General features: G+C 42.3%; 4 protein-coding genes across 12 annotated transcripts; 2 read left to right on the top strand and 2 right to left on the bottom strand.

Moving 5' to 3' along the window:
• Positions 1-6,718: 6,718 nt before the first annotated feature.
• BROX (BRO1 domain and CAAX motif containing) lies at positions 6,719-32,743 on the bottom strand. Of its 6 annotated transcripts, XR_005256497.1 has the most exons (15): positions 32,224-32,354; positions 30,621-30,754; positions 29,894-30,000; positions 27,040-27,136; positions 25,632-25,727; positions 24,919-24,991; positions 24,485-24,590; positions 23,829-23,918; positions 23,021-23,106; positions 21,186-21,267; positions 20,017-20,167; positions 19,591-19,659; positions 18,438-18,597; positions 17,047-17,970; positions 6,719-11,827 (listed from the first exon to the last, which is right to left on the bottom strand). XR_005256497.1 is itself a non-coding variant. In XM_038133495.1 (14 exons), the coding sequence occupies exons 2-14, from the start codon at positions 30,719-30,721 to the stop codon at positions 17,884-17,886; spliced, it is 1,305 nt and encodes a 434-aa protein (XP_037989423.1). In that variant the 5' UTR covers positions 30,722-30,754; positions 32,644-32,743; the 3' UTR covers positions 6,719-17,883. The 6 variants fall into 6 exon arrangements, 5 of the variants coding, with proteins under 5 accessions (XP_037989423.1, XP_037989424.1, XP_037989422.1 ...); XM_038133495.1 differs by lacking the exon at positions 32,224-32,354 and adding an exon at positions 32,644-32,743 and having other exon boundaries at positions 6,719-17,970; XM_038133496.1 differs by lacking the exon at positions 32,224-32,354 and adding an exon at positions 32,644-32,726 and having other exon boundaries at positions 6,719-17,970; positions 30,621-30,824.
• Positions 32,744-32,751: 8 nt separating this feature from the next.
• AIDA (axin interactor, dorsalization associated) lies at positions 32,752-71,085 on the top strand. Of its 3 annotated transcripts, XM_038133500.1 has the most exons (10): positions 32,752-33,077; positions 35,246-35,315; positions 41,854-41,907; positions 45,308-45,362; positions 51,850-51,913; positions 52,345-52,451; positions 56,765-56,887; positions 59,087-59,209; positions 67,723-67,840; positions 68,720-71,085. In XM_038133500.1, exons 1-10 carry the CDS (start codon positions 32,968-32,970, stop codon positions 68,814-68,816), a joined length of 921 nt encoding a protein of 306 aa, XP_037989428.1. In that variant the 5' UTR covers positions 32,752-32,967; the 3' UTR covers positions 68,817-71,085. The 3 variants fall into 3 exon arrangements, with proteins under 3 accessions (XP_037989428.1, XP_037989429.1, XP_037989430.1); XM_038133501.1 differs by lacking the exon at positions 56,765-56,887; XM_038133502.1 differs by lacking the exon at positions 67,723-67,840.
• Positions 71,086-71,304: 219 nt separating this feature from the next.
• On the bottom strand, positions 71,305-101,004 carry MIA3 (MIA SH3 domain ER export factor 3). Its single transcript, XM_038133503.1, is given in 29 exon segments — positions 71,305-72,784; positions 73,143-73,308; positions 74,154-74,230; positions 74,356-74,424; positions 74,630-74,761; positions 74,879-74,976; positions 75,231-75,298; positions 75,390-75,425; positions 75,543-75,603; positions 75,704-75,805; positions 77,419-77,557; positions 77,667-77,757; positions 77,838-77,893; positions 78,539-78,656; positions 78,760-78,882; positions 79,674-79,778; positions 79,985-80,056; positions 80,845-80,955; positions 81,051-81,128; positions 81,279-81,367; positions 83,373-83,394; positions 84,628-84,759; positions 85,737-85,919; positions 85,922-85,989; positions 87,613-87,897; positions 89,647-92,587; positions 94,214-94,300; positions 99,291-99,424; positions 100,109-101,004. Coding segments are annotated over 29 exon segments (6,054 nt in total). The 5' UTR covers positions 100,275-101,004; the 3' UTR covers positions 71,305-72,539.
• Positions 101,005-104,468: 3,464 nt separating this feature from the next.
• Positions 104,469-117,458, top strand: TAF1A (TATA-box binding protein associated factor, RNA polymerase I subunit A). 2 transcript variants are annotated; one of them, XM_038133492.1, is made up of 10 exons: positions 104,483-104,891; positions 106,374-106,543; positions 107,374-107,487; positions 108,448-108,646; positions 109,355-109,485; positions 111,601-111,759; positions 113,458-113,524; positions 114,622-114,742; positions 115,830-115,990; positions 117,131-117,458. In XM_038133492.1, the coding sequence occupies exons 1-10, from the start codon at positions 104,756-104,758 to the stop codon at positions 117,271-117,273; spliced, it is 1,401 nt and encodes a 466-aa protein (XP_037989420.1). In that variant the 5' UTR covers positions 104,483-104,755; the 3' UTR covers positions 117,274-117,458. The 2 variants fall into 2 exon arrangements, with proteins under 2 accessions (XP_037989421.1, XP_037989420.1); XM_038133493.1 differs by lacking the exon at positions 111,601-111,759 and having other exon boundaries at positions 104,469-104,891.
• The last annotated feature ends 8,171 nt before the right edge of the window (positions 117,459-125,629 follow it).

Below are 125,629 nucleotides of genomic sequence, written 5' to 3'. Positions count from 1 at the left end.
GGGATTCATTTGGAGTGGTTTTTATTGAGGGCTCATTGTAATCTCCAGTTCTGACCCAGGCCTCCTCCTGAACACAGCAATTGCTGTGTCTCCTCCACCAGTCCAAGGTTTTGCCTTTGGTCAGATGGGGCAGAACCAAAGGCTAAAATGTTGTGAAAGTTGATGTTTTTAACACTGTCAAGTTTGGGACTAGAACTGCACTCAAGGAGCGCTGTGGTGACAGGGAGGGAGCATATGAATTCTGGAGGAGATTTTTCTGTGAAGCAACATGACCGAGAGAGAGAGAAAGTTACATTTCTCCCATCAGATTTTTCTGTGAAGCAACATGATCAAGAGAGAGAGGGAAAGTTACATTTCTCCCATCTGCAAAGGACTTTGCTGTCAGCCCTGGTCCCTTAATGCCACTTCGCCTCTAATTGTACCAATTTCTTCCATAGACTCAAGAAACAACTGAGTCATGCAATTAAGCTTCTGTAATTCCTTAATTCCTGTGACTTTTTCCTTTCTTCCTTCCCCCCCCCCCCCACCACAGAATAGATTACAGGATATTCATGCAGTGATCCTCCATTGAAGTGTGCAAACATCAAGAAAATTTCCGCACCCCAGCTCCTATCTTTCAGTGCCATCTAGTGCCCACTCATGGAAGAGATTGTGTAATTAATCGAATTTCTCCTCATCAGATAATTAATGCATCTTGGAAATTGATACATGGCACCGGTAGAAGGTACATTAATATCATATTTCTCTATATAAATCTAGCAATATATAAATTCACATTTTTCTTTTATGGCACTAAATTCTGACACAGATCTCTTTTACATTAATTAAATTAAAATCAATAGCACTGACAAATCAAACACATGTCTATATATATCAGTTGTTTACTTTTGGCTATGCTGTTCTCTGTAATTAATTAGATTGCTTTGGAAAATAATGGTCTCATTTAAAAAAAGTACTGAAATAATTTATCACCTTCTTCATTTTCAGATCTACTGAAAAGGAGTAGCCCCCCAGATCTGAGCCAAATGACAATTTCATTTACAAAGTAAATTTGCAAGGCTTGGAGTAACAGGTCTTTCTATCCATCTACAAAAAGGAACAAGGTGATTTCTGAGGAAGAGACAAAAGATGAAAGGTTATCCAGAGGTCATCTGACTTCAGGTTTATAGCTTTTATCCCCTCATGCCTTTCTTTACAGTGAGGGCTAGTTATTATTCTCATCAGCAGTGAAATAGTTCTTAACCTTGAAATACCCTTGTCTGTCTTTTACTGTAGCACATAAACTTGAGAAGTGCACATGACTGAGTTATGTCACCTCCCCATAATACTGCAGAGAAAGCACTTAATGGCCAGTACAGATAATTCCCCCTTGAAGATCTCAGATTCTCAGATTCTAAATTAAGATGCTAATTGTGGGTAGCAAATACGACAAAAGGAATGTGAATATGAATATGGAATTCTATACAATAGAAATGTATAGAATTGTGCACATTCAGATCCTTGATTATATGTAACAAATCTTTCCTACCTGGCCATGAAAGAACTGGAAAGTCACTATTCTCTGAATTGGTCCAGATAAAGAGAAAACAAAACAAGGTCCTCAGCTGCTTTCATTCTAGTAAAAATCTAATTTAATTAGAGCAATTTCAGTTCACAATTCTGACTGCTGTGTTTATCACACTTTCTTCAAAGGATAGAAATTAGCATTGACTGACATTAGCATCAAAGCTTATTTATTCACCCACCCACATCCTAGCAGCTCTTCTGAGTTTGTCTGTTTGTTTAGTGTGGGGTTTCACCCCCGGATTGGGATGACCCCGAAAGATGGAAAAGTCCCTCCTCCAACCCGTGCCTTCGAAGAAAGACTCAGTAGTCTTCTGTTGTCTGTTCTCAAGGTTGTTTATTGTTGGTTATCTACAAGATTCTTCTCCCTGAACTGCTGTGGCCCGTTCAGCAGCTCAGACAAAGGCACTCTCTCCTCCCAGGAGGCTGGTGCTATCTTTTATATCATATATTACGTACTATATGTTTATGCTTTTTCTCCAATACCTACTATCTATATTGAATGGTGACTTTCTACTCTAAACCAATCTGTGAGTGCCAACATCACCAAAGACATGGAGGCTAGGAAGGAGAAAGAAGGAGGACAGGGCACACCCAAGTCCCTCCATCTTAGAACTCCTGACCCCCATGTACAAAACTTGAACCCCTGCGTACAAGGCTTAAAACCCCCCTGTACAGCACTCAAAAATCCTTCCTTTCACTTCGTGACTATCTCTACTATGCTATCTAAACTTGTGTGTGTGTGGCTTGTAATTCTTCATACAGAGTTAGTAACTTGCTCCATGGGCTAAGATCCAAACCCCACGTGTGTCTTTGGCTGCATGCCAGGGTCTCAGAGCCCCCTGCCAGCAGCTCTGGCCATCCAGGACACCCAGAGGAGAGTCCTGGGTTCCGACAGTTTAGCACTTTAATAACACCACAGTAAGTAAGATTTCATTTCAGAGAGTGTGTGTTTTTTGTCAAAGCATTTAGTGCAGGCTTGTTGGAATGCTACGGTAGAGCCCCTCGTTGCAGGTTTGAGCAACCAGATTATTACTCACCAAATACCCAGTTTGATGAGCACTGGGTATTCTCCAGAAAAAAACATTTTAAATGGTTAGCAAGGACATAGCCTAGGATCCAGAGTTTCTTTTTCTTTCTTTTTTTGTCAACAACTAGAAAATATCTGTCTTTCAGCAGTAGCCAGAGACAACCTGACAGTCCTTAAGCTGCAGAAGACTGCCCAAGTCTGTCAAAAGCTTGGATGAGGTGGATATGACCCAGACAGAAATTGCTGACCACAGGCCTCCTCTGTTATGCTTTGCTTACTTATGAAATCAGGAGAAAAACAAACACAGCTCTGCAAGCAAAGGGCCAGTGTGTGGTTGTGTTATTTTATGAAAATCCCTTTGCTAGAATTTTCTTCTCCTGAGAAGCTGAGAAGGCCTCAGCTTCAAGTGTAAACAATTTGTTATCTGCTACTGTAGAATGCAGTAGGTGCTTTCTCGATTGGTCAATGTGGGATGTTTCTACTTGGTGACCAGTCAAGAAAGCAGCAGCTCTTGGACTCTCTAGGAGTCACAGAACTTTGTTATTCATTCCTTTCTATTCCTGTTTCACCTTCTAATGATTCTTTTCTCTCTGTTCTTTGTAGTATAGTTATAGTGTGGTCTTTTTTAATGTAATATATATCAGAATATAATAAACCAGCCTTCTGAAATGGAGTCAAGATCTCTCCTTCCCTTCAGCAAGTCCTAACTGCCTAGAAGACCCACGATAATAAATGGGGACCCCAGACGTAGCAATACCAGTGTGGGCATTTTCTGCCTTGCAGTGAAACATCAAAACTAATGAGGGAAATAGCTGTTCCTTCCCAAGGTTTATCATGTACAGTGAGGACAGTAGCCTCCCCTAGCAGCCTTAGCTGAAACAAAAAAATCAGAGCTCTGGCTGAAAGATGTCATTCAGAACATGAACAAGGAACAGCATAGTTGTAAAAGTTCTGTCTCCAGTGGACATATGATTCTAAAGAGAAGTGAAATGAAAAGAAAAAAAAAAAAAAAAACACCAAAAACCACCATTTTTTTTAAAAGCTCCACAGAGAATAACTAGAATAACTAATGGGAATAAATTCCACTGCTTTTACCACAGAATTACTTTCTCAAATCCTGGGACTTAATTATCATAATTAACAGAATTATCATAAGTGCAACAGAATTATCATAAGACAGTGGTTCTGTGTAATGGAAATCATTTCAGTTTTGGTATTTCATCCAGCAGTGCAGCCAGGCCTGTGGAGTGTGCTATCGTACTGGGGCACATATTGAGTCTGACCACTGGTTTATACGGCAGGAGCCGAAAAGTGACAAATTCAACTCTCCAATTCTGAAATTAGGAAAAAGCAGAAACATCAAGGAAATGAGACACTCAGCAGCTGGTTGGTGAAAGAGAGAGATGAAAAATGAACAGCTTTCAATCAGTCACAGCACATGTTATGCAGAAAAAGACTGAGCTCTCAGTTTTGCTTTGGAGGTTGTGTCACTTCCAGTCTTTCCTGTGAGACTCAAGCATGACTTATGGTGATGATTTGCATGTGGATGAATGAAACATCTGCTTTCAGTGATTGTATTTCTGTCTTGGTTTTCCCTATGTTATAAACATAATTGCCAATTAAATCAATAATTTGCGAGAGCCAAATTATTATAAAGAAACAAAGTATAAAATTTATTTCGCGTTCAAATGACAAAATTTAGGTCAGCCACAAATCCAATCGGACAGAGTCTAGCCTGGGACTTAGGCTCTGGGTGACACACGAACGCAACTCTGAGCCGCTGTTGCGTCAGAGAGGTAGTGGCACACTGTAGCTGTGTCCGAGTCCAGTTTTTATACTCTTATTCTTGCCGCAGATGATGATGTCCTTTGCCGTTTTCATAATCAAATAAGTCCCAAAGCATCTCAGGTCCAAGGATAATACTATCAGATGGAAGAAGGTCCGCTCTCGATGTCTTGGGAGTAATTCATAGGCTTCTTGTCTTCTGCTAGATGGAAGCTTAAGAGCCGCGTTTACAATACATAAACCCACATCAGGGAAGATATACAAGTTAAACAGTCTCTTACCGGTAGTCCTTTACATGTTAACAGATTTCCCAGAAACAGACTATAGGCTTGAATAGATTATCATAAAATATGTTATCCCCTCTAGCTATCTGTGGCCAGGTGTGCCGCTGATGGCTTACTCCTGACTTAGTTAAGATTTCCTAGATCCTGTGTTCTCCTCTCCTTCACATGTAAATGCAGCAAGATTATGTGTGGTATGTGCAGGACAAAGGGTTTCCCAACTCCTGAGAGCTGCAATGTAAACTCTTTTCTTTAGCTTTGAGAACTAGCCTGGGCAAGTTTCCTTTAATAGTGTTCATATATAGTTGTAAAACCCCTCAATATTCTCATAACCAACCTTAGCTTAAAAATAGAAGTATATTTCAGTATGTTCATATTTATAACGGTATTACATTCAGGATATTATTTGTATATTATCACTTTATTCGCCTATGAATTTTGACATATCTATAACACCTAGTTGAGAGAGAAAACAGCTTTTGCGAGGATATATTGCCCTTCTAAATATCCCCATGCTATAAACCGTTACACTGAGACTGACTGTTTTGTTTTGTTTTGTTTTTAAAGGAGGGAAAAGGAAAAAGGTAGGGCAGGCAACAGTGTTAACACTGATTTGCATTTTCAACTGACAGCCCAGCGGCTGGAAAATTTTGTTTATTCTGTTTAGCTAGCCAGAAACCACACAGGCCCGTGAAAACTCAAATTTTGGGCATGCTTTTTTTCAACTACCAGGAAAATGTCAGGCAAAAGCATAATTTAAATATCCCTTCAAAACATGTCCAGAAAACTTGTCTTGCATAGTACTTTACATAATCCAGTGGTTCCCCTCACGTTCTTCAGGCATACCAGCAAACAAAAATGTGTAACCAAGAGTAGCTTGGGACAATATTAAGTATCTCATAGGAGATTACTGCAGCAGCATATCAACTAGGATAAAAGTATTTTTCTTTTATTAGTTTATCTATAAAGCAAATCTACCTTCTTTATGAATATTGACCAACACATTACTCTGCAACTAAAATATGGAACCTGGAGTGCGAGAATTAAGAAAATCACTATTTTTAATGTTCAACTACTTGCTTTGCTGAATATAGGTAAATTTTACATGTTTCCAGTCAGTCAAAGTTCTTTCTGTTTCTACTTGGTTATTTTGAGGAATGAGAAAAAAAAAAACAAACCTACATTTGCCCAGACCGAAGATACTGCAGGCTGGTTTAGGGACATCAGGATATTGAATTCCTTTGTAGTAGTCCAAGGAGGAAGTTTTCCATGTTCAGAAGTCATCAGCTAATGACAGCTCCAAGACCCATGCATCAGAAAATAAGTTTCAGTGTCACTGTGATATTTTATGAAAATCCTGTTACTAGGATTTTCTCCTGAGAAGCTGAGAGGCCTCAGGAAAGAAATGTAAACAATAACTATCTGATGGCTGTGGAATGTGGTCTGGAGATGGTTTACCAACAGGTACATATTTGATTGGTCCATGTGGATTGTTTCTACTTAATGACCAATCATTGGTCCAGCAGTGTTGAGGCTGTGAGCAGTCACAAGCTTTTATTATCATTCCTTTCTCTTCCTTTCTAAGCCTTCTGATGCATCTTTCTCTCTATTCTTTTTAGTATAGTTTTAGTGTAGCATTTTAATATAATATATATCATAATATAAAAAATCAGCTTTCTGAAACATGGAGTCAAGATTCTCATCTCTCACCTCGTCTTGGGGACCCTCGAACACAACCACACTTCAGTTAATGGGAAACAGATTACAAGCTCCAGAGATCCCTTTAGCTTAAATAAAGCAGTAGATGCCACTGAGGTGATGTTCTTCCTCACAAAACTCCCTTTCTCTTCCATGATTGTTGTTTTTTCTCTACTTCACATTAAATCTTGCTGGCTGGGCAAAGGGAGGGGATGTGTTGTGCCACAAGGGGGTAAGAATTCACTCCTAACCTATTAAATTACTTTAATCAGAGATATATTGGAACAACAAGAATCGGTGTTTAGTTGTTGAGACACTTTTTGGGTCACATTCTGAAACTTCATTCATATTTGCACAAACATGTTGTGAGAAAAACATTCTTTATTGATTCTTTATTGATTCTTTATTGATCTTCAACAGTGTACCCCAAGGTGTCTTTTGTCACTCAAAAAAGTCCATGTCATTTCCCTCAGAGCTTTCTCCCCTATCTCCATGTTGCTGAAGATAAACCAGTAAAACATTTATTAAATAAAGGGCAACTAATGTAGGTGTCTTCTGTTAGGAACACTTAAAAAATGATAACTGTCCCAGTGCTTCCACTTACCTTGCACTAAGACTCCACCACATAAGGCTGATTTATAGCTGTAGCTTACATGGTGAATAGTGACACGACATTTGCAGTATAATAAACCACAAAACACTGTTAAAATAAATCTTGAAAAGCAACAGTGTGGAAACATCATCAGCAAATCTGCTATTACATTTTAGAAATGAACAAGTTTTGCTTTAGCAGCAAAGAGCTGCAAGAAGCTGCATTAGAGCAGGGAGGGTGAGCTGCAATCACCTCTGGCTCATGTTTCAAGAGTCCAAACTCGTGTGCTAGCCTTTTCCTCTCAAGTTACTCCGTCCACTAAGCAAGCCTGCTGTTAAATAGGTTTATGTATCAAGGGTTCAAATTTAAATCTTGTTAAACAGAAATAAGAATAGAATTATATGGACAAGAATCAAGCTAAAGGAAAAGATCTCAGAATATGCTGCCAGAGCTGAGGTCCTGTTCTAAAATTCAGTTGTATCACACCTAAAACTTGGAAAACTACACTACAAGTTTTAGATATCACTTTTACAAAGCAGACATTCACTTTAAAGCGCGAACTGGCACAAGCTGACACTTCAGGCTTTCAGGGAAGTTGTGTTGCCCCTAAATTGCAAGAGCCCATGTGTGATTCTTCTCTAAAGTTAAACTGGCTAACTTGAACTTCAAATACAGATTCAGACAGTTTCAAGTTTCAATAACTTTTGGGACCACTTCATTGATAGGTAATGAAAATGGAAATTAAAATTACAAAGTCCATTATCTGTTATCTTCACATTAAAAAAAGGTCCCATCTTTTCTGTAGAATTTTATTGCTAGAAAAACTCCACCACACATTTCATGCATCCTTAGTCACAAAATTTCACCCAGCTGATCATCTATGAGGTGTTTCCTCAAGAGGTCCTGGGACTTACCTTGGATCATCTGAATGTCCTGTACAGCACCATTGTTGCAACCATCAGTAACCAGTCTAGCAGCATAACAAAGCAGGGCAGATTGTTTGCTTACTGGCAGGAATAAGTAAAGGATATTTGGAGTTATCTTACATTATCCCCAAAGCAAACACCACTAATAGAACCAGAAGTGTTGCAACAGAACCACGCACTTTAGGGACTCTCAGAGAACTGGTGACAGGAAAAAGGTTTAGAGATGAAAAAGGTTTTGGGAAGAGTTTTGTGTCATCTACATTCCCAAAGGTAATGGGGTATGGTTAGACAAGTTAATCCTGTACAGTGTCATGAAGTCAGTGACCCATCAAAAAACTTTCTCGGATCAGGCTGAGTTTGGGATATTGCCTATTGCAAAAATGCACATAAAGGCTCAACTATTTTCTGTTTCATGTGGAAGAGGTTGCCTGGCATAAGATCATAAAAGCTGCTGGGTTGGTTGTTTTTCCCCTGGAGAGAATGGCTTTGTAGTATGTCCAAGGACCCTCAAATGCTCTTCTCTGCACAGCAAGTGTGGTTGTCCTCATTAGCTTTCTCTCCACACCATGTCCAGTTTTTTGCCATGGCTGTTGCTGAGGGATGGAGCCCCTGCCTCTTCCTGGGCACCATCCTGCTGGGAAATCTTGTGGTTTTGTGTGCCTCTCCCCCAACACACACTTGGGCAGGTGCCTGTGACAGCAGAGTATCCAGGAGCCCCAGGAAGGCCTTATTTGCAATGCAAGGTTAGAACACAGCAAGTTTAACTTCACATTCCAGTGTTGTTCATTGAAAGTAGAAATGAGGGAAATAGACCAACAATTATTTACGGCAATCTTGTACCTCACAGGGTGATAGATTTTCATTGTTATATTGAGATTACTTTTCTACAGACACATTGATTTCCATGGAATAATTTTTTATTTGTATTCCTGTAATCAGGCCAGGAAGAATCAAACATTCCATTTAAACAATTTTTTTTTCAGTCAGTGGTAAATTTTTCATGCTCTTCTAAGTCTGAGTTCTGGACTAACTGTAAATGAGTAAAATAAAGTTGTGAGGGAAGAGAAAACAAAAATATCTACTTTATTTATAATAATCAACTCATTTGCATTAAAATCAGTTGTGGCTGAGACTTCTTTGCAACATGCAGGGGGAGCTTTTTCAGGCCAGGTCCCTCAGCAGTTCTGTGCATACCCAGCACTGGGTTCAAAAGTTTTCATTGGCATTCAAGAGTCTGTTAAAATTATCTCATTTTATTAGTATTTATTTATTAACAATTTGCAAAATCAATTGTTCCTGCACTCTAACTATGCATTATTTACCTTATCCAAAAGAAAAGCTGGACACATGAAATCCTAGGGAAGGTTTCTTCCTATAGTCCCAGTGCAGGTTTCAATCTAATGCACTATTTTTCCTTGAAACCTGCCTGCACATACATCTCAACTCTGTGTGGCAGTGAGGAGCAGTTTGAAGGTTATTGCTGTGGCTATGGAATATCAACACCTCCATGGCCACAAATGCAATTTCTATTTGTTTTTTAAAGCACCTAAACCCCCTATCTTTTACTTAATTATTATTTATTATTTCTGTTGTGGTTATCTCCAGATGATACTAAAAACAGGCAAAGTGCATCCATTGGGTAGAAAGAGCCAAGTCTGTGTAAATTGTAAATCAGAACTCCCCACAACTGAACGAGCATAGGGGCACACAATTATTTGTAGCTGGTAGCCAATGTAGGCTACCAGCCTACAGTAGGTGGATGCCATTGGCTACCTCCACAGGCCGTGCTGCCCATGTGCACTTGGTCAGGATGTTCTCTGAGCTGATGGAGGGGAAGAGGTGAAACCCAATAACAGTCCTTGATGGCTCATTTCAGACATGTCACTCAGTAACTCTGTCATATTTACCTGAAAATCTCTCTAGAAAGTGTTTTCTTACCAAGATTTTTTCTTTCAGCAGGAGACAGAAGTGATTGTGGAAGCTGCAGGGAGATTTTGTATCTGCCTTGCCAGTAGAGAGGCTTTTCCATTAATAGTTACAGCATGGAGGTTTTTAAAGCTGTGTTGCCAAAAGCAAATGATTTGAATTTTAATGTGTGGCTTTGATTTCAACATTTTCCCCTTTCTCTGTTCATTAATTTCCTCTTACATTCCTAAGGACCTACCATGTATTACATTAAGACTTTTCACAGGAATTCATGTAATCTGATTTTAAGCTTTATGTGGATTCTTTTTCTGGTCAATTCATTAATATTTAAAAGTTTCTGCAGTTTGAAATATAGGAGCAAGAAAGTCCTTAGTCAGGCTGACTAAACCTAGTGATACATGGCTCAAATTTTACAAACCTGGCAAAAATGACTTGATCTTTCTTGGTCCACCCTTGGTTAGAATCATCATATTCTGATTTTTATGCAAGTGCTTTCTGCCACACTGGTCCAACTGTAAAGCTTGCACAAACTTCATACCATACCTAACACACCACACACTGATTGCTGTCTATCTGTATGATAACCATGGTTTTCTGCTGTTTTCATCCACAAAGGCTGCATCTGAGCATGCAAAAGCTCCTTTGTGGGTACAGTAAAATGTAATCTTTGGAAAAAGCTGATACTATGCAATGTAGTCTGAATTGTATTGATAGAGTTTGTATCAGTTGAACAAAAGAAAATAGCTAATTTTACAAATCATGAAAGGTTTTAAATCCTGGTAATAATCCCTTCAGACACCACCAGTAAGTATTAAAAGAAGGAGAAAAAAATAGCAAAGTGCCAGCTTTGTTGCTTGAGTAGTGATTGCATTCCAGTTAATCCATCCTTAAAGTAAGTTAATCAATCATATTAAATTTTTTAAACAGAAAAGCAAAAACTTTAACTTCCTAAGGAATTAAATGGTTGCAATTCAAACTGTCCCAAACCAGAGATACAGACTCCAACTTTGAACTATGGAAACAAGAAGGCTTTAATTTTGAGCATAAAAATAAGTTAATCTGTGAAGTTGCATCAAACACAGTTCTGTACCATTCAGCTTGCAATATGATCTACCACCTTGCAAAGAAAACCTGTAGCCTCTTTTAACTGATCTCCTCAGACTGGCCAGATTCAGCTAATCTATAATTCACTTTAAATAATCCTACCATGGGTGGCAGGTTTTGATAGACTTGTTAGTTGTGAGGGGATAGAATGTAAGAAAATAAAGATAGTGCAGAAGGTAATCTCACTCCTGAGGAGTTGCAGCTGTACTAATCACCAAAGATTAGGAAGAGGCCTGTCCTTAACAGGCCACAGCTGTGTCCAATGAGGATGAGTGCTACCAAAGAGTGGGTTAGCTGGTTAAGATGGGAGTTGGAGTTTGTTGGCTATGCTATGAAGAGGAAGGAGTCAGTGCTGTGAGGAACGGCCTATGAGAAATCACCAAGAAGGTATGGAACTTTTGCAATAAGGTGACAACAGTTAGTGTATACAACAGCCAACAGTACACTGAGGTTGGTAAGAACTAAGTCTTGGAGATACATCACCTGTATTCTGTTTGCCAGTTTGTCAAACCAAACAAGACAAAAATGGCAAAGTTCCATGTTTTATCCCACAAATTCACAACTGCATGACTGAGCTCTGTGGACAAAAGGTTCACATCAACCTCAGTTGTGTCATTAAATGTGGCTATGGGAAGACTCACTTGGCGGTCTTTGTGAGTACCACAATCCCTGTATTTGTGACTGTCTCCATTTTTAATACTGATGTTTTCCTGTGTGGAGATTTCTTGTCATGCTCATGACTTTTTTATAAACATCCCCAGCTAAAGCTCCTGTTTCCTGCTGCAGTCCTGATGTGCATATGCTGTTTGTGTCCCATCATTCAGATGTTGTTTGCACAGGGCACTGCTTTTATGGTTTTACAGAGGACTGTCATGATTTATCCCTGCTTGGCAGCTCAGCACCACACAGCCACTTCCTAGCCCTGGAGGAGAGAATCAGAAAGGTAAAAACACTGGTGGGTTGAGATAAAAGCAGTTTAACTACATTAAAACAAAACAAAAACCAACCAAACAAAAAAACCAAACCAAAAAAACACAAAGAAAAAAAACCCATTGAAACCCAAGAAAAACACTGATGCCCAGCCAATTTCTGAGCCAAGGGAGCCCCTGCCAACCTCCATCCCCATGGTCTGATTGCTGAGCATGGCATAATAGGCTGTGGAAATTCCCTCTGGTCACTGGGGGTTAGTTGCCCTGCTGTGTCCCCTCACAGCCTCCTGTGCACCCCCAGCCTGCTGGGGCATGCTGGCAGGGCAGTGTGCAGAGGAGACAAGCCCTTAGTTCAAATTTGCAGCTGCCCAAGGCCTCATTGTCTACCTCATGGCCTCTTCCCAACAGCCATGAGCAGGCAGCTGATGGACACAGCTTTGGCCAGCAGTGGCTCTGTCTTGGGGCTGGCTGGAATAGGCTCTGGCCAACATGAGGGCAGCTGCTGCTGACAGAAGCTGCCCCTGCAGCCTTCCCACTTCAAATCCTTGCCACAGAAAACCAGCCCATGACCCTGGAGAAACCCCACAGAGATGTACACAGCATCTTCTTCCTAAAGGGCAGATGCCCTGGAGAGGCTGCCAGGCCCTGGGATAGAGCAGATGCTGGGACACAGGGCAAGAGATCGTCTCTGCTTGTCAGTGCTCCTGCTCCATGGCCTTGGCAATGTCCTTGATGGAGGGGTAGCTGCTCTCCTAGTCACAAGCATGCATGGGCTCCTAGATGCCCCCCTGTCAGTAAGTACAGAGATGTTCCACATGAAATGATGTAGAAGGTGTAACTTGTGACACCTCCTCCCATTTTAAAGCTGCAGTGCTGTTCCAGAGTGCACACTGTCTGAGGCTGGGCAGCTGTGTGGAAAAACTGCAGGAAAACATGAGTACTTCTGCCCCTTGGTGGCCATCGCTCCAGCAGGGTCCTGTGGGAATTTTTTATCCATTTGGGAGGGCTCTGTTGGTGCTGTTATGCAGGTTTTGACAGTGTTTGGGGAGAAGGTATTGACTAAGTGGTGCTGGCAGAAACTGGGGAAGCACAGCCAGCAGACTAGAGGGTCCAGGTGTCACAGAGGACAAGGTCCCTGACCTTGAGATTTGAGAGTAACTCAACAAAGCAAGGGCAGCCTTACATTCCAGGGGCCATCAACATGGACATTGCAAATGAGTCCTTATTTGGGAAAGCCAGACAGAAGGATTGGAGGTATGAAACAAAATTATTAAAGACCACCACATGGCTGTGAGAGACAGATGGGACTCCTGGAGACAGCAGCATATGCATGTCTGGTTCAGACAGGGAAGACTGAGCCTGCTGTGCTAGTGGGGCTCTATGCAGAATATCAGAGAAGTTATTCCCAAATAAGCCTCTTGATATAGTATAATAGAACATCCCACAATGTCACAGACCTTGGCAAGTACTGGGATGTTGCACAGCCCTAAGAAATTCTGCTTAATTACTTTTTTTTTCCCTAAACAAGAATTTGGAAACCCCATCTCCTCTCTTCCTGCCTCAGGACTTGACATGCTTCCTTGTAGCTACTACTTCCATAGGCACCCAATTCATGGATCTTCCTTATTTAAGTCTTCCTTTAAGCAAGGATTAAGTATTCTCTATAATAACAAAGTTGCATTAAATTGCAGAAAGTAACAATCAAAACAGAGCCTCTTTCTTGCTACTGTATGTAAAATTTTAAATAATGAAATAAATGTGATATTTGAAGATTGTTTATTTTAAATGGCATTCTGGACTTCGTGGCTATATACAAATTTTCCAACTATGAAGCTTAAGATTGCATGGTGACTGTCTTCACAAAGTAAGACTGCTTGGTCAGTGATCTCAGAGCTAATTCCATTGAAGTGGGATTACTCAGAATACAGGATGGCTTCTAGAAGCTTGTAATCCATGAAGGCACCAACACCAAAGGAGGGAGGCCTTCCTACATAAACAGCTAATCAGGGGTACCCTGAGTTGCCATGGGACCTTTGCTGAATTTGAGAGCATCACCAGCAGGGAAAGGTCTGAGACAAGCAAAGGGTCACTGTGGAAAGGCCTTTACACACTGCACTCACAACTTGGAGACAGGGATACACTGCAAGGGCTTTTTCATGCTAGTCTTACTCACTGCTCTTTATTCCTCCCTCAGCTGGGCCAGTGACAGGAAAAAACACAGCAAAGGAAAAAAAAACCAGCTTATGCTACTATGGTAATTTAAGAGTGATCTTTAGAGACAGAATCTTTTTAGGGATAATTAATAGGCATGAACAGGATTTATGTTAATGCTGAAACATCAGTTTAGATACCAGACACAGGGGTGGGATGACATGTTCCACCCTGCAGCCAACAGACAGAAAGTCTTCACCTCCTGGAATTCCCATGGAAGACAGATAAGCTACTGCCTCCGCTCATGTTCCCCAATACTAAAGGCAGAGATATGCTTCACGAGTTTGAAGCACACACAGACAATTAAAAATACATTTTAGTAATGTTTCCCATTAAAACCTTATCCATAGCGCAGTACTGAAATCAAAATGACAGGAAGGACTATTTACAAGCATATTGTATTGTACCAATTTTGTAATACAAGAAAATTCTAAAGTGCAAAGTTGTCTCTATTCTACAGACACAGGAATCCATTTTCCTGATTGTTGTACAAACAACTACCATTGTTACAGACACATGGCTCCATGCTGAACATCCAAGTGACCAAACACCATCCCTAGGCTGACAGGCAAAACTCCTCTACCAAATCCAGTGAGAGGCAGCCATTAGCATCCAAGGGCCAGGTTTAGTCCCTCAGCTGTATGTGTGTCACATGCTGGATGGAGAGTAACTACTGAAAACTCAGGAACACAAAACATGGAGGAAGTGTATTTAAATAGAAATCCTACTAACAGCTTAATGGTTTGGTTTACAGTAGGTTAAAGACAATCACTGCTTTTCTTAAAGCACAAAACAGGGGGTCCAGCACTCTGTATTTTATTCAGCTGCAGTTCTATCCTGCTTCAGATGGGGCACAAATTTTTTAAGATTATTTACACCAACAAGATTTGCAGGTTTAGCCATGAGAGCCTCTGAAACCAGAGAGAGGACACAAAAACAGGCTCTTGCAGCATTAGAGCATTAAAAAGTCACCATTCAAAATACCTCAACTCTTAAAAATTACTACAGGGAACTATAAGAGAAGGAACATGGCTGCTGGGTTTCCAGATTCACTGAAACTCCCAGATCATTCACTCATATTCTTAAGCATATTGGACAGTTAATCTATATCCTATTTACAGTAATTCCTGCTACTTCCCAGCAAAACCAGAAGAGAAAGCTGCTCATTGCCTCACAGCTCTCTCTACTTTGCAAACTAAACAGTCTCTAGCTTCTTATTTTTTGGCAAAACCATCCAATGCTTGCCACAGGATTTCAGCTACAAGTAAACAAAGTTTGTCTTGAAAAGCAACACATTTTAAGTCAATTAATTAGTTCCATTATTCTATTTTTCAACTACTACATCATATTTACTGAAACAGCTATGGCACAAGAGGTTACACAGCTAGGCTTAAATAATGTCATCATCTGACACAATTCACTTGGTTATGCCCCAAACTATTTACAGTGAACTTGATTCAGACAAACAGCTCGGTTTGAGAAAGCGTCCAAAGAATTCCAAGTCCATAAAATAATCTTTGCTACCATGATGTTTGGGAACTACTTAGTCATGATTTGTTAATTTGATTTTAAGATATTCCTCTACAGGAACCCTGTAGAGGATGGGTAAAAGCTGCATTGGAAATGAGTCCCAAGACCTGTAAGTGCATTAGCAAATGAGGGTAAGTCTGTGCCACAGTTTGTAGCAGATAGAAGGGAACATGAGGGGAGGAGGGAAAAGAGGATCTAGTCTGCACAGAAAGAAAATTAATTCAGTCAAGATGTGTACGTATTGACAAAGAATTTTGAAAAACAATGAGTAGCTAAAAAATTGTGATTATGAAACTGAGTTAACTGTATCTTGATCCTTAAAGAGGGCAGGCTGAACAAATGTTGATGACTACAGCTGGAATACAGTTTTAGAACTAAAATCTATATAAAACTAACTCCACACTCTACTCTGGCAAAACCTAAGCTGGTAATTTAACAATGCAAGAAGTCTAATGAGTCAGCTGATCAAGTTAGGAACAGATTTGACTAACTCTTCATGAAACATACACTAGGTCCCCTGCAGCATCAGAGGAAATGGAGCCATTTCAGATATGTATTCTTCTTGATACTCATTATCCTCTAGGCCCCTGCAGAACAGAAACTTCTTCCATAGAAATTCAGCTCACACTTAGTTTTATGTACAGAACTGACAGAAAGAAAAATCCATCAAGGAAAGTAAGGGGGTCTGCATTAGATCAACCCGTTAATAGCCAGTATTAAAAGTCTCTTTGCCTTTTGCATCAACAAATTTTGTAATTTGGTCCAGTATCTCATGAGGAGTCTTGAGTTCCCTATTAACCACCTTGGCAGCTTTTGTTCCACAGGCCTTCAAGGAGTTACACACTTGCTCTCTAAGCTAAGTGTCTCCAAGCCCCATTTAAGGATTTTAGAAGCACTGAATCACACAGCATGGTGTAAGGTGAACAAAGAGTACGAAGTGAGGAATGTGTTCACAGTTTACGTCACGGTAAGTGCATTTGCCATCATGTTTGCTGGAAGGGTGAACATTGTCAGGCTGCTAAGTTTCTTTCTCAGGCCAAGAGAAGTGTAGCAACTGGTACCCAGGGATTGCAAGGCTCTAACTTCAACACATGCATCATATGCCTTTGCATTTGCAACAAATCAGAAAGACGTTTTTGTTGTCAAGGGTGTTTTGCAGTGCTCAGCACTGAAGAATGCTGTCACATTTTCCACAGCAGGCAGAAATAGAAGCAGCAAGTTCTACAAAATCCTTTCTTTCTCAGCTTTGACTGGGCTTGGCTTCTCACAAGTTTTCTTCAGAAAGAGCTGATTTTAGTGCAATACTGCAAAACCTGAGAAGAGGCACTGTTTACACAGGGCATAAAGGAAATCTAGAGCTCGGCTTCCCAGCTGTGCCATCAGCTCTTCAGCTCATCTTTCCTCCCTGTTCTCCTGCAGCTTCTTATAGACACCACCCAGATGGAAACACAGCAACTTCCAAATCCATTACCTTAGCATGAAAGCTTCAGGAATTCCAGTGCCAGGAGATTAGGCTGTCTGCAGCCCTGAAACTTAACAAAGCTTTGAAGATTCAGAAACTCTGAATGAATGACACAGGGATGCTTGCTTTTAAGCACTTCCATATTGCTTGCTGCATCGCTTTCAGATTCACTTTGATACTAAAGGATTTGAATTAAAGGACAGACAAAGCTAAGGTACCTTACTACAAATTCTGATATAAAAACCCTAATCTATAGAGGAAAGAACAGAGAAGAGACTAATAGTTTCAGAATATAAATTGTGCTCCTGTTATGCAGAACTTGAGGTTTCCCAAGTTCTGTGCCAGTCCTGTGAAATACCATAGGACTGTTACAAACCAAACCCAGATTTTCTTCCCTCACTACAATTAGGTGAATTCAAACACAACAAGGTGCTAAGCCTGAATGACAAAACTTGAATAATTGTAACAGTTCATGCAAACTTCTGTTTGCAGAACTGAACATGATATAGCATATAAGGTAATGGAAAAACCCTCAAGCATTACAATCATGATACTTCCTTGGCTATTTGTGGGTAAAACTAAACCCACAAAAAGAAACTCCCTAGAGGCACAATAGGAACATTTAAGCCCACTCATTCTATGGTATCCCACTGAAAGCAAAAATAAGTCAGGTATAAATAACCTCCTAGAAATCCACCACAATCTTAAGCAAGATAGACACATATTAACAAAGGTAAATTAAATTAGCTTTGTAAATGAAAAGAGGAGAATCAAAAAAGGAGATCAGAACAAAAGCCCCAGAGTCCTATGAAGAGTTTCAAAGTGAATTCAAAGCACTTATGGCATTTAAGAAATCTGGCATCCACTGTCTTTTTGAGGCTTTATATTTGGTTCCTTCAGAGGTTTTACTTCTTCATCTGGTTTTGGTTTAGCCTGGAAATAAGATGAAAAAAAAATTCCAACTAAATACCACAAGTACAAACCACTGCATCTGCACAGTATTTATGCACAGCTAACTTTACATGTTATAACCTAATAGTCCCCTCTCTTTTAAAGGCTAAAAATGTTGAGTAAACCCCAATCAAGAGGGAAAAGACAACTGTTCTCTGTTTCAGCATCTTTAAATGAATCCTTTTCTAAAAAATAATCATTGTCCAGCATGCTGTAATGTTACAGGACTTGGTAAAAATGAGCTGATTTTCCAGATGCTGGCAGTGTGGCAGAGGTTAACTGACTTTCAAACCACGACACCCTGGCACAACAGAAGGATGGAGTTTAGGTGGTAGCCTTGTGTCTGCTTCCTACACTGAGCTGGGGAATTTTATGGAAGAACCAAACTAACTCTGTATGATACACAGAATAAAGCCAGAGGGAAAGAACATCACATGGGATTATCTTACAGTGTCCTCCTTTGGCCTCTTGGTGAGATCAAATGCTGCAACTGCTTCAGGAATCCACTGTGCGTTCAAAGCAGGAAACTCAAAAGGAACAGGCTCTACTAAGCCATAGTTTGCTTTCAATTCCAGCTGGGGAGCCTCTGCTGGGACTTTCTGGAAATAGCTGGAACAGAATACAGAAATGTATTTAAAATACAGTGCACCATCTCTGCAAGTCTTGTTTGCAATTCTAAACAAAACAATCTGGGTTTTCACAGTGGCAAGCACTGCTGCTCTCTTTCATTTCATTAAGGCACTGCCTAACATGCATTTTGCCAGCAAGGTTCACAAGAACAAAAGTAACTCCTTCCTAGTATTGTTGTTTGTTTCCTAATTGTGTGGCGGGTTTTCTCCTACTTAATAACCATTATTCCCAGTGCTTCAATGAGAAGAGCATCTTTTGTCCAAAAAAACCCTTCAAAATACAAATGAAGATTTAAAGTACTTTCCAAAGATGAAGAGGACAGTTCTTTTCCTAAACAGTCCTAATGTGCCATAGTGGATGATCACAACACAGCAGCCCTCCAAAGACTGGCTACAGGGCAAAGCCTGACTCAGGGTGTCCCTCTGCCCTTGGCAGGGCAGCAGGAGCTCACACACTGACACACTCTGCCTCACTTCCTGTGCTGCACAGAGCTCTCCCAAAACAGTCACTGTTTTCTCTTTCCAAGTTTTGTTCTAGAGGGACAGGGACGTGCTGAAATCTCCAGCATGCTTTTGTTGTAAGCTCTGACAATGGGTATTTGAACCAAAGCAGAGCAGGGCATTTCTCTTTCTATTTGCAGTTTGCTTAGATGTACTTGACCATCCTTTCCATTTAGTCAGTTCCCCTATTGTGCGGGTCTTGAAATAACAAAAATGGAAATAACAAACCTATTATGGAACACTAAATCATAACAGGAGAGAAGGGGAGAAATAAATGAGCAAAAGAACTCTAAAGACAAACTAATCTTGATTATTTTCAACTGAAATAAAAACTTGGTATTTCCAAACCCTTTTTGGAATGACATTAATGAACAGAAAGCCCTATTCACAATATCAACTATACTTGGACTGATAAAGCTCCTAGCACCCTAAGCATGATCTTCACTGAAGGCAGCACCATGTTTTGACTTCCCTGCTTGCAAAGGAGAATTGCTCACTGGTCTTCTCCACTTCCCCCTCTGTCCTCTTTTGCCTACTAGATCTAGGAGACAGGAAGAGAGCATTAGAGAAACACAGCAACTTCTGCACATTTTGTCCTGTGCAGAAGGAACAGTAACCAGGTGGCTGAGGAATGAGGAAAGAAAACTGCTCAACCTCTCCAGATGTCAGTCCAGCCCAGCCTGCTGAACTGGCACAGGACACAGAGTGGGACAGCACAGACCCACTGCAAATCTGCCAAGGGACAATTATAGAATTGCAAATTTATCTTTAAGTTACATGCCATGCCCTAAAGGAATCTAACAACTGGAGAGTAAAATTTACCATCCCATCCTGAAATAAAGGCAAATGAGGTAATAACACCTCATGTAGCATGCTGTACCAACCATGAATTACTTACATAAATCCATTCTCTCTCTGGCATTTTTCTAATGTGTTCTTAATCAAACTTCCTAATTTCCTAAAGAAAAGATGTCCAGAAGGTTTGGCAGTAGTCCCAGGCCCTTTGGTTTCTCCATATTCTTTGCACAATGCTTCAGCCTTGGCAAAAACTTTGCAAGAAACAAAGGAAATAAAAATTATTTACATGACCCTCTTAAATCATGGTTCTGCTCTACAGTGCTACAGTCTTAGAAGACACCAGAATCCAGTCAGGCCTCTTTCTTCTTAGAAACAAAACCAAACCAGTTCAAAGACACTCAAGATTTACTGCATCCAACAAGTGACTAGGAACAGGAAAAGAAAAAGATAGCTTTTTGGGTGGGAAGATGCAGGAAAGCATTCTTATGTATGGAGCAAAATGCAACAATAAGCCCAAGAACTGTGCCACATGGTAGAGAAAAACAGAGGGTATGAAGGTGTCCACACACAGCTGATACCCCAAACCAAACAAGAATAACTGATATGGAGTGGAAGAAGCACTTTTCTCTGAACAGTCGAACAGTATTTGTTTTACTCCAAGAAATCCATCTTCGTTTGTTCTTAATAAATTTCTGATTTATTTTTAAAACTAATAATAAAGTTTCCACTTTGAAGATTTGAGCATTTTTATACATTGCAGTAAAGTTATGCAGTGCAGGCCAATGGAGTATAAATAGCTTTGAAGAGAGAAGACTGGGCAGAAGACCTTGAACTACTGCAAACTTCCCTGAATATACCTTTCAAATTAATAGAAAAGAAATAAGTTACTGAAATCTGGTTAAAAATAAACAAGCAAGATCTAGATTTACTATTTAACCTCTAAAGCAGAAATGGCTGCACTACTCTAACATATAGACCATAAAACAGGATGACCAGACCATTATGGGTTTTTATACTGTATATTGCAGACAGCTCAAAGCCAGTCTTTAATCCAGGCTAAGAAGTGAAAATGAAAATTTTCTGCAGAAATGTTATGAAAGACAGTATTTGGTAAGACAAAAAAAAATACACTGTCTCTATTCAAAGATGTGCTGGATTTCCATCAGGTGACAGATAAAATCTTTATGGGAGAGCAAATTAACACAATACAGCAAAACAGAAGAGGCACGGTATCATCAGACCCTGTACTCCAGTCTCAACCACACTTACATTTTTCTGATTCCTGCAGAGATCTGATTGCTTCCCCACATTTATCACTTGCCAGCAAAGTCTGGCCATGGTAACAGTATGCCTGATGGAAGAGGACAAAATCATTACCAACATCCCTGGGCACTTCTTGCACCAAGCCCTTCCTCCTGCTCCCAACAGCAGCTGCAGCTCTTTGAAGTTGCCATTCCCTGCAAGTAGTTGACAGCTGGGGAATCCAAGTCAAAGCAGCATTCCACTGAGCCATTAATGCAGTTCAACATGAACACTGTGAACCAGAACCACGAACACTTGGTATGAACAGAGCTGTCTCAGCTCTAGCCAAGAGTAACTGAGCTGCACAGAGCTGTTTGACCTAAAGCACTGGCCCAGGCCTGTTGCCACATTTCTCCTCATGGAGAAAAGCAAGGCACATTTTTTCCTAAGACTATTTCTGGGGTTCACATTCTCTGAACATCAGAGAAAGAAAACACAATTCTTATCTTGCTTGCTGTGCTTGTGTTGTGCCAAAGCAGAATGCAATATGGAGATTGTTTACCCAAAGTGAGGATGTTTTGTTCCCTTGGCTTATCAGGGCCAAGAGTGTGTCTGTGTCAGGACTGTCTGTGGACAGCCACAAGACAGTCATGGAAGAATCAGAGGATGAGTGCAGTTGTGTGCACTTGTGAGCAAGAGTGAGTGCATGGCAGGTTTAGTTTTAGACGTATAGAATAACATAGTGTAATAAAGTACTTAATTAGCCTTCTGATAAGCTGGAGTCAGATTCATCTATTTCTCTCCCCTCGTCGGAGTTGCCCTTGATTTACAATACAGGCCAGTCCAAGCTCTCACTGTAGCAGTGTACAACATCAAGCCCCAGCACAGAAAGAGAATGAACCCCAGGCAAGTTTACAAAGTGCTAAGACTGAAAACTAAAACTACTGAACGCTCAAAAACTCCATCTGCAACAAACATCACTGAATCTGGAAGAAATGAGGTGTTCTGCTATCTGAGATATTTTGTCATAGTCCAAATAACTTTTCCATCCCCAAAAATTTCATTCCTTCACACCTGTGCTTGAAGGTGGTATTGTATTCCCATGAGAACTGAATTGCCTATTGTCTATTACCAGGAGCTGAGTTTAACTAGTAAACACAACAAGGAACAATCCCATCAACAAATGCCCACCTTGCTCACCTTCCTTTAATGTCTGTTCTCACAGTAAAAATCTATCTAAATCTACCACTGCCCAGACCACTCACGTTTAAAAAAAAGGAGAAGTACTGCAACTCTGACCCTCCCTCACCTCTCAAACCTGCTAATAAGGCAAGCAGATTTTAGCTACAGGTTCAGCCTAAGAGAAAGACAATTATGTAAACTGCTTAGCTTGGCCTTTTGTATAGTATAAAAAAGACAGATTACAGGCTGCGGCAGGCTACAAGACACAGCAAATTGAGCAGCTGAGGATCTTGACGGCACTACAGTACTTGCTAGGAGATCCATCAGGCAAATAGGGACAGTACTTGGAATGGTACCTTTTGGTACTTGATGCAGTTTCATTCAGGACCTTCATAAAGATGCTCAGCTCTGAACTGTGCCTAGGATCAGACTGTGATGTAGATAACAGAGAGCACCATTATGCTCAACCTGAATGGCTTCATTTAAAGATCTGTGATCAAAACAAATCCACACTGCTGCAATTTCACTTGGCTCCACAAAACCAGTTCAAATGTCACTGACACTGCACAATTCCTCTCCACAGTATGCAAAGAAAGCCAAGGCATACTTAGCCCCTATTCCCTATGCAGCCCTTGGCAGACAGACAACAAGCTGTGACTGCTGCCACCCAAAGTACTTACATAGGCCATATAGAAACAGCTCTTCAAGTTTAAATACTTCCTCCATTTACCTGCACAGGTTGGATCTAAACTGGATAATGTTTGATCTGTGAACACATAAGTAAAGTTATTCTTAAAACATTTCCAAAAAGAAAAACCCCAAACACCTTAAAAGACCAGAATTCTTAAACTTATCACTAGATCCTAACTCTAAAGTATCCAGAAACAAGGGAAAAAAATTCCTCCTGAAAAAGCACAGAAAAAACATGAGAAAAACACCAAAAATATACAGCTATCATGCAGTTGTCCCTAGAATTCCTGAAACTGCTGTCCAGTAAGTCTGGATGGCTAACTCTCTAAGTATATTTAGGCAGCATTTCAAAGCTTGTTCCTAGTTTAAGTTCCAGTAGTGACTCCCATACTTCTGCACTTCTCCCACTTGCCTCAGTAAGCCCAGAGATAATCTTACTCATCTGGAAGGTAGTACATAATGAACCCACTCCACTCTCCATGCTCTGCATCATGACCTGCTGCCCAAAGGCAGCTGGAACACACTCCACTGACATCAGGTCATTTGTCTGCTGTTAGTCTGTTTTCCTTCACTAACATTTCCTACCATTAGCTATAGAACAAGATTCCCACAAAACCAAAAAGCCTTATCATAATACATTCTGATAACTGAAGCCTTAAATGTGCTAAATAGAAGCTAAATACACACTCCATATCCACCGAGAACAGCATTAATATTGCAATTTATGGGTAGGTGAAGTATATCTGCTGGCAAGAGCGCATAAATCAAGTCACTAAGGATACAAAACAAGACACTCACCAGCTTTTTGGTAGAAGTTGGCCGTTTCATTAGCAAGCGCAGCTATTAGGCCTGGATTGTGTTTCAGCTCAATAGCCCGAGCAATTGTCACTGAAAAACAGTTCCACACCACGGCTTAAGTTTAATTGAAATGTCCCATCACATCAAATCATTTTGAGGCATTTAGTTTTAAAACCTCCGCATGAACAGAAAATAGATGTTGTGCAGTCAAGCAAACAGCAGAATAAAGACAGATTGTTTCTTGGATAGAATGATTCCAATTTAATATAAAAACTGAAGGAATGTTAGCCTTAAGGTTAGCTAATAAACAGAAGCTGCATATATTTTAAAGTAAAGGAACTGCGAAGGACTGTTAGGCAAGCATGGTGGTGAAAGGGTTGCATGAAAGGAAGAAATAAGAAAAAGGAGTAATGCCACACACAAGTTCTTCCAAAGTGAAAGATATTCCATATTACAATTCTAATATCAGACTGATTTTTGGCATTTCCCTTTTATAATTGTAACATAATTTTCTTTAAAAGCAACCTCCCCCACTATGTCACAGTACTTCAGGAGAATAAAAAACCCATGGCCTTGCTGCCAAGCAGAATTCATGAGACAGCAGTGACCCACAAAGAGTCATTTCCCACAGCCAACCAATGTATATTTGAAGATACCTTCTTGAGCTTCAGCTTGACACTGTATGATGTAGGAGTCTATAAGTCGAGCTTCTAAATCTCTTCCCTTTTCCACAGGTGTAATCAATTTTGGAATGTGACTTTCCTAAATACAAAGCAAGTCTCAGAGTTAGTTTAGGCATAATACCAGTGCAAAACAAGTGCCTCATTCCTAAAAGGATGGGACACACTGAATGAAGGTCCCAAGACGGCACATATAGCACATGATATGGGCAGACAGACAAACCACTCTTCCAGTGCCACTGGGAATGAGTTGCAGGGATTGAGCGGTACCACAACATATTAATACCCTTCTGTTTCCTGCATCATTCAGGTGCTCTCAGGTATGTGTGCATAGCAAAGGCCTCTCTAAGACAAAAAGTCAAGTATTTGGAGACACCTCAAAGAACAGACAGCAAAGAAAGTCCTTCTACCTTCAGGTGTTTAAAAATCCCAGCTGCTATCTTCAGGCTGCGGTGAACATCTTTTGCTTCATCCTCTGTTATACTGAGAAAATAGAATGAATTGGTACAATTATAGTTAGAAAGGGACTCTAAGTGTCATTTAGTGCCACCTCCTGCTTTGGAGCACCACATTTTGCAACAGCAGATCAGGTCAGTTATGGCTTTATCTAGCTGAATCTTAAATCCTTCAACAATCAAGAGTCCACTAATTCCCTAAGTGATCTATCCTATGGCTGTGCTACCGTCAGAGTAAAGGCGTTTCTTACAGTGTCCAATCATGAAATAATCATATAGAACTTGCTTGAAAGAAATGTGAGATCCTGTGATGACTCTCAAGTAAAAGGCAACCTCAGTGTTAGAAGCCAAGGATTTAGAGGTCTGTAGTGTTAAACATCAGCAGAGCTGTGATGTTAAGAATCTCAGTTTTCTACCTGGACATTTAGAGGGGGACTGATGAAGGGTTTATTGACAACTGACACTTTCTCTGTATCACAGTCATGTAGTACTACTGCACTCGGTTTACAGAGGCAAGAAGGGATTGAAGTGCTTGTGTGTAAAGACCAACTGCCTCCTGGAACTCTGCCTGAGCTGGACATTTCCTATAGCAGGCAACCCCCAGAACCTGCTAAAACTTCGGTGGAGTATTGCTGCAGCAGAATTGTTAAGACAAGAAAACCACTTACTCTTCTTTTCCAGCGAGTCTTGATGCATATTTTGTGTACCACAGGGCTACATTAAATCCCATGGAAACCAGTTCAAACACTGCATCCTGCTGGGCACTAAAGAAAGACAGACAAAAATCCCCCGAAAACTTAATGCATTCAGTTTTGTTCTTACATCTCTCTCTGCTGATAGTTCACGTAGCAAAAGTCAACACTTCTCTCCATAAAACATTTTTCATTTAAGATGTCAACAATTTCCAACTCTGAATCTCCTACTTTGCTGAACTGCCTAAGAGAGACATCATTTTTTTTACTTATTCCCTTTAAGAACTCAGAATCTACCACATTCAGATGCCCACCGTTCCCTTTTGGGAACTTTTATTTTAAAACTGTAACTTGAGATTTGTGATTTGTTTAGATATGGGTGTGGCTGACATTTTTCCATCTCTTTTTTGTTTTGTTTTTTCAATCGCACATTTTGTGGAAAGCCTCGCCCTGGAATGTCCACTTTAAAGTTGTATTGCTAAGTTAATAAGAGTCTGTTACAACTCTCTCAAATTAATGTTATTGCAATTATTTATGTAACTGCAGACAAACAGCATGTGCAAATAGCAGGAAATTTCAAAAGGTAAAAACAGAGTCTTTGAAAAGACTGAACTTGCAATCACCAACTCAGTTTAGCTTAGGAACTAGCAAACCTTTTAAAAAGAAAGATGTGGGAGTGGCAAGAGTAATGTTGGCACAAGTACAAGTGTGCGTGACTGTGAGAAAATTAGAATAAAGTCCTAATCAACAGATTTTCTTCCTTGGGGAATTAAAGCTTTGAGGAGGTCAAGCACTTCTAGCTAAAGCCTGACAAATTTGTAGGCATGATTATACAATACAATTACCTCCAATAGCAAGAGACAAATGAATAATTCAGAAGGTTAGAGATCTGTATTCCTCCTGGAAAAAGATTTATTTATTTGAACCAAGAGGAATGTACTTGGAGCTTCAGAGGACAAGAACAAAATCAGATCTTCAGCAACACCGGAACCTCCAAATACACAGAAGTTCCTGGTCAGGCAATAGTGCCAAATTAAGTTTTAAACTGCAGTGAGCTTTGTTACCATGCTCAACTCACCAATACCCTCAAGGCTCTTCTTTGTACTGGTCTAGCTAACTGCAGGTTCAGTTTGTAGATCAACTCAGACCCAATGGATCCTTCTACCATTATTGTGCATTCTCACAGCTTAACATAAAGGCCACTAGGCACTCTTCAGAACACCTAACACAGTACAGCATTTACCAAAAACACAGCAACACCTTTCTAGAAACTACTTTGTATTCAAGACTTTGCTGCATTTCTGTTTCCCTTCAGGCTTGTGCATGTGTGTAACAGAGCAGCAGAGAGCAGCTGCATACCCCACACCCAGAAAAGCACACGCACCTCGGGACTTGTCCTTGTAATGTGTCTGTCCACTTGAAATTCTGAATATATCTCAACTTGCACTCTTGGGAAGAGTCATGCAGTGAAAGGATAAAACCTATGGAATAATAAAACAGGCAATCTCAAAGTAGGAAGCAGAAATGATTAATGAAGGAGATGGATCAATGTTATGAATGAGTGTCAAAATTCATATTTATTAGAGGAATAGATTCAGAATAGTATAAAATAAGGTAGATAGATATTAAAGTAAAAAGAGATAGAAGGAGAGTTACGTTTGGACATGTTCTCAGGGAAATACCTAAAAAAAGTCAGTCTGCAGCAAAACACCAACGCATACCACACCAATAGACTCTATTTACATGTAAAAACCCAACAGGGACAGTTGGTTTCATGATTGCAACCACACAAGGAATTACGCCATCAGCAGCACACCTGGATCCCCTGACTGAAGGGGGGAACACACTGCTTAGAATTTTAAAACAGTTCTGGGAAACCTCTCGGTTTGCAAAAGAGATTTCCAATAAGAACTGAGTATCGGAATTCAGAGTGATGATAAGGATATCTCTCTCGGGATGTGACTGTGTATTGTTAAGATTAATCCTGTCTAGCATAAGACCAGAAGTCGATGAATTATTCCCGAAGACATCGAGGACAGGACCACCTTCCATCAGATACCATTCTACTAGACCGGAGAAACCTTTGGAACTTGTTTGGTTATGAAAAGGACAATGGACTTCCTAGCCCGTGGCAAGAAAAATGGGATAAAAAGACCTACATGGAGAAAGCTCGGTGTGCTCGCCGCACTCCGAAGCTACCAGTGCTTGGAGTTGCTCAGGGCGTCACCCAGAGTCTATTCCCGGGCTAGACTCTGTCCGATCTGTGGCTTACCGAAATTTTGTCAATTTGCGCGAAATAAATTTTGTACTTTGTTTTTATATCATAATTTGGCTCTGGCAAATTATTGATAAAATCAAATTGGCAATCATATCTATAACAATCAATATGAATATAAATACAGATAAAGGAATGTTTCTTGCTGAACCCTATTGCTGTGGGTCTTCTGGGCAGTTAGGACTTGCTGAAGGGAAGGAGAGATCTTGACTCCATTTCAGAAGGCTGGTTTATTATATTCTGATATATATTACATTAAAAAAGACCACACTATAACTATACTACAAAGAACAGAGAGAAAAGAATCATCAGAAGGCGAGACAGCAATAGAAAGGAATGAATAACAAAGTTCTGTGACTCCTAGAGAGTCCAAGAGCGGCTGCTTTCTTGACTGGTCACCAAGTAGAAACATCCCACATTGACCAATCGAGAAAGCACCTGCTGCATTCTACAGTAGCAGATAACAAATTGTTTACACTTGAAGCTGAGGCCTTCTCAGCTTCTCAGGAGAAGAAAATCCTAGCAAAGGGATTTTCATAAAATGACACAACCACAGAACCCCTCAAAACCCCATGTTACTTCCTGGGGTTTTTATTCCCCAGTATCTTGAGAACAAAATGTGGAAAAAACCAACTGGCTACTCCAGGAAACTGCTTGCCCAGCATGTTACCAACTCAATTCTGAGAATCTTGACTGCTCAAGGAAAACCTGGCAGATGTCTGCATGTCCCATACAGTGACAAGTTGGAAGTGGGACTGGCCCAGGTACAGGATGGCTGAGGTTGTTCAAGGTGAGTGAGTGGCTGTCTCTGCCACCATAGTGGCAACCAGGAAATTCCAGGAAAAGCTGCCTGGTCAACAGGGAGAGGGAAGAGGGCTTCTAAGCATGGGCTCACCTAGTCATCATCTATCTCCAGGGCTACAGGAAACTGGTTCTTTACGTCCAGTAGCCCAGAAAACAGCAGTTAGTGGGATGAGGCTCATGCTATGGGATGTTCAAATCCTAGCATATGCAGGCCCAGGAATTTTTTTGTGAGGCTGAAGAAGGGCCCTGGTCTGATCAGGTCTTACAGACTTTAAGAGGTCAAAAGCTTGCCATAGCAGCTACTGGGGCTATACCTGTCAGTGTGTCACATGCCTATAAAATCAGAAAATACTTGTTCCTTTCACATGCAGAAGATTTTAGGGGCCAAGCATGACATTTTCCTCAAGAAACTATCCAAATCTTGGCTGTTGCAACGAGGACTCTTATCTGACCTTTAAATGTGACATTAGCCTACGCCCTCCCAGGAGCTCATTAAACCAATGCTTACTTCCCACAGACTGAAAGATCCCATGTTCCATGAATCAGCTGATTCCTGAAAACTCAGTCCAAAGAAACCTGGCTGAGCACCTGACTGCTAAGAGAGAGTTACCCAAATACTGGCAGAAGGAAGGTTTCAAAGGAATGTGTCAGCACAGCTGAACCATCTACTGAAAATGCAGATACCATGCTAATGAGCAGCTACATATATATACACACCTAAGATAAGCAGCAGTAGAAGGTAAACTTGCAACAAGTCTATAGTCTAGTATTAGACAAACCAGCAGTTTACGCTGAATACTAAATGAAATAAACTAATTAATATACTCAATTTATACTTAGGGAGCAACTCACCACCACCTAAAAGACAAATACATGTTTTCTCCTCCAACAGGAAGAAGAATGAGGTTAAAGGCAGGAGGGCAGGGCTGCCAGCCCTTAGTACTGGCAGGGTCACAAAGGACACTGAAACTTGGAGAAGGGGCCTGGTAAGCAGCCAGCACTGGTATCAAGCACAGAACCGACGAAGATAATCTCCTTCCTGAGAAGTGCAAAGCTTCTTTACAGGAGATCAGCACAATTAACATTCTGAGAAGTGCCATTAAAATTGAACTGATACTTCTCTTGATGAATTAGTAGTACTGCTAATAAATCTCCCTACCTTGCAGGAGTGAGAAGTACAAGTCAGCTGCATTCTTCATCATTTCTGGATTACAACTTGAGTCTGTAAACAGCTCCAACAGCCGTGTTCGAGACAACCGCAAGTCACTAAATGAAAGGAGAAAAAAAAAGAAAGGAAAATTTTTCTGTATTAGTACATTTTTATTAGGATTTCTTAGGGTTTTTTTTTTCTCCTCTGGATACATATGACTTGACAGACAGCAGTGGATAATCAGTACTCAATCTACTGTTCTAACACTAACTAAAGTGACTGTGCCTTTACCTACCAAGAGGTTGGGTGCACAGAGAGGAAAGGAAAGCAACAAGCAGGAACATTCTTCAACATTAGAATGGGATGATGAGATGAAGAGATAAGAACAGATCGGCAAAATAGGCTGAGATCCCTTTTCATTACATTCCTACCTACAACAGAACAGCCAGGCCCTATCCACTTATGGAAATTAGGCAATCTTCTGCAGAGGAATGCACAGTCATCAGAAAGACAATGAAGTGTGCCACTGCATTGCTGTAATTGGCATTGCTGTGCAGTCAGAGACTGGAGAATTCATTCTCTGTAAGCAAATGTTCAGTGTTAGCAGTGTCTTACTGCCTTCCTGCCTACACATCTCTAGTCATCTTCAGCTCAAAAACTGAAGAGCAACCATTACTTTTAAGGATGTACCCCAAACTGTAGGAGGCAGAGTGAAGCCAGTCCCAAGTATACTTACTTGCAAACCTTTGTTGCAGCTGGAGTGTTGGCTACCCCATAATAATTAAATGAAACGGGAGCTGTAGCCTTCAGAGGGTTGCGATGGAACCAGTGGGTCATTTTCTTCCTGCAGTGTTGTTGTTTCTGCTGAATCTAAGGAGTGGAAATGAAAGAACAGCTGCAGGAACAGATACAACTGCGGTGCTGCCCATGTCCTGGTCCTCTGCTTGCAAAAAGATATTCCAAATGTAAATAACTGGGCAAGAAATTAATTTGAAATTCATTTTTTTCTCCATTTGAAATGCCAAGATTCCATACGCCTCATGCTCATTATCCATGTCCTTTGTGTGAGAATTACACTCTCTTGAAATACAAATGCTTTCTCAGGCAACTATTTTAAGTTAGGCAAAAAGCTACCACCTACTTTGCTCTATGTGAGCACACACATTGCTAGGAAAAAAACCTCCTCATTTGTTACCTCCTGCATAAGGCTGAATATATCTATAAATTACATGAGAAATATCTCAGAATCACAGAATCAAATGAGTTGGCAAAGACCCTGAGATGACTGAGCCCAACCTTTGTGAGAACATTACCATATCAACTAAACCATGGCACTGAGTGACATGTCCAGCCTTTCTTAAACACCTCCAGGGATGGAGGTGGGTGACTCCACCACCTACCTGGGCAGCCTATTCCAATGTTTAACAACCCCTTCTGTGAAGAAATCCTTCCTAATGCAAAACCTGAACATCCCTTGGCACAGACTGAGGCCGCTTCCTCTCATCCTGTCACTTGATACCTAGAAGAAGAGGCTGACCCCCAACTTGCCACAACCTCTTTTCAGGGAGTTGTAGGGAGTGACAAGGTCACCCCTGAGCCTCCTTCCTCCTTTGCAGGCTAAATCTCAATTCATTGAGATCATTATACTGCGTCTGGTCCATCTGTGAATAGCTTGTATTTTGGAGTCTTTGGTATACGTGAACCTGCAACCACAAACTCTGACTGAAAACATGGATCTATTTACACACGTGTATCAGACCTGGAAGGTTGGGAGAGCAAAGATAGACCTGACTCTCTTTTCTTTCACTTCATTTTCAGCAGCCAAATATAGCACAAGCATTGCAGTGAGTTTTACAACAGCAGTGCGGGGTCATGGAACATATTGGACACATCCTGAACATGGGAGGGCCCTACTGGATAAAAGGTCACCACTAGGACAGAAAAACTGAAAAGCGAGCTGTGTTCTCTCCATCTCAAAGGTTTTCCAGACCTCACGGGACAAAGCCCCGAGCCCCTGGTGTGATCTCGGAACTGTATCTGCTCTGAGCAGGACGCTGGACCAGAGGCCCCCCAGGACCTCCATCATCCCATGGTCCTTTTGAAATCCCTTCAATTCATCCCTATAAAAACACTCTGTAGCTTTGCTGAGAAACAAATAAACAAAACCAAAACAGACCCAAGAAGATCTGCCAGCACTAATTCCCCAGCACTACCCAGATCCCCCAGACCGAGCAGGTGGTTCGTTCATCGCGTCGGCACCTATCGCGCCGTGCTTACCGCGCCGGCACGTCTAGAGGTTTGTCCGTCAGGCCAGCGGCTCTAGCGCCGTGCCCACCCACCTGCGCAGCGTTGCTGTCCCCGCGGTGTCGCGGCCCAGCCCGGAACGGTCCCTGAGAGGATCTCGAGGCCGCGGGACCCCGGCCCGGCCCCGCCACTCCCGGCGGTGCGTCACGCGCCCGCTGCCGCAGGCAGCGCCAGCCGAGAGCCGATGGCACCGCCCCATCGCAGCCGATCGCATCGACCCCGCTGCTTGCCCTCCTCCCCACCGGAGTCCCCGGGCCGCCGCCAACAACAGCCCCGCGGCGGTAGAGCGTCCCCCTGGGACAGCGGCCGTCGGCGCGGCTGGGGCCCACAGTCCTCCCACGGGAAGGACCCCGAACGCCACCAACACCGGCAGGAGCGACGACACCATCAACGGCACCGGCCCTCCCGAGAGGCGAAAGCCACCTGCAGTGCTGCAGGGGGGCGCCAGGGCTTACCTGGGGTCAGGCCTGTGGTGGCGGGACGGCCGGAAGCGAAGGGAGGAGCGGAGCGACGCCACCCGGGCCCCGCCCATGCGCACGTGATCGGCGCCATGACAGGTACCGGGGCGGAAGTGGCGCCCTGGCCTCGGTAGCGATGGCGCGGGCGGGCGCGGCCGGCGCCGCCTCCCCGGCTGGGCGGTGCGGGCGGGAGGCGCCGCCGCGCTCGGGTGTCCCGGGGCCGTGCTGTGCCGTGCCGGCGGCGCGGGGCTGGCGGGAGCGGCTGTCCGGCGCGGTGGGTGCCCTGGCGTGGGGTGAGCATGGTGCCCTAGCGCTGGGGCTATGTCGGAGGCGGCCCGCAGCCTCCTGCAGCGCTGGGGCGCCAGCTTCAGGAAGGGTACCGACTTCGACTCTTGGGGGCAGCTGGTGGAGGCGATCGACGAGTACCAGATGTGAGTGCGGACCCGGCACGGCCCCGGAGTCCAGGGCGAGGGAACGGCCCCGACTGGGGCGGGGTGGGGTTGGGCAGGGGAGCCCCGCCGGGCCCGGGCCGCGCCCCCCCCCCGCCCCGCCTCTGGGGCCCCGCTTCCCTAAAGCGCGGGGCTATGGGCCGAGGAGTCCCCTCGGGGAGTGCCCGGCCGGGGGCGAGGCGGTAGCCGGCCGTCCTGCTCTCTTGGGAGCGGCCGGCGTGGAGCTTGGAGCAACCTAGTTTGGTAGAAAGTGTGTCCCTGCCCATGGCAGTGGGTGGAACATGGTGATCTTTAATGTCTCTTCCACCCCAAACCAGGTTGTGATTTTGAGAGCGTGGGCTGCAGGAATGGGCAGCGTGGGCTGCCGTTGGTGGAGCCCCCGACGCACCATTGGATCGGGATGCCCCCATCCCATCACCCTGTTACCCTGGCACCATGCGTGTGGCAATGGAGCGACCTGGCAAATGGGCTGCCTAAGTAACAGCCTTTAACAAAAAACCCCTCACAACCCATCAGAATGAAAAGGGGTCCATCACATGCTGGTGTGTTGTGTCCCTGATGGTATCAGGGTGTGAGGGTGGGGAACCTGGCAGCCCCAGTCAGGTTGGCTGGCACAGAGTGTGACCGCACCATCCATGAATCCTTTGGCAGCAGAGGAATATAGGCTACAGGGCACTGATGATGGACTCCTTGGAAATGCACTTGGTACCTTTAGTCAGATGTTCTTCCCTACTACTTCATTTGCCATGACAATGAAAGTTATTTCTTTGTGATTGCAGTATTTCAGGCCAGGCTTCTCATGGTGAATTTTCTGGAAGTTGTCAAGAGGGTTCACACTTGTTTGCCAAGAGAAAGTCAGCTGAAGGGATGCTCCCTGAGGGATCTTTTAGCACTGTTCAGGACTGTCAAGTTGGGTTCTAACTACACTGTCATTCAGAGTAACTGGTCTGCTGGCCAAGTACCAGGTGGTCAGGAGGGGCTATAATCTCATAATTTCATTCACTCACCAGGAAGGATGAAGTGTTACTTGTCACTGCAAGTTCACTGATACACAGTTTGCTGATGGCCTTTAGAGCAGGGCAGGCTGTTACTCTACAAACCTTGGCAGAGAGATGAAAAGTTCTCTTCAGATATGTATCTCAGGAGAAAAAAAGAATCATCAAGAAGTAATATATTTTTACTAACTGCCCTTATGTGGATGTCTACAAGGAGCACAGTAGAATCCTAATGCTTTAAACTGTCTGAGCAGTGAGTTTCATATAATGATGTTTCTTTGGAATGAAAAGTCTTTGGGCTCTCTTGAACTCTCTTCATTGAGAAGTGAGGTCACTAAACATTTGCAGACAGTCCAGTTTGAGAACTGAAGTGCAACTTCTGTTGCCTTTCTCACTCTGTTGCTTATGTCGGACAAGAGCTGAGGTGATCTGCTTGTTTAATGTTTTCCTTCCTCCCAGGATGGAAACTGTCACTCTTCCCATAGCTTCCCTCCAGCTTCTTTTCGCTTTCTAGAGCTGTTTGCTTACTGTTACTTTCCAAACCCCTTGGTATTCCTGCCTTGGTGATGACAAGGGGTGAGGTTTGTGCTCTGCCTGTGATGCTGACAGTCACAAATGTGAGTGGATCCACCCCAGCAGCCTGGGCCGAGCCGCCCTATGCCTGGCTTCTAGTGCTGGGAGAGTGTGTGCCATGGCTTAAGGTGCACTCACCTGAGCCCCCCAGCATCTCACTTACCTCATCCTCTCCTGGGAAATGCGTGTGGGATTGCACCACAGTGGGTCTTCACAGGGGCTGTGGTTTGTTATTATAAGAGAAGGGGATTGTGAGAGGAAAAAAGTCAGTGCTTGTAAAAGGGGCTGTTGGCTATGATGACTCTCTTACTTGTTCTCCTTTCATGATGCATTAGTCTTTCCTGCCTAATGTAGTTGCATGCTTTGTCCACCTTCTGGGGTTTTTTCTTAAGTATGAACTACTATGGCTATAGAAAACTTTGATTCAAAAGACAAAACCAAAGCCAAAACACAACAGCAAAGCCAACCCAAACCTCTTTGGAGCAGCAGTCTCTGAATCTTTTGGCTGACACATTTTCTGGAGCTGGGGTGTGTGTGTTTGTGTTGTGTTCCCACTTTACAATTTTCTTTTCCCCCATCCAGATTAGCCAGGCACCTCCAGAAAGAGGCACAGTCTCAGCACAGCAGCTCGGAATTCACAGAAGATCAAAAGGTGAGTACTGCTGTTTGCTCAGGCAAGGAGCTTGACTCATAGATGTTGATGTGTGCTATGTTTTTTTATCTTGTAGGCCAGAGCCTTATGAGATCTTTTTTCCTCCCTCAATGTACACAAACAGCAATAGAGCCCAGCATGGCTAGAACGGTTGCTGTCATTAGGTGTGAGGGATGCTCTGCTGTGCTATTAAATGTCAGGCATGTTGGCCAGTGTCTTTCATAACCTAGGTGATTCTTTTTCTTTTTTGGATTAATGTTTGATAACTTAGTTATTCAACATTAGCACAATTTATGTTGTTGAGTTCTGAATACAAAACGTCTTGAACTGAAGACGTTGAGGGTGTGTGAGGGGGATGAAAGCTTAACTTGTAACACCTGACAGGGAAGGGTCCTGGTAGAATACTCCCTAGCAGCCTCTTTGAATGTTATTTGTTTATAATCTTACAAAATACTGAAATTACTTTACTCCCCCCTCTCTCCCCTCAGTTGAAAAGGCTGTTTCTTGTCTCAGGGACATACTGCTGCAGTTCTGTGATGAGATTTTAGTGGACTCATGCATTCAAGCAAAATATTACTGCAAAATAAAATCTTTGGAGATATGAGGCCCTACTAAATTTCCTTCTCTTTTATAAAGGCATGTTTTTCTTAGGAATAAAAAACTAGCAATGTGTATTTCCAGATTTTCATGTCATAAAATCACTTGTTTGAGCAATGCTATTACCTGAAAATTGACATTTGCTAGCTCAAAGTCTCACCAATGGTAATAGGATGCAACAGCAATGGAAGCTGTGTTTAGGAATGTAAGTCCTGAAAACAGGTGCTGGCTACAGAAATTTGAGACAAGCTTGATGTGTGTAAAGCTCAAAGAAATGCACCTTTACATAGACTCTGAGAGAGGTTTGTAGCTGTTTCCTCTATGTGTACCAATATGAAGAGCAAAGACCTGGTCTTCTATGTTCTGCTTACCTTCTGCAAAGATGGATAATTTTGGAGAAGAATTTGGTCCACTTTTCCTGATTTGTAAGCCATGAGAGCCTTGTTAATGTTGGACAGCTGTTTATTCCTTGAATGCTTCTGCTCTCCCTCCCTTGCTGGTAGCTTTCCCCATCATTCTCAGCTAGAGTCATCTTTACTGTGTGTTTCCCCCCTGTGGAGAGTTTTGAAAATGTAGTTACTTCATGAACTGTTAATCAAGCTGTTAATCTCACTTCTGGAGACATCATCTCCGGTGAGTATGGGAACCAGAACCACACAGGGCTTTGCCTCCAGATGTTCCCTGAGTCTTATGAAAAGGACTTTGAACCAGATTGTGGAAGTGAATGAGGTCAGCCATGAGGGAAGGCCTGGGGGGCTCAGGAAGTGGAGATAAGTGACCTCAAATGTTTCATGCACAAGTGCTGTCATGTCATAAGGCAACAGTCTTCTGAAAAGAAAAAAGTAATGGGTGGCGGTTTTACGTCCTAACAGAGTGATACCCGTTTCTAAAGCTGAAATAATTTATAAAAGAGGATGGCGTTTTTATCACTTGCTGGTTTTTGCCGATCATTACATGGCTGATGCACTGTATCTTTGAGTCTGTTTATCAAATAGCAGTGCCTGTTTCATTTGCCACGTGAACAAACCAATTCCCCAACATTTTGTTGAAAGAACACTTTATCTCCTCTACCATGAGGAATGCTAGTCACAAAAAAAAAAGTGAGCATAGTTTTGCTGTTGCTTAAAAAAAACACTAAAAACTTTGCACAGCAAAATCTCTGATGTAAAGCTCCTTGCTGTGCTTGTCTTCCCTATTTCTGCAGGAGCTCATCCAGTATATCATCTAGTCAGTATGACTAAATACTATCATCACTAATATCATTCACATGGCTTGTGGCTGGAGGGCTTGGTGCATACTGGGTTTGTAAGCAGTTTGATTAAATAGAAATGTATCTTATTTTCCCCTGCCCTTCTAAAATTCTGCTACAAATCAGTAACTTTTGCTCAGCTGTTCTCCTGTCAGTGCACCCACCAGCATGCTCTTTCCTCCTGGTTCCCAAAAATCTCTTTCCCTAATATCTTGATTTTCTGAGGCTCTGTATATTATACAAGAGCCACTTTTTTTTTTCTTTTTTCTTTATTTTTTTTTAACTATGGAATAGTCTGTAACCTTCAGGGTTTGCTTATCTGATGTCACTGACCAAGGCTACGTGCAGAATTTTGTAGATTGAAAGGCCATGAAGCTGATTATGATTTCCACTTGCTTGATCTACCCTCATTGCAATTTTTTTGTGGATTTTCAGTCAGCTGTTTTCCAAAGGACTATACATACTGCTGAGAATTGTTGTGGGGCTGTTGTTTCTTACTTGACCTAACCTGTGGGGAAGGCGGATTTCAGCAGTGATTCCTCTATATGTAGGGGAAGCTCCTTTCTTTACAGCTGCAGGGAAAGGACAGGACTAGGTTCACATCCTCATCCCTATCTGTCCGTATGAACTTTTACCACATTTGGGTTTATTTCATGCATCACAGGTGGTGTTACAGTGCAGATATGGCCACACAAAAATTGATGGTGTGTTACTTGCTAATGTAATCATACAATCTGTTAATCTAAGAACACTTGACAATACCACCAGTTTCTTTCCTGGTCATACTGTGAGCCAGTTATCATTTATCTTTTAATGCATGTATTGTTTATGGTAAGAATTCAGGCTTTTAAATAGTCGTATCTCCATTTTTGCTCCGAAAGAATCAGTTTTGAAACACTATATGCTACTTGCCTTGATAGAGCAGACTACAGATTTTTGTTGTTCACTCCTGTGTTTTCAAATTGTGATAGATTGTCATCTTATAACTATTGCTGGACATAATTCTGTATTTTTTGTTCTCTGTCTTGATTTGGGTAATTGACAGTGCTGGACTCTTCATCAGTGATTGTGAATTTTATTGAAGAATTTCTCTGCAGATCCTGTAAACAGCAAATCATTGTGTTTAGTCTCCCTTTAGCAGCTGTGAAGAGGCTGTGCAACAGTTCTATCACTGAGAGGCAGCATGTATGGAATACTAAGCGATATGGCTCCTGGTGAATTTACCTCAGTCTTCACATTTTGAATACTGCTGTTCACTGTTTTACCTCCATTCTCTAAAAATCCCATCTTCATTCATGATCAACTCCTGTGTTTTGTGATAGGAATTTTTCCAGTTAGGTTTGGCTGTGTCTGTCAGCTTGCCTCCAGCTACAGTTAATCTTACCCAGTTCTCTATGCAATAAATGTGACCTTTAAAGCCCTCTTCCAACCACAGTTGTTGCTTCTTGTGTAACTTTTTTGGTGCTAGGCTGAGTTTTTGTCAGTGTTAGAAAATCCTGCTTTTGAAGCAATGATAACTTGCTGAAATACAAGCACTGTTGGACAGTCTTAGCATGATTCATTAAACTACTGGTCTTCTAACAGCCTAAACTCTGGTTAAAGCTAAGTTCTGCTTTGGCTCTATGTTTGTGCAAACATCTTTGCTTGCATTACAGTTAGCACAATCCTTACTCATGCAACTCCTCTAAGAAACCTTGACTACGAGATCAACTGACTTTTCCCCATTCTAATCTCGAGTTTACGTAAAACTGAATCTAAACTATTTTAAACTAGCTAAGTTAATTATGGCTTCAGTCTTTCTAATGAGATGCAGAATGTTTTCCCTGCTGCAAAAAGGAGTCTTTGCAGGAGGGATAGTTGCAGCTGAAAATGATAGCAGTGTTTAGCTGCATTTTTAACTTTTGGCTTGGGTGTGGTCCCTTAAATAAATAGTTATGAATAATGCCTGCTGGGAGCTTGCCATATTTCAATAGGTTCCATATAAAACCTATTCTTTACTATTTTAAGACTCCCAAAGTCTCTTAAATTAATCTATTTCTAGAGCCATTATTGCCCTTCAGCTCCCAGGAGCCAGAGGACGCACATTTTGTATTGCTCTTTGTTCTGGGAGGGGGTTCCTAGTTTGGGCAGTTTTCAGAACACACAGTTATGAATCTGCAGGATAGGGAATAGTGGAGTTGTTGAATTTACTGGTGAATTGACATAGGAGATAGGGGCTGAGCAGTGCTTCTGAGACCTCATTTATGGTGTGGGCTTAATGAGAGACCAGGAAGGGCAGAGCCAGGTGAAAATCTGTTTACATGTTCTGGTTCTGTGGTGGGGCATGGAGACTGTGTGCTGGTACCCTGCAAACTCATAGCCCTCTTTCTGTTGTGCAAGTGGAGGAGTTTTGATCTCACACAGAATGGACATGCTCTTTGCTCAACAGTCAACACTCAAACCATTGGAACAGCTGGACTTTTGCAAATGCTGGAGCTGTAGTCAAATTTCAGAGATTCCCCTCCCTTCCCTAGGGAACCTGTGGTCTCCTTTCTTTTACCCATTATTTCACACCTTCCTCTTTAAGAATCTACCTTTGCAGATATATTTTTCCAGATGTTCACAAATAGAAAAAGGAATTCCTTTTGTTATACTGCATGTTATTAGATAGCTGTAGTGTGTTCTCATTCTAGGGACTGAGAATCTGCTTCTGCAGTACTACTTGGTGTCCTCGCCCCCAGCCTGGCAGTACATATAAACGAATCCACAACACACACCTGTGCAGTGTGGGTCTGAAAGTCTCAAAGTGAACTCAGGACTCTATGTGCTCTTTTCTATTTCCAAATACCTGTGTTTTTTTTCAAGCTGTGCTGGAGATCCAGTCATGGGTCTCTGTTGTATAGCAGAATTTATTTTGGGGAGGAGGGAGTTTGTTGACTGAACAATGTGTCCTGTGTTAGTAGGCATCACTTGCTGCTTTTTGGGAAGGTGCTCGGAAAAACTAAAGTTTGGAAAGGCTGCCATGTAATGGACAGTAATAAAAAATTATGAAGATGTAAAGTCTGGCCTAGTGCCATGTTGTAACAATGTAAAGGGGAGATGCCAGCTGGGGAGAAATGGCTTCAAAAACTTAGATGAGCCTGTGGTGGCAGATGAAAATCAGATATCTGAGGCTTTTGCACGCTCAAGCTGTTGGTTCTGCCCTTGAAGTATTGATGTGTGACCTACTTATGATTCAGCTCCTGAACTCTTTCAACTTTCCATGTGGCCTAAGGTGAACTGAAACTGCAATCACTTAGTTTGTTGAAATTACTGGGGGCCTAGGAGCAGATTGAGAAGGATTTGTGACACCACTTTGCAGGAGAGCCAGAACAGGTGATGGGGGAGGCACCTTTGAAAGCATGTGTAGTTTTTATCTGCTGTTACCAACCTCTTGGAGTCCAAAAAATATAAACCTCCTTTTGGACTTGACTGACACTGCATAGATTGCCAGGTGCTGATACTCTTGAAGTTCTTTGATGCTAGAATTATACTCTTGGAAATCTTCTCCTCCCCTTGCATCCAGCTTGTGGAGAAGTTGTTTTTCTACTGCCTGATTTAAAAGGAGAGAATGATTTACCTGTGTGTATTTCAACTTTAGTCTTCCTTCTGGGGAGAAATTTAATTTGAAAGTAAACCTCTCTTCTTTGCAGCTTCATTGTTGCTGGTTTTCTTGCCCTATAAATGTTCCACTGAGTATTTTGAGTTTATATCTGACACTTATTTCTGCATATCGTCTGAGGTTTTCTTCACAAAAAGGTTTTAGTCAGTGAATGAACTTGTGATGGTCAGGAAAAATACACTGGACACTTGTGTCCTCTTCGTATCACTAATGGAAGTCTTAACTCCTCATTTCAGCTGGTAGTAACAGAAACAAATGTGACTTGCTGGAGCATCTTACTTTGTGAGACATAAAAGCTTAAAGCTGTCTTCAAAGCAAGACTCCTTGCAATGGGCTATTCTGAAGCCCTTCCCTCTCTTCTGCAGTTTTAAATAAAAATGAGAAATTAGTTCACAGTTCTGCTCACAGATATTTTAAATTGCTGACAAATTTGAATTCAGGTATATATTCCATGATTCACTCACAGCTTAAATCTCTTAAAATCACAAAGATAGAGAGTTAGAAAAATAATCCACCTTTAGATTTCCTCTCCCACCAAAACCCACAGAAGTGGGCTGTGGATTTTTTAGGGCTGAGATACTGGGCTGCTGTAATGTCTGATGTGGGTGGACTTGGTCTGCTGAGGTTGGGAGCTGTAGGCCTGACTCCTAAAAGGGCAAATCAGCACAAACCACTCACATCCTCAGGAGGTAATAGTCTGCTTGACTTGGATTTTTTTTCAGTCCCCTATCACCTGAGAGCAGTTGAGTTTATAAACAGTTTATGATGTGATAGGCATTATTACAGTTTCTGTGGAGTGAATGACCCCCGTCTGTGTTGTTGGGCTGTGGGAGGGGAGTTAAGTGGCAGATGTCTTTCATGTATTGTGCTTTCAGTAAATCCTGCTTGTCTATGAAAAAAGCTTCTGATGCTTAATGGTCTAGTACTGAACAATAAACCTGAAACCTTTGAAAAAACAAACAAACAAGCAACTGTTTGTGTTTACATTCTTTAAAAGTGTTAATGTGGACAAATACTAGTTTCAGTACTAAATTATTCTTTTTCCATTTCAGAAAACCATAGCTAAAATTGCAACATGCTTGGAACTGAGGAGTGCAGCTTTACAGGTATAGCTTTTTTCCTATCTGACTTCATACTTTAGCAGCAAATAACTGTAGAGCTTTTTAAATCTTGTTTACTGTCTTCAGAAATACCCAAACTTCTGAACACTTGGAATTTCCAGGCCGTCGTCATGATGGCTGGGGTGACTGCCTTAAGAAAAGCTGCAAGTGCTTGTATGAGCATCTATTGGTGCTTGTACAGGAATTTAACTCCACATTTTGTGTCTTTGGATCTCTGCCTCATTCTTATCCTTCCAAACTGTTTAATTTCTCTTCCTAACCTGTGTGCAAGGTTAAAAAAATCACCAGAATGACCCTTAGACTTATTCAGCTGCTTCAAATCATAATAGACCACAAAGAAGAATGTGTGTGTAGAATAAAAATTACTTTGTAGCAGTCATGAAAACTGGCAGTGCTCTAGGAAAATGTGGGAAGACAATAATTTGTAAACTACTCTTTGGGCTTTTTTTTTCTATTGAATGTAGATGTCATGGGAGTGGATATCGTTTTTTCTCAGCACATGCTTATCCCCAAAGCAAAAAACAAGTGAGAGAAATTTCCAAAAGACCATGGATGGGGAAGGGATAAATCAAAGGCTGGGTTAGTGGATTACCTCTTTGCCAAGAAAGAGTGATGACAGGCAAATTTTGCATCAAGTTACTCCCAGCAGCACTACCAAGTACTTCATGTTGCTGGATAAGGTGCTGCCTTCAATTGTCTGAAAGGCTGGGATACAGCATGCTGGACTCATGAGGTGGGTGCTGACTAGTCTTGAGGCTGTGTAGAATTTGAAAAATTATTTGTTACCTCTGCCTGTCATTCTATTTTGATCTAACCTGGGGTGTTTGAAGAATGTTTCATTTGCTTGGAGTCACTGTGACTTTGAGGAGAGCCTGCATGTTCCACTGTGGAACAGCTTTGTGGGTCAGGTCGTATCTGGGAGCAGCAGCAGAAGCTGCAGCCATGTCATAACCTGCCAAGCTGGAGAGGTGGATGTTATGCAAGAACAGCCTTCCTTGCTGTTGATTCCCCAGCAGTAAGTCAAGGATTTTTAAACCTTTTCAGAGGGTACAAGAACTTCTTGCCCACTTCACTTTGGGGGCGATATGGTTTCTTAGCAGAAGTTAAAGCAGTTAGTGAGTGTTCTCACCTTTTCCCACTCTCCTAACACTAAGGGTATAGCTGCTTTAGTATCCTTACACAGTCTTGCAGAAGGTACCTATTCACTCTTGGACAAAATCAAGAAAAAAAATCTCATTGGACCTTCAATGTTGAAAACAATGGGCAATCTTAAGGGATGCCAAGGGTGCAATGACATAAATAGGTAAGACCTGACCATCGACTCAGAAGTGAATGTCCAGTGTCAATCCTCTTATTTCCACTTCTTTTTATGCCAGCTCTGCCACTTGTCCCAGAATAAACTAATCTTACCAAACTGTTGGTGAAGCTACCTCACAATTAAAAATTAAGAACTTCTCTGTTGAGTTAGTAAGTCAGATAGGCTTACTGAGAACTGTACATGTATGTCTCACAGACAGAGGAGGAAAACCATCATCAGAGCTGGAGAAAAGAAAGATGGGAATTCGTCTTCTATTTTCAGTGAGTTCTTGGCTGAGTTTTGTCAAGCTCATGCTGTGTACTGTAATTTCTGCCAGTGTCACAATGTTGGACACGTGCCTTGAAATGTGAATGTTCCTGTGTCCAGTAAGGAAGAATTTATGAGTTGATTTAAAAATATTTATCTTTCATTAGAGCTTGGAGTATTGGATAAGTTTGTTCTTAGTAAGTGAGAATTAACTGTCATGGTTTGGCGCTGGCGCAATGCCAGTGCCCCCATGAAGACATATTCTCCCTGGAATCTGCTGTGAGATGCGATCAGAGATAGAGCAAAGCAGGCCTCCACTTGTGAACAAAGAAGAAAAAAAACTTTATTATCTTACAACTATAATAAAATGAACACACAGAGCAAAAATGGAAACCTTTCAAAAACATTTCTCCTCCCCCCACTCAATTTCCGCAGCATAAAACAAAACCTTAGATCTTTATCCAGTCCATCACCCTTCAAATAATCAACTCTTAGTCCATCTCACCCTTCCGACAATCACCTCTCATTTCATCAAGGAGAGAGGAGTCCCTCTTGTGCCACAGGCTTCCCCTGGAAACACAGCCGCGTCTAGTTGTGTTTCCCTGTCACTCGGCACCACCTTCGTGACTTCTTCCTTCCATGTCCAGTGCTCTCACCACTGCACATGGACCAGAGCTGCTTCCAGGGTTCTCTTTTCAATCATGCTTTGCCCAGTTCCAGGAGAAAACGACAGTCTCTCACCTTTTTGGGACACTAGTCCCCCACAAATTTCACCCCCTGGGGCCAAGGGGTCTCGAGAGCACCATCACCTCCTCACCTGTCGTCTCCGCTCACATCACTCCTTCGGCACCAAGCCATCGCCTCCCCCTAAAATGCAGTCTCTGTATTACAGGAAAGGTACTGGCCATGGCCATACAAGAAAAGTCCAGCCAAAAGCCACTCCATCATCTCCTCCCACCTAGAATTCTTCTCAACTTCTCTCGGTCATTCTTCACTTGCACAACTTGCATCATACTTGCACGTTTCCTCCTACTTTATCCCTGTCTCTCTTCTCCTTCAACTCCCGGAGGATCAGCATTTGCAAGGTTTCCATCATCCCATAGAAGGGTTAAAATCACAGTCTCTACTCATCCAGAACTCCCACACTGGCCCTGCCGGGCACTCTTCTCGCCGCCGCCCCCCCCTTCTCCTTCTCGGCCAAGCCAGTGCTATCAAATTTCAAGGTGTCACTGGCACCTCTCTCTCTCGCTCTCTCTCTCTCTCTCTCTCCCTCCCTCCTGAGAAAGGGGGGCTGCCCGATGCCTCACAGAGTTCTTCCACCCTTCCATAATCTGTGGGGAACTCACTCTTGTCCTGCCGGGGCCAGGGGCCTTCATCCCCCTTCTCTGCCCAAGGCTCCGGCCTACCTCACTCCGGCCTCGTGGCTTCTCCTCCCCTGCCCAGCCTGAAGCTGGGCAGGGGAGGTCTGACCTCTCCATCCACCGGAACCAAGAGAGAGAGTTCCCCTGGGAGTTCTTTGCTTTTACCCCTGTGTTCTCAGAGGCATATCCATATCCTCAATGGCCAAACCAGGTGCCAATATTCACATCTGAGCACCTATTGGTTTGACCACCACCTCCCAAAAACTCACTTCCTCTCAAACCATGACAGTAACGTAGTTTCTATCTCACCTGTGAACCTGCCTTTTGTTGGGGAGATTTTCTGGGGGGATGTAGCTTTGTAGTAACTTGGGTGTGCTTGAACAAAGGAAGCACCTTGCATCTTATTCTGAGATGAGGAGGGATCATCTGAAGATCTGACTCTTTCTTTGTACTGTCGTAGTCCACCCAGTTGCCGGATGAGTTTAAGCTTGAGGATCTGAAGAAGCTGGAACCAAGTAAGTGGTATCTTTGTATTTTGAGTGCCATTTGTCATGACATGGGAAAAACATGACAGCAGCAGGAATACTGACTAATCACACTGCAGTTCAATAGTGATGGTGGGTTTAGGTGCTTATTCCAAGTGTCTGTTACCACACAGAGAAAACTTGATGTGTATTAAGGAATGTAATGTGAGTAATTTAAAAATACAGTAACCCAAATGTTTCAGATAATATATTCATCTTCATTTTCAAATAAGCAGTTTGGGCGCTGCTAATTTTTGCACAAAATAGTATTTTAAGCTATCAGTAGTACATTGTATAATTTACCTGCACATTTCTTATTTGAACTGTATTTCACCGCTTTGTGGTCTTCCTTATTGCAGCATGACATTCATTTTTTTCTTCTGAAAATATTTAACTTGTGCTCATGGTAGCTAATCACCTATCACCTCCCACTGTAATGCTACCAGACCAGCGAAGGTGAGAGTCAAAGTGAGGATGTGAGTCAGTCTTTGAAGGGTTTTGTGTGATGTTGTTTTTTTCCAACTGATCCTGGGTCAGGTCTTGGTATGTCAATCCAGAAATAACTTTTTCGTATAGGAGGTATCTATTTATCTGCTTCATTTTCTTTCCTGTAATACTGGCTGCTTTGTTCTCAAAGCATCCTTATGATTAGGGCTTCCACATCTAAGCAATATTATCCTGAATGTTAATGTTTCTGCAGTTCTCAGGGAACAGGAAATGTGGAAGAGGTTCTTTCATGCTGACTGAAGTTGGTTTTATTTTGCTTATGACACAATTGTTACATTAAGCAGCATGTTGGAGATAAATATGATGGGCAGGCAAGTGTTTCCCCTTTGTGAGTAGGCTGAGCTTCTCTGCACAGAATCGTACAGGGGAGCTTGTTAAGAAGTAGAGCAGCATTGAGCTAAGCTTCCTAATATCTCTACCAAAATATAGAGTCCAAATGCTTTTAAACTGTTCCTTGAAAGTGCAAAGTGAAGATGTGTTACAAAACTGCTGGGTCTTATGGGCGAAGACCATAACTCAGGAAAGGATTTAACTGTGTGTTGGAATATTTGGTCTTCCTTCCTTGCTCTACATGTTGCATGTCTGGCCTCTGAATTCTGACTTGGGATTTTTCTCCGTAGATTTTGCTGCTCTCTGTTTACAAAGTATGTAAAATGTTGTAATCATTGAAGGACTGTGGGTTTTAGACTCCATTGTCCAAATGCCCTGTGAGTGACTGAATGATGGAAGAGAGATGGGAATCTTGTCCAAAATTTCAATTATGTGCAACAGTCCTGTTGTTTATCTTGCCCTCCATCACAGAACTGATTTTTAGCTGTCAAAAGAACTGCTCAGCAGTGTGAAGTGCATTCAGCCCTCACTTCATACAACAAGCAACTATATTAAAACTGAAGAAGAGTGTGTAGCCATCAGTTTTCAAATACGTTGAGTTATTTTCCTTGAAGGAGAATGGATGCTTCTACAACAACAATTGAACATTGATGTTCCTAATGCTTCTGTCTTACTTGGACGGTTCTGGCCTCTTTCTTTCTGAATTGTGCCTTGGTTTCATGTTTTTTAAGTGTGTCTTGAATAGAGTAAATCTTAATCAGGCCAATACCAGCCATTTCATAAAATCAACTGTGAAGCATTTTAATTCACGTGTTGTCGATTTTCTTTTGCATCCCACTAGAAAGAGCTAAAAAAGTCTGGGCTGGCAATGTAAATAAGTGATTCCTTTCTTAGGTCAAGCCATTCCATTAGGGTGGAACAAAAACAGCTATTCGTACAAAACAGATATTCACACAATTTGGCTTGTTTTAATTACTTTTGTGCTGAAGCTGTCAGAATGGTTTTGGTGTTGTTATAACAACCAGCACCCTTGGATTTACTTTTTTCTTTTCCCTTAATCTTGTGCTGTTGAGTTCTAACTTTTCCTACTTGAGCTTGCATTTCATGCAGATTGGAGAGTGAAGCAGTTGGCTACTTCTGTTTGTTTATAGGACTTGTCACTGAATAGTTTGTGCTGGAATAATGCTACAGGAGGTTCCATACATACAAATGGCTCTTTTGAGGCTGCGCTGTGTGAAGTCATTGTTAACACACTGGATTTTAAATCCATTTCTTTGTGGAAGCTTATACCAGTCTTAGAATGCACAAATGGATGGGCTGGGGCATCCCTTGTGCCTGGGTGATAATTATAAGACAAGTGGATACTGGGTTGTACTGGGGAGCGTGGTGTAAATTATTTTATGTTGTTTATTCAAAAAAAAAAAAAAAAGTATAGGTATCAGAAAAAAATCACTGTCACAGAAAATCTAAATGGACAGTGGCGTTTATCAAGTTAATGTGTCCTGATCTTCTGGCTTATGTTGATAATTTCTTTTGAAATCTTTCAAGAAAGAGCCAACTGCTGATAAAATCAGACTATGAGGATGGTGAAGGGCCTCAGGGGGTAGCCTTTTAAGGAGTGGCTGAGGTCACTTCATCTGTTCAGGCGGGAGAAGACTGAGGGGAGACCTCACTGCTGTTACAACTTTGTCATGAGGGGCAGAGGAGGGGCAGGCACTGATCTGTGCTCTGTGATGACAGTGACAGGACCTGCGGGAATGGCCTGATGTTGTCAGGGGAGGTTTAGGTTGGAGGTCAGGAAAAGGTGCTACACCCAGAGGGTGGTTGGGCACTGGAAGGGGATCCCCAGGGAAGTGGTCACAGCACCCACCTGACAGAGTTCAAGAAGTGTTGGGACAATGCCCTCAGGTTCATGGTGTGATTCTTGGGGTGTTCTGTGCAGAGCCAGGAGCTGGACTGTGATGATCCTTGAGGGTCCATTCCAGCTCAGGAGATTCTGTGATTCTATGCAAATTAAAGTGACACTGTCCAAAGTCACAAAAGAAAAGGCAACTTCTGTACAAGAGCCTGCAGAACACTATTTTTAAAAGATTGCTATTGGAAATGCAGCACAGATTGAGTCCATGATGCTGTGATTTACCCATTAGTTGCACTTGTGGAGAATTTTCAGGGAATCATGTTTGCAATCAGCAACATTACAGAGGGGAAGGGCTTTTTTTCCCAGAAGTGAATTGTGTTTTTGAAAATGAAACAGAGATCCAAAAAAACCCAAACCAACCTTTTAAAGCTTGGATATCTTACACAGCATTGCAAGGGAGATTTCTGTTCGTTTTAACCTAATTTTTTTTCCTGTGATCTGGTATTTTTATTTGAATCAACTGAAGCTCATACTTGTGGCAGATGCAAAGAGGATTTTCCTTTCCCTCAAAGTTTGATTGCTTAGCTTTTTCTCAGTGGCTTTGAATAAGTATTTATTTCACCAGGCTGAGTGTGGTGGACCTGTTGCTTATCCTGTTGATCTTTAAAGGAGCACTTATATTGCTGTGTTACAACTTTGCAAAATTATTTGCCATTGATGGTGAGACAAGAATTGAAAGCTCTTTAAAAACGAGCCACAGTTTTGTGCAGCAAAAGGCAAGAGGTCCTGCTTCTAAGCTGAATATTCAGCACCACATTTGTTCCTGGCAGGACAGGGGTGCTCAGCCTCGGGCAGCAGCAGCATGATTTTAGGTGCTGTAGAGCTGTTTGCCTCTTGCCTGGGCTCATGTCAGTAGAGCTCTTTAGGCCCTCTAGTGATGCCTGAAGTGAATTAGGAGGAGGGGTTTTTTTGCTTGTTAAGGGGACCTGTTTACTAGAAGAGAGGAGTCTAGCACTTATGAACCTTTGGAAAGTGAGAGAAGAGCTACTGTGACGCCTGTCTCTTCTGTTTAATGTGCCTATGATCTGTAAGAGATCTCACTTCGCTGAGGTTTTCCTCCTGCGGTAGTTTCACTTTCTGTTTCTGATGTGATGTATCTCTCTGAGAGCTGGGGAATTCTGAGAGTAATAAAAATCCCCTTCTTTTCCTGAACCTCAGCAGCACTGGAAGATGACCGTCTGCTGTTGATCAGCTGCTTTTCTGGTGGGAAGTGGCTGTGATTCTTCAGATTCATGTTGAGATCTGCATTACTGGTCCCTCAGAACAGAAGTCTTTGGAGAGAGAGACATGGGATCAGTTTGTTCTCTCAGCAAAGCTCTGACTGAAGTCACTTTAAACCTTTCTCTGTATTTATGTATTGTGACTGGCTGGGATCAGGCACTGATTAACCTCTCATGTTGTAGCACAAAAATCAGAAAAAAATCAGTATGAGTAAAGACTGGAAAGACTTTTTGGGTTCTCTATAGTTTCCCAGAGGAATAATTTATTCTTAGAGCATTCAGATGGTGTCTGGTAAGCTAATGCAGGAATCCAGGCTGGGTGATGGGAATGTGAAGGCAGACAGGGAAGCTGTCCTGCACTGGCTGAGTTGTAGCATGCTCAGAGGGGCCTGGTAATGGCTTCTTAAGGATAACTGGTATTTAAGTACCTCTTGGTATTTGTGTAATCTGAACGTTGTTTGAAGAGTTTTGTTTTCATTCAGAAGTCTAAAGAGGAAAATTCCTCTGCTCTGAGAGTGCTTATGGTGAAGTTAAGCTCTCTGAGGGGAGTCAGAGGTTTTTCTCTCTGCTCCCCCTACCAGTCTGGGATATTCGTGTCTGGTAGGAGAGTGCCTTTCCCTGCAGGAGTCCTCTTGTATTGGAGTTTACCAATATTGCTGAAGGGACATGCCTTGGCTTGCCTGGCCCCTGCATCTGAACCAAATAACGGCAACTGTGGTGTTTCACCCCAGAGACACTATTGGCTAGCTAGAAGTTGCAGTTGGGCACGTGAGAACAAGTTCAGGCATGCTGGAGCTCTGGTGGTGAGGCTGGAGTTTCCTCTCACAGAGGGTCCGCTCTTCAGGTTTCCTCTGCCGGAGAAGCTTTAAGGCGAGGTGAAGGAAAGGAGTTCTGATGGAGGGTTTTAATCCAGAGTTTTTATTGTGGCTCGCAGGCCTCTGAATCTAGCAACAGCTCTAACAGAATTCCCAACCACTTGATGAGCTCGCCCTTTTACCTGGGGGAGAGCGGGAGGGAACGGGCAAGGAAGCCCACTAACCAGGTATGGGAGAGGAGGTTCCAAGGGACAAAGGACACCTGGATGTCCCAATGCCCCACAGGGGGTAGGGCATCTTTTGAATCTGCCCAATCACTCGAAGCGCTTCTGGAATTCCAGGATTGATAGACTGTAGCCATGACATTTTTATAAAAATCCTTTTGCTAGGATTTTCTTCTCTTGAGAAGCTGAGAGGGCCTCCGGAACAAATGTAAAGAAATTGTTATCTGCTGGTGTGGAATGCAGCAGATGCTTCCTTGATTGGTTGATGTAGGATGTTTCTACTTGGTGCTCAATCAAGGAGGCAGCAGCTCTCGGACTCTTTGGGAGTCACAGGCCTTTGCTATACATTCCTTTCTATTCCTGTCTCGCCTTCTGATGCATTTTTCTCTCTGTTCTTTTTAGTATAGTTTTAGTGTGGTCTTTTAAATATAATATATATCATAGTATAATAAACCAGCCTTCTGAAAAATGGAGTCAAGATTTCTCCTTCCCTTCACCCTTGTCCTGGCTGCCCTGAAGGCCACAACAATAGACAGTATTTAGCAGCGTGGGGAAAGGAGAGGTGATTGACACACCTGGGGAAGGAATCTTCAGAGAGAAACCCAGGGTATCTGAAGCAAACCATGACATCACACCGCAACACTCTTGTAAATTTTTAGGCCCTTTAGCCATCATGAAATGCTTATTTCTTTCACACGTCTTTGGAAGTTTCTCTTTCACTGGTAGTTGTGTTTGGAAATGGCAGCTAAAGTTGGGATTACTAAAATGTGAGCAAATTTCCAATATAAACAGCAAAGCCATTCTGCATGAAATTCTGAAAGTGTAGGTGATGTCTCTGAGGCTTCGTGCCCATATATTGTACTTTAGCTCTCACGAATTTCACCAGTCTGCCCAGATATATGAAGGCAGATAGGAAGAAAACACAAACCAACAAAGGCATCACCACCACCAAACAAAACCCCCAAAACACATGACTGAAGAAGCAGAAATTCTCACCAAAGCTTTATGCTAGCAGCACACTTGGTCTCCCATGGTGGCTGCCTGAATGTGCACCCACATGTGTCAGCTCTGGAGATCTCAGTCTGTTTAGAGCTGATGCCACTAATGCCACCATCCTGCTCTCAATAGCCATCAAAAATTGCTACCCTCACCCCACGGGCTGTAGCTTTTTCTCATGAAGATTTTGGTTATTGCCACATTTATCTTCTCTGTGTGGGTGTGGTAGTAGTAATCTTGTACTGCAGTTGCAGTTCTCCTGTCTGAATGTTATAGTGATATAGCTTTGATCATAGCTACGCTGGTGTTTAAAATATGAGAGAAGAGGGGTGTTTTTTGTATGATCTGATTATTTTAAGAATGTTATTATTTGTGTGTAAAGATGCTGTCAGAATGGGCGTAGCTGTGCAAAGTAGTAGAATTAATGCTGGTTTATAAGCATGGATTTTTTTTTTCTCTTCTCTGCAGTCTTAAAGAATATCCTCACTTACAATAAGGAGTTCCCCTTTGATGTTCAGCCTGTCCCACTCAGGTAAGAGACAACTTCTTGCACATCACTTCATGTACATATATGTACTTGAAAGGGAGTACAGCCTGGGCCTGCTGAAACACATTTCTAGAGCCATCTGCTTGCCAGTCTGCTTTGTGTAAACTGGTTAATAAAAGAACTTTCAAACTCTGGTTGTCTAGGTACCACTAAAAATCAAGACCATACTTTTGGTAAAATCAGTACTTGGTACATCCCTACATCTCTGAAATTTCCAGTATAGTCTCCTGACTTTAGGCTCTGTGCTTTCTATTGTTCTGAGCTCCTGCAATCTCTGCCAAAGTCTGTAGGTAGAGGTAGAAGTTAAGAAGTATGAAATTTAAAGAGTGTTGTCCATGCTCAGGTGCTGGCTTGTGAATTGACAGCCAGGTGATGAGTGAGTGTTGGTCTCATTTCTTCTTTCTTGTGTTTTACAGGAAGATTTTATTACCTGGAGAAGATGAACACTTGGAGTTTGAGGAGGATGATGAGGAAGGAGGAGCTGGAGCAGGGTCTCCAAACTCTTTTCCTGCTAGAGTTCCAGGTAGGGGCACTGGCCCTGCCATGCCAGCCTCTGCAGCATCTCTGAGCTCTGGCTCTAAAAAGCTTCTGTGATTTGAAGAGTTTGGGTGGGAAGCTATAGGTTCATGTAAACAAACCCTAATGTTGTACTGGAGAAGCACAAGGGTGGCCAGTGAATTTTTTTCCCAGCAAACAGTATCTTACAGTGAAACAGTTGTATGGAGAACCTGTGAGGGTGGTACCATCTACCTCAAATAATTAGCCTTTAATCCCGATTTAGATTCGTTATTTTCATCCTGGTGCACTTTAACTATGTGAAGCATTTAGGATGTGTTCAAATGTAAATTGTGGCAATGTTTCTCCTGCAAGGAGCAGGAGCACATCTTTCTAGAGATGTGTGAGAAGTTGTTGCTGCTTAATTTTGTGTTGCATTGTTTGGTGAGACAGTGGCTTAGAGTGTAGCCAGGCTGTGAGAAGAGAAAGAGGGGGTTTTCATTATCATAGCTGAAGTCCTTGTCCATGTGAAAGTACTTTGTAGAACCAACAGATTCGTGAGAAGGTCTTCCTGTAGCTTCAGGTTTTGACAATTCAAATGTTGCAACAGAGGTTCTTTCCAACAAAGTGTTGGAAAAAGTGTTCCAACAAAGTGTTTCCAACCAGTGTTCCTGGTTTGTTGGAGTTGGCGGGAGAAAAGCGGCACTTAACATAAGTGATCAGCAAATCCCAAACTTTATTAATAGACACGCATACTTATATTGGTGTTAATGAGACTAATACATATTGCAAAAAGCGAGCTCATTATTGGTTAGTTGCTTATCAGCCAGCTGCACCTATTTTTACATTCTTGTGGGTATACTGTTACAGCTTTTCTGTGTTTCTTCATATTTCTAACCTAAGATCGTCATCCTCCTTATCCTGCTATTGTACAAAGGGCACAGCATCCCTGTCTTACACTAATTGCTAGTTCCCATGCTTATGTCCTTCTTGTTTAACCAACGGTTTTATGCTGCTGTGACCTTTCTCAGCTAGCCAGCTGTTCACAAAATCCTCCACACTGGTTCCTTTAGTTCCTGGTGTAATTTCTTTGCAGAAGAAACAAGTTTCTAGTTTCAGAGCTGGCTGGCAAATTTTGTATTTCAGGAACAAGATAACAAGTAAGGAAACCAGTACTGGAATAATGGTCAAAAGAACTGGGGTGTTGCATTACTTATTCCTGGAGGAAATAGATGATATTCAGATGTGATGCCAAGCACAGTGCTGAATATGGCCCCTGCAGGCTGACCTGATGTGGACATGCACAGTCTACAGCTGTTCATGCCAAGCTCCCTGAAAGGCTGTAATATATTGTGATATTGATGGCTAACATTTGCTGTCTTGATCCTTGTTATTCACCACGATAAATCCATTTATGGAGATGCCTTCTGTCTGTCCCAAGTACAGCAGGAAGACTCAAAAGCAGTTTGCAGCCCTGGGGTGAGCCTTATGAGTAAAGTGAACTTTCCCTATCTGAAACTGACAGAGTTGTATTGCACTCCTTGCTTTAATGTACCCTTAATCCATCCAATATTGTCTAACTGACCATGGTCTTGTTTTCTCCATGCATGGCTTCATCATTATCACATTGCCCCATTCATCTAACCCAGAAGCCAACAAAGGCATGAGAACCTTTTAGTATGTACAGTAATTTCTGTGCTCATGTTCATGTAGCTGTGGTCTTCTTCATCCAGCTCATAGTGCCAATCCTCACAACACAATTTTTGGTAACAATCACACTACTGGGCACCTCTCTGTTGGTCTTCATTTGCCTTCAGTAAGGAGAAAAGGGAAGGTCATGTTTGTTGATTCAAACAGCTCTCTAGAGGTCCTGCTGTACTAATGAGGGGGTTCTACGTTGTGGTATAGCCAAGGGTAGGTGTAGCTGGATTTTATTTACTGGAATACACATTTTATGCGAAATCTTACACAAAGAGTATTTGTGTAGTTAGACTTCAGTGCTGTGTGGAGCTGAACTGACCAATGGCTTGCTGCCTCTAACAGCAAAGGTTTCCTGCCTTTCTCCTGGTTATATATGATTTTATTCCAGTGCTATGCTGTTCTATGAGCCATTTCACTTTGTGAGCCCAGCAGGAGACTTAGCACTTTTTTCCCCTTTCTCTGAACTGGGATTTGGGAGTGGAGAGTATGAATGCCTATGTCTTGGTGGCAGTGGGCTGCTGGGCTGGCTCACTGTCTGCCCCTGAAACCCACTTGGAGGAAGACGCTTTTCATTTGCAGATGCTCCCATCCCTCTCTGGCAGAGATACCCTGTGGTTGTGTCTGGTGTGGCTGCAGCTTTATCCTGAAAGGTCTCAGTGTGAGCCTGCTCAGGGGCCTAGGCCATGGTGGCTGACAGGAGGATGGTGCCCAGCACAGGAAAGCTGTACCACGGAGATGGCGCTGTCACCTATTCTGGCTGCAGAGGTTCCAGCACAGGCCTGCCTGGAGCTGTGGCTCATGTGAGACAGGTTACAGTCAGCTGCTCTAGTCCGCTGCTGACTTGGCTGTTCCTCCTGCCAGGGCAGGAAGGAAGGAGTGTTCCTTGGATACTGTCTGTCCTATTGTTTTCTTGTGTCCTGGAAGTGACTTTGACCCTTATATCCATTGCAACTCTGCAATTTCACACATTCTGGAAAGCATTCTTCAAGAACAAAATAATTTCTTTTAAGCCAGAATTTTTATAATAAACAGCAGGCTGACGCATCCTTCAGGTGATTTTTCTGTCAAGTGGATGAAGTGATGGACAGGAAAGCTGAACGCTGCAGTTATTCCTGGCTCTTGGGGGCCATGCTACTTTTAGGAGACAACTGACATATGATGGAGCAAAGGTTTGTGCCAAAGAGAAGACAGGCTTTCTTCTGCCTTCACTTAGATTGAAGTAAGAACTCTATATTTGAACATCTCTTCGGGAAAGAAACAGAAGGATTAACTAGAGCATGAGCTGCTTTGCCGAAATGAGGGCGCTCTACTAAGCTTGCTCTCCAGCATTTCTCCCATTGCAGTCAGAAGCCTGTCCCATTGCTCCAAACACTGGGCTGAGCTCTGCTGTGCTGTGTTGAGAGGTGTGGACACAGTGCTTTGGAGGCCCTGAGTCTCCTCAGGACAGGAAATACAGAAACACACGTCATCAGAGATAGAAATTCAAGTCTTGCATGTGATTCTGAGAGGGGGATTAGATGCAGGAATGCTCATGAAATCTTGCTGAATTTGAGCCTGTAGTTTTCAGAGCAGAATGCGAGGTCTCTCTTGCAAAGCCAGTCTCTCATAAGACAAAATCTTTGTGTTTCCACAGCTCCTCAAGCAGATGAGAGGAAAACATTTGTGTCAAGAAAACACCCATATTGGACTTGTGAAATTAAATTATTACATTGTTTAGATCTCAAGCCTTAGGATAACTTCTTTTTTTCATTAAAAAACCAAAACTGTAACTCAGACTTGCTTATGAGCCTGAGTATTTTCTATCCTGGTGCTTGTTTATCCAGTAGGGAAGAGGGACTTGAAGTGTGCCAGTTTTTGCTAAACTCAGCATGAAGTAACCTACTCCATGTTTGATAATAGAATATCATTACTTTAGTGAGCTTGAACAGTCTGGACAGCTGCACTGTCTTCCTCAGCACTGTGAGGATTCATTTATACTGACCACCAAGTTTTGATGCTAAATATTCTTAATGCAGAGCTGGGGACTCCTTCCTTTAGGCAGAAGGGAACTTGGGGGATGCAAACACTTGCTTCTACCCCCCCCCCCCCTCTTTAAGTAGAGGCCAGTAGCACTTACTTGAGAATCAATTTTCTGGTTCCCTTATGTTCTGTGTGATTTGCAATAATGGCATTTTCCTCCTTAATCTCCCAGTCTAAATGTTCAATGTGAAGCCAAGTCATGTTCAGTGGGGTTGGACTCCTGATCAAGTGTCTAAACTTCCTGCAACTGCAGATTGAATTCAGCTTCCCAAATTTAATCCAAATTTAATCCTTTAAAATGCTATCTCGTGAGTTCCATGAATGGTTATTCTGTGAAATAACACTTTAAACAATGCTTCCCTCTATTTTTATGGCATTCGTTTTTTATCAGTTGATTTGACTTGAGGCAGTCCTGGGTTTTTTCTGGGGAGCTTTAAAATCTGTTAAAGGATGTTGTGTGTCTGTGCACAGACGTTCCCATAGTGGTGCGTACTACTGGGATAAGAATCTTTGGAGTTTCAACCCCCTAAGAACAGCATCTTCCATGAGAGAAGATGGGACAAGTGAGACCTCTCTTGTGAGATCACACCAAGGGTTAATAATATGCTTTACTCTTTCCAGGTACTTTATTGCCCAGATTGCCATCTGAACCCGGGATGACATTACTCACCATCACCATAGAGAAAATTGGTCTGAAAGATGCTGGGCAGTGCATTGATCCTTACATCACAGTCAGTGTAAAGGGTAATGATTTCTGTTCTGCCTCCTCAGTGCTGCTTTGGAGAGAGTGCATTTTCTGAAAGCTCTATTGATTTTTCAGCCTGCTGGGAAAAACATTTGTTGGCACTTCTATTGTGGATGTAGGTCTTCTGCTTTTATCAAGGGTGGAAAAATTCTGTATTTGACAGCTACTGGGAGGTGAATATCTGCAGGATACACTTCTCTCTTGTGCACTCAGGAGTGGCTTGTCCATGCTGAGAGCTGAGTGACTTTGCCCTGCTTTTCCATCATAGCTTCTACAGCTGACTCCTAAGTACAGATCTGCTTCCACTGTGTGTACTCCCCACACTTACTGGTTTCTGGGCTTTCTGGAGGTGGGGAGCCACAGCCCACTGACTCCATTCTTGCCCTCTCATTAAACTAATTTTGTAGTAATACAAATATAGTCTTACCAGGGCTTGAGGTTTAAGGGATGGGTATGAAGCTGGGAAACAAAGCTTGCAAGTGAAATAAAATAAAAAAATGTGTTAGCCTGGCTAGTGAAATGCTTCAGCCAAAACCTGATGGGCTGAAAGGCTCCATAAATCTGGAAGAACCTCTCCCTCTGTCAGTCCAGGATAGGCAACATGAGGATTTCTCTGTTTCAGATGGTAACATAATTGGTATCTTTTGAGGCTAAGATTTTTGATATTTACACTCTTTATAATGGGATTATCTCTGTCCTCCATTTTGCACTTAGCAGGAAGACTCTGTTAGTCAAACCTGCTTGCCTTTGCCTTGTGTTCTGCTTTACTTAAGGTTCTCTACAATCTTTAAATGTAGGCAGAGGATTTTTTTTTTTTATTTATCATGTAAAAATCTGTAGCTGAGCCTCTTGTTATTTTTAGTTGTGACAATGACCTTGTATGTGTCCTCTTGAGATGTGCTATTCAATATTAAATGTAGGATAAAACACTTGTTAGATGTGGGATCAGTGCTTCTTCCACCAGACATCCTCTGGCAGGAGGAAGGTTCACAACATCAAATATCCCTTGAATACTTACCAGGGCTTGTAAAGCAAACGTTCCTTGCCACTGAAGTGTTTGTTTCATTGTACATTGCTAAAACTGCTGCTGTAGCTCTCATTTCCCTTCTGGAGCTAAGGGAGACTCTCTATTGCTGGGCTTGCTTTCCCAACAAGTCTCTGTTAATGTGATGCTCCCTGTTTCCAAACTCATTTACCTATAAATGGTGGTTGCCAAGTAATGGGGTAGAAAATAGGACCAAAAAGTGAGAGTGTGGGCAGAGTATGGCTGAGTGTGTTAATGGTGTCTTTTGATACTTTTATTTCCCAAGATTTTTGGTTAGGCAAAGAAACTCTGAGGACTCATTTTTTCACTGTTAGGAGTCTGAAGACACTTAGTAGCTGATTTTCTTGTTTTTAAACCAAGCTGCTCGTCTGCAGGTTTAGAGAGAGGTTTGTTCCTGATGCAGCATTGGCAGTCCCAGCCCATATTGTGGATGAAGGGAATCACTGGTGCTCCACGGCCTCAGCCTGAGCTCCAAGCACAACATGTGCACTCCATACCTGTAATCTTGGCCACATCATTAGCAACTTCCTCTGCCAGAGGGAAAGGGATCAGGAATGAGAGAAAAGACAGGACAAATATCCCCCTGGAAATAGCAGAGACGTATTGAGAAACAATATTGGCTGTGCCAGAGCAGCAAAACCAGGGACTGGTGCTAAGAGCTGGAATCCAACCCACAGCCCTACAATGCCTCTGTAGAAAACCCAAGAAGAATATGGCTTGTTGTGTCTAGGGACAAAGCAGGGCACACACAGGATGTGTGAGCTGTGCCAGCTGTGCCCTGTATACCCTGTGTGGAGGGCTGTCTTTGGTGTGTATCCCACTTGGGCTGGAGCTCTTCTGGAGTCCTGTGTGTACAGGGAATGGAATCTTTTGCTGACAGCAGAAAGAAATGCACTCTTAAAAGTAAAAAGAGGGATAACTACGATTTTTTATCTGAAATACTGCTAGAACTTCAGCTGCTTTCGTGTTGTACTCAAAAAGAAAATTAACTGATTGTGAAGGGTTATGATTGCCCCTTTTTTAGGTTTTGTGGGAACATGCAAGTGTGGATTAACTTTTTGTGGCAGGATTAGGAGAGACTTATAAATCTCTTAAAGCTGAACCTTGAAGTCTGAGAAGCTTCTGCCATTCTCATGCTGTTTCTTTCCTGCAGATTTGAATGGGATAGATCTGACTCCTGTGCAGGATACTCCTGTGGCTTTGAGGAAGGAGGACACATACGTCCATTTTAATGTGGACATTGAGATTCAGAAACACATTGAAAGACTAACAAAAGGTATGTGGTACCATGTCGGCAGTGGAGAGAGATGGGGAAGACTGATTCGGTGATCAGGATCCGATTTCATTGTGGGATACAAATGCTTATATACTATTTCAGGGAGACTAGTAATGTGTGCTACAATGATTAGGTTAAAATCACATACACAAACTTATGCATATAACAGCATCTCTTGCTTGCAGAGTTTAATGGGATTTTCTTTTTCCGGTAAACCCGTTTGATTTAATCTTCTTGCAATCTAGGTCTAATTTTCAAAGTTCCATTTGCTTTTGCCGAGGCATCCTGTTATCAAATCTCTTATGTTAACCAGGTCCAAAGTCCATCATCTGTCTTGTGTCCCCCAACATTCCAACATCTCCCCCTTTCCTTTAGACCAAAAATACTCTTTTAATGGCCTTATTAATTAATCTCTGCACACGTTGAAAGATATCATGATTAATACAATTTTTATCAAAATTACCATATACATACCTATGCTAAAAAGAATCTTTTAGGTAAAAATTCCAGCCACTAAAAGGCTCAGGCTTGATCTTTATAAACTGAAAACATTCCTGGTGGCAGCCGCTTTACTGGATTTAGGAAGAGTGCCAGAAGTGTAATTACACCAAAAGGTTTGATTCTTATACATGGGGTGATAGGAAGAACCATCCCAAGCTTTAGACTGATTTCTTCTCATGTATTTAAAATTAACACAAAAATCCAATTTTACAGAACCCAGGAACTCTAATTCTTGGGGTTCCAAAGGTGTTTCAGGAAGGTATGGGATTCAATTTGATATGGTTTAATTTGCTTTCAAAAAAATTTTTTAGTGTAAAATTCTGGAGGAGCTGTATTCCCCCCTAATTTTTTGGTTTTTTAATAACATGAAAGTAACATAAAAGCAAAACAATATGTAACATAACAATAAACTTATACTAAGTAAAAATAAATCAGATAATAGATACAACTAGTAGCACATGAAAAATAGAATGGTGATTTAAAATAATGCCTTATGAATTTCTTTACTATTGTACTATTACTTAGAGTCTGTAGTAATTGGCAAGCTTTATTTTTTAAAGTGTGGGCTTGAAAAATAATTCCTGGTTAAGACTAACAAGTTCACCTTAAAAGGAGGTTTAGCTATTATAGGTCCAAATTTGGTAAGTCAAAATTAGTTGAATATAATTTTGGTGCAGAAAATTTTCTCAAATAGTTAAGGCCAGGACTTGGCCATGGTCCAGGCTTTTAACTGGAAGAGTCTTTTAAATATATTTTAGAAACCTCTTAGTAGTTTAAAAAATAATATATGTCTTATAAATAGCTATACAACAAGAAGTGGAGGTTTGTAAAGTAGCTAGCTTTCTCATTTACTGTTAGTCAATGGTACCATAGACAAATAGCAATTTAATAAAGTAATGCTTGTTATAAAAAGTCAGTGAATTCACATCATAATATTACCAGCATAATCAGGGTCATTTAATATATCAGTAGAAATTGTCTTAAGAAATTGAGGTTATATTTTCCTAGACATATATGACATTAAAGCAAAAAAGTAAAAGAAAGCATTAAATAACTCATAACTAATTACAGTCATAATTTGGAGACTTGTTCTTCAGTACTGAAGCGATATATGGAATAAATACATAACCTGATGTAGTTATGAAATGGGTATGTATTGTCAGCACCCGGCACAAGCGAGACAGCTCTTGCGAAAAATTGTACCCCCAGCCCTGCTGAGCCACATCTTTATTCACAAAGTTGTTCCGTATACATTACATTGCACAACCTTTTCCTGCATATTCAACCCCTGGCCCCGCCTGTCCTTGCCTCGCATGGTAATTAGATCCATGCCCTTCTGAGCATGCCTTGTTCACAGTGGTGGTCTTATGGTCTTTCGGTGGTCTCTGAGGCTGAAGGCCGTGGTCTTCCTCATGGATGAACTTTTGAACTTTTATTCTTTGCACATGTGCTTTGGTCCCTTGGTGCTTATCTGAGTACGTCTGTCGATTTTGATCAGCTTGGAGACAGAGAGCTCATTTATCTAGGTTTCTTGCATTCCTTGGTCTTCTCCTGGTACTGTTCTTTATTGCAAGAAGCTTCAGAAATTTTCCTATGCCCTTTGTACCATGGCAGAGGTTTCTTAAATAAAAGGTTAAAAATTCAACACATAATTCTACAAGCTGTTATAGATGAATAATGAGATGATTGGTTTTTGCAATTAAAAGATAACTATTGTGTGAATATTAAGAAAAGCCTTAGTGATGCCTAGGTATGTTACTGTAGTTTAGATGTCCTCTATTCTCTCCATAGTTCCCTTCCTTCTCCCTGTATTGTGACCATCAGACAGCCAGGGTTGTCTAGGACAGGTAAAAAGAAGGCATGCATATGTTTCTCTTGCATGGGGCAGTTGGGAATGGAAAAGCTTGTTGTTAGGGGGTGTGGCATGGCAACACCTGATCTCCAATCAAGTTACAAGAAAGCAGTCTCCATCGTTAAATGGCAAAGAAGAGCTGACTGACAGACTTTGGGAGGGGCCAGGGCTGACTGATGCAACCCCCAGGGGTATAAAAGACTGAGCATCCATCTTGAAGATGAACGGGCCATGTGGTAGGCATGAGGGCCAGTTCCCAGTGCTGCAGCATTTTCCTTATGCAGTCCTTTGTTGTATTTTTGTTAAGGCTTAATAAACCTTTCTAAATTTTCAAAGTGAGCAGTTGTTTCTCACAAAACTAAAATTTAAATGCTTAATTCATATTGCTAACTAAAGTGAACCCCCAAAACCTCTGTTATGAATGAAATTGCCAATTTAATTTATCAATAATTTGCAAGAGCCAAATTATGATATAAAAACAAAGTACAAAATTTATTTCGTGCAAATTGACAGAATTTCGGTAAGCCACGGATCGGACAGAGTCTAGCCCGGGAATAGACCCTGGGTGACGCGCTGAGCAACCCCAAGCACTGGCAGCTTCGGAGTGCGGCGGGCACACTGGGTCTCCCTCCACGCAGGTTTTTATCCCATTTTTCTTGCCGCGGGCTAGGAAGTCCATTGTTCTTTTCATAACCAAACAAGTTCCAAAGGTTTCTCCGGTCTAGTAGAATGGTATCTGATGGAAGGTGGTCCGGTCCTCGATGTCTCTGGGAATAATTCATCGACTTCTGGTCTTGTGCTAGACAGGATTAAGCTTAATAATACACAGTCTTATCCTGAGAGAGATATCCTTGTTATCACCCTGAATACCCGATACTCAGTTCTTACTGGAAATCTCTTTTACAAACTGAGAGACTTCCCAGAAGTATTTTAAAATTCTAAATAGTGTGTGTTCTTCCCCTCCTCTGGTCGGGAGTATCCAGGTGTACTGCCGATGGCGTAATTCCCTGCGTAGCTGCAACCTCGAAATCGAGGATCCCCGTTGTATTTCACATGTAAATGTGGTCTATCGGTGTGGTATGTGTGTTGGTATCTTGCCGGTATTGCCGTCCGATTTCTTTGGCTTTTTCCCTGAGAACATGTCCAGACTTAGCCCCCCTGTGTCCCCCTTTACTTAATATCTATCTACCTTAATATTTTATACTATCTTGAATCTATTCCTCTATTCTAATAAATATGAATTTTGACATCCATTCATAACACCTCCATTTCGGTACCACTTATGAAAAATAAAATAGCAAAACCTGTTCTTATTTCTATAGCAGAATAGCTGTATCTTGTAATTTAAATGAGGAAATTTTAACAAAACATCACTCAGTCTTAATGTCATTCATTTGTATAGCAAAGGAATTATATCTTATACCTCAAACAGATATACTTCAACAAAACTTGAAATCAACTTCACTAAAACTTAACCTTAATAAATATATCTAAAAGAACTTAACATCACTGAGACTAAACAAAAATCAATCTTAATAAGAATTAACTTTTTTTAACTCTATTATTACAAAAAGGTTACTGCAAATTTGTCATATGTTAAACATCAAAATAAACAACATGCAAGTAAACAAATGTACTGAAATCTTTACTTAAAAAAATTACCTTGTTAGAACTATGGAGTAAAAAGCAAGCACTTAATAAAGCTGACAGTGAGTTTATATATTAATTATAGTTAAGTCTCAAATAACTACTGCAGATAAAGTTCAAGGTTTGTCTTGAATGTGAGGTAAAGAATCTTGAATTTATGACTTATCTAATTACTCTCAGTGAACTATGCAGTTTTTCTATGTTATTAATAGATAAAATAAACCACCTCTACACCAACACCTTTTAATTTTTCTAGTAACAATCACATTAAAAATCACAATTCACAAGTTAGAAGGTAAATATCAACACTGGCTGGTGCCAGGTGGGGCCGCACCCCTTGCAGCAGCATTTAAAGATTGCTCATAGAATAGGTTTAAGTTCGGCTTAATAAGAGTAGTGGGATATAAACATTGAAGGCTAAAACAAAAAGAGATTTAGTTATATAGTACTAAATAGCTGTACCAAAATATGCACAACAAAATACATTGTTTTAAAAAAAAAGGCAAGTAACTGGAAATTTGACCAGGGCTAGGTGTTCCTCAGGGCTTTAGATATGTATGAACTGTGACTTTTGATAGCTGGGCTGCTGCTTCCAATGCTTGAAAGGGCCTGGGGCACTTTGGCCAGGGACCATTGTGGGGGTGTCAAGTGTCCCCAATAACTCCTGTACAAAATCTGAGTGCATAAAAATTCCCCACTGTGTTAACACATCCCTCCTCCACAAAACCAGGGGGACAGACAGCACAAAAAGTTTAACTGTGGTGATCTGCCCATAAGGCCCTGTTACCCTGTTATTTGCAGGGAGTGTTGGCTTTGCAGGCTTTCGCTCCTTCTACCCATGCCAGGGAGTACCTGAGGCACTGTCATTAGCGGCCACTCACTGCGCCATTGGCTTTTTGAGATAACCGTCACATAGGCTCCTGTATCAATGAGTCCTGTTAGCAGTGTCTCTGCCTTTCAGAGTCACTTTGCATTGGTATGTTGGACGCTCAGATATACCTTGTGTCCATAAAATCTGTGGGACCTCTGTGGAATCAAAACCCCCCCTCCCTCTTCTCAGTTACCAGGGATGCAGATAGGGGTGCTGCCGGGGAAAATAGGAATTGAGCTATATGGCTCCCAGCCGGAGCTACACACAGGGCGGCTGGGGAGTCCATGCCAGGAGTTAGCGTCAGTAGCGCCAGGGAGAACAAATAAAGTATGCATATGCTGTCCAGGTGGTCCGAAAACTCCTGTGGGAATCAAATGAACAGATGAATGAAGTAACGTTACTGTGATATTGGTTGATATGTCCAGTCCTGTGCTGCCTGCTGTGGCTGGTCATATGTCAGGCACAGCGGTCAGGCCAGGGCTGCCTGTGGTCTGGTGAAGGTTGCTTGGGGAGACTGGGCAGAGGCTTGCGGCGGTTCACTCTGAGGCATCGGCTGGGGCATCTGTGTCTTCGCCTGGTGCCGGTCCGTGCTTTGGCTCTGGTTTCCCGATATCAGATGCCCTTCAAAATCATACTTGGACCAACATTGATTATGGCACCGAGGGCAAATACTGGGAGTTTTGGATCTGGTCTCCCTCTTTTTAAAACAGTCCTTTTTCAAATGCCGAGATTTCCCGCAAGTTTGGGTTCCCCCCTCCTTAAAGGCCTTTTTCTTTAGTTGCATCCATTTTTCACGAGGCTCAGGAGGGAATGGATCAGTCTCATAATCTGAATCTATCCGTCCTGGATCGAAAGGCTCCCCCTCCTCCTCACTGCTAGAGTTTCGGTCAGCAATATAAACTACTAACGACTGTGAGAAAGGATGCCTTCCCCTCCTTTGTCTGGGTAGGGGTGCGGTTGATGGCTGCGGCTATCAGAGGTGCCAGTTTCAAGCAGGTAGGGAGAGTCAGAGTGAGGAGAGACAGAGCAGGGTAGGGGGCTGGCAGCATCCGGCTACTCTCGCTTTTTCAACTTCTTAGAAAGTATTCTTCAGGATGGGAGTAGAAGTGACTAAAGGTCAAGGTCCTCCTTTAGGATGGAACAAGTCATGCTTGTTCAGAAGGGCGAGCATGGTTTCATATATGTCTCTCTCTTTGGACATTTCCTTTCCCATTTTTAGTTCCTTTTTTAGTTCACCTGGCTCATCTGTCATCGCAGCAGACAGGCGATTTTGGGCCCAGATGTGTCCTGTGCCTTGATCGTCACAGTCACAATCAGTTCCAGGGGCTTGCCGACTGCCACCAATCTGACCGGTTCATTCCCCCACATGGAGGTACCAATTGGCGGCAATGGAGAGAGACGGGGAAGACTGATTCAGTGATCAGAATCCGATTTCATTGTAGGATACAAACACATATATACTGTTTCAGGGAGACTAGTGTTATAGGTGATAAATTATAAGGCCAAATTAATAATTGATAAAGCCAAATTAAATCAAAAAGAATGGATTTCATTTTGCGATCGAAATACAATCTCGGATAGCCACAATCAAAGGGGACAGCGTCGAACCTGGGTCTCAGCGCTGGGTGAGCTACAGTCCGATCTCTATCGCATCGATCCCCTCCTTCTTTTCTTTTCTCTGCATATTCATGCAGTCTCTTTCTCTGTCCTGTGTTGGACAAAGCATCTCCAGAAAAGATGCATGCTGAATTTTTGGTTCAGGGAACTGGGCATTGGGATGCAAGTTCTGGGTGATCTCCAGTTTTTCTTGGTCTTGAGTCATTATCGCTCCTTGGTGGCTTGAGTGTTTCTGAATTGCCCACGTTTCCATAGGAGCCAGTTCCTTCACTTGCTAATTCGGCATTCCATTCTATGACCATCTGTGGTTTCACAATGTAGTGAGGTAATCTCTTTCTCCGGCTCCAGCTTGTGGATTTTGACTTTAGGATTATTTCTTACAGGCATTTCACAGACATGATTTATTTCATACACACATTTCTTATAAGCACAAATTTATTCCAGAATATCTATCACACTAGTAATGTGTACCACAATGATTAGGTTAAAATACACACACTTATGCATATAACAACATCTCTTGCTTGTAGAGTTTAATGGGATTTTCTTTTTCTGGTAAACCCATTTGATTTAATGTTCTTGCAATCTAGGTCTAATTTTCAAAGTTCTGTTATAGATAAATAGCCCAATTATGCCAAATTAAATAATTTCATGAGAGCCAAATTACGGGACAACAAAAATATAATTTATTTTGCAAATCGGATTGTAAATTTTGCCAGCCACGAATCAAAGGAATAGGGCCAAGCCCGGGTCTCGACCCTGGGTTGAAGCAGATCTGTGACCCCCTGTTGGATCAGATCTGGTGAGTTCACAAAGTCCGTTTGAGTGAGTCTAGGTTTTATACTCTTTTTCTTGCCCAAAGCTATTTTTCCTTTGTCCTTTCTTTGTCTGACGAGTATTTTGATGTTTCTCCAGTGTTGAAGAATCCTATCAGATGGGTAAACAGTACGGAATCTGGAGTCTCTTAGAATATTCATGTAGTCTCCTTGTTCCCTGTCCGTGGGTTGTAGACTTCTGTCTCTCGCTTGGTACTGCAGCCGGGAAATACACATTACACATCTGAGAACACATACATGTATAATGAAGGTTGCAGGAATCCTCTGTGCATGCTTGTTACATTTTATGGGAACTCCTTTTTACATGCTAGTTGGTTTACGGGAATTAGGTATTCACACAAAACAGCTTAGTGGAACTGCATCGTCTTGGGTTTATCTAAGATCGCTAAGGGCCGATGATGGCTTTGGATGTTCCTGAAATCCGCTCGGAAGTGGACACCTGTGGAAGCTACAAGCTGATGAAGGAACTGATGTCTCAATCCCTGTGTAGGATTTTTAGGATTCCAAGTGCCCCTTTTGTGCTAAACCCCGAAGCATTTTGCATTTTAACTTTTATATATATATATATATATATATATATATATATATATATGTATATATGTATATTTCTTTAGTGTTTTAATTTACTTGAGCACGAATTTTAATATATCTATAACAATTCCATTTGCTTTTGTCAAGGCATCCTGTTATCAAATCTCATATGTTAACTAGGTCCAAAGTCCATCATCTGTTGTGTGTCCCCCAATATTCCAACAGTACCAGAGACCTGAAACAGGGCCCAGGAGCTTTGGGACCACAGACACTGGGCTGCTCCTGAGCTGCTGCTGCAGAGCTCAAGATCCAGACAAGCATAAAAATAGACCTTTGTATCCTGTCCCTTTCAAATTGATCATTGGGATGGCTTGCAGGCAAGGGAGAAATGAAAAGAGATAAAAACAGAGCAGTCTGCTCTGCTACACAGCTGCTTTCTCACCTGCTTAGTAACTGGTACCTGAGTATGAGCAATGGAGTGAAGAGTTTGAATTGAGGAGTGTGATGAGCATTGTAAGAACAAGGTGTAGCTTTTGAGTAAATAACAGAAGTGTGGGAGATAATTTCCTTCAATTTAAGTAGAGCAATTTAATGGCAGATAATTTTTCAGATAAGTCTTAGCCATAATTGCTAGCTTTTCTATTCATTTTCCTTCCAGGTGCAGCTATTTTCTTTGAATTCAAACACTACAAGCCTAAGAAAAGGTTTACTAGCACCAAGTGCTTTGCTTTCATGGAGATGGATGAAATTAAACCTGGGGCAATTGTTATAGAACTGTAAGTGACTCACAAATTATGGATGACAATGACAGAGGAAATTAACCAGCCTTCAGTTATAATGTGTGGCTTGTTGTATTAAGGAAGGTTTCTTGGACAATTAGATTTGCTTCCATAAGGAATATTTTATTTTCAATGAAGAGGAGAAGATAAAATGCTTTTAGGCAAATAAGATGGTTAGAGACTCTTCTCAGAAACTAGACCAGTTTCCAAATAAAATATTGGTGTTTGCAATTAAATTTTGTATGAATTTAATGAAGTCTGTAGGGGACATTTTAATTTGGAGCTTAGCCTGACTGTCAGATTGGCTATATTTAAAAAAAAAATAAACTCAGTCTTTTGGTACAGAACTTCTGCAAAGGAAATCTGATTTGAAGCATGAGATACCAATTTGCAATTAACTTTGTGAACATTTCAAAGCAGTATTGAGTGGTTATGGTGTGCGTCCTCTCCTTGCTGAGTGGCCGAAGGTCTGAGGGAGGAGTTTGAGGATTGGAGTTTGGTTTTCTTATTCAAGAAGAAGGTGAATCTTGCAATTCTTGGAAGAGTGCTTAGTCTGTGCTAGCTGAAGTACTTCTGAAGTACTGAGTTACTGATACTGGGTCTCTCCTACAATCCAGAGTATTATGTTGGGAATCTTCTTACAAAAATATTACATTCACTTAGATATTGAAATCTTCCTTCTGTAAAAATAATCATCTGGAGAAAATGCCATTTCTTTCTGTAAACCTACTCATTAATGTTGCTTACAGCAAGCCTTGTCAGATGTATTTAAAAGGTGAGGGTAACAAGATCTGTACAGGATGAGCTTTCTAGTTTGCTTTCATCTTCCTGCACAGCCATTAGCGCTTGGATTAATGCACTTTCTTGTGGTTACAGGTACAAAAAACCCACTGACTTTAAAAGGAAGAAATTGCAACTGTTGACCAAGAAACCTCTTTACCTTCACCTCCATCAAACGTTGCACAAGGAATGACCCCAATTGTGAGACCTCTGTGAATGAACCACAAGTCCTGGTATCTGTGTAGTAGCCTTAGGCTCCAAGGGGTGGGAAGATGACTCTGTTCATGCCAGTAGGTCATGCAAGACCATCATGCACTGCACAGCACTACTTCAGGGGCAGGGACAAGCCCACCATGCAAGTGCAAGATTTTTTTCAGTAACTTCCATTCACAGGTTTTTCCTAGAGCCCTGATATAGGTTGAGTGCTTTCCCAAGTTCATCACTTTTTATCGTTAACCGTTGTTCTTCTTTCGCCTCAAGCTCCCCCTGAGGATAGAGAGTGCCCCTTTGCCAAACCTGCAGCAATAAAGATATGGCAGGCCTACTAACTGTTTACACTGCTGTGCTATTGTAGTTCCTCTCATCTGCATTTCAGAGTCCTCTGGAGTGGGCAGGGTGACAGAAGACTGGGAGAAGGACGAGGTGGGCTGGGAAGGAGCTTGAGGTACTGCAAGTGCTATGAAGTGAAGGAGTGGAGGATGCGGGTCAGATGGGTGGCCACGAGTCCCTGTGGTCAGGTCAGGAAGACAGCTGCAGATGAGAACACTGAACTATGATTAAACAGCCTTGCCTCAGTTTTGAATACATATTACAATCTTTTCAGTCACTGTTACTCTCTAATAGAGCTATTCTTTTTTGTATCTTGTCACAGAGTGGTTTGCAAAGGTGGGTGGGGGATAAAGAGGCCTTCTCCAGGGCTTCGTCCTGGTGGCAGTGGGCGTTTTGCCATTTCAGTAGTGGCAGGACAGGCCCTGTGGGCTGAAGTTTCACTTTTTCAGAGTTTTTATATAAAGTAGGTTTGGCTAGCAGGCTGACCCACCTTCTACATGAAACTGCTGTTCTTATGGATACTGATTGTATGCAGTTTTCTGCATATTTTGTGCAAGTCTGTAAACTTACTCAAAAAAATTACCTTTTTATGTAAGTAGGTAGGATTATCATTTATTTTCTGTACATTTTATTTGGTGCCTAATAAGCTGCAGGACATTGGCTTATTATGACACACTTGCATTCACCTTTTGACCTGAAAAAGGGAAAGAAGTAGACCCCAGTCAAATCTTTCATGTATTTGTGTGGATATTTAATACGATACTTTATGGTTTGATAAACTTCTTGCATATCTAACTAGTGCCTGAATACTCTGCTATGCTAACTAAAGACCCAGCTCCCAGAATAGTGTCAATTATTTTAAACAGCCTGGATGCAGGTGAATCATACATTCCTGTCTTCTGTTACCTCAGCCCAAGATGTTACATCATGTGTTAAGGGATGTTACTTTTCCTCATGCTGTTTGTCTGTCGCTACTCAGCTGTTTGGCATTTTTGGCTTTACCATATTGATTAGGATAAAAAGCTGGTTTTGAATGTCCTAATCTTCTTGCCTTTCTTTGCTCTGGTATAACTAGGAATGACATTATTTAGGTGTTACAACAAAAGTCAGCAACACTTTCCCAAATTCCAGTGTTGGTTGGAGGGGAAAAAGGGCAGTTGAATTGTCCTGTTTATAGATCTTTACAATATCCCACTGGTTTTAAAGCTGATGGGTGATCATCAAGATATCCCTGTGAGTTATGGAAACTCCTCTGAATGCAGCATTCTGGGCACCAGACTAAAGAGAATACCTACACTGCTAAAAACCAAATACAAATCACCCTCTGAACTCCGCAAAAGGACGAAGCAAAGCATTAGTCTGTGGTTGCAAGTAATCTGAGCTTGGCCCATTTACCTGACAGTGGTCTCTGCCTGGCTCAGGACTTGTTCTGGCCAAGGAATTGTAGGATCTGTGTCCCTGAAAAGTGGAAGGGCTGGTTCTGGAGTTTGGTCCAGCTGCCATCCAGGATAAGCACTGCAGTTGGGTGTGTGTGTCCAAGGTGAATGCTGGTGCATCCAGAGGGAGATTCCATCCAACTTTTGTTACTGTTAGCTGGGATGGGCAAGGGGGGAGACACTGAGTATCACAAAGACTTGTATGGGGAAGGAAAGATCCTGGACTTGGAGAACTTGACTTTTAATCATGGATGTTCATCTATGTGTGTATTATCAGCCACCCTGCAAACTGAAGTACTGTCCCTTGAAATACAAACTCATCGTTTCTGCTTACCTGGACCCATCCCCAGCTTGTAGAATGCCAGTTATATGAAATGTCAACTTTGAAGTATTTTTGTTAAATGCATAATTAGAGCATTGTATTTAACTGATTGTGAATTAATGTCTGTTGAGTGTGAAATACCATTTTTAAAGTTACTTCTATCCCTTGCCTTTTTTTCTGTGAACTGTCCCAGTACCAGGACTGCTGCTGCACACACCACAGGCTTGGGATTGTTTTATGCTTCAGTGATGTTCCAGCTTGTCTTTCACCTGAAATCTAAAGCTTTACACTTGTACTGTAAGAATGTAACACCTAGATGGCAATTTCAATGCTGCTTGTACTCTGGTAGTAAAGCTGTAATGGGCTCCCAGTAGGGTTTTTTATTATTCCACATTGTTTTTCTTTTTTCCTCCCTCAGGCTGCCTTTTGGACAGTGCACTTGTGAGAAACCTTACCCACCGAGACAGTCCAAATGCTTGCACTAACACTTGAACTGCCAGTGTAGGGTGCGTTTTGAAAGTTGTTCAGTAGTGGTAGCTGCAGTAGATGTTTACATGGTTTATATATCCCCACTCTGCTTTACAGAAAGCTGCTTTCTTTTCTGATCGAAGTAAAAAAAGGTTCTCCAAATCCAGCCTTCCTTTTAAAGAAGCTGAATTGCTCTTAACCCTGAGGAAGATGAAAACTCAAGTTTTCAAACTTCACTTGATGCTGCAAGGCGCTCTTGAAAGCAGAAAGCAATTAGGGAAGTTCTAAGTTTCTCTAGTGGAGAAGCACTGTAGAAACACAGGCCAACTCCACAACCTCATCAAGGTTTCCAGCTCTGGAAGCCGTATCCCCCATGGTCCTCATTACACAAAGCAAGTCCATATTGTTTCAGAATAGATCAGCGTGAGGGTAACATGATCATTACCCTGCAGCAGCATTAATTTGGCCTTGATTCAATTCTTGTTCTCAGAACTGTAGCATTCTCTGTCACATTACTGAACCAATATCCTTTCTGAACAAAACATGGCACTGAAACAAAGCCTTTGGGATTTAGCAAAAGGAATTTTGGTTCTTATTATAACTTTCCTTTGAATACAGTGTCATTTGTGCTTCTGATCTCTGACCAGACAGCTTTTATTAAAAAACCCAGAACCTCAGAATTCTCATGTAAACCCCTGGCCTACAGTAACTGCTGCTCAATGATGTGATGAAGAAGGCAGGTTGGATAGCATTTTACTTGAAAAATTATTTCCACAGGAAATGATTTGATATACATTTTTAACGAAATTAGTTCATTTGCAACTGGTTACAAAGGCTACATTGTATTAAAAGTCTCCACACAGGTACTTCCTTCCTATTGCACTTTTAGAGTAGGTTCAAGTCCATCACAGAAAGGTTCTTGCAGCCCAAGTGGATGGATGAGTTTGTGATCATAAATGCACGTAAGACATCTGTAGCAACTGGATAAAAATTAATCCTGCAAAAGCTGAGATATACTGAAATGAGACCAATGTCTTCAAACCAAGAGCCATTTCCTAGGGTTGGGGCTGTGGGGCTGGCTGGGCGCTGCAGGCAGGGATCCTGCGCTGGGGATGTGCGTAGTCCTTGGGGCCAGCTGCCCTCAGTCCCTGGGTGCTGGCGGAGGCAAGTCTCTGTTGGGAGAAGAAGCACAGTCCCTGGAAGCCTGCGGGGGTAGCCGAGGCCCTGGAGGATAATCCCTGGGGCCAGGAGGGCCGAGGGGGTGGAAGGGAGGATGCCCACGTGCGTAGCCTCTGGGATCAGGGGGAGGCGGGAGTGGGCCAGCAGGCAAACGTGGACTAGGTAAGAAATCTCTTCCAGCTGGAGGTGGCAAGGGAGGACCACAACCTAGAAGGAAAGGAAATAATGGGAGTTAAATGAAATCTTGCTTTAACCTAAACAGAGAAGCTCCTGATTAGTTCCTCAGTTTGTCATTTTCTGGAGCAGCTCTGGAGTGGATCACTGTCGCATGCAGGACTTCAAAGCCCATAAATTATTCTATTATGGCTGCTGGTTTCCATTTTAGAGTAAGCAAGCAAGTAACCTTGACATTAAGGAGGCTTGAGAAAACCCACCCAGTCCAAGCTTACTGAGCCAGCTAAAGCCTATGAAGCATGAGAAAGCCGTGTGCTTAGGAAAAGCAGCTCTGGGTCCTGCAGTCAGGCTCCAGGAAGTGAAGTGTCAGCACAGGGTATTGCAGCTGTACCTGGGGGCCCAGGGAGAGGCCGAGGCCCGAAGTGTCCCCGCAGAGGAGGAGGTGGCAGTCTTGGCGGTCCATAGCGGATGTGTGGCGGCGGTGGAGGCCCCATCACTGGGGAGCTCATCAGAGGTGTCCCAGGAAAAGGAGAGGGGCCTTTGGCACCAGCATTACCCTGGGCAAGATGAGGTTACACTTCAGTGAGTTACTGCAGCAGACAAGCGCTGACACTGCTGAACAACCCAACCACTCACCCAGAGACAAACAGGTACAAGGGGGAGAGGACAGAAAGAAAGAAAAATGACCCCACCACACTCCAAACCACATTAACCAGGCAGAAAATGGGGACAGCTACTGCATCATCATCATCCCTTTTCCCAGAACACTGCTGGCACTACCCAGGAGTGAGTGGTTCTGAGACAAGTTTGTTCAGATGAAGCTGAACTAAAGAAAAGTTCAAGCCCTGTTGAGGCGTCCTTGGTGAACACCTCTTTGCGTAAAGGACCTGGAACTTTGAATTATATTTGGAATTGTGCTTAAACATCACAAGTAAGTCAGCTACTAGGATTACTGTTGTGGTCACTCTAAAGTGTTTGGCCGCAGTCCTTAACAAGAAACATCTTATTGCCTCAATCCCACAAAAACCAGAGAGCAACTGCTTATCATTAGAGAAGCCCTTTGAGACAGAGGGACCAGCCCTTGGTTAGTTCCAGAGCAGTTGTTATTCAACAGTTCAGAACACCAAGCCTGTTACTCCTCTCCATCAAAGCAGCATCACCATGTCCAGCCTTGGAATACTCACTGCAGGTGGTTCCATGGAGGAAGGTGAATCTGTAGTTACACTGGGGGCTTCAGACTCTTTGGGAGAGGGTTGCTTTTGGGGTTTTTTTGAACAGCAAATAGGGATAGTGACAGGATACAGACAAGAAAGAACATGATACAGAGTTAAAGAAGCAGGAGGAAGTACAGTGAAACATGAATTAAAAAGGCTTCCTGAAGGCTGGGGTGTTCTCAACTCACCACTCCATCAATTGCTGTGATAGGGGAGGAGGTCCTTGGCTCACTGCTGATTAGGGATGCCACAGCAGGCCCAATATCTAAAAAGAGAGCCATGAATAAGTATCCTACCATACCAAGGGTAGGGAAGGTGGGCTTGATATTGCCTATTTGAAGGGAAAGAGTAATGAGTAAGTTGCAGTTGATTGCAGACCACACAACTTACCAGGAACAGACATCCTTCCAAGCAGGTCTGGAGGCCTTCGTGGAGCAGGGGGGCCATCCACCATTGCACCTTAATGGAAACGAGAACCCCAGAGACCCAAAATAACACAAGCCTGAGCTATTTCTATTAATAAAACCCTACCACCAACCACTCATTAGTGTATTAATAAAGCAGCTATCAGTATCAACATTCCTAGAACCAATATGTGACCTTAGTGTTCCTGGGTTTGTAGCCTAAGAGGCAATTGTCAAAAAAGGGGAGTTTCACTGCTTACCAAATTCACCCCTCGCACCTTCCCTTCGAGGAGCAGAGAGGGGCTGGGCAGGGACATCAATCATCTGTGTGGGGGATGGATTTCCTCCACTCACAGGTGATGGGCCAGAAGAGCCCTCTCTGCTTAAGGGCCCTGTGCCAAAGAAATAAAACCACTTTATTTACTTTTCTACAATTCAGCACAGCCCTATGTTTTTTATGATGTACTGATTTCAAGACCAAAGGTTTTGGGAGAACCAGCAGCATTTACCTCGTCGTGGTGGGATCTGGCGGTCAGGTCTGCCTGGAGTTGGCTTTACAATGACCGGTCTTTGAAGCATGATGATTTTTTGGTTTACCTCTATTAATCTGATGTTGGAAAATAAAGGCCCTCTTATTATTATTCAAACAACACATGTGAGTTGTATCTATTATAACATAACAAGGCAAACTGCATTGTAAAATGTTATAGCTTTCATCAAGAAATGTTATTTTAGCCATCAAAACAGTTTAACAGTAGTTAAAATTAGTAATTCAAAAATGCACTGCACATTCTGAGCTTCCCCCCCAGGCAACTCCCAGCATGTTCAAAGAGCAATAGAGAGGGTCTGTTCTGCACTTACTTCTGTCTCAGGTTGGCTGCTTCTCTTTTCTCTTCAGCCAGAGCTCTCTCAGCAGAGCGGGCAATGAGCTGGTAGGGAAAATTTTGTCAACTGCATTAATGGCACCAATGTGACATCAAATATCAACTGTTGGCATCAGAAAAGGACAAACATTCTTACCCAGTTGTCATGTGCCTTTTTCTCATGAGCAGCAATCTGAGAAGGAAAGAAGCCATTTAGTTTTTATCCAACTACCAGTATTTCCAATAACTCACCACAGAGCACTGGATTGATGCAGAAGAAATTGGCACAACAACCAGCAACCAAGTTTACCTGGTTTTTGTAAGATCGCTCTGTTTTTTGCAGTTCTTCTTCCATATCTTGGATCCTTTGCCTGTACAAAAGGAAAAAGAGGGGAAGGAAAGATGTTTGAATAAATTTTCCTCAATAGCTGAAATAAATGGAGAATCATAATCTTCAGAAATTCAAGTTACTTGTAAACTTTCACTTCCTCGATGGCCAGCATGGCTTTTTCATCTGCAGCACACAATTTCTGCTCCTTCTCCTGACGCTCATACTCTTCCTGGGTTAGTTTTCTGCATAGGGGAAAAAATGCACCATATAGTCCAGCATTCTCCATCTATTACAACTCAAAATCAAGGTATTTCCCTGCCAACGACAGCAATATCAAAATCTACAATAATGTGTGAAATCAGAGACAAAAAAGAGATTTTTTTAGAAAGAGAGACAGAAATCCTGTCTTCTGAAACCAAAAGACGAACCCTTTGTGTGTAAAACCTTAAAATTACAGAGTTGACTAGAAAGTTTTGTCAGCTTCTGAAGATCTGTCAGAATCTGTCAACTGCAGACAGTTCATCCCTTCAGATCCTGTAGTTTTCCTAGCAATGCCACAGATTGCAATCCAGATTTACAAAGGTACAAACAAGGAAATCCACTGGACTGACACACCAACCATGGGAAATGAAGAAATGGATGTGTGGTGAGAAGGGGCAAATTTACGGCCCAGGTGACAAACACATTCAATAGGTATCAACCATGTAGGAAGCTTTTTCCAAGTATTCTCCATACCAATTCACTGCACAACCAATTTCCAGAGTCTTTTTATAACCTCATGGTTCATTATTTTTTTGATTTTTGATATTTCCCTGGAAGTATTTAAGAGGTCTATAGTGTGTTCCTAACTTACAAGAGCCACTCCACAAAACTAGAAATATTTAACTAATAGCAAGTTAATTATTGCTAATAGCCAGTTCAACATAAGCCATTTCCTTGGCTAAAAGTCAAAGCAGTTTTCCAGAAAAAAAATTGCAAGAAGTTCTTCATTCTAATCAAGAAGTACTAACAGCCAGTGTAAAGGTCTCCTGTATGTTTTGGAAAGAACAGAAATTCTTCACAGAGGTCAGAATGAAGTTTTCCCTTAATGGTAGGTTACCCTCCACCTCTCCATTCTAAGTTCATTACACATGGATCCATGGAAGTTACAAGGTCAGGCAGTTTCACTACAGCCTCAATTCCAACCCTGTGCTTCCCCCAACCAACACACTTAAACCACATGAACGTCAACTGCTTCTCCACCATAATTTCAGCTTTTCTACAGAATTTAGCTGAGAATGTCCCTGAATCCTATTCTCAAATTTTACCCACAAAACTGAGATGGTATTACAGACATTTCAGTAAGTAAATAAATTAATGAGGAATGAACACATACAGAGCAGATCCTCACCACTGGCAATTAATTCCTCACAACTGCCATCACCAATTCAGCCTTCATTTAGCCCTTTGAGAATGCAAGAAGCTCACAAGGCTGAAATACTAAAGTTTCTACATTATGATAATTAGACTCACTGAACAGAAGTCAGAGTAACAGAAAGAAATCTTAATGGCCCCTATGTTCTCCTTGACACTTCTGCATGATGTAACAGAGCAACCACAGAACTTGCAGACCAAGTCACCCACCCACCCTCTCCAGAAGTTTAAAAGTAGAAGGCAATATGGTGTGTACACACTGACGGTCTTTTTAGAATCTCTGGAATGGTGGCAAAAGGAAAGAAAGGATACCGGCTTCAGCTGTATTGAAAGAGTTGCCATCACTCATTCCAACCACAACTTCCAAGTTCTCTGATCGTTCTGAGCAAAAAGCATTTGGGCAGTGCCCATGATACAACAGGCAAAGTAAGGAATGGCTTACTTCTGGAGTGCCATCTCCTTCTGCTGGTACAGTTCACCAAGTATCTCCACTTTCTGCTGAAGAGTTTTGCATTCATTTTCCAGTTGAGTTTTGGCTGTATGCAGTGAAGAGGAATCGTGTTCCAATGTTTTTATCTTCTCTGTTGGAGAAGCAGTTGCAATAAGAACCATGTTGGCCATTTACACCCTCTGTTTCTTTTTAAGCCACCAACAGCACTTCATCCTAAGCAGTTATTTTGCTAAACCTACCTTCCAGCTCATGCCTTGCTGTTACTTCATCATTCAGTTTTGACTGCAGAAGATTTCTGTCTTCTTCAACTATGGATAACATTGTTTTGACCTGGAAAAAAGAGCAGAGAGTTTATGATCATAGGAATAGCAGTAATGTGACTGCAATAATTAGATACTTGTGCAACATACCCTGGAGACATCCATCATCTGCTTAATCTGAGTCCTCATCTTCTCAGTCTCAATATCTAAAAGAGGAAAGTATCTTTGTTTTCCCTGTTTTTTAATCATGAACAAGTCTGTGGACAACTGTTAAAAAGTAACACTCCCTACATCCTTATATGGTCAAGAGAAAAAACCCAAAAAAATCAAGAAGTGGGAATTTCCTACCCACATATACTTTAAGTAGAAAGAAGGGGAAAAAGAAAAGGAACAAAAAAAGGATTTCAAAACCAGAGATGCGGCAAATACACGTGCAATATCACGTGTATAATGACAAACTGCCTGAATAGCTTTGAAAACATCTATTTTGGTCTTTCAGATTTAAAAAATGTGATTACCTAAATTAGTTATTTATCTGGAGGCAAGCAGAAAGCTCATTAAAAACTCATCTCAAAAATAAATGTACCAGAACAACAAACCTGAGACGCTCAGCTTTAGGAATGCTCTTAATTACCAACCTTTATACACAGTCTTTACAACTGTATCACTACACTCATGGATTACCTAAAAGGTAATCTAAAAGCAATTATTGACCTTGTAGCCAGTTCCTCCCTTCAGTTAGGGATATTTTGTGTTTGAGGATTCAAGCTGGCAGCTCTATATGCATGGATTTCCCTCTCTAATATGCCATGAGCACAGCACCACATGATCCTCAGGTGGGATAACCGTACCTGGCAACTCTCCGTTGGCCAGATCATCCTCTGGGCTCCACTCATGCCCTCTGTCATCCTTCTTGGCCTCTGAATCCATGTCCAGCTGCTTCAGCTGCATAATGCAATTGGTTAAAACCTAGTAAAGAAAACAAAGGTTCAATTGCCCTGCATTTTGTGAAGTATGACAGAGTATTTCATGATGCATAATATTGAAAGCAAGCTGATTATAGAGAACCTACTTCAATTTCATTTTCTTTGTAGGCAAGTGTCTCTTCTATGTCCTTCTGAGATTTCTGATACAGTTGAATCTGCTCACAGAGCTCAGAATGCCTCTCACTCCAACCTTCAGCCTCTTTTAGCAGCTGTATGAAGCACCAAGGCAAGATGATTATTTGCTGTATTTTTAGTGCATGGTGCATATGTAATTCAAGTCTACTTTACTACCAGCTCTGGTGATAACTGATCACCATGGGTTTACTCTTTATCACAAATAAAGGGTAAACTTCAGTTATCAGGCTCATTGCTGTTCCACTGGCAGAACTAGATGCTGGGAATCTTTCTGCAGTTTATTATTAGGTGGCTTTACAAATTTGACATTTTCTCAGCTAACATCCCAACATCAAACTGCTCACACACCTCAAAATATGAGGAAATTAATTGCAGTCCAGAGGTAATCAAAACACATTCCTTAAAAAGCCACATACTTCACATATGAAGAAAGAAAACAGATATTTACAATCATTTGGAAAAGAACTGTCCTAACATTCCAGGGCTAAAACTCTTCCCCATTATCTTTGCTTTCTGAAATACTTTCTGGCAATTCTTCACCGTTACCTCCTTGAGCCCGGATCCCAAGTGGCAATATCTCCATCATGCCTTGACTACCACCTCAGCACAGACTTTCTGTGACTTTGCTGACAAAAACTGCATCGGGGAACTGGCAAAGCCTTCATACCAGAGATGTGGCTCAGCTGCACAAACAGCCTGTGCAAGCAGGCATAAAACATTTGAATTTTATCATGGTGATAGAAAACGTGGAATTCTGCCATGCTAAGAAAACAGAGACATGCTGAAGGTACACTCAAAAAAACTAGGAATAAAAGCCAGATATTTTGTTTGAAACAGAGGGTTGCCTGGCCTGGGCATAACTTACCTGCTCCTTGCTCTTTTTCAATCTAGCATTCTCTTCCTGCACATGATGAAGCTCAGATTTCACCTTTTCTTCACTCAGTTTAGCTTCATTAAGGGCTATCTGCACCTACACACAAAACAAAAAGGAACAAGAAGACAAAGTCAAACTATAGTGGGGCAACAGCTACAAAAAAACTGGTTAAATGGAAAAGAAAAAGGTACGTATGCACAAACAACCTGCAACCTGCCAAGCCAGCATTTTCTATTCCATAGATAAGAACTTTCCTGGTACAAAAACTTGTGTCTGTTGAGGGGGTGTAAAGAATTCTTTACCTCTGAAAGCTCTGCAGAATGCACAGTGATAGTTTCCTGAAGCTTCTCCAATGACTTCTGGGTTTCAGAGAGCTAAGAAAAAGATCAGTGACTTAGCGTTATGTTGGCACAAAACTCAACCTAAATAATTATTTAACCTGTGGCTTCTGGAAGCATAAAAGCAAAGTCAAAACATGAACAAACTTCCATTTCAAGCATCCATTTGCTGGCAGCAACATAGCACTACCTTATTGACAAGGTAAGGAATAGAAACACTCAGCACATTCGAATCAACTTCTACCCCTGACTCTGCCTGTCTATGGCCAGGAAGTTCCCTGTACACCTGTGCAGTCCACAACGAGAGGAACTGCCATCATTAGCAGCAACCTTTGACCAAAACGGCCAAAGGCCAAAGAGCTTGTTGATTCAGAAAATCGGGCTTTAAAATGAAGAAAAACAAGTATCTCTGGGCAACAAGAAAGGGGCAGTTCAGACTTACTGTAGAACTAAATGCTGCTCTGAGTACAAGAAAATGTTTCTTCCCAAACTGAAGCCTTCACTTGTATTGCCAAGGAACTTCCTGGCTCCAGCTAGGCAGACTAGCCCATGACTTGAATGCATCTGTTTGTGTGTGAAAGCACATAACCACACAAATCGATCAAGATCTTAAAAAACACCCCAAAACCTCAAAAAACCCCAAACAAAATAAATCAACAGACTAATCCTTTGATCTTGGGATAAACCTAAAATTTCATTTAATCTCTTTTTTTTAGGTGGGTCACCTTTTTTGTTCTACCTCTGTATAACCCATCAGGTCATAACCAGCTTTTAGGGCATGTCAAGCTAATGACAATGTAAGACACAAGTGTAATTGTTCTAACCTTTTTCTGTTTCTTCTCATTCTTTTTTCTCTCTGTTTCAAGCATGGTCTGCAGATTTTTCACTTTGTTATCTAGCTGCTGATTTGCTTCTTCCAATTCTTTTACAGAGTCCTTAAAAAAAAAAAAGGTGTAAAAGAACAACCTAAAGCAAACTGATTTTATTTGCATTGCTGCTTTCAGTACAGAGACAGTTAACTTTCTCTTACCTTAAGCCCTGCAGTTTCATTTGAGAGAATGTCTTTTTGTTCTTGGGTCACTTTCACAGATTCCTTTGCTTCCTTTATCTAAACACAGAAACAACCACACAGAACTGAGGAAATGGTCAACATAATATGCAGTACTAATAGAAAATAAAAATATATTAGATGTTGCATTGACTGTGTAATTAAAGCAATAATAGAAAATAAGAAACAAAGGACAACTTAGAGCAATACCTTTTGATCATATTCTGACAACTTTTCTAATATTTCTGTTTTTTCTTCCAGAAGGTTTTTAATCTTTTCAGCAAGTTGTTTTTCAGTCACTAGGAAGAAAAAGAAAGCTTTCAGCAACTATACTTCATACACTGGGGAAAAAATCAGCTATCATTATTACCACTTCAAGGAACATTTTCAAGTAATAACTAAAACATGAATCAGGAGAGTATTGAATCCTTGTCAGTCAGCCCTTTCTGCATCTCCAGCTTTCACTTGAAGTTAGAATTGAAAACAAGACAGTAAAGCTGACACAAAGCAAAAAACTCCTGCATCCAATTCACAGAAGCTGCTCCCAGAACCCAGAGCAAAGTGAGGTGCTGGCTATACACACCTGAGATGTGTTCAGAGGAAGAGTTGACAGCGAGGATCTCAGAGCAGTCTCAGACCTCAGGGAAATGCTACACCTTCCCTAACAACCACCTTTCTGCTCTATTGAAGCTGGATGCTTCATCAGCAACAGTAAGAGGATGAAAGCTCTGAAAGATCTACTGGAACAGTACAGTCAGCTGGGAGACAGCACCAGTAGGTCTAAGGAGCTGCTCTGCTCAAAAGTGCTGTGACCAAGCAGCAGCCTTCAGGCATGCATTTGCTTTTCACCCTAAACAAGCCACCAACCAACCCTTAGGATTCAATGAAAATCATTAACACATAATTCAATTATTTTATTGCAAGTTATTTAAAAAGCACCCAATTGTTGTTGTTGTTTTTCAAGTCCTAAGCCACCTTGATCTGGATCTGACTACCTCAAGTACCATTTGCCTCACAGCAAACTCTGCAGCACAACAAGGAGCACTGGTTGTTCCAACTGCATCTCACAGAGTGCAATGGAAACTGCTACTACTCCTTTCCCTCCCACACGAGGGCTTCTCGGACAGTGAATTCCAGGCCTTTCCCACTCTGGGAAAAGAGAGATGGCAAGTGGCTGCCAAGGTTCAAGATAGCTCTCAGCAGTTTAAGGGAAGCAGCAATCCCTGCATTAGCTTGGCCTCACAATTTTACTATTGTCATTAAGAGAGGATAATTGATTTTCATCCTTGGGACTCCAAATGTAATCTATGTTTTAAAGCATTTTTTTCACTTAGTATTCCTCTCTTTTGGATAAAGTTTTTAATAACAATGTGGCCTGTGTCATGCTTGAAGAATATCTATTTGTTCTGATCTTTAGTAGTTTCTATACAGCATCAAAGAGAAGAGTATCTGGGTGGTGGAATTAAATCCATGTTCCTTGATTTTTTAGGGAAGACTGCTAAGTAATTTCTGCACTACCAATACCAATATTCTTCCCGCTCTACAGAAATCATCTCAGAGATCTAAGAAGGGCTTTTTTCAGCTCATTAATTGTGCGCTAACTGTGTAGAAGGAAACTGCAGTATAACCCAAATGAAACTAGAGAGAAATGACTGGTAAGTAAAATGTGAGGGAGGAAGAGACAGAGTTCGTCTGAAGACAATTCTTCCAATTTCCATTTTTTATTCAATTATGATTTCCATCAATCACCCTACTTAGAATTTTTTTTTTCTATTCAGTACGCTTTAGTTTTATAAACCTGAAGTCAGAGAAAAAACTCATGTAAAAATGATGTGCTGGGCACAGGAATGCCTGCATATTTAGATCTACATTTGAGAGTGTCTTTTTGCAGCTGCACAGCAGCCAGTTTCAGGCTCCCCTCAATCCAAAAAACAAAAGGAACCAGCTCCTGGTTTCTGAGAGAAACAGCAAGCAAATGCAGACCCACTGCTAGTCAGAAAACCAAAACAAACTCTGCCCCATGAACCAGTGGTTCACATTTATGTTGAGCAAAGTGGAGCTTTTCCTTGCCCTTTATTTCACAGGTGCAAGTTGCATTGTTTCTCCTTAGCAAAGCATTATCAAAAGGCAAAATTTAAACCTTCAGATTCAACTATGTATCATCTACTGGCCAAGTTTACACTGTAACCTTGGACTGAGCATTCTCCATGAAAGGGAGTGAAGATGGGTACTTGGTCGTCTGAAACAGTAAAAATATTCAAAACTAATGCCTAAGCATCAGCTACATTGAAGAGAGAAACTTACCTTGATATATTCTACTCTTTACCTACAGAAGAGAACAAATAAACAAAAAGATTAGCCATAAAAAGTGATAAGTGAAAAATGTTATTAATATTCCTTATGGAAAAAAGTGACCACTTCCATGCAGGTTAAAGCAGCATATGGAAAACACATCTATCACTGCCAATGAGTGTTGAGTAACACTACAAACGAGCTTAAGCTGCTTTCTAATAAAAGCTCCCAGGCTAAAGCCCTGCCCCAGAACCTTAGTAAAGGTCTGTTAACTCACTCACTAAAGGGACCTCGGTAACTGCCCACAGCTAATTTGCACAGAAAATTAAGCCCTTTTGTGTCAAACCACAGCCACAAACTGCCAAGCAGGAAAAAAAACCCTTGCAAACACAAAACAAAACCCCTTGCATCCCAGCTCTGTACCCTCTAAAGCAATATGTTTACGTGACAGGTGCTTGTTTTGAAATTAACCCCATAAAAGATGACTTTCAGAAGCTTTTTTATGCTGTTCTATTAACACTGGTTTTTGCATTTGAAACTGATCCAGTGGTCTCAATACCAAAACTAAGCAAGGGAAAAAAATCTATCAATATTGTTACAGGAAAGATGTAGTTTTAGTTAATTTTTGTCAGGCAAATATGAAGCATTCCACAAATTTCTAGAATATATCATGACTAAACTGGACAGTTGTAAAATAAATTTGCCTATTTGATTCTCATCTCTCAGCTCAGAAGGAAAAGCACTGCTATAGTTGAGAAATGGTCATAGACTTTGTTGCACAGAAACTTATCCATGTAGGAATGAGGAAAAATGGAAGAGGCTCTCCAATGAGAATTAATACCATGTTTTTAACTTTCTAAATGCAGTACCTGCAGGCAGCTGGACAACATGAAGTGGGGAGGATTAACTGTTTGTTTTGGATATAGCCAGCAACACCTTTAAGCACATGAAAGGCTTCTCATTTCAAAGATATGCTGACCCTTTCTTCAGCGTTCTTTATTTACATCATACTCTATGTTGCTTTCAAAATTACCTCTTACTAAGCCATCTTCAATTACCAGCTTATAGAAAATGCTTCTTAGTACTGCAACTTACTTTATCTATTCAGCCCAGCATTTAGCTCCCATTAACGCTATAAACAGAAAAAGTAAAAACACAGAAAACTACCTATTGCTTTGACTTCAGTAATGCTGAAACAGTTTAACCATACAAAGGACCATTCAGCTGGTGAAACATCAGCAGGCTTGCAAGCATGAAATATACTCACTGAAAGGCAGGTTCTCCAGAAAATTATAGCAAGTGTGACAATTCCCACTAAGGCAGTTATAATAACGGGCTCCCATGGAAGTCCATGGAAATCAGGCCCAGGACGCATTTCCTCAGGCAGCGTGGCAACCAACTGCAAACCGACAGCAGTGACAGCTATGAGTGTTTTCATTATATAGGGGGGTAAAACAAGCAGTCTGACAGGTGCCTTTATTCCCCTCATAAACCCAGAGAACCATCTGGAGGTTTCTTGCAATTTTTCTTCAAACTGAAAACCAAAAATGAAGAAAACCACAGAGCAGCCTGGTGCTCATATTTCAGTGCAAAACTCTCGAGTACCAGGAGGACACCTGACAGCGGTAGTCTGCTGGCAAAGAAGAGCCACACCAAAATGAGCACACACTGATGTGCTCAATTTGCGTTACATAGCACTGGTAGTTATTTGACCTGTTTCCAAAAAAAAAGCTGTAAGGATGGAAAAATACAGAAAAAACAAAAAACCCAAACAGTTTTACATCTGGATGTCTGTACTAATCCAGTGCAAATGGCTCAGATCTTCTCCCAGCTGCTGCCCCTGTCAGAGGGTCATATGCCGTGAGTCTCCTCCTCTACCTGGAGGTCAGAGAGCAGCTGAGGAAGGTGCGAATGCTTGGTACAGGTTAAGGGGCTCATAGTGACATGGCATAGCGCTCAGGTAACAAACTGCGAGACACACGGAAGCCGCTGCCTTCTCCCTTCCTTTCCTCCTACTTATCCTCTCTCTCCCTACCTTCTCCACAGCCGGCAGAGGGGGGGGGACATAAAGGAGAACGCACACCTGCCCCTGCAGAGCCCGGCGGGGGGGCGAACTCTCCCAGCCATCCGGGGAGGCCGGCAACGATCCCTGACGCCAGCGGCCGCCTCCGCTCCCACGGGATTGCCCCACACTACGGGCCGAGGGCGCGGAACGCCAGCCCCCTCACGGCGGGGTACGCCGGGATGACCGCGACAGGGACCCGCCTCGCTAGGGAGAAATGTGTTACCGCCCGGGTCGGGCCGCCGAAACACCTCCGCCGCTCCTTACGGCCGGCCCGCCCGTCCGTCCGCCCTCCGCCGTTTCCCTGCCCTCACCTGCAACAGCCTCCGCCGCCCGGAGGGCTCCTCCACCGGCCACCCGCTGCCGCCCGCGGGATCCATGGCGGCCCGGGAGCTCAAGGCACACGTCAGCCCTCCCTCCTTTCCTCCCTCCCTCAGGGTCCGCCCGCCGCGCACCGCCCCTCGCGGCCTCCCCGCGTCACACGGAGCGCGCCGCCGCCACTCACCCGCCGCAGCAGCTCCCGCGCATCGCCCAAGGCCCCCCGCCAGGCGGCGCCCGCATCGGCACCTGCAGGGCGAGAGGGGAACGGCGTCACCTCACAGGGCCACACGGGAGGCGCCTCGGCCACCGCGCTGGAGGACGGCCCCTGGTGCGCCGGGGTACTGGGGAAAGAGGCACCGAGCCCTTGGCAGGTGCGCTGATATTCCACAGGCGGCGTTAGGAGGGGTGCTGCAGGACGGGACACGGCTGTGCGGTGGCACGGTGCCAAGCCTGCCTCAGAGCACACCCAGCTCCTCTAGCCGTGAATCAGAGCAGCACACACTCTTCAATTCCTTCCAATAAGCTCCCAGCAGTGTTCACAGAACCACAGAATATTTTAAGTTGGAAGGGACCCACAAGGACTGTCAAGTTCAACTCCTGGCCCTGCACAGGACATCCCCAAGAAGGACACCATGTCAAACATTCCTGAACTCTGAAGTACTCTCTAAGTATGGCAAAAGCTTTAAACCATCTTCAACTCTGCCCTGGCCTGAATACTGCCCTCTCCTCTTGCTCCTTCTTTTGCCACACGTCTGGGCCAGCAGATTCCACAGCCACCTGCCCAGTCTGTTGTCACGCTGCAGAATAGCAGCTGTCACCAGCCATTCTACCATTGTCCACCTTGTTACTTCCCAACACTTCTAGAAGCCCTCCTTAGAATTCCTGCCAAGCATCATTTAACCATATTTAAGGAAAAATGGAAAATTGTCTAAAATACAGCTGAACATCTAACTGCTTAACCAGCAAGTTACCCACTAGCCATTTAAAATTCCTTAATTTTCTTGGCATTCAACCTAGAGCTTCCTTCAGAACTTAGAAGCTGCTCAAAAGTGCTTGGCCCTGGAGATGGTACAGCACCTCAGCAATGTACAAAAGCTAACAAAGATGTGCCTGGATTTTTCCTAAGTGCTAAGTGGAGAGAGACTTATTAAGCATAATCAGAAATGAAGGCAGAACAGCAAACTGAGAGTAGCACTGAGAATACAGTCAAAGATTGTTTCATACCAAAACAGTGCCAGGAAAGATGACAGTAACAGGATCCCTCCTTGGCATAATGATGAGACAGCACTCTAGCTCCAGAGGGATAAGGTCTCAGTCAGAGGGAGCCAAACATTTCTCCTACACCAACACACAGAGAAATTATTGAGCTGCCTGAGGGGGAAGCTACACATCACCTTTCCTGGAAAGTAATATGGCCCAGATACATGGGCTAAAAAAGAGGGCACACAATTCTGTAGGCTGTCCTGTCTATAGAAAGTGACCTTTAGGCTGTCAATCCCTGCAAAGAGGATGAAACCTGGGCTGATGGTGTGCTTCCAGGGATTTCTGCTCTTTCTCCACTACCATCCTGAGACACAGTCCACAAGTCAGTCATCCTGAGACACAGTCCAAAGAGCTCTAACTCGGACACTCACAAGAGCACTTTCCTTTTTCCTACATTGCAAAACCACAGTGGAAAAACTGCTGTGCTAAATTAGCAATACAGCACTGCCACTAGAGGGAAGGTCAACAATCAGGGAAAGCCATGAGGATTACAGTAACATAAAATGAAAGTATCAATGAAAACTCCTGCTATTTGCCTAAAAATCCTTTAAACCATGCACGTCTTCAAGAGTAAAAGAACAAAACAGGCCAATTACAAATAGTTACCTTGAGCAATGTGTTCACTGGCACTCTCTTCTAAATTAATTGACCCAAAGGAAGTATCTTCCAGGAGTGATCCTCTTTCACTGTCATACCCTTCTTCAGCTTCTCCATTATCTGAGAAGTTAGCCTCTTCGTGCTCAGGTGGAACACTGACAGCCCTCTTCTCCTCCTCAATAGGCTGCTCTGGCCTCTTATCTTCAATGAGCTGCTGAAATTCCTGATTGCCCTTATCAATGGTATTCGGATTTCTGGTGGAAACACTGTCATATTCAGCCTCTTTTGCAATGTCTGTGACAGACAAGGAGATATGAATTAAGCACTGAGCTAATGTGTATTATTTACTCACAACTACCTTCAGTGAAATGCTGCATGTTGTGAAATACAAAGTTGTGTTTCGTGTCAGGTACATAAAAGCAACGTGCGTATTTGTGATTGTGATATGTGTGGAAACTGATCATGGGACAGTTAAAAGACAAATTCTAATAAATAACTGAGGGAGTAAAGCATGGAAGAAGGCCTTTGAACCTATCTTTTGTTTGCAATTAACCATTATAGCATCTGAATTAAAGCTTTAAGGATGTTGCTATTTGACAAGAACTTTTTTGCACGTAGCTAAGCATTGAACAGCTTTGCAATAATAACCTTTTGAAGTATAAATTTAGAATACTGCTTGTAGTAAGGAGCTTTGAAACTATAGCTTTAGAATATATAAAAAGGAAACATGCTTATGTCAACACCTTAGCAAAACAGTAAAAAGCAGCTTGAGAAAGGAAGATGAACATCAACTCAAGGATTGATAGCTTTGACCAAGGGAAGCTGGACATCACTGTTATGAGCTTTATAGTCTTTGCAATTAAAAGGTGGACCCACATCTGGAGTCTGGACCGCACCAGCTGGGAGACCTTTCTTCTTTCGGAAGTCGGACCCCACCATCTGGGAATACTCCTTTTGGGGGTACATCCTGAGAAAAACTAACTCACAATAGTGTATAAAATTGTGATGTGAAAATTTGGAATAGAAACTTCTGAGAAAGCTTATGAGTACCCCTATAAATACCTGTAAGCCTCAACCATCGGTATGCAGTTGGAGGGAAAACTTCCCCCACTGTACCCAGTGCTGTTTTGCTCATACTTTACCACATTAATTAATAAATTGATTGCTGCTTGAATATTGGCCTAGTCAAGCTTCTTATTTATAACAATGTAACCAAGCTTTCTTGACACTTTTTAAATATTTCAGCTTGTGTATTGCTTCCATATTCTCAATCAGCTTTCAGTAATTTCATCTAATTAAATGTCTGTATGAAATTCATGCAAGATATCAACCACTACCTGCAGTGAAACATTGCAAGGTGAAATATTTGCATCATTTGTGACCTTATCAAAAATTGCATACTTAACATGTGTTACTGTAAGAGGAGCTTGGCTAAAAGTGTATTTTAACATCTTGCACACTAACAGAAAACCCAGTAAGTTCGCAAAAGACTCTACCTCTGGTTCTTGCCCAATCAAAAGATCTGTTTGTTTGGTATTGCTACTTATGCACTCTTTCATGAATGTGGGCAAAAATATGATTATAAGGACATCCGAGACTTTAGGTGCCTGGTTTAGTACCTGAACTTTGCATTAATCACAAGATCTCTCATAATCAGGTGATAATTAGTTCAGGGGAAAAAAAGCCCTCCAGAAAATTCTGCAGATTAGTATATGTGAATCCCTGTTTCTTAAGGAGGTACAGACTTGTCCTGAGTGGCTCCTTATTACCATATCCATGCATGGATCTCACTTATCTTACACAGAACTTGGTCCATAAGAACAGGTGCTTAACTCAGTATCTTCCCTTAGGATTTGCTCCTGAGCCACTGTCATCACAATGCTGAAAATATGCATTAAAAATAAGCAAAATCCCAGGTTACTGCACAAGACCTCTTTAGATTCTACTCACTCACCCTCTTCCTAAACCTTCTCTCTGTTAGTGTTACTTGGGACAGGGTTTTACTTCCATTTAATCTATTTATTAATTGGTTTAACATCCTACCTTGAATGTGCAGCTGGTCATCTTCCTGTTCTGGAGGAGAAGCAAGTGGGACACTCTCACCAGCAGATGAATATTTACTTCTTAATGAATATATTAACTCTTGAATATCATCCATCAGTGCACTCTCCTCATCATACAAATCCATCTCCTTCACCACCTCCTCCTTATTTTCTGCCACCCTGGAATCCAGAACTTTTCCTACAACATCCATAATGCTCGATTCTGAAAACTCCAGTATCTCATCCAGAGCTTTCTCTATATCTTCGTTATTCTGGCTTGCCTTCCGAGCAAGCTCCATCTCCACCTTCATGTCGTGGAACATGGCTTCAACCCTAACTACGTGTTGGAGCCCAAGGTACTTCTGTAGGCTTATCACGCGCTTTTCATCCAGGAACTCTCTCATTATTGACAGCTGCTTCACGGATTCACTGAAGTCTGTTACCATGTCACTGGTGGCTTCTGAGCTGTCTGCAGGGCAGGGGACATATGCAGATTGCTGGTGGTCATTTCTTGTTTGCTCTAAATTTTGCACCTCTTTTGAGTCTTTCTGTGACATGCCCTCTGGGAGACGATCTTTCCTTTGGTCAAAGTCATTGCTGTCTTCTGTGTGAGGAGATTGGAAATTATGTTCTTCCACAGCTGATGGTTCCTCAGGTTCAGAAGACTCTTCATCAGCTTCCATGACATGTTGCATCTCATCCAATTTAGCATCTTTTCTCACCGATACGTCAACTTCTTTGTTCCCAATCTTGCTTGCATTTTGCATGCTGATTGTTTTATCCTCCTTAGGGAATGAGTTTGTTTTCTCTCTTGTTTTGTAAGTAGGATTTGGGGTTCCTGAAACAGCTTCACTAAGTCCTTCTAATTTAGGATTTGTATTTTCACCACCTAGTGTATTACCCTGGGCATTTGCAGCCCTTGCTTGTGACAACTTTGCACTTGCTGCATTCTCATCTTCCAGTAGCTCATCATCCGCTTGTTTCAGGTCAGAGTCATCTTCAGCATCTGGCTCTTCAGATTGCAATTCGGCTCTTTGTGTTGTTTCTTTAGCCAAATCTTTGCCAAGATGTCTGTCTGATCCTGCATCCTCAGAATGAACAGTTCCTTGACGAGTGAGATTATCTGTATTAGTGTTCTGCATGGTGCTTTTTGATTTTTCTTCAGGGGAACTTTTCTCAGTGCTTTCTTTAAACACTAGCATCTTGCCAGGATTTCTTGAAAGTTTTTCATTCATATCTGCCTCTGAATACTCAATCTCATTTTCCCACGGCCTAGGTTGCTCAACAGTTCCACTATAGCTTGAGTCTCCTTCCTCTGCAGGGGTTTCTTTCAGGTTTCTCTTTTTTATTTCCAGTTCTTTGTTAGAAGAGGCGGGATTTTTATTTTCATGATCAATTTTCCCTGCTTGTTTTAAATCTTCCTCATGTTTGAGAAGTTCTTTTTCCACAACAGACATTCCATGCTCCACTTTCTGTCTCGAGAGGTCAATATCTCCTAGGTCATCTTGAGATGCATTTTTGACTTCTTCCACTGGTTTGGCTGGAACATCAACTGGAGGCTTGTTCTCAGCTTCTCCCTTCTCCGTTGTTTTCTCCCATGGTCTTTTGTACTTTAAATCACTTTCCAAGGACTCCTCCAAGGTATTGTCCTCAAACTGTTTCTCACTTTTCTCTATTGGAGCAAGTAGAACTCCTTCAGAGCTTTTGTTGATATCATCATCAGATGGTTCTGAAGCATCTTCCTTGTTTTTAAGAAATGATTTAGACTCCAGAGCACTGCCTGGACTAGGCAAAACATGAGGATCAGGCACAGTTATACCTTTCAGTGCTGCAGAATGCGACTCCGTTCCATCAGTGAGCTGCTCTTCCAACTGTTCAGTGTTGTTGGCTTTTTCTTTTGAACCCAGATCACCGATACCCACACGTTCATTTCCAAGGAGTTCTCTGGAGAGATCCTCAGGCTGAGTTGTTGCTGGTGCTTCTCTTTTACTAATTAGCACCACCTCCTCCTGTTTCTCTTCTGTTTGTTTAGATTCAGACCTGTCTACACTTACACTGTCACGCGAGTTCCTGCTCTTACTGAAGGCATCCTTAAGAATTAATGCATCTGAATTGCATTCTTCCCCATTGTCTCTTTGGTTATTTAGCTTTGTAGAACCCTTTGCATCTTCATCAGGTTTGTGATTTTGTGACTTGATGTCATCATTGCCATCATCTTCTAAATCCACAGGGGATGTAATTTCATCCTCTGCCATAAAAGACAGCAAAGGGATTTCTGCAGACTGATCTGCAAACTCTGGCTTCTCCTCTTCATTGTGAGGATTAATGCTCAAATCTTCATTTAAATCATCTTCCAGTGATGTAACAAGGCGAGTTACTTCATCATCTGATACAACAGCATCAGCAGTTGAGCCAAATTTTGTTTTTAAGTTCACAGAGAGCTCTCTGTTTAAAAGTGTATAGGCATTGACTTCATTCTCTTGGTCAATTTGGCTGGTTTCACCCTGAGGAATACTAGTGTTTTTGGTATTTTCACTTTCTAGACCTTTTAATTTTCCATGTAGCATTCCTTTCAAGTGCTCATGTGCAATTTGATCTCCCTGAGAGTTTTCTTTGTGACTGTTGACACTGGAGTGTCCCCCAGTATTTTCAGTTCCTTCTGCAAGAGAATTGTCAACTTTGTTAGTGAAGACAAGGTTTTCTTTTTCTTCTTCAGTGCTTTGCTCAAGATTGTCTGTCTCCAAAGCACCAAGAGACTTTCCTCTATCAGTCTGTTCAGCCTCCTTATCCTTCTCAATTCCTTCAGCTGGTTTTGTCCCAGGATCACTCGATTCAGTTTCCCCTTCACTTGCTATTGTCTCTTGCAATGACTTCAGAAGTTCATCCACATTATAATTATCAAAGTCATCCCTTCCTCCATCAAAGCAAACAAAGTCTGTTTCCTGAAATGAAAAACAACATGCAGTCAAAAAATATTATTTTCTTTATAGCAATGATGAGACAAAAAATATTTGCCTACTTAAAGAGAGATGCAGCAGCAAAGTAAATTATATTAATTGCATAGAATTAACCCCTTGAGTCCTTAACCAAAGCTCTCTTTGAAATCAGTGGAGGTTTTGCCCAAGGACTCATAAAAAACTAAATAAAGAGGTTTTGCAGGAACAAAGTGTAAGGCAGCAATGGAGGTGGCAGTATTACACTACACTCATCACCATAGGTACTGAATGAAGAACAAGTCTATTGCTGAATGCCAGTGAACAGAAGAAAACAAATATTGCTAAGCTTGTGTGTCACAACCTCTGTTAACTGGTGCCCCCTTAAAGGACCAAGTCCTCCAAGCAGGAGCTCCTTGTATGCAGCTTCTAAAAAATAAATAGAAGCAGTGTGAGACACAATTTCATAGAACAATAGAATGGCCTTGGGTTGAAAGGGGTTTAAAGGTCATCAAGGTGGTCCAACCCCCTGCCATGGGCAGGGACACCTTCCACTAGACCAGGTAGCTCAGAGCCCCATCCATCCTGCCTGTGAACACTTCCAGGGATGGGGCATCCACAGCTTCTCTGGGCAACTTCTTTCAGTACCTCCAAAGAATTTCTTCCTAATATCTAATCTAAACCTGCTCTCTTTCAGTTTGAAGCCATTCTCCCTTGTCCTGTCACTACATGCTCTTATAAAAAGTCCCCCTCCATCTTTCTTGTAGGCTCCCTTCAGGTACCAGAAGGCTGCAATTAGGTCTCTCTGGAGCCTTCTCTTTTCTAGGCTAAACAATCCCACATCTCTCAGCCTTTCCTCACAGGAAAGATGCTCTATCCTTCAAATCACCTTGGTGACTTCCTCTGGACTCATTCCAAGAGGCTGATGTCCTTCCTGTGCTGGGGACCCCAGAGCTGGATGCAGCACTGCAGGTGGGGTCTCACCAGGGCAGAGCAGAGGGGCAGAATACCCTCCCTTGGCCTGCTGGCCGTGCTGCCTTGGATGCAGCCCAGGATTTGCTTGGCTTTCTGTGCTGCAAGCACGTCTAAGGCTACAGCCTGAAAAAGGCTTTACTGACACAACTCTGGAGTTGCTGCCATTAGTGCATGAAAGCCAGTCATGTGTGAAACGGCTGCACGACCAACTCTAGAGTCAAAGGGCTGAGTGTACCCAGTTTTGTTTGCTTCTGACAGTACTTTAAACTTGGAAAGTTTTAAACTTTAAAGTTTTGGGAAAAGAAGCTATTATGATTACACACCAGAAGGCCTATGCACAAGCCAGCTAGCAGGACATATAGAGTTCAATCCAAACAGATTTCTTTAGAAGAAAACCGTAACATTTGAGAAAATAAAGGTCAATGCCCTCATTTTGGGCTGATGCTTTCACACCCATCCACATACAGAGCTGTACAAACATTCCACCTCCTGGCCCCGTACATACATGTGCACCTCTGCAAGTATGTAGGTGCTTACTAACAAAAAGTTTCTAAAATTCACTAGTATTCCCAATTTCTTGCTTGGGAATTTTACTGAATGCCAAGGTAAGAAACAGTAAAACCCCAACTGAAGAAAGAAAACAGAACAAGTAAGACTTACATCCGTTGGTAATTCTAGCTCCTCATTGTAATAGTTATGATTTATTTCAAGTAAATCCTTTGGAAAATATCCAAAATCACTTCCAACCTGCAAAAAAACAAACAAACAAAAAAAATGAATGAAAAACAGTAAAGAAGGTTTAGAAATGACATGACTATGTAAAAAATTGCAGACACCAGTAGCAAATATGTTGAACTGACTCTCAAGTATTCTAAATGAAGTTTAACACAGTGAATAAAAAGACCAGTGATGCTTTGTTTATGCCAGTTTTCACTGAGGTTTTACATTTTACAACAGCCTTGTGAAATTGGTTTAAGTTTTACTCTTTATGTTTTAAAGCCTGACTTATAACAAATTATTAGGAGAGTTGGGAATAAATCCCAGGCCTTCTGACTCAATTGCTTTAACTCCTATTGTGGGGCACCAGAGGCACCACACACACCTCAAGGATTTTCTCAAGTAGCAAGCAGAAGAGGATCTTTGACTAATAAGATTTACATCCACACACAATAACATAGCCCAAAATATGCTCACCTTGTAACTTATAGAAAAAAAATTCTTGAAGCAGATTGTAGGGAAATGCACAATTGCATCATTTTAAAATGCAGACTTAATAATTTAAAAACCTGTGTAGAAAATATACCCCCCCCCCCCGCGAATGCATTGTTTCTCTTCAGTGCCTGACACAAGCAAAAAATCAGACACAGAATGGTGATTTTCAATGTGCTAAGGCAAGGTAAGGCAAACAGTGGAAGACAAGAATCTCTCTTATCACTCACCAGATATGATCTACACAGAGTAATGCTCACACTTAAGAGTTCTGAGAACAGCTGTCAAGAAGCCAATATTAATAGCATGCAATCACTACACCGATTAGATAATTGCGGTAACTAGAGTCTAGTGGAAACACCTAGAAAGGTACAAAGTTCCTAGACAACCAAAATATCTGGGGGGAAAAAATAAAGTTGGTAATTTCCTCAATCATTTGTTACAGGAGAAAGATGACAATTGCCAATTTTCTTGAAGAGTTTGTGTGGGGAGAACACTCAGATAAAGTTCAAACTAAAAAAGAAACTTGGCATGGGATATTAGGGATACACAGATATATTGTTACACTGATAGCACTGAAACAGGTTAACCTCACCTGAATCTTTCTGGATTTACAATGGTATAAAAAAAATTTAAAAAGAAGAAATTAGTATCTAGTAAATAATATATCCTAATAATTTTTGGAGGTGTTTGTTTGGATATGCAAGCTAAGTACAAACTGATACATTACAGGACTTCCTTTTTAAACTACTTCTTATTCAGATCTTACCTTCCATAGTTGATATCTCTGAAGTTAGTTATACATGTATTAAGAAGCCCCACAGTGTTCCCTCCCCACCTTTTGTAAACACATATTGCTCCCTTACTGAAAACAGATCATGTATGCATGATTATTACTGCGAATTACCAATGGGAATGGGAAAATTATTTAGAGCTTCTCTCCTTGCAAGTCCTCTCTTGTAAGGGGAAAAAAATGCCACATTGTGCAAATAAAGGAAACATTCATTCTCTACAGACATGACAGAGGAAAGGCACGATCAATGCCAAGTGTTTAAGGGAGAAATATCAACTCTCTTCCCAGCTAAAAAGTTGTGCATGCACAAAACACGTGGCTGTGTGTACAGCATATCTGGCCTCCCTGGTGCCCACATGTCACAGGCAGCTGCTGCAGATTCACTGACCAAGAAGAGACAGTCTCACATCATCTATCAGAAACCAGACAGCTGGGGAAGATGATGTTCCAATCTTTTTAATCTTAAAGCCCACATCCCTAAAGCACAGGCATCACAGGTAACTAAAACTTCAGAACACAGGGCAAAGAAAGCTGTTTTGCACCTGCTGAGCATTGGCAGGGTTAAGAAAAAACAGTATTGCCCTGACCCTCTGAGTTCTCCAGAAATACTGTCTTCCTGTTTTACTTAATTTTATCCATCCTGTCTTCTTTTCTACTAACCTATGTACAAGGTTTGAAAACAAACAAAAACAAAACAAAAAACAACACCACAAAGAAGCCACAATCTGCAGTTAAGTCCATTTCTTGTAATATGAGGCCAGAAATGGTTTTTTCAACCTTGAATCAAAGGTATTAAGTTCATCCCTTTGCCATAAGATAAAATAACAACCTTAAAGTTATTGAAAAAATGTTTTGTGAAAAAGCAGCAGGTTTTACTTGGAATGATCTAAAGCACTTCTGGAGTTTCGGACCCTGCTAAAGTGAGGGCAGAATACAGGAAAAAAAAATGCACAGGAGTCTATACAACAACTTGATGGTGTCAGCAACACAAGATTGATACTGAAGAGGAGACTGATTTACAGCAGAACACTGTGCAGAGGACAACAAGAGCACCTGATATGCTCTATCTTTTGGCTTTGGGGGAAAAAATCAAGCATTTTCCTGCAACTGATTTATGAATGAAATTCATAACATAAAATGACTATTAAATAATGGTCATAGAGTATTTTCCAAGCATTTGGCATTGCTTTACTATTGAGGTTTAGAGAGCTCTGCTAAAAACTACAGCCCATATAATGCATAGAATACATATTACAGCTGCGTTCCAGAATTTTTTCAAATGCAAAATACCCAGTGAACATAGTGTGTGCTCTGTAAGCAATTTAGTATTCAAAACTGGCATCACAAAATAAAGGAGCTATTTTGTCAAAATACAACATGTTTGCTAGCACAGGGGAAAAAAATCAACAATGGCTTGAAAAGGGTGGAGTGAAATAGAAAAGCAAATGCAAATAAAGCCCACTCCTAAATGCTATAGATTTTTCAGCCTTGGTGAAAGGCTCCTTTTCTTATCAGATCATCTCCCTTCAGGTCAGAAATACTGTTGTATTTCTCATGGCTCCTTCAAATTGATTTCGTAATTAGAATCTGTATTTACAACTTGTTTGAATTAAGTCCCAGGTTGCATTAGTTGAAGCTTCTCATACTCACATTGCCCTGACCTCTGCTCACATCTGACAATCAGAACTCCAGTTAGCCCTTGATTTCATAGCTTCTATTCTGCCCTAATAAATCCTCTCCCCCAAAAAAAAAACTTTGGGGAATGGAAAAAGGCAGCAGGGTACACGTATGGGATCAAATAATACACACAAAGCCCACATGAAGTCACGCAACGAGATCCCAAAAGGGCCATGGCAGAAGGTAGCATGCCTTCCATGGCATTGGAATTCTTTTGATGGCAGACCTCACTGGGTAGCCTGGTTTTAATGAGCAAGCAGCAGCTTCCCCCTGGCTCCAAGACTTCACACAGCAGGCATGGCTGGCCTGCATAAATCAAGCTGCCCACCCAAACCAGGCATGAGAAATCAGGCTGCCCAGCCAAATGTGACGCAGGAAGTCACGATACAGGAGAGACCCCAGAGCTATCTGTGAGTCAGGGACAGGGGAAGCCGTGCCAGTACCCTACTCAAAATGCAAAGGCAGGCAACTCTGACCCTGCTGCAGTGGTTCCAAGCTGGTTATTGCAGTGTTATGACTAATGCAGCAGCATTATGATTAATACAGTCAATCCAAATGAGACAAAAGAAATAAAGGTTTTAGCCACCAACCAAAAGGAATCAGTCTGGCAGCACTGCCCTAAAAGGAGCACTGAAAATCATGTAACACAGTTGAAAAATGACAACAAATGAAATGGAGCTTGGCAATTCTTTCCAACCTGCCAACTGCAGCTTTTATTTTAAACTCAAAGCAAACATCCTTTTAACTTGGAGACACACCTAATTATTGCATGAGCTGCCTATCAGTGAATAATTAAACTGACTATTAACTCAGCAATTACCTTAGCCTGCTGTCTGATCTTGCAGCCTACACTATACCTTGTTAGAGGATGCAAAATTGGCCCCATGTTGCCACTCTGCATCTCGAGAACTGGCAGCCCTGGAAACCTGTACCAACTAATTACCCAGATTATTTATGGTACAGTACATGTCAGAAGGGAATTACCAGCACGATAGAATTATTAACTGTTCTTTAACCACATGCTGCAGTTTTTCTGTTCACTTCTGTATCGTTCTAATTGGATTCAGCTCCTACTGAGAGCTTGGCTGTCCACCCCCAGCCTAAAGTGGTTACAGAAAGTGATGCATCCGGATTTCCACTAAACCACTGGCCCCACAGTAAACACCCACGTGTGGTTTCAAGCACTCGAGACCACTGTCAAAACTGTTTATCCTTTGTAGAAAACTAGAGTAAGAAAAGAGGTTGAAGTAAACAATTTAGACACTAAAAAGGACATAGGGGAACATCGGGAGGAAACAACAGGGACTAGGTCTAAGCAACCTCTGGATTGCCAACATTTTCAAGGGAAGCTCAGAGAAACTGCTCCTCCTCCACAGAATCTCAGTTCTGCCTCTGCCAGGCAAATAAGGTGCCTATGAAAGTCGAGAGAAGCTTTCTATAAAGTAACTGCAAGTATGGGGATGTTCCTTCTCCATTAGCAGAAGCCTCTCAGATTGTCCAAGGACGCTGACTCAGACAAGGCCACTACTTGCAAGCTACAGCAGAGCTAAGAGAGACAGACCTTTTAGAAATCAAATTTACCCTAATCCTTTCTAGTTTTACTACTTATTTTTCCTCCAACTCTGCATGCAGCTTAGATAAAAAGGTGAAGAAGGCAAATGAATATTAGGATGAGAAGCACAATTAAAACATGCACATGCAGTGATTTTTAGCAGGATTACAGAGTGCAGGATGAGACCACATCCTGGGAAAACACTAGGACAGGCTTAAGCCTCCCTAAATGGTAAGGGAGGCTTAGCTTCCAGGTGGCCCTGTGGCCACCACCACTGACAGTGCTGCAAGAGGAGGTTTTCAACACAAAGGCAGTTTTCTAACAGTTTTTAGACACATTAGAGTTCCCCATTTTTCACAGCACTCAGGTTTGATCAAACCTCATCCCAGCATTCACTGTGTTATTTAGCCATGTTCAAAACTCCAAACATTCTCTTACAAGGCAAAAGGAATTAAAACAGATTACCAAGAAGAACAAACAGAAGAAATGCTCTACACAGTACTTACGCTTCCAGCCCAAAGCTCAGTGGATTCTCCTATTAGTTTATAATACACATACACCGCTTCTCCCTTCTTAAAATTTACAAAGCGACAATCCGGACCTTTAAAATCCCGCATGGCCTTCCCTCGGCACATTAACACTGTCCAAAGAAAACAAAAAGAGGAGTATGACTTAAAAAATAATTTACATGAAAAGTGTCTTTTCTAATTGGCAGCAAACAAGACCTCGCATGCACCACTTTGCTATTTTCTAGACTGGGTCAAGAGATAAGAAAGTAAATTGAAAGTATAACTAATAAATTAATAAATTAATAAAAATATAACTAAATTGGAAGTATAACTAAGAAATCTTTAGCTATAATTAACACAAACAAACAAGCTAAGTTATAACCAAAAAAAAAAGGCAAGTTATAGCTAAAAAAGCAAAGCAAGCATTCTAGGTAAGACAAGGGTTTGACAAAGCACTGGAGAACTACGCTTCAGGGGTGAGCTATGAAGCTGATTATTAATGTTAAATCAGAAAGATGACATCTGTGTCCCAGCAAACCGGTCCTGAAACTATACCAGAGAACACCCAGAGAGCGGATTTATCACGAGAGGGCTCTGCGGGGAGAGGGGAGAAAACCACACAGGGAGCTGCGGGGATTTGAAAACTTGGCCGAGCAGAGAGGGACGGCGCCCGTGGGCGACGCGTTCCCATTTTCCCGATTCTCCCGAATTTCCATGCCAGAGCCGGCGGAAGGAGAGGGCTTAGGAAAGAGCCTCCAGGAGACATCTTCACCCACAACTCCCTCGCCGGGGCCGTGCCTGCTGCCCCCACTCACGGCTGCACTCGAGGTCGGCGCAGCGCTTGCGCTCGGCGAAGCGGCGGCCCAAGTCGGGTGCGGCGGCGGCGGCAGCGGCGCAGCGCGAGCTCGGAGGCGGCGGCAGCAGCAGCAAGAGCAGCAGGGCGAGCAGCAGCCGGGGCTCCGGCGGCGCGGCTGCGGCCATGTCGGCGAGCGCCGCGGAGAGAGGGAGCCGGGCCGGGAAGGAGGGAGCAGACACGTCAGCAGCGCCGGCGGGAGGGCGATATGGGGGGGAGGGACAAGCCCGGCCCTGCCGCCGCCGCCGCCGCCGCAGCCGCAGGAGGGCCGCGCACGGACTCTCCCTCGCTCCCTGCCGGCGGCAGGCTCCCAGTCCTGATCCCGAGGTGGCAGCACCCCTGGTCGCTGCGCTGAGCAGGAGTCCGGCTACTTTTCCCGCTTCGCAGGCCAGAAAATAAGGAAGGTCCTCCTGCCCCTTATTTGTGCGGGTTTCTCCAGCTGAGGATCGCTGGAGTAACAAGAACCTATAAAAAAGGTTGTAGCTGCCGCCCTGTAAGGACACGACACATCCGAATAAGCACTTGGCTGCTCTCCCTCCTGCCCCGCCGAGCAGTTCTTGTCTCTGCTGGAGAGAAGCAGCCGCCGCTTTCCTGGTGACCTCCGAGAGTTTGAGGTTAAACCTGCGGTGCAGCGGACGGAGGAGCTCATTCAGCCGTGATCCCACTGGGGAAAGTGCTGGGATTTACAGCGAGCAGCCGAAAGCGCAGGAATCCCCGACAAGCCTATCCTTGCCCTTGTGAAATACAAAGTTGTGTTTCGTGTCAGGTACATAAAAGCAACGTGCGTATTTGTGATTGTGATATGTGTGGAAACTGATCATGGGACAGTTAAAAGACAAATTCTAATAAATAACTGAGGGAGTAAAGCATGGAAGAAGGCCTTTGAACCTATCTTTTGTTTGCAATTAACCATTATAGCATCTGAATTAAAGCTTTAAGGATGTTGCTATTTGACAAGAACTTTTTTGCACGTAGCTAAGCATTGAACAGCTTTGCAATAATAACCTTTTGAAGTATAAATTTAGAATACTGCTTGTAGTAAGGAGCTTTGAAACTATAGCTTTAGAATATATAAAAAGGAAACATGCTTATGTCAACACCTTAGCAAAACAGTAAAAAGCAGCTTGAGAAAGGAAGATGAACATCAACTCAAGGATTGATAGCTTTGACCAAGGGAAGCTGGACATCACTGTTATGAGCTTTATAGTCTTTGCAATTAAAAGGTGGACCCACATCTGGAGTCTGGACCGCACCAGCTGGGAGACCTTTCTTCTTTCGGAAGTCGGACCCCACCATCTGGGAATACTCCTTTTGGGGGTACATCCTGAGAAAAACTAACTCACAATAGTGTATAAAATTGTGATGTGAAAATTTGGAATAGAAACTTCTGAGAAAGCTTATGAGTACCCCTATAAATACCTGTAAGCCTCAACCATCGGTATGCAGTTGGAGGGAAAACTTTCCCCAACTGTACCCAGTGCTGTTTTGCTCATCCTTAACCATATTAATTAATAATTGATTGCTGCTTGAATATTGGCCTAGTCAAGCTTCTTATTTATAACACCCTTCTGTAGCTGCAGCTTCCACTTGATGGTACATTTTAAGTGTTGAGTGTTTGCAAGCCGAAAGATGTGCTGCTCACAAGTGTGCCTGCACTTACTGTTGCCTTTTCTTCACATCCATCAGCTTAATATTGCCTTAGAGATCTAAAATTGCAAAATGACAGCAGAAGTCACAATGCCGATGAACAAAACTTTTCTCTTTTTCAGACCCATGTTATTTGTTCAGCACAGTAGCCTGAGTAGACAAAAAGAATAAAAGATGCAGGTAAGAAAGGACAGGTGACATAAGAGAATCCTCTTGCTGGTGAATCAAATGGCCACATTTTTTGTATTTTTTTCTACTTTCCAGAGCAAATTCTGAAGCTGCTCCCAAAATTAATAGGCACTCACAGAACTGATAGCCAAGGTAAATAATTTTTTTTGTGTGTGAGTTTGTAAAAGCAGCTGAGGGTTTTTCCAAGAGCTTTTAAAGAGCTCTTTTAAATGCTACATCTCAAGACTTAGCAATCACTGTTGCTAATTTCATGTGTTCCTCTTGCATCCTCATGCCTATTGATTTTTGCTCCAGACTCTCATTTTCAGTCTCATTGTAGAAGGCCTTAGATCCAGGCTTAGTTACTGCTGTGTAATCTCTGAAAAATATGTGTTTAATTTTCAGCTCCCACCTAGAGCAGTTCAATATTTTAATCACACTATGAAAAAGTGTCAAGGTAGAAACAGTCTTGGTGCCTCTTTGCTCAGCATCCCATGGACACCCTGGCATTTCTTACAATCCTGTGTATCCCCAGGACCCACATGCTACAGGAATGCAATGATTCATTCACCCAGTGCTCTCCAGGCCTAGCACAGTATAGTGGCTGTAGCCCTCCTGCAATTTTGCTGACATTTTTGTGTTTCACATCTTAGAGAATGAGGTGATACCTATTTGCCATCACTGATGTTGGCTGATTAAAAGCTCCAAGAAAGCCTAACTCAGAAAATCTAGAAGTTTGTCACAATTTACAATATGGAAGTAAACTCAATAAAGTCACATTTTAGGATAATTGTATGAGTGAAAGATAAGCATTCTTTCCTCGACATTAATATTGCCTGTTGTGTGATGCCCACAGTATTAGGTCCAATTTATTGTGAAGAAAGAGCTGTTTGGTTATTTTCCATCAATACAATTTATCAAGCTTATCTTTATAAAAGACCAAGATAAAAGATAATGGTGTCTGTGGTTGTAAAGTCAAGGGCAAGAAAGGGAAATGTGAAGAAAAACAAAATCACATACTTCTTGTATAAGTCACTGCCTTTATTATACAATAATGAGCAGCTTGCAGTTGATGCATATACACAAGTTTACCACTGCAACTGTCAAGTATTTCCTACAATTTCAAGTATTTCAGGGTAATAAGGTAGCCACTTATTAACATACCTTTTCTCAATGTGTGAAAGAAAATAAAAATATTTCACTTAGCTCCATTAAGATATTTAACGCAAAATTTCCTTCCAGTTTTCAACCCCAATCTTGGAAATATGTATTCAGCTATGAGTGTAGTCCCACTGTACATGAGGTATCTAACATTCACCTACCCTTAAAAAGCAGTTCTCCTATCTCTTTTGCACTAAAATATCTACTAAAGCAGCTGATACCCATTGACAAGATCACTTCGCTAAGTTTACCTAAGGATCAGGAAACACTCGCTTATGTATGACACAGGAAAATAAAAATAATAAGCCAAAAGTAAATATTCTTGCAGGCAAAAGTGAGAACTTTTACCAAAAAATGGGGGATAAGTTGGATTCTGAAATTAGAATGCTGAGCTAACAGAAGATCAGGAGTGTTGCAGGAAGTGACATCAAACTAGGGGAACACCAGTGATCAGAGAGGCACTCACACAAGGTAGAAATTTTAAAGGACAGTCAAAGAAAATGGCACTGATAAAGATGTTGTGTTGTATAACATTTTATTGTCGTCAATCAAGTAAGTTAATTTTCCATTAATAACAATACTTATGAACTGAAATGCTGGCCTTTATTGGAAGAACACAGGATTAAAAATAAAGAAAAAGCAAAGGGAGACTTCTGTTTTCCCCACATTGATTTATTAAATACCATATTAAGGTATGATATTGAGGTTCAAGTGTTTAAATGCTGCACACAACTATTCTGCCTTGCACTATTCCCAACACTGCTTATTGATCACAGCTGATCCAAGACACTGCACCACAGTTTATTATTTATTTAAACTGAGCCAGTTTATTATTTACTCACTCTCCCATGCCAGGACAGTTCTGGGAAAAAAAAACAGCTCTGTGAGATCTTATGCAGTAAACTGGACTTTATACACATCAAAACAGTCCAGGGCAAACTCAGTTCCAAAGTAGTTTAAAGAAACAAGTACTAGCACAAGTACTACTTAAATCAGATGCTGTGGCTAAGGCAGATGAATTCTCAAAATCCAGCGGGAGCACAGACAACATCATTGCTCTACAATGCGCAGGATTTCGATTCGGAATCACTTCCTTCTGTAGAACGTTACAAAGGAACAGGAAAGTAGCAATACAGCTAATAGAAAAAGTGACAGAAGGAGCTCACTAATTTATCTTTGGAATAACTAGTGCACTAGCCACGGTTCTAGTCATGCTCTGATTGCGGTACATCTAGAAATAAACACCACTCTGCTACACCCCTGCACACACCCAGCCACCCCCCAAGCTCCACCTCATCCCTCATGCTTCACCCTTGGTCCGCATCCATTTCCCCACACGCAGGGGGAAGCAGGGAAACACCGCAGAGGAACCCCGCACCCCCTCCCCTCACGACAGCAGCGCCGCCCGGCCCCCTCGGCGCGCACGCGCAGAGGCCGCTCCCGCCCCGCGCTTCCCGGGACGCGACGCCTGCTGGGATCTCCCACCCCTGCTGCTTGCTAGGAGGTGCCGACCTGAGGGGGCGGCCTGGCCGCTGCCCGCCCGGCCCCGGTTGAGCACCCGCGTTCGGCTCGGCCGCGCCTCCCGGCCCACTGAGCTGCAAGGTGAGGTCGGAGCCCGGGTGCCCGCGGCGCAATGGACAGCTTCCTGGAGGAGGATGAGGAGGCGCCGGCGGTGGTAGTGGGTGGGAAGAGAAGGAGGGGAAGGAGCCCCGCTACTCAGGCGGCCTTGCAGCCGCCCCTGTACCTGCCCTTCCTGCCGCCGCAACCAGGTAAGGGTGGAGCGTTTGTGCGTTCTCTTTGTGAACTCCTTCGTGCTGCCCTGGGAATGGTGGCAGAGTTTCAGCTTCTATCCGCCAAATCGTCTGCTAGCGCCGGGAAAGAGGTTCGAAATAACCGTAGTTATTTTGTGAGGCGGCGGTGTGCCCTTGCGGGCGGTAGGGCCCATGGTATCATCGGGAAGAGCAGTATCAGCAGGTTGAGGGAGGTGATCATGCCCCTCTACTCAGCCCTGGTGAGGCACATCTGGAGTGCTGTGCCCATTTCTGGGCTCCTCAAGACAGGAGAAACATGGAGCTCCAGCGGAGGGCACCAAAGATGATTCGGGGTCTGGAGCATCTTTTATGAGGAGAGACTGAGGGAGCTGGGCCTCTTTAGTCTGGAGAAGACTGAGCGGGGATTTCATCAATGCATGTAAATATCTCAAAGACAGGTGCTAAGGGGATAATGCCAGACTTTTCAGTGGTGCCCAGCAGCAGGACATGGTGCAGTGGCCATAAACTAAAGCACAAGAAGTTTCACCTCAGCATGAAGGAGATCTTTACATTGAGGGTGGCAGAGCACTGGAACAGCTGCCCATGGCGTTTGCCCATGGAGTCTCCTTCTCTGGAGACTTTTTCAAATCCTATCTGGACACCTTCCTGTGTTATCTGCTCCAGGTGACTCTGCCTTGTCAGCTGGTTGGACTGGATAATCTCCAGAGGTCCCTTCTAACTCTGATGGTTCTGTGATTACCTCACTTAGCCATTCCTTGAATTATCCCTCTGCCTACAGCATCCAGATAGGAGGTGTCTTGGTGAGCTCTTCATGTGCCTTGCAGGTGGCTTTTTATGGATGAGCATTGTTGTAGGGTCATACAGTTGTGAGTTTTAAACACACTTCATAGGAATGAAGTTTCAGTTTTGTGCTGGTTTCAGTATAAATTAAACTACTATTGATTAAAAAGACCAAAGGGCCTCTTTGTAGCCTTGTACTCAAAAGAGAATAATTCTCTATGTTTATCTTTGTGGGATTTGTTTAGCCTTTAGTACTGGAACAGTCTGTTTGTGTGCATGCAAATCTGCAGCACCATGGCATCACAAACTTAGGTCATGACTAATAAGTGAGGAGCGTAGTCCCCAAAATATGACAAAATGTACTGTGAAGTTATCAAAGCACCATGGCTCCCTGATTCTAGTAGGGCAGTGGTGTGACATAATTGGTTATTCACAGTTTCAAGTGAATGGAAATTTCAAGCACAGCTATGTGGTGCTTATGGAAAATATAATTTCATATCACATTTCCAGCTTGTCCCATAGTCTGGCTTCCCTGTTTGTCTTCAAAACCACAGAGCTTAAGATAATTTTCTGTAGTGTCCATACAAGAAAGATGCTGAAATGGAGAGCATGTGGCTATCTGAATAAGGGCTGTGACTACTGTGGGCTCAGTTGATTTTTTTTGTTTGTTTGGTTGGGTTTTTTTTGTTGTTTATTTAGTATCTTCCAATGAACACAAGTTAAACTTCAAGAAGAGCAAGGAAGCATGTTTAAGTTACATTCAGGATGCCTTGCTCCAAAAGCAGTGGAAAAGGGCTGCAGAGTTCCTGACCTGTTATGTTGAGTCACTGGAGAAGGACTATTGCAGAGAACACATTGGTCCATCAGAGGTAAGCCCATGTTCCTTATCTGAGTTCTTTTGCAGTTAAAAAAATACTTGCAAAGCAGCATCCATATACTTCAGGACCAACATCTGTCTTAATTAGCTAATCACAGGCTTGATTTTTTTTTTTTTTAATAGATCCTTGTCACAACAGAAGAAGCCTTGTTGGCTTGGTATAAGTTCACTCTATCAGCAGTGTATCTGTGAAAAGTCAAAGTAGTCCTCTAAAATGGGGAGGCAGTAAATGTGTTTGGTTCTGGCATGTCATCAGTCAGAATCTATTTGCAAGTTGATGTCTTATTTAGGTTGTTACTAGCTTTTCCAGTAGCTGCAAAATTCCTTGCAGGTGTTGACATGGAAGCAGGTGGAAGGAAAAAGATCAGAGCTTTTAATAAATGGATTACTTGAGTATGGCTAGCTTGCAGACCTTGGAAACAAGTGCATGCAGTTGGGGAGCTACATCAAGTTGGAAATAATGTTTGCTGTTAAGTTCAAAGAGTTGTGTATACCTGGTGTCTTTGTGGGGTCATATCAAAAAAGAACGTAACTTTTCAGTGAGGGGAGGTAGAACCCTCTGGCATGCAGTTTTCATAAACTGTTCTGGAGTGCTGCATTTATAATGAGCAATTCAGAACCACTGAATGACTCTGAAAGTCCTACTGGATGAGTAGGTAGGTTACTATAGCAGTAGATAATGCTTTGTAGTATTTTTTATTTGCAACTCAAATGTACATTTTTCATGTCCTACAGTAACTATAAGTTTAGTAAGACTATATGGGATGTCTGTTCTATTTTTGTACTAAGGTTGGTTTTGATTTTCTTTCTCACCATTAATAGATGATTTGGAGAATAGGAACTGAAATTCTGTGGCATCATTCCCAAAGCAGGATGAAAGAGTTCAGCTGTTTCATGGAACAGATGAAAACTTTAGGAGTAAAAAGGTACTTGAAGGTGAGTGTACTTAAAGCAGCCCTGTTGATTTTTCACATTTAGCTGAACACTTACTTGAATATTAATTTCCAGATCTATTTTGAAATGTGCTACTGACATTAGTGTCAATAAAACACAAACCCAACATTTGAATTACCAATTACATGATATTTGAAGGTCATTTTATACCTAACCTTATCCTATTTGGTCTGTGTGGTTGATCACAGATGTATGTCCTCAGAAGTGCTTAAAAACCCTTTAATCTTTTAATTTGAGTTTGAACCAGTCAAATTAATGTTCATGTATGTCCCAATGACATGTAAATACAGGTAATTACCTGCCAAGTTTTATTTCCAGTCTTTAATTTGACCACTGTGCTGCTGACTAAACAATTGTACTTAAATTTTGCCTCATTATCCTCTCACTTTTTGAGTAGCTAATCTGATTATTAAACTGTATGTTGTGCACACCTGTGTCACACAGCTGTGGGGTTTTTTCAATGTTTTTTTTCCTCTTTTGGCTCATTCAAACATATATTGTTGCTTTCCTTGGCTGTTGCGCACTTGGGATGGTGCTTCTTTCTTTTATCCTGTTTTTAAAGATCTTCAAAAGAAGTTCATGCAAGGGTTTTCTGGAGCTAACTGAAGGCTTAGGCTTTTATCTTATGATGCCAAATCAACATGGTAGGGTGGAAGGACATCCCTCTTTCAGGTACTCTGAAAAATAAGCAAATGCATCCCAGCTGGGTTTCCTCAGGTCATTTTTAGATCTTCTGAAATAGGTACAGCACATGTTAAAGACAAGCAGGTTTTTGAGACAACACAAATAGTTTAAATTTTTCATTATGCGTCTTGGCAATATTTTTTATGCATGTCAGTAAGTCTCTTCTTTCTCTGCACATGTGTGTAGAACTTTGCTGTATTGCTGAAAATCTCTGCATTTGAGTGTGGAATGCTGTGTTTTGGACTGTTTGGGTTGCAGGTCTGCTTGGAGCATGTCTTCCATCTCCTCTGTAATGGGCAAATAGATGAAGCCTACCAGAACCTGTCCCTGGCAGAAAGCTGGAGGTTTGGAGAGCAAACAGCCATTCAAGATAAGGAAATTAAGCTGGTTCAGGCTTACAGGGGACTCTTGGACTACTGTAGCTGGTCTAAGCAGAAGAAAATCCTGTTAGAGCATGGTAAGTGTTTTTTGGATTGAGCTGTAGCTTCAGCTTGCTCATGCAGATGCTATGGTTTGCAGTGACGCATTTTCCTTTACCAGACTTGAGTGTGTGATGGTGTGGCTGGTACAGAATTCCATATAAGCAGTGATAGTACTGCCAAAATAGCACTTTCTGAAGTGCCCTGAAATGCTGTTCTGAGACTCTCTCCCCATGTCCAGCCAGCATCACCTAAAATAATGATCAAAGGAATGCATTCCCTTAAAGCAGTGGTTTAATAGGTGTGCAAGTGCATGATTGCTGCTGGAATGTCAAGTGATGGCAAAACCCTCAACACTTGTGTTTGAATTTCAGATTCCTTAAGGATGTGGAAGTGGCTACATGTGTCACATCTGGTTCTATATATACCTACTGGCAGTATTTTATCACTTTCACTAGATCTCTGTTTCTCTGAAAACCAGATGTTGAATATGGCTTATGGACCTTGTTCTGGTAGCATCTTCTCTTGGTGTCCTACTCATTGTGCTCAATAAGTTGAAATTGATTATAAATTTGAACAAGGAACAGTGAAAATGTCTTGTTTCAGTACTGAGGAGTCTTTTCTTAAAAGCTCTCTGACTGAAGTCCTTGCTTAGCAAAATGTGATAATCCCTAAGGTGCTGCACTTCAAGATCCCTGTGCTTGGCAGAGTTAATAAATTTGTTACCATCCTTTGTGTTTTGGTAGGTGAGGATGGATTTGCAGACTTGGCTGTTGAGCAGGAAATGCACAGTTACTTCCGGAAGGCAGCAATGAACTTGAAGGAGATTATTAAAATACCTGGAGTCTGGGATGTCTTTGTGAAATGCTATGTGGATGTAAGGGCATGTTTTACAGATGGCTTTCTTTTGTGTTTCCCTGTCTAATTTTCATTAAGATGTAATGCCGCTCGCTGGGTTACAGGGTGTCCCCAGATGGCTGCATTAGAAGCCAGATAGCTCAGTTTGGAGCAGAACTGCCTGTCTGAGCTCCAAGCAGCGCCTGGCCGCCGGATGCCATAGCAAGCTTTAGTGATCACAATTCTTTGTGATATCAGCTCATTAATGATTTCAGCTCTTTTGTGATATCAGCTCATTAGTGATTTCAGCTCTTTAGCTTGCTAGGCTCGGCTGGGCAGGCAGCAGGCATTCGGCTGACGTGGGGAAAAAAAGAGGAGAGAAGCTGTGTGAGGTTCCGCAGAGATGTCTTTATTGATCTTCTCGAGTAGCTCTTCTGCGAAGGGTGCTCAGTGACAGCAATTCTAATGGACTGGGCAGAAGCAGGGGTTTATATAGGGCAAAGGGGAATTGAGAATTATCCAATGGTAAGGGTTAAAGGAAAGTGAATTATAGCCTTCCAGAGAGATAAGCAAGGGGCCAAGAGCAGGAGAGAGGAGCTCCTAAGGTCCAGTCACCATGACTCAGCATTTTGCCTATCTTAGGCTGCCGAACGCCAAGGGAGCCTTGCAGGCCCTGTGCCTGCTACAAAGATGCCCATATGCAGATTATTTTCTGTCTATGTGAGTGAAAACACAGTATTTCAAAAGCAACACATTTGTATGTGCATGTCATGGGCTTTGATATAGAGCACAGCGTACTCCTGGTAGAGCTGCAGAGCCTGAGCACAGTACAAAAAGAACTTTTATCTGTTCATTGTCAAGAAAAAGAAGTAGGCAAACAGCTTACATGTTTTGTTTTTGTGGGGCTGCAAAAATTGAAGCATAGCTGCTTTAGTTCAAATTCCTGAAACACTTTGATTTTTGGCAGGGCAGTGTTTTCTCTGGATACATGTAATGTTAGAGAAGCCAAATATGCAGCCTGTCTCTGTTTTGGTTTGGGTTTTTTGAATATCTGCTAAGGATGTGTAATTAAGAATTAGTAATTTTAAAGAGATCTTCTACTTTTTGTGAACATTTATAAGCTCTGATAACCTCTTCTCTCAGCACGTGTCTTGGTTTTGGAAAGACAGGAGTCTTCTAAGGAAGGCAAGGGCCTCTCCTGAAATGGAAAATGTAAACTCCCTCTCTCCAAATTGTTATAAATTTGAAATTAAGGGGGGTTCTCAGACAAAGATTTGGGAGCAGGAATAACAGTTCTTTATTAGGGAAGACAATAAAAATAAAATAAACAATGTGGTAAATCAAAACAACACTGACAGAGTGAGACTACAACCTGACACCTTGTGGGTCAGGGTGTTGGTAGTCCAGTTGGAATTGTGGCTGCAGTCCTCCTGGAGTAGCAGGTGTGGTTCTGTTGGAGCAGTGATCCTGTAGAAGGATGTAGTCTTCTTCTGAAGATTTAGTTGAAGAGGCAGCTGTTCCTCTGGGAATCCAGTGGAAAGGCTGTTCTGCTGTCCCAGAATCTCAGATTATATCTAGTTAGGAATGCTTGCCTCCTCCCTCTGGGTGGAGCATCTCACAATAGGATTCTGTAGTTTTATCAGTCATGCAGTGACAGTCAATGGCCCATTAACAGATGATATCTCTCTGGAGGGAGGATGGGTTGTGGAAGAGATAAGGAAAACTGCCTGATTAACAGAAGATAACTGCCACACCTCTAACACATGGCAAATAGAATGCACATTGCTTGGCAATCTAGGATGTCTTAATAATTTTCCTTGGTGCTGGCATCTGCCAGTTCTACCTCTAGAGATATGGCAGGTGCCTTCAGCATCTCTTTCCAGTGAGCAAGAGGTCATAATCCTTTGACAATTAAGCAGTTTTTTAGGCATTTTCTCCCAGAGTAGCTACTGTGCAGTGAATTCTTGTCTCTCTGTGCTGAGAGTAGCCAGTAAAATTAATATGGACGGGTATGTAATTGTCTAATATACATTATCTAATACACTGCACTCTTATATACAGACTGTGCTACTGGATGGCTCTGTGGCAGTCCAGAATTAATTGTAAGAGTTTGGTTGCCTGTATCTGACAAACTAATGACAGACTTAACTTCCAGTTGCTGGAGTTCTATGGAGACCACAATGAGGCCCGCCAAGTGTTAAATGAATATGCCTACAACTCAAAGTTCCCTGCTAACCCCAATGCCCATGTCTACCTCTATCAGTTCCTTAAGAGGCAGGGTGAATCAAAGAAATCCCTCATATCTACACTGAAGGTAGGTATCCCTTAGGAGATGCAGTCTGTGTCAGTCATGGGGTGGTCTGACAGCTTGCTTGAGCTCTGTAATGTTATTTATCCTATTGTATTCTTTGTGGGAAGTAGAGGGTTAGAGGAAAGTTTGTGGGAGGGAGCAGAATCCTTTACTGTCCTTGAATTCCAGTTATTGTTTTGCCTTTAATTGGTACATCATATCACTTAAAGGGAGTAAGCAAGCTCAGAGAACATGTTCACATTGTTTCAGAAGTCTGTATCAGCAGACTTGTACATAGCATGCATTGATTTCTCTTGCAGTTTAATCTTTACAATATTGTACAAATCATTAAATGCCTTCTCTTTCACTTATTGATCCTGTCTAGCAATTAGTTTCTTTGCTTGTTTTCAATGAGGTGTGCATTAAAGCTAAAAGTTAATTCTCGGAATCTCTGCTGGTCAAGATGACCCCGAGATGTGTTAGAAAGTCTCTTTTCCCAGCCTGGCAACTGAAGAAGGAGTCAGAATTCTTCAGCTGTTGTTTTCCAGGTTGTTTATATTCTCTTATCTAACACATTCTTTCTCTGTCCTGCTGAGGTCCATTCAGCAGGTCAGTCCGAGGCACACTGCCCGCCCTTGGGCTGGTGTCAACATTTTATACTAAAAACTACGTGTACTTTATTTACAATTATTTTCCAATACCTATCACCTATGTTAGACAGTCTGTCTCTACTCTAAACCAATCCAAAAGTGCCAGCATCACACAGAACATGGAGGCTAGGAGGGAGAAAGAAGAAGGACAGGACATGCCCAAATTCCTCCATCTTGGGACCCCAAACCTCCATTCTAAAAACCTTAAAATTCTACCTTTTCACCCTGTGACAATTAACTATTATTCTACTTAAACTCTCCTGACTTGTAATTCTTCATACAAAGCTGGTAATTTGCTCCATGGGTCAAAATCAAAGTCACAAGTGCCGTTGGCTTCATGCTAGGGTCTCGGAGCCCCTTGCCAGGGGCTCAAGCCATCTAGGACAGTCAGAGGGATGTCCTGGGTTCTGACAGTTAATGTCTACTGGTGGTTGGGAGACAAGACCTTGTTAGGTTAAGCTTTTAAATTCCTGCTTTTCTTGCCCTTGGTATTCCTTGCAAACCATGCTTTGCCACTTGATGGCACTAATGTGATTTTGTTAGTGCAAGTGTTGTTTAAAAACAGGTTTGTAAGGCTGTTTTGTTTGTTTTAGACTTTGAAAACTGTAGCAGATTTGCATGAAATTCACCTCTGCATTTAAGCAGTGGCTTTAGACATGAGTCTCTTAGAAAACAGAGATAAAACATAGAAATGGTTTGATAAGTCCAGAAACTGATCCAATGCAGAGAGCAGTGTACAGGGAACCTAGAACTGTACTAGGGAAAAAATTACATTGCCTTCAAAAAAGGGGACACTGGATGGGGATTTGGGCTGCTCCTTCAGAATGTTGTATTTGCCACATGCAGTGTTTGTCAGTGGCCATCAAGGTATTTCATCTATGGTGTCACAGAGCATTGTCACCAACGTGCAAAATGGACTTAGAGATCCATTCTTTATATCAAAGCACCAAAGTACCAGATTGCTTAATTTTCTGAACTAAAAGCACCCAAAGCTCTGAAGCCTGTGCTTTTCTTGGTCAGGTAGAAGTCTTCATTAAAATAACCTATCTGGGTTTTGTCTTTTCTTTTTCAGATCTTGCATGATATTGTTCCTTCTCATAAGCTAATGATAGATTTTAATACCATGCTTCAAAAATCAAGTAAGTCTTTGCCTTTGTTCATTTTATTTATGGTAATTTCAGAAAACTATTATGGATTATCCTACAGCCTTCTTTCTGCTTTTGAAATTAGTTTTGTTTCTTAAGAAATAATCCCAAAAATCCAACTCAAATGCCAGCTTTTCAATCACTATAACCGCTTAAGATGGATGTATGAGCAGTCATTTACAAACTTGTGTAAACAAATGCCTTTTTTATTTTAAAGGCTAGACAAAGCCTTGTTGTAAGGCACTGGCAGGATCTCGAAAACAACTTAATTTTTTTTAGGCGCCCTACTCCGAATTCCAAGGTCTTCATTCCATTTTTGCGATCTCTGTTTTATTTATTCTTTTCTTTCTTGGAATGTATCTATTCTTTAGTTCATTGTTAATGATCAAACAACAAAATTTTCCTTCTCTTTAAGGGAGCATTATCTTCAAGGTGGTAGAAAAGTCTTCTAATCTGAAGACTATTTTTTTCCCATGCTGATCAGTTGTATTCCAAGCTGTCTGTCTTCTTGTGGCTTGGTATGTCTCAGCAGGTCAACAGATTGGTGAAATGTATGTGAATAAAATTGTTCTCTCTTCTGATATGATGAGGGTTAATGGCTTCAAACTGACGGGGAAGTTTAGAAGAGATTTTGGGACTAAATTATTGGTTGTCAGGGTGGTGAGGCACTGGCACAGGTTGCCCAGGGAAGCTGTGAATGCCCCATCCCTGGAAGTGTTCAAGGCCAGGATGGCTGGGGCTCTGAGCAACCTGCTGTAGTGGAAGGTGTCCCTGCCCATGGCAGGGGGTTGTAACTTGATGATTTTTAAGGTCTTCGCCAACCGAAACCATGATTCTTCTTTGGGAGGGGGAAAAAGAGAACTTTTGTCTGAAACCCCCCTTTTTCAGTTCATGTGTGACACATTTGCCAACTTTTCATAACTAATGAGAACAACCTCGAGTTTTTAAAGAAATTTGTACCAATAAGCATAACTTATGTTTAAAGTAGCAGCACTGGGGGGAGCAAAGTGGAGAACTGTATTTCACTTGTGCCTTACTAATGAGTTCATCCTGATCTGTATAATTCATTAATCAGCCTCATCTTTTGCCAGAGAAAAGGAAAAAACGTCAACTGGGCCTACAAGTTATTTTTGCAGCCTTGGATTATGCTGGCTGGAAAGAAAATGCAAAAGCATGGAACTGTTTGGCAAGACAGGTGAAACAAATTGTAATGTAAGTAGCTCTGGTGCAATGTGTTGAAACAAATGTGTCAAGTCTCCACCTTTGGGCAGTGGACACAGTGACCCTCTGTGCTCTAACTTTGCCTTCATTTTTGCATTTCATACACAACTTCAGAGTGTCTTGGAATATACTGGGCATTTTGGTCATTGTATGGGAATGTCACTTCCCTGTTGTAGATAGTTTTGATAGTTTTATAGAATCCTAGAATAGTTTGGGTAGGAAGGGATCTGAAACATCATCTTGTTCCAGCCCTCCTACCATGGGCAGGGACACCTCCCACTAGAGCAGTGTAGTGGGCTGACCATGGCTGGATACCAAAAGCACCCACCAAAGCTGCTCTATCCCTCCACTGTGCAACTGGATGGGGAGAGAAAATATAAGTGTTCATGGGTTGAGAGAAGGACAGGGGGAGAGACCACTCACCAAATACTATATTGGGCAAAACAGAGCCAGGGCCTCACCATCAGAGTGAAAAATTTCTTCCTAATATCTAATCTAAACCTGTCCTTTTCCAGTTTAAAGCTGTTCCTCCTTGTCCTGTCTCTACTTTCCCTTGCAAAAACTCCCTCTTCATGTTTCTTGCAGGTTTCCTTGAGGGGCTGGAAGGAGTTTGTGTTGCTGAAATGCTTGGTTTAAGGGCGTTATTGCCTAACAGTAATAACTGCTGAGGATGAGTTAGTCTTTGAGTATTCCTGGAGTAACACAAACCTTTCCTAAGGACAAAGCAACCCCTTCATACTACTCATTTGTTGACAAACGTGGAGAAACTTCCATATTATTATTGACACACTGGCACACAAGTGAAAGGCTTGCTTCATTTCAAACCATAATCTGTGCTATTGCCAAGGCTTAATAAGACTGCTAGGGTTTACTTCCAGCCTCACAAGTGTTGCCAGGGATTAAAAAAAAATTGTTAGTTTTATATAAAATGCTTGTATTAGTGTTTTGGTATAAAGTCAGTGTGTCTATGTTGGCAATTTAGGAGATTTGTAGCAAGCTGATTATAACATTCACTGTCTCCTAGTAATCTTTCCATTACATTTTAACATCTTCTGTAACTTGTTTAACTTTTTTCCAGCTCTGAGAAGCATCTTGACTGGATCAAGCAAGAGTGGAACTCCAGGAAGGACTGGTGGCCAGCCTTCCATTTTAGCCGTTACTTGGCAAAAAGGAATTGGCAGGAAAATAAAAGCCTTTCATATGAAAAAGCTCTGGTGGCTGGAATCTTACTGGGAAAGGGTATAATTTTATTTTCTTTTCACTTCATGGAACAGAAATAATGTCTAGTTCTAGCCCTAATGACATGGGATGCAGCTGATCTGCTGCCTGGAAGAAATACAGTTTCTTTCTTTTAAAAAAGATTCTTGTCTTTGAAGTTGAACATGAAAGGTATTTAAGTTGGTTTAATATTTAACAGTGAGGCAGCTGGTCCTATAGTGGTTTAGAATTCAGTTTTATCTAGTCTTGTTGAGCAGACACAATACTATTTGTCTTGTTTGACCTTCAAACCATAACTCCAAAAATGCACGACACCATCCTTAGGGAATATTGTGAGGACTGCAAGGAGTTTGCTTGCTGGATGCCAGCCTGGGCAGTGTCTCAGCAATAGTGGGTGTCAGCTGGTCATTAAGGACCATGGGGATGTTGTAATGCAGAAAAGAGGAGGGAGAGTCTGAATGAAAAACATCATCAGTTTGGTAAGAAGGTGAAGATAATTACCTCTTTAGTAGCATTATTTGAAATGCTGCCAAAACAAGGGGAGGATCAGGCCAAGAATCAGCTGCTAAATTGAGAATGGTAATATGGTGTGGAGACAATGGCTTGTACACCAGTTTGGACTTCTGGTTGGTGGGCAACATGTTTATTGTCAGCTTTTCTGTAACTTTTTCTTCTGCACTTCGTAGAACAATTTCTCATGTTGGAAGCTCTTTGGATATTTTTTGTTTTGCTTTCAGTAGGATCAGATATATCCCTTTTATTTCCAGATGGCAAATAAAAGCGTTCCAGTTCAGATTTTTTTGAATGAAGTTTCAATGTGAGCTTCTGTTTTCATTATCTTGCATAATAAATTAATGTATGATATCAATGCTGCTTTACACTCTTGAAACTTTACTTTCTGATCTAATTTGCAGAGCAAAAATGAAAGAGAAAAAAGTATTATGCAAGATAACAGACATTTAGATATATGTAGAATGTTTGCTGGGCTAAGTGAAGATAGATTATTTAATACTGCAGTTATGTCTCTAGTGAGCATGTCTTGGATTTTAATACCTTTAATTATTGAAAAGTTTCTTAGCTGTTTGCATATTATTTAAACAATGAAAGCATTTTGTATTTGCTTGTATCATGGTGTAACTTAGTTTTATTTTCTTTCCTTAGATTGCAAATACTTCAAATATGTATCACACCAAAGCTGCAAAGCTCAGCTGAAAAGGTTTTGGATGCTGAAGAAGTTTGTGACCAGGCACAATCCTGTCTACCTGAGAATATCTGGTCCTCCAGATTCCTCTGTTCAGCCTTGATAAGAAGCTGTCCCTAAGGTTCTTGGTACTTTTTCCTCTCTGTAAAACTGACTTTTGTGTTGGTGGTACTCCAGAATCTTTAGGCAGACCCTACTGACTCAGTACCAGACTGTTTTTTAATATATTTATGTAAAACTACTTTAGTTTGTGTTTATTTTATAATAAAATGAATATAAATCAAGTGATAAGGTCAAATAATTTCTGTAATGTTACTCTAATATTTGTGTGAAATGCATACAGTGTTGATTTCAGATACATCTTGAAAGAGTAGAGGCACAGAAATACTGGGAAATTCTCTACCTGCTGGAAGAGACTTTTTTTTGCAGTCATGCCCATGAGTTGAAATATGCAGTGTTGCTGTGTTTGGAAAGCAAATGTTCATGTGTTATCACAAACCAGAATTCCAGTTTGCTTGAAAACAACAACTAAATGGTTTCCAAATACTACTTCTGTTTTAATGCCATATCTGTAGAATTCTGGAGGATGAAGTGCTTGAACCTCCCTTTGGGATTTTGGTCTGGGTTCACATGGGTCTTGTGAAAAGTGCCTTAAGACAAGGTGGCTTAAACATTAAGTGAAATACTTGCTGTAACTATGTTTTGTTAAAGGCAATTACTCATCATTCCCAACCCCAGTGCTCGTTTACTTCTGACTCCTTAAGAATGCTGCTTACTCACTGTGTAATAGTCAGGGGGTGTTAGGTTGCATGTGGGGGGTGAGGGGCAGAGACAGAGACACAACTCACCCCCAATGTTCAATGTTCACGTGGCAGAGAGGAAGTTTATTTTCCCAGGCTACTCTATTAAGATTTTGGAAAGATCCAGTCTAGATATTCTCACTGGTCTGAACTCCATGCCCCCTCAGGATCTGGCCAGTGAAATGCTTGCAGCTTCATAAGAGATCTGATTGGGAGAAGCCTGTCAGTTAATCCTGGGGCTTGGTAGTAAGCTCATATGTGACATCTGGTAACGTATGACCTTTCTTTGTTTAATAAAATTTGTAATTTCTTTTCTGTTACCCATCTGCAAGGGTCCTTTACAAATGGGACAACAAAAGACAGCATGGCCAAATTTGCACAGAAGCTGCAGCATTTCTGTTCAGTATGTGCTGGGGGAGAACTTAGGCCACAGGCACAATGCTTACATGTTACAATTTACAAAAACCAAAAGCCATTCAACCTTTAACCCATTTAACCCTTATAGAAAAGCCCAGCTATTAAAGACAACCTGTAACACATTTATCCCTTGAAGAACCCAACACCCAGAAAACAATCTGTAAACAGAAAAACAGTTTGTAAACAGGAAAATACTTTGTAAACAATTCAAGTCCTTATATTGACTGTCCATGAGGTAGGTGGTCATTTGTGATCCATAGTTCTGTTGAAGAGACTTCAGAATGCTGTCCAGTGTCCTTTACCTTGGATTTCATAGGAATATTGTTATGTTACTGTTACATGACTTATTATAAAACATAAGAACATGACACCACCCAAAAGTCAAAAAGGGGGGGTGTACCTTCACCCCAACCTTTTTTCCCCTTTTTTCTTTCGTATAATAAGTAGGAATAGAAATAAAGCATGCATTTCTTAACAATATTAATAAAATAGGGAGTTGCTGAAAGGTCTATTTTTCATTATGAGCAAACCTGGAGGGCTATTCTGGACCAAGTCTCTATGCCCGTCTCAAAAGAAAAAGAGTTAGCCTTTTTGCACAGAATATTTACCAGCCAGGTTCATAGGTTGATCAGGCCAATGACTTGGTTGGGAGAGATTCCCTGCATAAAAACAAATTTGTATTAATATCCAGTGCAAAACAAAATGAAATTTTTTAACATGAATTACAGTGTAAGCAATACTCTCTTCTTGCCTTGTTAGAATTAAAAAAAAATTATTAGTGATTTAATAATTGATTTTCAGTTTTTTTAGAATTATGACAAGTGTCAAAACTTCAGTTGAAGAACTTTCCAACTGAAATTTGCCTACGATAAATTAATTTTGCTATGGGTATCTCAGTGGGCACCCCCTGGGTCTCAGCCATCCTTCTTGAAATACTGTGACAATTGTTAGTAGGACTATTAAAAAATACATAGTAATACACACACTAATCCTTCCCTGATATATTGCATTAATAGTCTGCGTCAGAAATATAACACCTTACTCATCATGGGCTTGTTAATTTTGGTTCTAACAAACGCAGACACCCATAATGAATATTGTACCATGAGTTCTAATGTATATTTTACAAACAGGTGTACCTTATAATAACTTTTGTATGACAACCTTTCAGTGTCTTCATTCGAGTTTTTGTAATATGAAAACCTCGATTTATTAGGAAGTAATGTGGTTGTAATGTTTGTAAGGAAGAAACTTGGTGACTGCCTCTTCACCATCCATTTGCTAGCAGCTGCTGCCTTCTCACTTGTCTGGGTGACACTGTGTCTTGGCCTCAGCTGCTGTGAGACGTGCAACTCGTGTGTCCGAGTCCATCTTGTTGTGGTGTGTTGTTTAGTTCTATGTATTGTTCAGGTTCACAATGGTAGGTTCTGTATTCCCCCTGCCGTTTTAGTTCTGCCCTGGTTCTCCCTTCCCGTGCAGAGATGTGTCAATCCCCCTGTTTCCTCCCCTGTTATTATCCATTTTTGCTAATTCATTGTCTTAATCCCTCCCTGGCTCCCTGTCCGTAACTCTGCAGCCACCCCCCCTCCTTCGAGAACCTTCTGTCCTTGCTGTCGAGCTATTGGATCGGGAGCCGGGGTCTCCCCGCCCGGCGGACCGCAGTGGTCCGTCCCAGCGTCAACCCCCCCCCGATTTACAGCCCCCTGCTTCCCGATGGGTTCTCCTGCCGGCTCCGTCCCGGTTCTGCCCCCCCGTAAAAACCCGTGCACCCATCGTCTCGACGCTTCGCCCGGTTGGATCCCTTGGAGTTAATAAAATTCGGACTGTACTCCCGGACGTAATCGCTCTCTTTATTCTCTTGCCGCCGCTGCCGCTTGCAATTTCAGCCAGGCGCCCTCCGGATCCCGCCGCGTTTCTGGAGAGCGCCCCCCGGTGCTGGTTGTGTCGGAGTCCGCCGCCGGTCCCGCTCCCCCTGCTCGGAGCGGAGAGACACAGCGCAGCACATCTCTTTGGGCAGACTAGACCCCCTGCGGTACCACACCCCCGCCTGTCTCCCTGCACTGCCTTTTTCCGAGCGGCACCTTTGCAAAGGCTTCTCCCCCACTTTGCTTCTGAGTTCTGCAGCCTGCTTTGGAGGCAGGCTCGGGGGGGGCGGCTGCTCCCTCCCGAAGTGTGGCTGTGTTCCGCGGAGGCTGGAGCAGGGGCAGGCCCACTCCCTCTGGAGCTGCGGCCAGGCTCCACCCAACCTGGCTGTGTTCCACAGAAGCTGTGTCAGGGGCGGGGCCCCGCTCGTGACGTCACTGGATGGCGGGTGCTGCCTGGCTGGCCCCGTGGACCACCTGGCGCGGAGTAATAGCCTCGCGGTTTCTCCTGGTCCCGGGAGGGGTTGGAGCGGCTGCATGGCACAGCAGCCCTGGGGTGGCAAAAGTATCCACTACGTGGTCTGTTATCCCCGAGCAGGGCGGCATGGTAGCCTGAAGTGACTGCATAGTGATTACTGCAGTCTGGGGAGGGCTCAGGGCATCTCGGAGAAGCCGGGGCTGTGGTGGCTGCCATCTCTCTACGTGGCTGGATTTCGCAATCCATCCTGCCGGCTCCCTGGAAAATGCCGGCATCTACTGAGGTTCCCTCACTCCCCGCGAAAACAATCCCTTTTTTTTGAAAGAAGAAAATCAGTACCTTCATAATGGAGTTTTCTGGCCCTGACACCCAAGCTCCCATGGTCTCAATTGTTATTTTAGGCCACAAAACAGGTTTTTAAACCCTCACAGCACTTTCTGCTGTCTGCTGAGGGTTCTTTTTTACCACTGTCTGACCAGTGAGTCCTGTTTTTTCACTGAAAGTCTGGTTTTTACACCGTTCCAGCTTTTATGCCATTCCCAGCTCTCAGGCTGTATTATTCCAGGCTTTTACACCTAATAATTCTGCTATTATACCTGATAATCTCGCTCTAAACATGGTTCCAGCTTTTTGTTGTCTGTCTCCTTTGCTCTGTGCCAGGCTATGGCTGAGTCCTGATCACTTTGGAGGTCACCACGTGCAGCTTCATAAGAGATCTGACTGGGAGAAGCCTTTGTCAGTTAATCCCAGGGCTTGGTAACAAGCTCATATATGATATCTGGTAACAAGGGGGTTGTGTTGGAGATTTTCAACTGGGTTTGGACTATTTTAATTTAGACTGTCAAGTTTCAAAATATTCTTCCCCAGCATCCCATAAGGTGTCCCCCAGCCCTGGGACGCAACCCCTCCTTTGGTGAGAGAGATGATCCAGACTTGCTCCCAGTGTCCATCTCACAGGAGTTCATGCCTGAATGTGGGCCTAAAGCTGTCCTGGGACAGCCCTGGCAGGCAACCAGGTGTCCCTTCCCTTCCAGACACATGGTGTCCCTTCCCTGGAGTCTTTAATTTGGCTTCTTGCCTGCTATTGTGCCCTGCTGCTCCCCTGGACTTGCAAAGATGGACTTCAAAGTGCTGGTGACTCTTCTGTGATGCTGCTGAGAGCATGCCAGCAGGGTGTTACTTGGGCTTCCCCCTTCCATTATCTGCCTGTGTTCCTTTGTGGGTATGCATTGGAGCTTTTATCATTAACCCAAGTATAAAAGCTGAATGCCGGAAGCCCTGGTGCTTGGTGAGAGTTCCCGTGTAATTTCTTTTTATTCCCTCAGCTTCCCCTGGGAGATGTGTGTGCCTTGCAGCAGCTGAAACTCTATTGAGGAAGAAATGTGAAACAAAGCATCAGAGATTGGGGTGGAGATAAGGAGAGTGAGAGGATAAAGAGGAACTTGATGTCTGAAAAATCTGCTAATCCGTTGTGTGCTCCCAGCTTTCTCCTGTGACCTCTGGAAGCAGGATTGTTCTGGGGGATAATATCCTCTTCAGGTGCTAGAACTATAACGCTGCAGTCAGCAAGTACAAGAGCTGAGTCACAGCTTTTGTGTAACTGTGCCAAGCATTGCTCTTCCATGTCCTGCAATAAACTTGCTCTTTCCTGACACCACAGTACTTGGACCTGAGACAAACCAGCAGATCACAAATCCAGAGAGAAATCTCTGTGTGTATTGTGTTTTCAAGCCTGTGTGTTGTACTTTGAATGTGATAACTCTTAGTGGATTTGTGATAGATGAGTAATGCAATGATTGACTCTCACAATTAATGGACAAATATAATGCATATAGGTTAAGAAAGATTTATAGATTTATAGTTATGTTGTACCCCCTCGCGTGGTTATCAAGGGACAATGGGAGTTGGGACATCTGGGAGGGCTGGCTTGTCACTATGGCGACATCTGACCTCCAATCAGGATTTGAGGAAGAGATCACCACTGGACAGCAAAGAAGAGGTTGATGGATAGAACTTTGGGAGGGGTTAAAGGGTTAAAAAGGGTACAACCTCCATTGTGAGGGGGCTGAGCACATAGCAGGAAAATCTTTTGCTCCCAGGGCCATAATCTTTTTTCTTTATTCAGTTTTCTGTTGTATTTTTGATAAGGTTTAATAAACTTTCCTTAACTATGAAAAGTGAGTAGCTATTTCTCACAGATAGGAATGGTCGTCTTTGGCTTTGAATTCTGTGCTCTAGATTTGGTTTTCTGATCAATTTTCCTCCCCTTCCTGTGGGCAAAGCTTCTGTGAGGATTTTTTTTTATCATGCATTAATGCCACGGGGTTACGGGGTGTACCCAGGAGCTGCATCAAAGCTGGATAGCACAGCTCTGAGGGGGGCTAGTCAGCCCAAGCTCTAGCAGTGCCTCCAGCCTGCGCCTTAGCAAGCCTTTAGTGATAGTCAGCTTTAGTGATTCTCAGCTCATGAGTGATTTCAGCTCTTGGGCTTGCTAGGCTCGGCTGGGGCATGCAGCAGGCATTCGGAAGACCAGGAAAGAGAGGAGAGCGCTGTATGAGGTTCTGAGAAGATATCTTTATTGGTCTTCTTTGTAGCTCTTCCACGAAGTGTCTCGAAGGGTCTCAGGGACAGCAGCTCTGGTGAGCCGTGCAGAAATAGGGGTTTATGTAGGGCAAGAGGGGATCGAGAATTATCCAATGGTAAGGGTTAAAGGAAAGTGACCTATAGCCTTCCAGAGAGATAAGCAAGGGTCCGAGAGCGGGAGAGAGGGGCTCCTACTGTCCGGTCATCCTGACTCAGCATCCTGCCTGTCTTAGGCCTCTGAACGCCAAGGCAGGTTTGCAGGGCCTGTGCCTGCTACAATGTATGAAAGAAATAACTCCCTTTCCACGTGGCTGTGATCAAAATTGTCTTGTCCTGCTTATAGAAGAGCAAATCTAGGGAAGTGTCCTCCTCCAGCACAGGCTGAGTACAATGTGTACAAACATGAGCATCCCTAGCTGATGGTGAAATAGAGATTTCTGGAGTTCACTTGAGTTAGCAAAATGAATTAAGCATTTAAATTTTAGCTTGTAGAATTATGTGTTGAATTTTAACCTTTTACTTAAAAAACCTCTGCCATGGTACAAAGGGCATAGGAAAATGCAAATTTCTGAAGCTTCTTGCGATAAAGGACAATATCAGGAGAAGACCAACGAATGCAAGAAACCTAGATAAAGGAGTTCCTCTGTCTCCAAGTTGATCAAAACCAACAGACGTACTCAGATGAGCACCAAGGGACCAAAGCACATGCGCAAAGAATAAAAGTTCAAAAGTTCAATCATGAGGAAGACCAAAACCTTTGGCCTCAGAGACCACCAAAGACCCCCCCATGCGACCACCACAGCAAACAACGCATGCTCAGAAGGGAGTGACTCTAATTACCATGCAAGGCGAGGACAGGCGTAGCCAGGGGTTGAATATGCATTAAAGGACTGTGTAATGTAATGCATATGGAACATCTTGGTGAATGAAGATGTGGCCCAGACCGGAGCTCGGGGCACAAGTTTTCATGAGAGTTATCTCGCTTGTGCCAGGCACTGACAATACATACCCACTTCATAACTACATCAGTGTAGGAATGTGCCCCCTATGGACAGAGTGACAGAACTTTCCTCTGTCCCCCAAAAAGGAAAAAGCCAGAACTGTCTCCCAGTGATCAGGTAGAAAAATCACTGATAGGACCTTGGGGACCTCACCTCAAGTTTGGGACAGCTAATTTGCCATAAGCCAAAAGGTCCCGCCTGGGCCATTTAGTAGAAAAGGACAGAACAAAGAAACCAAATCGCTTTTGTGAGGTGTCTTTACCAGGAGCATAAGCTTGTGGCACCTGGGCCGTTTCTGAGTTTGTTGTTTTGGCTTTTATTAAACCTTTTTGTTCCTGACACTGTCACATCAGCCTCCTGCTCCTTTTATGCCTCCCAACGAATGCTGAGCTATTCTGGGGTATAATATTTGGGTGTTGAGAGCTTATCAGATCAGCTCAAAACCCCAGGCAAAAACATTATACATCAGGTTGTGGAGTCTATTTATTCCATATATCACTTAAGTGGGAGGGGCTTGCTCAAGCACTATTCAGCAGAGGGGAAAGTGGGCAAAGGTTTCATGCATTTTAAATCAATTTAATTGTTGTATTGCACTAAATAGTTTATTTTGTTGTTGTTTTGCACTGGGTGATTAGAGTTTGTGCACTGAGTGGTCCTTACATTGCACTGAATAGCTGATGTTATATCACATGGTTTGTTCTTCCCCCCATCACATGGTCTTTCCCTCACGCACCCCAGTACCCCCCGATGGTCTCTTCCTGGGTTACCCCTCCCCTTGCCACTCCTCACTGGTATCCCATTGCCTGTGGACCTCTTCCTCTGCCACCCCACTCATCTGGGTATAAAAGTCCCCTGCCACCAGGGAACACCCTCTTTTCCATGTGCTTGTCCATCATGTGTGTCTCCTGGAATAAAGAGAGAACGTTCCCACATGGAGAGGAGCGCTTCTGATCTTTTTCTTTCATCCATGTAAGATGATGTGGGCTAGGGTCAATAGCTAGCCGGAGTGGACCCAAACAGCCCGTCCAAGCCACGGTTTTACATTTAATGTCAAGTAGGATCAAACCCACAAAAATTAATTGGCTGAAGTAGAGGATTACCACAGAATATCCCAGTCAACTTGAGGTTGTGCTGGTGCCATAAGTGAATTTTTCCTCCTTCACTCCTTCTGAATTTCTTCTCATTTTAACCCTGACTGTATACCTGGATTTGTGGGTAACAGAGGTATCTATGAAGTCACTTGTTCCTATGGTTAATTGCTGCCTTGATTGTATTTTATGACCCCCGTTCAGTCTTTATGAAAACAGGCCCCAGTTTG

This window comes from Motacilla alba, chromosome 3, assembly GCF_015832195.1.
Source record: "Motacilla alba alba isolate MOTALB_02 chromosome 3, Motacilla_alba_V1.0_pri, whole genome shotgun sequence".
In the NCBI taxonomy this organism is placed as follows: Eukaryota; Metazoa; Chordata; class Aves; order Passeriformes; family Motacillidae; genus Motacilla; species Motacilla alba.
The sequence above is the reverse complement of the archived record's forward strand: the minus strand, read 5'-3'. Positions and strand labels throughout refer to the sequence as shown.

What these genes read in the sequence shown, in the direction of transcription:
- BROX (XM_038133495.1), bottom strand. Translation starts at nt 30,721, where the DNA reads ATGACCCACTGGTTCCATCGCAACCCTCTGAAGGCTACAGCTCCCGTT. An exon ending in GCTGCAACAAAGGTTTGCAA is followed by an intron (nt 30,001 to 30,620) that starts GTAAGTATACTT and finishes CCTTTCATTTAG; the next exon opens with TGACTTGCGGTTGTCTCGAA. An exon ending in GGATTTTTAAACACCTGAAG is followed by an intron (nt 24,591 to 24,918) that starts GTAGAAGGACTT and finishes CTTTGTATTTAG; the next exon opens with GAAAGTCACATTCCAAAATT.
- AIDA (XM_038133500.1), top strand. Translation starts at nt 32,968, where the DNA reads ATGTCGGAGGCGGCCCGCAGCCTCCTGCAGCGCTGGGGCGCCAGCTTC. An exon ending in GCGATCGACGAGTACCAGAT is followed by an intron (nt 33,078 to 35,245) that starts GTGAGTGCGGAC and finishes TCCCCCATCCAG; the next exon opens with ATTAGCCAGGCACCTCCAGA. An exon ending in TCTGAAGAAGCTGGAACCAA is followed by an intron (nt 45,363 to 51,849) that starts GTAAGTGGTATC and finishes TCTTCTCTGCAG; the next exon opens with TCTTAAAGAATATCCTCACT.
- TAF1A (XM_038133492.1), top strand. Translation starts at nt 104,756, where the DNA reads ATGGACAGCTTCCTGGAGGAGGATGAGGAGGCGCCGGCGGTGGTAGTG. An exon ending in GAAAATCCTGTTAGAGCATG is followed by an intron (nt 108,647 to 109,354) that starts GTAAGTGTTTTT and finishes GTGTTTTGGTAG; the next exon opens with GTGAGGATGGATTTGCAGAC. An exon ending in TTGTGAAATGCTATGTGGAT is followed by an intron (nt 109,486 to 111,600) that starts GTAAGGGCATGT and finishes CTTAACTTCCAG; the next exon opens with TTGCTGGAGTTCTATGGAGA.